The sequence below is a fragment of the Natrix helvetica genome, assembly GCF_964273705.1.
Source record: "Natrix helvetica genome assembly, chromosome: 10".
NCBI classification, from domain to species: domain Eukaryota; kingdom Metazoa; phylum Chordata; class Lepidosauria; order Squamata; family Natricidae; genus Natrix; species Natrix helvetica.
In genome coordinates, this window is record NC_138561.1 from 17,113,973 (window position 1) to 17,227,709 (window position 113,737).

General features: G+C 43.9%; 2 protein-coding genes across 2 annotated transcripts; one reads left to right on the plus strand and one right to left on the minus strand.

Annotated features, from left to right (window-relative positions):
* Positions 1-15,874: 15,874 nt before the first annotated feature.
* On the minus strand, positions 15,875-71,870 carry LOC309397251 (ATP-binding cassette sub-family C member 12-like; the record flags this gene model as incomplete). Its single annotated transcript, XM_081963108.1, has 30 exons — positions 15,875-16,206; positions 17,287-17,451; positions 21,230-21,343; positions 22,735-22,813; positions 25,902-26,061; positions 27,617-27,806; positions 28,799-28,888; positions 29,248-29,434; positions 30,142-30,279; positions 31,197-31,423; positions 33,536-33,733; positions 34,942-35,045; positions 35,708-35,797; positions 37,680-37,739; positions 37,824-37,929; positions 40,548-40,682; positions 46,120-46,323; positions 48,473-48,545; positions 52,598-52,722; positions 53,577-53,648; positions 55,076-55,348; positions 57,329-57,436; positions 58,193-58,341; positions 58,582-58,729; positions 60,087-60,260; positions 61,187-61,420; positions 62,938-63,085; positions 65,528-65,683; positions 68,036-68,206; positions 71,680-71,870. 30 exons carry the CDS (start codon positions 71,868-71,870, stop codon positions 16,141-16,143), a joined length of 4,335 nt encoding a protein of 1,444 aa, XP_081819234.1. The 3' UTR covers positions 15,875-16,140.
* LONP2 (lon peptidase 2, peroxisomal) lies at positions 71,801-108,734 on the plus strand. Its single transcript, XM_081963221.1, has 15 exons — positions 71,801-72,107; positions 74,126-74,354; positions 75,112-75,243; positions 76,185-76,307; positions 77,226-77,389; positions 78,689-78,783; positions 79,920-80,178; positions 86,525-86,666; positions 91,194-91,344; positions 92,070-92,196; positions 93,819-93,949; positions 98,017-98,159; positions 101,141-101,348; positions 102,747-102,937; positions 107,902-108,734. The coding sequence occupies exons 1-15, from the start codon at positions 71,869-71,871 to the stop codon at positions 108,121-108,123; spliced, it is 2,556 nt and encodes an 851-aa protein (XP_081819347.1). The 5' UTR covers positions 71,801-71,868; the 3' UTR covers positions 108,124-108,734.
* The last annotated feature ends 5,003 nt before the right edge of the window (positions 108,735-113,737 follow it).

Here is a 113,737-nt window from a genome sequence, read left to right on the forward strand (position 1 = left end):
AGGAAAAGTAAGAAGATCATAGATGGAGAGTGTCTAGACTAGCCCCATTTTCACGAGGACATTTTTTAGCATTTATTTTGGTATTATAGCAGAAAGAAAGGGCTAACATGCTACTAGCCCTCTTTCCTGTGTTCAAATTCTCGACTGACCAGGGGGATTAAGTTTAATACAAATGAAATGATTTTTAAAAGTTCAATAATATGGTGTATTGAAAACAGAAGAGCAAATGGCAGCTGGGTTGAGGGAATGATATAATAATGGACAATACAAAAATAATTCTGTTTAGATGTAATGGTCTACTTGTGGTTATATGCATGAAATTAAAATAAAACAAAAACACTTAAAAAAATAACTCTTAAAGCTGCAATCTTTGGAGTTGGGTGAATAGCTCAACCCCCCCCCCCGGGGGGCAACCTGATGGTCTAACAAAGACCATTGATTGAAGCCGACTCACAGGGCAGCTTCCAAATGATATTTGCCAGTGGCCCTGTGGAGACAGCCAAAGCTCCAATGGAAGCCCTTCTCCTCATGGGGCCAAGAAGGAACAGATGCCAAATCCCCCTCCCCCCCCTGCAACTCATCTCCTCGTCAAATTAACAATAACTATGACAATGAAATAATTGGGAATTTGTGGGCCAGGGAGACTTGGATTGGCCTATCTTATAATTAAATCCATGCTGTTCAGGGACCCAGTGGCAGGCTGTGGTGAGACTTGGAGGTTAATAAGAAGATTTTTTAAAAAAGAAAACCCCCATCCATTATTTTTACAGCAAGCCTATGTAGAGATTGGAGCGGGGTGGGTGGAGGAAGAGAATGTGTGCCCTGTGCTTTCTTGCATGAAATACAAGGCTGGGAACAGCAGGGAATTTGCAGCAGCAGAGCTCCTAATAAGCAAGCAAGCGGGCTTGGAGGATAACTAATCTAAGAAAGATCACGGCTTTGCGGAGAGATTGAGAAATGCACACAAGGAGAGAACACACATTTATCTGCGGGTAGCCAGAAAGGTGTTTTAATGTCTGCTCTAAGGGGAAGTTCCTAATTCCATAGGAATCTGGATCCCTGCCCAACACTAGATTTCCCACCCCACCCCACCCCTTGAAAGGCAACTCCACCATTCTCCATGCCATGCTGCTCCTGGCTTCATTGCATGAAGCAAAGTCTATCGACTGATGGAGCTTGATGGGATCTGAAACTGCTCCCACCAAGATCTTACACTGTCCCAGAGTTTCCAAGGGCCTTGCAACTATTATGAGCTTATTAGCAATAGCGCTTAGACTTGTATACCGCTTCACAGTGCTTTTACAGCCCTCTCTAGAGAGGACTGTAAAAGCGGTTTAGAGAGTCAGCCTCTTGCCCCCCAACAATCTGGGTCCTCATTTTACCTACTTCGAAAGGATGGAAGGCTGAATCAACCCTGAACCTGATGAGAATCGAACTGCCAAATTGCAGGCAGACGGCAGTCGGCAGAAGTAACCTACAGCAGAGGTGGTTACTGACAGGTTCTGGAGAACCGGTAGTGGAAATTTTGAGAGTGTGGAGGGAATTTTGCAGTATCCTTCCCCTGCCACGCCCACAGAACCGGTAGTAAAAAATATCCCACCAGGGACCTACAGTGCTACACTCTAACCACTGTACCACCATGGCTCATTATGAAGTCTTAGCTTGCTAATAAAGAAGACTATTTGTAGCTCAGGATTGAGATGAGGGAGTCCTTGGTGCTTACTGAGCTTGGTTGTTTTCTCACAGATGTAGGTAACATCATCAGTGCTAGTAAGGAATGGTGTTTGCTGTCACAGTTTATATTCTGGGGTCTTGCCTGTATGATGGCTTATTGGCAGTCAAGAAACTGCCAAATCAGTCAAGAAACTGCCAAAGAGCCATCAGTAAACAGCCCAACAAAGAAATCTCTAAGACCGCCCACCAACCACACAGACAGTCAAGACACCAGTTACCTAGCTGGGTAATGAAATGTCTGCAAGAAAACAACCAAGAACCCCATAGTCCTCCTCTTTGTCCCCCTTCTCATCCTCCTCAATTCTACAAACCCCATTCTCTTCTAGCACTGATGATGTTACCTACTAGGATAAGGAAATGTCAAACAAGCCCATAGGGCATTCCTCTTAGCTTGCTTCCTGCTTCAGGGGAAATGCAGTTTTGCAGCATTCACCTTCAGGGAGGCAATTGTTCCACCCAAAGAGTTTGCCAGGATTGTTTCTCCTCCAACTGGTGGCACGGTGCTGCGATGCTCTGCCTATCTCCCTGTCCTTCATCATTCTCCCTGCGCTGAGTAGCTAGTTGGGAGCTCCGTCCTGTTCCTCGCTGCTGAAAAGAACTTGGCGCGAAGAAATGATGTCAGTCAAGAAGCATCCCTAGGCCTTTCTGCAGGCTCTCATTGGCCATCTGGAGGCCCAGTGGGCCGTAGGGAAGGATGAGCCTTGGCAATGGGGAGATTTGCCTGACGGGCAAAACTGAGAGCTTCCTGGAGCAAAAAGTTGCAAACACATGGAAGGATACGTAATTTTGGTCAGCTTGCAGATAAACAGCTTCTAAGCCTGAAGCCTTTTTTGGTCCTTGGCTCGGATTTTGCATAGATAATCTAGGGAGAAAGAGGAATTCCAATACACCCTTCACTGGCCATGCTTTTGTTTTGAGTACTTGGAGAAAATGAAATCCACCACAGATAATGTCATAACAGTTGTCCTAACAATTGTAATAATATTAATTGTTCATATCACCATTATATTTACATTATAGCCAATACTTTAAGTTTGACAGTAATTAGTAACTTTAGTTAATTTTTATTCAATACTAGTTTAGAAAGCAGGAAACTCTACACCACTTCAGACAAATGGTTATCCAATATCTTCTTAAAAACTTCCACATTGGAGCATTCACAACTCCTGGAGGCAACAAGGGCTCTTTAGATTATTCTGATCAGTGGGTTTATTTCGTGCAGGATCAGAAGCTGCCAGGATACTGCAATCATGGCATGTAGGGGGTGTCCTTGAGAGATAAGGGGAACAGATGCTGTCTAGGGAACGATCAGATAAAAGGAGGGGGAGCCCTCAACTGCACAACGGAAAAAGAAAGAAACTTTGAAAAGGTCAGCCCTAACTTTTCAGGCCGTAAAAAGAGGAGGGAGGAAAGATTTGTACTTTCAGACTTGCAAGATTCTATTAATGTTGTCTGTTCTTCTAAGTACAGAGTGGCCCAAAATGTCCAGAGGCAATAAGAGAAAAGGGGGTAAAAATCAATGCTTATTTCATGATGGGAATAAAAAACGCACTTTCAGCTTTGAGCTCCCTTGAATTTGGTGAGCGGATAGCTTTCTCTTTTCTTGCTACAGTCCCCTTGCTCTTAATCATGTGTCCTGATCTGAAAATCTCTGGTGATTTTGCTTCCTCTGCAGCAAAGAAGACAGGCTTTGGGTAGACAAAAGGCTGGTTTAGCAATTTTGGAAGGGAATGCTGAAATTTACAAAACGTATAGGATCACCTCCCATTTCTAAGCAGGGCTGGCTGGCTTGGAAGGAAAAGATTCTTTGAAAATTCAATTTGTTTTAATTGCACGATTCTCTGTTCTTCATCTCCAAATGCGGGTGGGCTGAAGTGGTACAGTGGTTAGAATACAGTATTCAGGCTGATTCTGCCCACTGACAACAGTTCGATCCTGACTGACTCAAGGCGGATTCAGCCTTCCATCCTTCCGAGGTTGGTACAATAATAATTGGACCCAGATTGTTGGGGGCAAGAGGCTGACTCTGTAAACTACTTAGAGAGGGCTGTAAAGCATTGTGAAGTGGTATATAAGTCTAAGTGCTATTGCTATTGCAGGCTAACTCTACTCACGGTCAGGAGTTCAATCCTGATTGACTCAAGGTTGACTCAGCCTTCCATCCTTCCAAGGTTGGTACAATGAGGACCCAGATTGTTTGGGGCAATAGGCTGATTCTGTAAACCGCTTAGAGAGGGCTGTAAAGCACTGTGAAGCGGTATATAAGCTAAATTCTTGCTATTCCTTCCTTCCTTCCTTCCTTCCTTCCTTCCTTCCTTCCTTCCTTCCTTCCTTCCTTCCTTCCTTCCTTCCTTCTTTGATGGCACAATGGTTAGAATGCAGTATTGTAGGCTGATTCTGCCCACTGCCAGCAGTTCAGTCCTGACCGGCTCAAGTTTGACTCGGCCTTCCATCCTTCTGAGGTCAGTAAAATATGGACCCAAGAGCTGCCCAGCAAACAGAAAATGGATTTGTAAGGGAATAGGAATTCCGCCAAGGGGAGAAGAAAAATTCTGATGACGACTTCAATGCGGGCTCCTTTTTGATGTTAATTCTTCTCTACAAAGTTGCTCCACAACTGGAGGGAAGGAGAGGCAATGATGACAACCACCTCTCTGGTTTTCAATTATCTTCATTTCAAAAATGATTCTGACAGCCATGAAGTCTACAACACGTCCTGGGGAAGTCGAAGGAGAGTGCAAGCAGGGAGGAAAAAACGCAGGGATGCATTAAACCAACAAGCCAGTTACAGGAGACATCTATTTTCTCCTTTGTGGAAGAGATGCAATAAGAAAGACCCCCGAAGACATTTTTAAAATGATCCATCCCATGTGGTTGCTGGCAGCGAAATAGCTCGGTTTCTGTTTTTTAATCACCTCTCTGTGAAAGGCTTTTTGCTCCTGTTCCAAGAAAAATGTAGAACTGTTTTATTGGTTAGAAATCACATTTTTAGAAAAGTAGATGACAGGACAGAGGAGGGGAAGATGCACCCTTTTAGTTTTTATATGCATTCTAATCATAGTTTTTTAAATACAATACGTAGTAGTGGGATTCAAATTTTGTTTACTACAGGTTCTGTGGGCATGGCTTGTTGGGCGTGGCAGGGGAAGGTTACTGCAAAATCCCCATTTCCTCCCGATCAGCTGGGACTCGGGAGACAAGAATAGATGGGGGCGGAAGCCAGTCAGAGGTGGTATCTACCGGTTCTCTGAACTACTCCAAATTTCCGCTATTGGTTCTCCAGAATTGGTCAGAACCTGCTGAATTCCACCTCTGATATGAACTCATTGCTTAGCGAGATTTAGCGGCCATCTTCTGCTTTCCAGATCTTGTATTATTACAAAGGGATTTTTCTCCCCTGGAGGGAGACAACTGATGTTCCCAGGATGCCCAAGGAGAAATAATGCCTTGGTAAGGCCACACTTGGAATACTGCATCCAGTTTCGGCCACCATGATGTAAAAAAGATGCGGAGACTCTAGAAAGAGTGCAGAGAAGAACGACAAAGATGATTAGGGGACTGGAGACTAAAACATATGAAGAACGGTTGCATAAACTGGGTATGTCTAGTTTAATGAAAAGAAGGACTCGGGGAGACATGATAGCAGTCTTCCAATATCTCAGGGGCTGCCCCAAAGAAGAGGGAGTCAAGCTATTCTCCAAAGCACCTGAGAGTAGGACAAGAAGCAATGAGTGGAAACTAATCAAGGAGAGAAGCAACTTAGAACTAAGGTCGAATTTCCTGACAATTAGAACAATTAATCAGTGGAACAACTTGCCTCCAGAGGTTGTGAATGCTCCAACACTCTATTCTACTCTGCTCAAAAGTCATGGATAGATTATAAAAAAATCAGAGGTGCACCCCAAAAAACTTTTATCCAGAAAATCAATACATTCAGAGACACTTCCCCGCCAGTACAGGTAGTCCTAGACTTACAGCAGTTCATTTAGTGAGCGTTCAAAGTTACGCCGGGACTTTTAAAAAGTGACTTAGGACAGTTTTTCACACTTATGACTGCAGCATCCCCAGGGTCGCGTGATCAAAATGGGCCACTGACTCATATTTATGACGGTTGCAGCCTCCTGGGGTGATGTGATCCCCTTTTGTGACCTTCTGACTACGGGGGAGCTGGATTCATTTAACAACGGCAGCGATAACTGTGGCAAGAAAGGTGGTAAAGTGGAACAAGATTTCCTTAACAAATGTCACGCTTAGCGACAGAAATTAAGATGCTCAATTGTGGTCATAAGTCAAGAACTAACTGTGCCTGGGGGGAGGGAGTGTCTTTCTTGCCCCATTTTCTTTCTCCTAACAACCCCTTGTTTTAATGGCCTGGTATCCTTCTGCATTTAAAAAAAAACAAACACTTTATGCCTCTGGATATCTGGACTTTGCAATCACTCCATTAAGTATTTTGGATTCCACCAGCAAATCATTTATTACGTGTGACCTTATTACTCCGAGGTTCCATCTCTGACTTAATCAGCAGAAGAAAATTCATTTACATCCTGTTCATTTCTTTGCTACATTTCAGTTCATATTCCGCTCCCCTCCCACCTCTCCATGATCTGTAGCCTTGACCCTTTATTTCTGCTGGATTCATATATTATCTTTCTGTTTGGAGCAGAAGGGGTAACCAGTTATTTAGAATTCCATTTGATGGGAAATTTACATGCGGAGTAGGAGGAGGACCCCAACTCTTGATCCGGGCATAATTGACGTGCAGATCCGCCCACATTTCATCAGAACAAGTTGAACGTCAAGAATGCTCCATTGGGGTGGCGTTGGGTCCCCTCGAGGGGAGGGGCGCTAAATGAAAGGGTCTGCTTTGCCCTGAAGACAATTTGGTCAAGAAGACACGACGGGAAGAGGAACGAGTGGGTAGGATCACATTCCCCACGTCATGGGTTGTTTGTTTTTTTTGGCAACAAAAGGAACAGAAGACAAGGAACAAAAGAATGATTGCTCTCAGAATTCTATGGATCAGTGCGCCGCTCTGCAATTTTTCAATCGATGGAGTTGCTTCCAAAGAGTTTGGAAACCGCTACGAGGAAGAGGAGAGGGAGGGGGAGAAAAACATCAGTTGCCCCTTTGCAAATGACAAGGTTCACAGGAATGAGATTGCGCTCCCTGAACAAACCTAGTCAGAAATCAAAATTACCTATTGTTATTAATCTGCCCTAGATCTTGCAGCTCAGAAGGCGTACAAGAAGAGCGAATAGAAACAATGGTCAATTGCTTCTAATATTTGATGCGCTTCACAGTCTGAAGGTTGAATCATGGATTCCTTTTTTCTAATCATCGTAATTCAATATCAGTGCATATTGAACTTCTTGATTCTCTGTCTTCTATTGCTAGAGGCAGCACTCAACTTACAACCACAACTGAGCCTCAAATTTCAGTTGCTAAGTGAGGCAGTTTGTTAAGTGAGTTTTGCCCAATTTTATGACCTTTCTTTACGCAGTTGTTAAGTGAACCACTGCAGTTGTTAAATTAGTAGCACAGTTGTGGTCCTCCTGTTCCTGCCCCTCCTTCTTTTCCTCCTTTCCTTCTCTTTTCTTCTACTCATTTTCCCTTCTCCTCTTCCTCCTCCACCTTTTCCCTTCTCCTTTCTCCTCCTCCTGCTTTCCTCCTCCTCCTCCTCCTCCTCCTCCTCCTCCTCCTCCTCCTCCTCCTCCTCCTCTTCCTTTTCCCTTCTTCTTTCTCCTCCTCCTGCTTTCTTCCTCCTCCTCCTCCTTTTCCTTTCTCCTTCCTCCTCCTCTTCCTGTTATAAAAATGTTTTCAAGAGGTAGTAGGAAAGTGTCTTCATTTTAGTTTGTTTGTGCATTTTCCCTTTTTGTGATAATAAAAATGATCAGTTAACTGACACCACAAATCTATCAACGGAGAGCTCAAGTATGAAAACTGCCTGATAAGACATAAAACGCTAGTTTGCTTAGCTGGAAAAAGGCTTAATTGAGAAACCTTTCATTAGATCATGCACTTAGTGGCTCAGTGGCTAAGATGCTGAGCTTACTGATCAGAAAGTTCGGCAGCGCGGCGGTTCAAATCCCTAGCGCCGTGTAATGGAGTGAGCTCCCCTGACTTGTCCCAGCTTCTGTCAAGTTTGAAAGCATGCAAAAAATGCAAGTAGAAAAATAGGAACCACCTTTGGTGGGAAGGTAACAGCGCTCATGCACCTTCAACATTGAGTCATGCCTACCTCATGACCAGGGAGACGCCTTTGGACAGCGCTGGCTCTTCGGCTTTGAACCAGAGAGGAGCACCGCCCCCTAGAGTCAAGAACAACTAGCACATATGTGCGAGGGGAATCTTTACCTTTACCTTATTCATGTCTATCTTGCTCACCTGCAGACGGGGATCCAATTCCTCATCCCGCAAAGCCAGTGTGAGCCCCTAAGGGAACTCCTGAATCTGAGCTCCATTTCGCAGAGACACTCATGGTGGCCGTGCTTTTGCCACCCAAGGCAAAGAAGTCTTCCATGGGAGCCTCTGCCCAACTGTTTAGAATATGTCTTCATTTCTAGTCAGGATCTGAGAAAAAATATGGATTTTCTTCTCTTCCCCCCCCCTCCCCTTTCCTTCCCTGAACCCCTGAAGTTGATGGTTTAGAAGCTGGTGTAGATTTGCACTGAGAATCAAAAGGCAAGAAGCCATTTTGAAGTACGGGTTGTATTTGGAGAAGGCAGCAGGGGAAGATAAAAAGCTGCAGCCAGTTTATCCAAGAAGACAGCATGCGTTCAGCAAAACAACTCCAACCCCAAACACAGATAAGAACTCTTGGCAGAGAATTTAATTGTCCTGTAACTTTTTTACCCACACTGTTTCTTTGCAAAACTTTCTCTCTCCTTTTCACAACTTACAGGATGTTCTTGACTTACAGTCACAGTTTGGGGATCAGAATTTCTGTTGTTAAGGACCCCCAATTTTATGACCTGTGGTTGTTAAACAAATCGATGTCGTTAAGTGATTCACATGGTCATTAAGCAAATCTGCTTCTCCCATTGACTTTCAATCAATCAGAATAGAGTTGAAAGGGATCTTGGAGGTCTTCTAGTCCAACCCGCTGCTCAAGCAGGAGACCCTGTACCATTTCAGACAAGTCGTTGACAAGTCTCTTCTTAAAAACCTCCAGTGATGGAGTACCCACAACTGGCTAATTGCTCCTGAATCCGTTGGGCTTGAATAACAAAATAACAGAGTTGGGAGGGGCCTTGGAGGTCTTCTAGTCCAACCCCCTGCTCAAGCAGGAGACCTCATACCATTTCAAACAAGGGGCTGTCCAGTATCTTCTTTAAAACCTCCAGTGAATGGAGCACCCACAACTTCTGAAGGAAACTTCCATTCCGCTGGGTAAATGTTCCTGAATCCATTTGGCTTGAATAACAGAATAACAGAGTTGGAAGGGACCTGTTGTGGCCCGCTAGCAGTCAGTGGAGCTGGCAGCAGATTCGGACAGTGAGGAGGTTGGGGAGGAACATGGGCCAGTCCTGGAGTCTGGGGAAGGCTCTGATGAGGGCTCTGTGTCAGAGGCAGAGAAGGGGCCAGAGCCGTATGCCAGTTATCAGCTGTCTTCGGAGTCAGACATCAGTGAGGCAGAAGAACAGCTGGAGCCTCTTCCCAGTGTGTGCATGCGCAGAGTTGCCAGCTAAAGGGAGCAGCTAAAGAACAGAGATTGACTTGGGAGTAAGGCCACAAGGGGAGTGGAGTTTGATGGAGACAATTAGTTTGCTTAATTGGTTCGTGACTCTCCGAGACTCCTTGCCAAGTTTTGCAGATATCGGCCTGTCAGTTCTCCAAGCCAGATAAGGTCTGTGACTGTAAATCCTCCCTTGAAAGACTTTGCTGGATGTGAATGAGCAGAATTTACAGTAAATTAATAAAAGGGGTTTTTGTTGGGACAAGGAGTTTGCTTCATGCTCTTGGGGAGCCTGGGTCAGAACAGGACCTTGGAGGTCTTCTAGTTCAACCCCCTGCTCAAGCAGGAGACCCTGTACCATTTCAGATATGGGGCTGTCCAGTCTCTTCTTTAAAACCTCCAATGAGTGGAGCATTTCCTCTATTTCTATTGTGATTGCATCATTCTACCACCTTCTTCTCAACTTCAGACATCCATCCTGCTAAAATGTCCTAGTTTCTTGTTTAGGTGTAGACTGACAGTGGCCGACACTGACTGTAGGGAAATATTGCTGTGCTCAGATGCATTTCATCTCCCCTACCCCCACCCCAAATGAACCAAGCATCCTTATTTGCACTCGGTCCCCCCCCCCCCTCTAACCCTGGCGTCCTGTATGTTATTTCTCCATTTATTATCCTTTATCCACACCTGACTTTCTTCAGCTGCAGAAATCGCTGTCGTTTATCACTGCCATCAAACTGCAGCCCTTAAGTACCTTGTCCTCTTGGGTCAATGTCAGCTGGTCATCCGACAGCTAGCCTGCTGTTTTGGGGTTCTTCGGGAGCCTCCCTTGGCACCCCACCTTGTTTCGCGGATCCCTTGTGTTCTTCCCCGGTTGGGTAGCTGGCTGTCACGCTTGGCGTGAGTTCCCCGTCATGGAAGGCTGTTGCTTCACTTGCTCAGTCTTTGAAAAATGAGCCCGAACATATGCCTGTTGCAATACCACAGAGGTGTCTCGATGCCACAAACAATTCACATAGGTTCTGAAGGCTTGTTCACTTATGCTCGGGGCACTTCCCTAATGGGATTTTACGCTTTTCGCTTAAGGGAGGTTCGAAGGAAAGAGGTTGTGTTTGTTTAAGCTGATTTATTACCCATTATAGCTGCAACGGATTAATCGATGGACTGATTAACCTAACGAGTAAATGATTGCGGATGGGCTGTTTGGGGAAAGAGGAAAAGCCAAATGGGGGAAGTAGGGGGTTTATTTGCTTTTGTCCCAATTGGGGGTCGCAATCCACAGCAAGGGTCAAATGAATTATTTACATTGGGGAGGGGGGGAAGTCATGCCAGAGAGAATGGGGAGTTTTCTATCAATGTAGATAGGTCTGATAGGGACGCGGTGGCTCAGTGGCTACGATGCTGAACTTGTTGATCAGAAAGGTCAGTAGTTCAGCAGTTCGGCAGTTCGAATCCTAGAGCTTCGTAATGGAGTGAGCTCCCATTAATTGTCCCAGCTTCTGCCAACCTAGCAGTTCGAAAGCACGTAAACAATGCAAGTAGAAAAATAGGGACCACCTTTGGTGGGAAGGTAACAGCATTCCATGCGCCTTCCGTGTTGAGTCATGCCAGCCACATGACCACAGAGACGTCTTTGGACAGCACTGGCTCTTCGGCTTTGAAACGGAGATGAGTACTGCCCCCTAGAGTCAGGAACGACTAGCAAATATGTGCAAGGGGAACCTTTACCTTTAGGCATGGTCCCCAAGCCTTCTGATTTGGCAAATAAAGTGGAAAGCAGAGCAAAGAGGCTCAGTGAGGCTCCTTGCCAAGCAAGAGACAAACACCCTTCATTGAAAATAACTTTCCTGATTTAAGAGGCAGCTCTGACCCATATTTCTTGATTAAATAACTGTCTCGTTTCCTATTCTGGCAGGACAGTCCTATGAATCTTGCTCACAAAACTCTGTCCTTGGACTTCTTGACAAACCTGGCTTGGCTTTTGGAACTTTGGACTGGATTTTGACTATTCTTCTGTGTGTTCCCATCGAAAGCGGAACCACCCAGGCAAGCTTTCTTTCCAAGAGGTTTTGCTGATTTACATTCCTTCCCTTATCTGCTGTTCTCTCCTCAGCCTCAAGTAAATTGCTGTTCTCAGCGAGTTGCTGTGTGTGTGTGGATTTGAAGCCTGAAACAAAACAATATCAGTTCTATCTTTTCCCAAGACAATTTCCCAGCTGCAACATCTTCAACCAAGGGGTAGCCATGTTAGAAGATTAGTTCTCGGAGGGCTTTGGAAGAAAGATTTGATAGTGTCAGGGAAAATCTGTGTGAGAACAATAAGAGCCTTACTGAATTAAGGAAAAGAACTCTCTAACATAATGTTGACCTGTAGAGCAGAGATGCTCATAGTCAGGATTTGAGAATGATCTCTTCTCTCCCCACTATTGGCTCCTAAAAACTCACGTTAGGCATGCTTGCATACCAGAATATGAAATCAAGCAGCTGTGTTGTGTTTATTTGAACCTAGATTGATTTCACTTGAGTAGCGACTTGATCATCTTCTTTTAAGGAGAGATTGCAATTACTTCTAGGAGTTATAATTGCGGCAGCATTTAATCTCCACATCTAAGCATCTGTGACTTTGGAAATATATGTAGGGGCAATGGGGAAGGCCGTGCCTTTCTGAGCACCGTCCATGAGCATGAAATGGTGGTTGATGATTGAAAGGAGGGAGAGAGATCAGAACCAGCGGCGTTGTAAGGAATGGAGTATCTTGAAAAGAGGCAAGATCCTGAACGCTCCCTGCTGCAACCATTTGTCAAATCAAAATGGCCGATGCTTCAGCTCAACGGTCCCCAACCTTTTCAGCTTGGCAGCCTGGTGTGTGTGTGTGTGTGTGTGAAGAGTGGATAGTTTGGGTGTGAGCGGTCGGCACATGCACGAATCTACATAGTTCCATTTGCACAAGTGATGGATGGGCACATAGCTGCATTTGCACACGCTCACACTCTCATGCAAGAGGAGCTTGGCGTGGGAGCTGGAGCATGAACATGCGCACCCGCCACTTGCACAAGTGGAGCTGCATGTGCACACACTTGCCTGCCGCTTGAGTAGAGTGGTTCTGAACAAGCCGCGGCCGAGGAGTGACCCATGGCCCAGGGAGTTGGGGGGGACCCTGCTTTATCTAATGAGCTAGCATTCCTACGCTGTTTCTTTCATCATCATCTCCTTTTAACAACCCCATAATCCCTTGTGGGGTGGACTCTGGGCAACTGAGTAGCAATAGCACTTAGACTTATATGCCGCTTCACAGTACTTTACAGCCCCGACTAAGCGGTTTACAGAGTCAGCCTCTCACCCCCAACAATCTGGGTCCTCATTTTACCCACCTCGGAAGGATGGAAGGAAGTCTGAGTCAACCCTGAGCCTGGGGAGATTCGATCTGCCAAATTGCTGGCAGCCGGTGATCAGCAGAAGTAGCCTGCAGTACTGCACTCTCACCACTGCGCCACCGCGGCTCTATGGAATGGAGCCAGCAGAGTGTTTTTTAATGGCTGGATGCCTTTCCTGTTGCCAACGCGGAGTTTTGTTCTCACGGTGCCCAGAGAGAGAGAAATATCTGCCTCTAGCTAGGATCGAACTCACAGCCTCCTGACTGTGAGGCGAGAGCTCCACCTCTGCACAGTTCCCGTCAGCCGGGAACATCCTACTAGATCAGTTCTCCTGCAGGAAACCTACGATGGTCTATTTGGATAATGCCTGCACTGCCGATGAGTCATGCCAGTTGTTATCCATTTAGCAGGGGGGGGGGAGGAAGGGGTCCCTTTGGGGAGAGGGGGCGGTATAAAAATCGAAATAAAGGTAAAGGTAAGGTAAGGGTTCCTTTGTTCTCTTCTACACCTGATCCTGCAAGACGGCCCATGTAATTGTAGCTCCCGTTAGACGACGGTGTTCGCCCTCCAGTATCCATTAGGAACATTTTAGATTCTCACTACGGTACTATTGTTAGTTATTCAAAGGCAGCCCCGGTACGCTGCTACGTTTAATGCAAAGAGGAAACAAAAGGGCTTGCCATAATAGCAATGGCCGTAGTAGTACTCTACAGCTCTCGGTAAAATTTAAAGCCGGATATGAATGCAGGAATATGATTTCTACACAATGAAACGGCAGTGAGTTTAGCAATCTGGGGGCAGTAAAAACCATGGGAACAAGAAAATATTAATTAAACGGCTATATTTATCCTTCCCAACAGGACTGTTTGTTATTCCGTAGGAATAGCCGGAAGATAAATCAGCGTGACCACCAGGAATGGGTTTTTGCCAGGTTAACTGAGTTCCCTTGAAAAGCTAACAGTCGAGATTACAACTCTTCCCTTCCTGTAGTACACAACAAAAGGATCATTTCCTTAAACCCAGCCTTAAATCCGCTGTAATTTGGGGGAACTGAAAGGACACGGGGAGTCCTTTTGCAATCCCCAAACCAGAAAGGAGAGGATGGAGCCTTTCAGACAAACCCATTTTTACGAAAAAGCGTAGGTGTTTCCACAACTCGCAGGAGGCTTCACCAGGCGCAATAGAGTGGCTAGATTGATGCAGAGTTTAAATTGGGATCAAGGAGTGGGGGGGGGGAGGAAAGGAATCTGCGTAGCCACCCGGTTTTCTGTCTGCCCTTCCCCCACCCCAATTTAATTTCTACCACCCAGACAGGCCACAGTGGCATCTTTTGCAAAACTGGGCATGCCCTGCCTGGAGAGATTAAAGCTAAAAAGGTGGATATTTCCATCCCTCAGGATGCTGAAAATGGAGGTACGTAAAGGAACAAGCTAGGAAAACAAGAAAGCAAGAAATAAAGCAAGCAAGCGGGAGGGAGGGAGGGAGGGAGAGAGGCAGAAGGAAGGAAGGAAAAGAGAGAGAGAAGGAAGGAAGAAAGAAAGAAAGAAAGGAAGAAGGGAGGGAGGGACAGAGACAGAAGGAAGGAAGAAAAGAAAAGAATGAAAGAGAGAGAGAGAGAAAGAAAGAAAGAAAGAAGGAAGGAAGGAAGGAAGGAAGGAAGGAAGGAAGAAGGGAGGGAGGGACAGAGACAGAAGGAAGGAAGAAAAGAAAAGAATGAAAGAGAGAGAGAGAGAGAGAGAGAGAGAGAGAGAAAGAAGGAAGGAAGGAAGAAAGGAAGGAAGGAAGGAAGGAAGCTGCTTAAATCTAAATCTCGTTGAAGTCAGTGAATCAGAATATCTAAGACTGTACAAGATTACTTCCAAAGATACAGGTGCTCCTTTAAAGAAGATATCTACATTTTGGGCCTTGTTCTGAAGGTGATTTCAAAGGTGGTTTTTTTCAGGAGGCAACTGGACTTCCTTGTTTTTTTTCTTTGAAGAGGTTTCGCTTCTCGTCCGAGAAGCCACTTCAGCTCTGACTGAATGGAGGGGAAGGGAAGGATTTATGCTCCTTGCAGACAGCTGGTCATTTGCATCCTTTTACAGGATCGTTGAGGCCACTTGGAGGCTCATCTGTGTCCTCAAGGTCATCTGAGTAGAGCAAATGGTTCCTGTAGTCTGCCCTTTTTCTGCAAATTCATTGATACTCCCATACCCCCAAGTGGCCTCAATGACTCCCTAAAAGGATGCAAATGACCAGCTGTCTGCAAGGAGTATAAATCCTTCCATCCCTCCACCAAACAGTCAGAGCTGAAGAAGCTTCTTGGATGAGAAGCGAAACGTCTTCAAAGAAAAAACAAGAAAGTCCCGTTACCTCCTGAAAAAGCCCCTTTGGGACAACCGTGACCTGGATGACTCAGAATCTGCATAGACCCTTAAACTCTGCTAAGGTCAATGAGAATTTATTTGGACCCAACTACATTTGCTATTTGTTATACAAGTAGTCCTTGATTTACAGCATTTCGTTTAGTGACCATTCCAAGTCACGATGGCATTGAAAATAGTGACTTATGACTGTTTTTTTTTACACTTATGACAATGGCAGCATACATGATCAAAATCCAGGCACTTGGCAACTGACTCATATTTATGACGGTTGCAAGGTCCTGGGTAATGTGATCCCCTTTTGCGACCTTCTGATGAGCAAAGTCAAGGGGGAACTAGATTCACTTAACAACCGGGTTACTGATCATCGTCAGCATCATCTTTTAACGACCCCATAATCCCTTTTGGGATGGAGCTGAGTGTTTACTGGCCAGATGCCTTTCCTGTCACCAATACAGAGTTTTGTTCGGCAGATCTATTCTCATTGTGCCCAGAGAAATATCTGTCTCTACCTAGGATCGAACTCACAACCTCCTGACTCCACCTCTAGGCCATTGCACCACTTAACAACCGGGTTACTAACTGTTCAGGTTTTCATTCCCCCACCCCACCGATCTGGAGTTCAATTTACCCGAGAAGCGTTTTTTTTCTTTGCACATGAAATGGCGGTCGTTTTTATTTTCGAAACGCCAAACACAAGATGAAAGCGGTCGATCGGAACACAGCTCACGGTGCTTCTTCCCGTTTTCCTCATCGAGTTCTCTGTTTTAATTGCCGGCTTCATGCCTGCTTCGGCACTCGCGAAACCGAAGGCGGATCAATGGCGGGAAGGTTACAACATCTGTCGGCAGGCTGAGTGAGTTAAGCACGAATTCCCCATTTACTTGCCCTCCTCCCTGTGGTGCCTTATGGGTCCAAAGTCTGCCTAGAAAGAGCTGATGAGGATGAGGGTGGTTTTGCCTTCCTCCAATTGGGGGTTTCCTGGCCACGGCTAAGAGTTGGGCAAATGAAAACTGGGATGTTTTAATATCTTGTTCGGCTTGCCAAAGGTAACCACCTGAAAATAATCAGGAACAGAAAATATAACAAATGTCAGATGCATTAGCAAATGTCAAGTATGAAGCAGGCGTGCCGTGAGTTTCCTGCAGGCATTTCTTACCACCTAAAAGTTGTCTTGGGGGAGGAGAATAAGGGGGAGAGGGGGAAGAAGCCAGAAGGGCTTGATTAAGAGAAAACAGTGGGTTTGTTCGGGGCCTTAATTGTGGGTTTGGTTTGCCCTGGCGGCTCCATTTTTGCAGGGCACTTTTTAAAATAGGGGTCATGATTTCGGAATATGTCCTATCTGCATTAGATGCCCAACTCTCTCGGTGCCCTCTGGGCTTGGTTGTTTTCTTGCAGATGTTTCATTACCCAACTATGTAACATTATGAGTGCTAGAAGGAGTGGGGTTTGTGGAGGGGAGGAGGAGAGACGACTGTGGGGGTCCTTGATGCTCTCTGAGCCTGCTTGTTTTCTTGCAGATGTTTCATTACCCAACTATATAACATTATCAGTGCCAGAAGGAATGGGGTTTGTGGAGAGGAGGAGGAAGAGGGGCAGAGGGAGGGGGCGGAGAGGAGGGACAACTGTGGGGGTACTTGATGCTCTCTGAGCCTGCTTGTTTTCTTGCAGATGTTTCATTACCCAACTATATAACATTATCAGTGCCAGAAGGAGTGGGCTTTGTGGGGAGAGGGAGGAGGAGAAGGAGGGATGACTGTGAAGTTCTTGGTGCTTTCCGAGCTTGGTTGTTTTCTTGCAGACGTTTCATTACCCAACTAGATAATCTCATCAATCCTAGCTTTCCATCTCTTTGGTTCATATTAAGTTTGTTTTAGTTCATGGTTTGTATTTCCCCCCTAATATTATTTGGGTGCTTACTGGGGTGTTGGTTATGAATCAAATGCACTTCACGGTTTCTCCTATATTGTTTACTTAAGAAAAAATAATAATTTTCCCGTTTCTGCAAAATGCATTCATATTTTTAAAAAGAACCCAAAAGAATTCCTTTCTGAAAACAATCCCCATATTCAGTACGTCAGTTACTTGAAGAGCTGACTCTTCTGTGGATTCCCCCCCTCCCTTTCCGGTTCAATACCTTGCCTTTATCCATCACTAAAATACGGTCGCACTCTTGAATGGTGTTTAAGCGATGTGCTATCGTCAAAACTGTGCAGTTTACAAACGCTTCTTGGTTGGCCCTCTGGATCTGCGCATCTGTCTCGGAATCAATAGAAGCGGTGGCTTCGTCGAGAAGGATAATCTGCAGGGGAAATTCAAACATTGGGCAGCGGTCTTTTTTCTCGCTAAAGCAGTGTTTCTCAGCCTTGGCAACTTTAACTCCTGTGGGGTTCAACTCCCAGAGTGCTGGCTGGTGGATTCTGGGAGTTGAAGTCCACAGGACTTAAAGTCGCCAAGGTTGAGAAACACTGCTCTAAAGCTACAAGTAAGGGAAAGCAAACACATGCTTTGGACACCAAGAAGCCAAGGCAACTCAACAGCTGGAGGAGTGATGTGCAAAGATGGTATTTTACAATGATTGTTTGGGGAGATTCCCCGTCATACTTCTGATTCTCAGTAGGAAGCAGGAGTGGGAGTCAGCCGATTCGGGCAAATCAGTTGTTCCGGTGAGCAGCTGGCCCCGTCCACCTGCCCCTGAATTTTCCTGTCCTATATTTCCCTGGTTTCTACGCTGCACAGCGGATTGCCATGCCATTACTCACCGGCGCTGACATAGAAGGCAAATTTTTCAGCTTAAAATGGGCAGTTTTTGAACGCTGCGCGCAAAGCATGCTTTAGGCATGCACACGCGCAAAGCGCATATGCGCACGGTCACCAAACCAGTTGTTAAACTGGTTGCATCCCACCACTTGTCAGAAGTAGCCTGCATTCTAGCCACTGCGCCACCACGGCTCATAACGTAAAGGCAGAGGAAAAAAGTCTTTGGGCTCTGCAAATAGTCTCATGTATCCTGGAGTAACTTGGCCACATTCTCTGTCGACTATCGTTTGTTTGCACCCAAGTGTAGATCCAAAAATGGAGCGCTTGGTTATGTCTGAAAAGATCTCTCACACCTTTGAATCTGCTCATGAACTCTCTTCCGGTGGTTTAAACATTACACATGGACCAGTGGTGGGATTCAAAAAATGTTTACTACCGGTTCTGTGGGCGTGGCTTGGTGGGCATGATGTGGCTTGGTGGGCATGACAGAGGAAGGATACTGCAAAATCCCCATTCCCTCCCATCCCACTAACCTGCTTTCCAGCTCCGTTCTCCAGTGCAGGGCAACAAAAGAAGACCCAGCCAATCAGCTGGGACTCGGGAGGCAGAGAATAGATGGGGGCGTGGCCAGCCAGAGGTGGCATTTGCCGGTTCTCCAAGCTACTCAAAATTTCTGCTACCGGTTCGCCAGAACCGGTCAGAACCGGCTGAATGCCATCTCTGATATGAACGTTACTCTGGGCAGGCAGTTGTAAGATCCTTCATCAAGATTTAATTACAGGTAGTCCTCGACCTGTAACCACAATTGAGCCCAACATTTCCGTTGTTAAGTGAGACTGTAAAGATTCTCTGTCATCCAGGTCACGGTTGTCCCAAAGATGCTTTTTCAGGAGGCAACTGGACTTTCTGTTTTTTTTCCCTTCTCAACCAAGAAGCTTCTTCAGCTCTGACTGAATAGTGAGACGAGAATCTGACTGTTCAGTGAGTTTTGCCCCCTTTTATGACGTTTTTTTGCCTCTGTTGTGAAGCGAACCACTCCAGTTGAGGAGTTCGTAACCCGGTTGTTAAGTGAGTCCGGCTTCCCCATCAACTTTGCTTATCAGAAGGTCGCAATAGGGGATCAAGTGATGCCAGAATGCTCCAACCGTCATAAGTATGAACCAGTTGCCAAGTGCCTGAATTTGGATCACGTAACCCTGGGGATGCCGCAGAGGTTGTAATTGTGTAAAAGGGTTAGAAGTCACTTTTTTCAGTGGCCTTGTAACCTTGGAGGGTCACTCAGTGAACTGTCGTAAGTCGAGGACTGCTTGTAATGATATAGATTTGCACATTTACACCGGACGATGTTTTATTGATTTTGAGAGAACCCATAAGGGCTTTTCGGCGAGGCAGGCAGCGAAATGTCAGAATAGATATTTTTGGAACAGAAAGCAGGATGCCAAGCCGAGATACCGAGTAACCCAGTTGTCCCTTGGAGCCTATTTAACCGAGCAAATATTTAGATTCCTTATTAACAGGATCAGGTAGAGTTGACGCTTTGCATGCAGACAGAGCCAGCTGGACCTTTAAACAATAGCACCATCTTCCTTTTTTCGTACGGAATAGCAGCCCTAGGGAGCAGAGCTGGGCTTCTTGGATAGAACAACAGAGTTGGAAGGGACCTTGGAGGTTTTCTAGTCCAGCCCCCTGCTTAGGCAGGATACGCTACACCACTTTGAACAAATTGTTATCCAATCTCTGTCAGACCTGGAAGCCGCCTTTGGCATTTGGCCTTCCGGCCTGCCACATTCAATGCTGTGGGGAAATGGGGGGGGTGGGGTTTATATGGAGCATTGGAGATAAATATATAATCATAACAACATTCCTTTCTCGGAGAGTCAAGGACATCTTGCCCTGCACCTGGAGAGGTGTGACTGGGAGGCATCTCCAGTTGGGACGGGGCTTGATTGGGGCATGTGATGGACATGTGGGTGCTGGGCAGGGGCTTGGACTTTCTGAGAAAGGAATGTTATTTGGACAATATATCACCCATACTCCAAATAATCCACCCTCCTATTTCCCCACGTTTTCTTAAAACCTTCCAGCGCTAGAGCATTTGCAACTTCTGGAGGCAAGTTGTTCTTGGATAAACCAGAATTGGTTGGAACGGTGGCAGGAATATTCTGCGTGCCCAGATTTTTTAAAAAAATAATAATTATGATAGTGTTCGAACTGCGAGAACGGTTGCAGGAATTGGGTATGGCCAGTCTAGAGAAAAGAAGAACCAGGGATGACACGATAGCAGCATTCCAATATTTGAGAGGCTGTCACAAAGAAGAGGGGCATCCACTTATTTTCCAAAGCACCAGAAGGCAAGGCAAGAAACTAATGGATGGAAACTAATCAAGGAGAGAAGCAACCTGGGATGGTGGAGAAACTTCGTAACAGGGAGGACAATGGCTTGCCTTCTGAAGCTGTGGGTGCTTCAACACTGGAGGTTTTTAAAGAAGAGATTCGGAGATGACTTTCTACCAGTTCACACCGGTTTGAGTGAACCGGTAGTGGTAATTTGGCCTGGGTCGCAGAACCGGCAGTGACACAGGCTGGCCATGCCCCCAACCGTTTCCCTGATCTCCACTGCCAGTGCTGGCATGTTTTTATTAGTTTTTCATGGTCTTCACGCATGCGCAGAACAATTTACAGTGAACTATGCACATGCGTATGCGAAGTGAAGCGGTACCAACGCTGGTAGGAACCTACCTCTGAAGAGATCGGACATACGCATGTCTGAGAGGGTATAGGACCATGATGGTGAACCTATGGCACGTGTGTGGGCATGCGCACTGTCGCCAGCTCTCTTCTGGTTTCCAGCACGCACATGCTCGTAGGCCAGCTGGTCTTTGTGAGTGCCAGAGCATTGGAAAATGGCCTGAAAAACAGCCTGAAAAATACCCCCAAACAGGCCATTTTTTGCTATTTTCAGGCTGTTTCTGGCCCCCAAACAGCAGAAAAATGGCCTGAAAATGGCTCAAAAACCCACCCCAAAACAGGCATGTGCGCACTGGCCAGCTTGTCTTCGCCTTTCTGGTGCTCCTGCGCATACTACATGCACACACATTCCGGTTTGGGCACTCGGTGCCGAAAAGGTTCGCCATCACGGATATAGGATCTCCTGCTTCAGCAGAGGGTTGGACTAGAAGACCCCCAAAGTCCCTTCCAGCTCTAGTCTGATGGATTGATTGATAGCTGGAAATGCAGACAGAACAATTTTTTTTTAACTTTAAGGGGCTCTTAAGTATTCAAGACCAGCCTGAATCATGTCAGATCGCCGCAGGACTCACTTTTGAGTTTCGCAGGAGGGCTCTCGCCAAACAGAGGAGCTGCCGTTCCCCCACTGAAAAATTTTCCCCGTTTTCGATCACTTCTGCCTCCAGCTTTCCTGGTAGTTTGGAAATCTAAAGCAAGGAAGGGGAGGGAAAAAAAGGAAAACGCCACCCAGCTGAAACGTTCTCTTTGATGCTCACAATAGTTGAAGGCGGGCGACAGGTTTTAACAATTATACCGGTGCTTCTCTGTTGGGGAAAAGTGATGCAGATATAAATGGAGCGTGTGATAAGTGATGCAAATGCTGGGTGACAGGGAAGAGAGAAGGCTGGCAAATGGGAGAAAGGAACAGGGAGAGAGACAGAAAAAGAAAGGAAGGAAGGAAGGAAGGAAGGAAGGAAGAAAGAAAGAAAGAAAGAAAGAAAGAAAGAAAGAAAGAAAGAAAGAAAGAAAGAAAGAAAGAAAGAAATGGTCCGTGTAACATTTTGCAGTGAAACCAACATCTAGGGATTGGGGACACCTTCTCTCTCCAAGAAGTAATCTCCACTGGATGGTGACATATTATAGAATAGGTAGATGAACTTGGTTCATATCTCAGGGAGGTGAACAGTTCTCATAAAATTTGCCTCCGGGTGTTAAAAGATCCAATGGTGGATAACTTGTTTGAATCTGTCTGCCTGTATTTCTATCTGTCTATCCATCCATCCATCCATCCATCCATCCATCCATCCATCCATCCATTATCTTCCTTCCTTCCGGTTTTCTTTCTTTCTTTCTTTCTTTCTTTCTTTCTTTCTTTCTTTCTTTCTTTCTTTCTTTCTTTCTTTCTTTTTTTCTTTCTTTCTTTCTTTCCTTCTTTCCTTCTTTCCTTCATTCCTTCCTTCCTTCCTTCCTTCCTTCCTTCTTTCCTTCTTTCTCTTTGTCTATATGTCCCAAAGGTGCTTTTTCAAGAGGCAGTTGGATTTTCTTTGAAGATGTCTCACTTCTAATCCAAGAAGCTTCTTCAGCTCCAAGAAGGATGGATAAGAAGCGAACCAACTGCAAAGAAAAACCAGAAAGTCCAGTTTCCTCTTGAAAAAGCACCTTTGGGATAACGAAGACCTGGATGGTTGAGAATCTCCATAGACATCCTTATCTATATCTTTATATATATATATATATCATCTATCATATGTCTCTCTCTGTCTCTCTCTCTACCTGTACCTGTATATCTGTATCAGTATCTATATAGATAGATATTTCTCCATCTATCTCTCTATCTTTCCTTATCTTTATCTCTAGCTCTATCATCTATCTATTTATCATCTATCTATCTATCTATCTATCTATCATCTATCTATCTATCTATCTATCTATCATCTATCTATCTATCTATCTATCTATCTATCTATCTATCTATCTATCTATTTATCTTATCCCTCTCTCTACTCATCTATAGATCTATTCATTCCAAATGCTGTCTTTATTTTTTTTAATAACCAGCAAATAATAAAACGCGCTTTCAAAAACACAAACCGCATACCTTGCTTGCCATAAAGGTTTGGTTCAGAACTTGCCAAATCTGATCATCAGTGTGGTTAAGAAGAGGATCTAAGTTGCATCTGCAAAGCAAGAATGAGTATAAAAAAAACAATAAATTGTTCACTCCAAGGATTACACAACTCTAACATTATTTGTAGGCTGTCCTAGTGTATGTGATTATTTTGCAAATCAGACTAAATGGGGAGAGGTGGAGTCTCTTCTAGGCAGATCCCAGAAGTAGAATCTTTGGATGGCTAAAGTTGGATGATGATGATGATAACAACCATTCAGTCATTTCTGATTCTTGGTGATTCTGTGGGCCAGGTTTCTCCACATCTTCTGATTACTTCTTTGAGTTTTTCTATGCTCTGGCTGGTGTCAGCTGGTACATTGGTAAATTAATATAAAATATTGCCTCTATTTTTTTTCCCACTTACTATACACACTTCGGAGAGAGATACCCATCCTTGACAGAAGTCAAAAGAGCTAATGGGGCCTTGGATTCTCCCCTCCCCCCCAAAAAAATCAAACCACCAAGTTTCTAATCCTTTGTGATTGCTGAAAGCGAGTGCTCACAACCATGTTGCTTTCTGGGATATTTTTGATTGAGAACTATCTTACACCCCATTAGGGTTGGTTTGAGTTGAAGTAGCCTTTTAAGTGCGAAGCAGCTACAGACCCTGGTTTAGCACAAGTTGATCCAGCGGCAATCATTCATTAAAGAGTGGCGCAGTGGTTAGAACGTGGTACTGCAGGCTATTTCTGCTGCCTGCCGGCTGCCTGCAATCTGGCAGTTCGAATCTCACCAGGCTCAAGGTTGACTCAGCCTTCCACCCTTCTGAGGTGGGTAATATGAGGACTCAAGATTGTTGGGGGCAGAATCTGCAAACTGTTTTGAGATGGCTGTAAAGCAATGCGAAGCGGTATATAAGTCTAAGGGCTATTGCTAGTCCTTCCTCCTTCCCTTCCTCCCTCCCTCCCTTGCACAGTGGTTAGAATTCAATATTGTTGACTGATTCTGCCCACTGCCAGGAGTTCGATCCCAACCGATTCAAACTTTACTCAGTCTTCCATCCTTCCGAGGTGGGTAAAATGAGGACCCAAAATTGTTGGGGGCAATAGGGGCCCTTTACAACCCACTTAAAGAGGGCTGTAAAGCACCGTGAAGTGGTATATAAGTGCTATTGCTAAGTGTTATTCATGGAATTAGCCAGAGTATCTGGATTCACTCAGCGGTTAAGTTCAATTAAGCCGCCTTATGGCTCAACGTGGCATCTATTGGCTGTGTTTGCACACAGTACAATCAGAAAACTGTGTGGGATGAGTTCTCATAACCATCCCAGCCAGCGAAGAGGCAGGAAGACCCATAAGCCCATGGGATGGAGACAGTTCCAAGGCTTGGCTCTCTCCCAATTTAATCAATGGAGTCATTATAACTCAACAACGCTGGGTAGCCTCACCATAAGGTGTTAGAATGGCACTGATTAGACCCGGGGTCTGGTTTTCATTTGCCCAGGGGATGCGTGGGTGGGATGGAAATATGAAACAAATTCCTGCAAATGGGAAAGAGGTAAACGGAGCATGAAGGGAGCGGGAGGTTCGAAATAGGTTTCTCAGCACAGGAGAAGAACAAAGCAGGAGGAAGAAATTAATTCAAAAATAATCCTGCCTTCTCTGTGTGCATTGTAAGATCTGTTAGACGGGCCTAGAAAAATGTCTATTCCAGGTAGTCCTTGATTTACAACAATTTCAATTCAATTTCAATTTATTAGCGCTTATAGACCGCCCCCTCTCCCGAAAGGGACTCGGGGCGGTGTACAGTCCATGTCAAAGAACAAAATTAAAACAATTAAAATTACTACATGGAGAATATATATATACAAATATAAAATAAATGGATGGATAAGAGGAGGATAAAAGATGTGCAGGACTGTAATTGCTAATAAATAATTAAAATAAACAGACATTAAGATCCCAATACCCAATAAAATTAAGACTATAGAATAATACCCTTAAAAACCAGTAAAATATAAATGCCAGGAGATAGGCGTTGAAATTATGCCAGGCCAGCCAGTCGAAACAGGTGAGTCTTTAGTTTCTGCAACAACAGTTCATTTAGTTTCTGCAACAACAGTTCATTTAGTGACTATTCAAAGCTTACAACACACTGAAAAAAATGGCTTAGGACCGTTTTTCACGCTGATGACCATTGCAGCATCACGTGATCGAAATTCAGAGGTTTTGGCAACTGGCTTGTATTTATGACGGTTGGAGTGTCTTGAGCTCACTTTTGCAATCTTCTGACAAGCCAAGTCAACGGGGAAGTCATATTCGCTTAACAACCGTGTTACTAACTCGAGAACTGCAGCGATTCACTTAAAAATGCTGGCAAGAAAATCGGGGAAAGCTCACTTAACAACTGCCTTGTTTGGCCACAGAAAGTTTGAGCTCAATTGTGGTCATAAGTCAAAGACTACCTGTGTAATACCCTACCGCAAGGAAAGTTATTTCTGTACCCTTTACTGTTCTCCTTGCTTTCTTGGAAGGGCCAAGATGGAGTGACGTTGGGGCAATCTCTGTCATCCCAAGTATCCAGAGAAAATATAAATGCCACTAAAAAGGATCTGAGAGTTAGGATGAAATAGCAGCCAGTCAGTTAAGAGGTACTTTGGTGCAAATAATTGCGTTGTATTAAAAAAAGATCTATTGAAGCACACAGAGTCATTATTTGCAATCTGCCTCTCTAGTTACCCCAGATTGTAACCCACAGATCGCCAATCCTTTAGATTCCATTTGAAAAGAGGGCTTGGAAACTACCATTAGTGATCTGGTTACGCTTTGGCAAGAAAAGTAAAGGTAAAGGAATCCCTATGGATTTCACTCCGCTAGTCCGAAGACATGTCTATGGTCCTGTGGTCAGCATGATATCCCAGGGCATTTTTCCTTCCTACCAAAGTGGTGCCTATTTATCTACTTGCATTTGCAAGCTCTCAAAGGAGCTGGAGCGAGGACGGGAGCTTACCCTGTGCTGTGGTGCTGGGTCTCAAACTTGAGTTGCCAGTTTTCCAATTGAGAAGGCCAGTGTCTTAATTACTGAGCCACCACGACACCCACCCACCCACCCCTAAAAAATGGCAGGAAAAGCTAATGGATAATTGCAACAGCTACCTTATTGTACCTACAAACAGAACAGGATCTTGCGGAATGATTGACAGCTTTGAACGTAAAGATTCCAGGCTAATATTGCAGTAGTCGATGCCATCAATGATGATTGTGCCAGATGTTGGTTCCACGAGTCGAAACAGAGCAGCCCCTAAAGAGGACTTTCCTGCAAGATTTGAACAATGCCAACATGAGCTTTTCCATCATTTTAAAAAAATAGGCCAGGCCAAGGATGCCAACATCCAAGGGCCAAGAAGTATTTTTTCTGGAAATCTAGAATAAAACTGCATATCGGGCATTAAGACAATCAAGCGAGTCCAGGGGTATTTCACGAGAAGACTCCTCCACTCCTCTGCTCACAACAGAATACCTTATGCCACCAGACTTGAAATGTTGGGCTTAGAAAATTTAGAACTATGCTGCCTTCGGTCTGACTTAAGCGTAGTACATAAAATTACTTGCTGTATTTTTTGGAGTATAAGACACACCTTTCCCCCCTAAAAAAGAGAGTGAAAATCTGGGTGTGTCTTATACACTGAATACAGCATTTTTGGCCTCCCGAAACCTCGCCCCCTTTGCAAAAATGGCCATGCATAGCCTTTAGGAGGCTTCCAGAGTGCTCCTGGGGGCTGGGGAGGGCAAAAATAAGTGAAAAACGGGCCATTTTTAATTCGTTTTTGCCCCACCCCCAGGAGCATTCTACAATCCTCCTAAAGGCTATGCATGCAATTTTTTTGACAAAAAAACAGGCCCATTTTTGCAAAAAAATGACTGTTTTTTGCTCATTTTGGGGGGGTGCGGTCCAGCCCCCAGGAGCACTCTACAAGCCCCCTAAAAGCTACGCATGCCCTTTTTTGACAAAAAATGGGCCCGTTTTTGCGAAAAACGGGTGCGTTTTTGGGAGATCTACAGAGCGCAAAAACTTCTTTTTGTAATTTGCCTCTTCAAAATCATGGTGCATTTTATACTCCAGTGTGTTTTATACTCTGAAAAATACGGTAATCTCTTGGCCCTTCTTCCTGTCTCCCAAGGTCATTCTCACACACAAAACCAAAGGATGCTTTTTTTTTTTTTTGGCAAAGGTAAGAACTGTATCTAGGACAAAATTGCTTTTTTAAAAATTGTTCAGTACAATGTAAAGTCTTCACCAGTCAGATCAAAAGGTTATGCGTTCACTTTCTTGGTCTTTACGATGCCTCCCCATTTATTTCCATATCTGTCAGCGTTCCAAATATCACGCAGAATTAAATCAGAGTCCAAGGCAGAGCTATCCTTAAAGTTCCAATTTAATAAAGCAGACATGTTGGCATCGGACTGTGTCAATTCCAAGTCTGATTTGCTTCCTGGAATTCCACCCAGTTGAAAGTTCATAATCTTATGCCCACACCCATAAATCCATCACATGCCCCAATCTTCTTCTTCCACGCTGGCATCTCCACCCAGCTGCTTCCGGTCAGATGTCGAGGTGCGAAGACAAAAGATGACCTTGGGCTTCTAGAGAAGAATGACAACAACACATTCCACAAATCTACTCCTTTCTATTCCCCCCTCCCAACTACTACACTAATGAAACAGCATAGGAAAATAATAGAAAGTGTGGCAGGCCAAAGATCCTAAAAAGGAATATATTTGCAGGCCTGACAATATCTGAGTAAATCATAAAGAAGCAGGCATTTCATTATCTGTACAACATAAAAAGCAATCGACAGAGTAGATTATACCTGAACCTGTCCGGCCAATGATCCCAATTTTTTCTTTAGCATGAATGTGAATGTTGATGTCATGGAGTACAACGGGACTATTTTCTCGGTATTTCATCTGATAGTTTTTAAAAATGATTTCTCCCTGATCGGGCCAGCCTGGAGGAGGGGTGATCCCTGGAGAGGTCTCTGATCCCTCAGGAGTGCATTTCTGAAGGAAACAAAGAAAGAGCATCTGGAATCCGTTTCGGTCAGCCATTTGGGGTAGACCAGAACCAAAGTTATAAACACGAATGCTACTTTTATTATTTTTTATGACTCGTATTTATGACGGTTGGAATGTCCCGGGGTCATGTGATCACCTTGTTTGGCGACCTTCTGACGAGCAACGCTAATGGGAAAGCCAGATCCACTTAACAACATGGTTACTAACATATCAACTGTAGTGACTCGACAACGGTAGCAAGACAAGACGTAACCTTGGGGCAACACTCACTTGACAAATGTCTCACTTAGCAACATAAATGTTGGGCTCAATTGTGGCTGTAAGTCGAGGACTGCCTGTATTGCAAATCTGAATGAGGTGCCTTCTTAATTTACATTTCTGCTTTCAACTCAAATTTATTTTGTTTGACCCATTTCTTATTTGGGCCTTTTTCTTTCTGTTGCTCAAGGTTGTTGCTACTTCCTGCTAGGATATCATAGTAACTTCAGTTAGAGATTGGAATTTCCGGAAGTTGAACGTTTCCATAATTTGAAGCTCAAGTGAAACTCATACAATTTGTTGTTATTTATGGCATTGTTCCAAGGGACATTTAAAAAAATAAAATTGGGGGAATAAACTTATGAAAAAGAAACACACACACACACACACACACACACACACACATACACACATACACACATATACACACACAATAAACCACGTCTCTTTCACCTATTATTTAAAACTAACGTTTTGTGCAATTATAGCATTTGAGTCACTTTCAGTAATTAAGAAGGAATGGAAAATTAGATTTATAAAGGAGTAAATGCCAACTCAATACTGTATCTACACCAGCATTTCAACCACGACCACAACTCCTATCGATTTATGCCTTCGTGTTCTGGCTTTTTGCAAATATTATTTTTTTGTGTTTGGCGTGCGTGAAAAACAAAATGGAAATCTCAGTATTCATTTTTCTGGAGGGGAACCTTTCTTACCACAATGTATTCGGTTATCTGCTCCACCGAAGTAAGTCTGGCTTGTACTTCGATGAACGATCTCACACATACTTGAAGAAGTCCACTTAGCTAAAAAAAAAAACAATGGGGAAAGTGAGAACAAACTTTACTGTTTGGGGAGCTCTTTTGAAGGGACAAATCCAATCAGTTCAGTGATGGGTTCCAATTTTTTTTAACAACCGGGTTCTCTGCTGGGTGGGCGTGACTGGGTGGGCATAGCTGAGGGAGGGGGGGGTTTCATGTGACTGAATGGGCATGGCAACTGTACGTCATTTGTGTGGATGGTACCTCTATGGGACAGGCATGGCTGGGGAGGGAATCCAGGGATCTACGGTGGGGGGGGGGAAGAAAGAGCCAACCTCTGTGTGTATGTGTGTGAGAGAGAGAGTGGGTGGGTTACTTAAAGATCCCGCCCACCAAGTTTTTACCTGGAGAGAATAAGATAGAGCCAAGCCTTTTTCTGCAGTACTGATAGAAGAATGGCTGAGGACCACACACAGGGCTACAATCAACGTCATGAAGTTCATGAGAATATCTGTCCTCAGTGCAAACCATCGCAGTGCATAGTTAAACATAAGGAAATGGTTTGAGTTTTCATCGTTCAAGATCCTAAAACTGAAATGAAAGTAAGAATGAGTTATTCAATAGTTGCCTTGGATTGATAGAAGCCAAAATCTGTAGCTCAGGGTTGAACTTGGGTGCTCTATGAGCTTGGTGGTTTTCTCACAGATGTTTCGCTACCAAAGTAGGTAACATCATCAATGCTAGAAGGGTTTGCTCTCTTTCTTTAAGTGGCCAACGATGGTTGGATGACCCTAGAAGAAGCTATAAGTTGTCTAGTGGGAAAAGAACCCAAAGTCCTCCATTCTTCTGGCTTGGAAAAGGCACCCTATCCTCCCATTGAGTTACTGGTTAGAGACTTTTTTAGCGAGCCTCAGAGTCAGCCAGAAAAAGGGAAGAAGATTCATATGTTGAATTCTGTTGCTTTAGAAACCGGATAGTTTAATGGTTGCAAAAGGAATATAAAGTGCTCTCGTGGGGGTCGTATACGGCTGCACTTAGAGACAATCCCGAGCATCCATAGGGCAATCAGAGAGCTTCCCCGCTGCTCAGCATTTCCTGCAAATGGAAAACCCCTGGATATCTCCCACTTAGGTAGCACAATAGCGGAGTGGCTTCATCAATTTCCCGGCAGGTACAAGATCGGTGCTCAGGTGGAAAATAGTCAAACAGCCATCCTTAAGAGTGGAGAGACGGGTAGTGGGGGGGGGGGAAAGGGGGGGGAAGCAACAGCGTGATAAGGACCCAGGCAGGAAACTTACCGATTTATGTAGTCCTCTGTCTTGTTGAAGGCACGGATCGTACTAAGACCATGGATTGAAGAGGTGATCAAGCAGAGCCACAGAGATCTGCTGAGGTTCTCAATTCGTTTGAGGTCTTGGATGGTGTTCTGAAAAATACTGTGACGGAATGCAGGTATGTTGTGCACCATCATATGCCCCACTCCGTCTGCCTGCCTGCCTGCCTGCCTGCCTGCCTGCCTGCCTGCCTGCCTGCCTGCCTGCCTCTGTCTGTCTGTCTGTCTGTCTGTCTGTCTATCTATCATCTATCTATCTATCTATCTATCTATCTATCTATCTATCTATCTATCTATCTATCTATCATCTGTCATCTGAGCCATGGTGGCACAGTGGTTAGAGTGCCGTATTGCAGGCTACTTCTGCTGATTGCCAGTTGCCTGCAATTTGGCAGTTTGAATCTCACCAGGCTCCAGGTTTAGAATTAGAATACTTTGGAATTAGAGTACTTTAGAATTAAATTGCTTTAGAATTGGAATACTTTATTTGGCTAAGTGTGATTAGACACACAAGGAATGTCCCTCCGGTGGAGAAGCTCTCAGTGTCCATGCAAAACAACAACATTATTATAATCATAATAATGATATCAGAGGGAGTAGTAGAGAAGGTGGGAAGGAGGATAACAATACTACAGACATAGAACAAGGGGTCAATAGACCCAAGATAGTAATGCGGGAATTAGATGTTCAGCAGAGTGATGGCATAAGGGAAAAAATAATCTAAGAGCCATAGTGGTGCAGTGGTTAGAGTGCAGTACTGCAGGCTACTTCTGCTGACTGCCAGCTGCCTGCAATTCGGCAGTTCAAATCTCACCAGGCTCAAGGTGGACTCAGCCTTCCATCCTTCCGAGGTGGGTAAAATGAGGACTCTGATTGTTGGGGGCAAGAGGCTGACTCTGTAAACCGCTTAGGGAGGGGCTGTAAAGCACTGTAAAGCGGTGTATAAGTCTAAGCGCTGCTGCCGTCGATCATCTATTTATAAAATGCATCGGCCGCACCCGTGCAGGACATCCCACTTACTGGAAGAGCAGAATGAAGATGATCGTTAGGACAGCCATGCTGATGAGGAGGTAAGGGAAGATGACGGTGACCATTGTAAAGATGGCCAGGACTCCGAAAAACTGCAGCAGGAAGTTCTCAAGGTAAAATGGCAATCGCGTGTCCACTTCGTCCATATCCTTAGAGAAACGGTTTATGATTCTGCCGGTGGGATTGGTATCGAAGAAATTCATTGGACTCTTCAAGATCTGTAGATAAGTGGGGTAGGTGTTTGGGGGGGGGGGCAGGGAGAAGAGAGCACTACAATATGCAACAAACAACGTAGAATGAAAATAACAATGCCATGAGATGACAGTTAAGCCTTTTGTAAGCGCTCAGTTTTTTGGATGGCAGAAATAGGTCGGTTTTACCTAAGCTTCAGCATCAATGCAAAACACGGTCGTCTGTTTCCTTTCCCCCCCAATGACTAGAAGAGATTTTGAAGGCTGTTTTATGAAGGAGCAAAGAAGAGAGAGCGGCTGGATTCATGTCTAATAACATGTGCTTGGAGAAAGTATTCGGAATCAATAAGAATTACCATCCTAGGACTGCAGTGCGAGAAATTAAAGCCTTCTGCTAGAAATAGGTTGGTTTTTTTTTTTGCCGAATCTTAATATCTGTTTTATGTTAAAGGTTCCCCTCGCACATAGGTGCTAGTTGTTCCCTACCCTAGGGGGGCAGTGCTCATCTCCGTTTCAAAGCCGAAGAGCCAGCGCTGTCTGAAGACGTCTCTGTGATCCTGTGGCCAGCAGGAGTAAACGCCAAAGGTGCAGGGAACACTGTTTCCTTCCCGCCAAAGGTGGTCCCTATTTTTCTACTTGCATTTTACATGCTTTCGAACTGTTTGGTTGGCAGAAGCTGGGACAAAGAACGGGAGCTCACTCCATTACACGGCGCTAGGGAGTCGAACCGCTGAACTGCTGACCTTTGTGGTCGATAAGTTCAGTGTCTTATCCACTGAGCCACTATGTCCCCAATATCTGTTTTAGCTAAGTGCAAAATAATAGAACAACATTGTTGGGTTCTCAAATATGGTTCTCAAATATGGTTCTCAAATTCATCTGCTCTCCACCGATTTATGCTAGTCTTCCTAAATGAAGGTGACCTCCAGGTTACTTATGTTTAAGTGAGTTGAGAAATTCTGGGAGATGAAGTTTATGTAGCTTGAAAGAGGAAGGCACTTAACAGATGGCCGAGCTCTGTCAATTCAGTCTGCAAAACCAGCCATAATTTGGGCAAAACCTTCCAACCAGATCCTTTGCTGGAAAGCAATATCCAACAGAGAATTTAATTGACTTGGAAGAAAACTACTTCCTGATACCAGATTGTTAGCTGTAAGTGGATTCAGGCCACAAACCTTTCCTGGAATTTTATTTCCTGCGTTTCTGAAATTCATCAACAAGTTATAAAGTCTTTGCTAAGCTTTAGCTTTATTTTAGTTTTAGTTTAGTTTTGTTTAAAAAATTGGATCAATGGACATGGAAGATTTCTATAGAAATGCCCTTTTGGCCTTGAGGAAAAATCCAGATCTCACCTGTTTGTCTATGCTGTATTCCATGTCTGTCTGTCTGTCTGTCTGTAATTACCTGTCTGTCTGTCTGTATTGTATTGTATTGTATTGTATGTATGTATGTATGTATGTATGTATCTATCTATCTATCTATCTATCTATCTATCTATCTATCTATCTATCTATCTATCTATCTATCATCTGTATTGTATTGTATTGTATTTATCTATCTATCTATCTATCTATCTATCTATCTATCTATCTGTATTGTGTTGTGTTGTGTTGTGTTGTGTTGTGTTGTGTCTGTCTGTCTGTCTGTCTGTCTGTCTGTCTGTCTGTCTGTCTGTCTGTCTGTCTATCTATCTATCTATCTATCTATCTATCTATCTATCTATCTATCTATCTATCTATCTATCTATCTTTCCTAAGAGGTCCGTAAAGGGGGCATGCATAAACACACCAGCGTGCCTGTCCTACTGTCCCCATTTATTTATACTCATTTCTTATGTATATACATATACCTGCTTATGCTTATATGTTTTTGTGTTGCATTCATACTTATACTTGTTTTCTCATACATGCTTGACAAACCAGATAAATAACTCTACAAGCATGAATCTGGTTGTTCCTGCCTGATAGAACATTGGAGGGTTCTCTCTCTCTCTCTCTCTCTCTCCCTCCCTCCCTCCCCCCTCTCTCTCACATACACACTCTCACACACACCAAATTAGGTCTATAATATAAATATAATATAATATATGGTTTTATATATATAAAACCACGATAATGGTTAACCAAAGTTTAATGATACCTTGTAAAACATGGTGTTATGGAGGTTGGAGGCAGCTCGTAAGGTCAACTTCGTGAAACCATAACCTTTGATAAAACTCAGGATAATCATGGCAACCACACTCATCCCGTAGACCAGCTGGTAGAAGTGAAGCTGAGGATTTTTGGTGATGCTGCCCTCATCGCAGGTTGTGTTTTGAGGATGGCTACAGGTTGTGTTCTGAAGACCAGATTTCAAGCAAAAAGAAGAAGAAGAAGAAGAAGAAGAAGAAGAAGAAGAAGAAGAAGAAGAAGAAGAAGAAGAAGAAGAAGAAGAAGAAGAAGAAGAAAAGCTTGTCCTCATTTCTCAAATAGGGGATGGGATAAAAAGGAACATCAGTTATATCTCTATCTCGGTCAAGGCAGATTTCCAAAACAAAAACGTATGGAATTAAGTCTAGAGCAGTGATGGCTAACCTTTTTGTCCTTTGTGCCGAAATCGCACCACCCATGCCCCATTTTGGGTCTAGTCGACTTCCCTGAAGCCTCCTGGGACCAAAAACGGGCCAGAAGGGGTTGCGCTGCACACACCCTCCCCAGAGCTCCCCCATGCATTTGCACATGACCCTCTTGTCCCCCCCACATGCACAGGTCTCCAGCATGCGCAGCAGAGATCCAAAAATCAGCTGGCCGGCAGGAGACACGCACACATTCACGGTGGAGCTGAGCTGGACGATGGCTTGCCATCACGGGTCTAGAGGCTGCTTTCCACTGCCATAAGAGAAGAGGAATTGTGTAAGATACGCAATAGCATATTGCTCATTTATAGTGTGACTTTGGCTTTAGGATCGGTTACCAGTAGTTGTGAATCTCAAATGAGATGTCCGTCACTGCATATCTGTTCTTCATTCAAGCAGGCTGCCCGCTTTCTGATTCAAAGCACCATGCGGCCATGAATGAATGACTGCATATTTATCCTTTCATTGAGAAATAATAATAAAGATGGGAACTGTTTGCAAACAGCTGCTGTCAGAGTTTGTGGAAGAGTTCTGACTGAAATGATGATTTCGTTAGGTAAAGGTAAAGGTGGAACATAACTGTTAGTCGTTCCTGACTCTCATCTCTGTTTCAAACTGAAGAGCCAGCACTGTCCGAAGACGTCTCCGTGGTCATGTGACTGGCATGACTAAATGCTGAATGTGCACGGAATGCTGTTACCTTCCCACCAAAGGTGGTGCCTGCTGTTGGTATTGTACATGTATTCATGTGTATAAAGAAGTTAATGAATCCTGCTGAATCAGTTATCTGTTTGTGCTTTCCGGATTTGATTTTTGCAACAAACTCTGACCGGATTCTGGGAGTTGGAGTCCATAAGTCTTCAAATTATCAAGGTGGGACACCCCCGACATAAACAGAATGATATTTTGGTGCCAAATGGCACTTACTTACCCCAGATCCTTGGTTTAGCCAGAAACTCAACCACCAGTTGCTGAAAGCTGCGCTGGCAATCATCAGAACAAAGAGAAGAATGATGACAAACCACAATAGAAAACCTAGGAGGGAGGATAGACATAGGATGTCAAACCCGGCTGCATTCCTGAGGATAAAAAGACTGAGTTCACACAACCACTGAACAAGCTCAGGTGAAGAGCTAGCTGCTGCATTTGCCCAACATGCTAAACTTAGTTAGCTTTGGGAGTTTGTAATCTTGGTGAATTCTTTTGCGTCTTAGCCTACTGTGAGAAGGTAGCCTGCTCAGTTAGTTCCCAATCCAATAAATAAGGTGAAGGGTTAAAAATCCCATTCTATTTAATTCCAAAAGAATTAAATGTAACGAAGAAGCTCCTTCCAGTGGACATTTCATTTCATCACAAAGATATGGAGCCAGGAAGAGAAACTTTGGTGCTGTGGGAAGGAAATATATGTCACAGAAAAACACCCACCTCATTAGTGGTCTTCCTTCCTGTTGCCCACAAAAACAAAATCCAATACTGCCAAAATAAAACTAAAAGGAATTCTCACATGCCCAGAGATTTGGGGAGAAAGGAAGGGAAGGGTGGGAGGAGATTTGAACCTTGTTTAAACCAAATGAATGGCCTTGTGAGGAAGCATGTGCAAAATTTTTGTGTGCACCGAACTGGCAGTAATTGCTGGGAGCAACCCTCCCCTGGAACAAATGCATTTCAGAAATTGTGCAGCCGGTTATGGCCTGTACCTCCAGATGCCTTGATATAAGTATGGTAGGTTTTCCATTTGATCCAACCTTCTGCCTTCTCCTCTTTTTGAATCAGCTGGTCTTCTGGGGCTGTGGCAGAAATCACCAAGCATTTATTCGCGCTGCAACCTTACCCGGGGATGACAATTCTCATGCATTCCAGCAAGACAGACACAGACTTCAGAGGATAATTAGAACTGCAGACAAAACAATGACTGCCAACCTGCCTTCCATTGAGGATCTGTACACTGTACGAGTCAAAGAGAGGGCTGTGAAAATATCTACAGACCCCTCACATCCTGGACATAAATTGTTTCAACTCCTACCCTCAACACGACTCTATAGAGCACTGCACACCAGAACAACTAGACACAAGGACAGTTTTTTCCCCATCACTCTGCTAAAGAAATAATGTTGTACCTTATGATTCGTGACGAGTGTATTTTTTCCTTTATGTACACTGAGAGCATCTGCACCAAAGACAAATTCCTTGTGTGTCCAATCACACCCGGCCAATAAAAAATTCTATTCTATTCTATTCTATTCTATTCTATTCTACTCTACTCTACTCTACTCTATATTCTATTCTATATTCTATTGTATTTTACTCAACTCTATTCTATATTTTATTCTACTTATTCTACTCTGCTCTACTCTATATTCTATTCTATATTCTATTGTATTTTACTCTATTGTATTCTATTCTACTCTATTCTACTTATTCTACTTATTCTACTCTGCTCTGCTCTGCTCTGCTCTACTCCACTCTATTCTATTCTAATCCTATTTTCTAGTCCTATTTTCTATTCTATTTTATTCATTTCAAGAAAATTGGACATGGGGTTGAGCCTAGCAACACCCCCCCCCTGCCATTCCCCCTGGATGAAGCCATATGGAAAATGCTTCTTTTGTTTCTCTAATGGCTGTTGAATGAATGGGAGCCCGTGACACGAATGCAATTGGAGGGGAGATTGATTTACCTGAAGTGATCAATACTGTCAGCAGCTGGGATGCAAAACCCAATTGATTTTCTCATTCTCCTCTTTTGATTGTGAACGAAGGAGAGGCAGGTCAGAAGGAAAACTGCCCCAAGGGGCTGATTTAGTTTGGAGTTTAAGCTTTTTTTTTTTTTCATTTCCTCTTCAGAACTTTTTAGGCTCAGTGGTTAGGTCTCTAACTTTTTAGGTCTCAGTGGTTAGAGCTTGTGGGCCAAAAACCAGCAGCCCAACTTTAAGACCTGAGCAATACACACAGGATGAGCTCCCGTCCTCAGCTCAGCTCCTGCCAACCTAGCAGTCCAAAAAGCATGCAAATGCAAGTAGATAGACAGGCACCATTTCGGTGATGATGTCATGCTGGCACATGACCATGGAAATGTCTTCAGACAGCCCAGGGACAATGGCCTTGAAATGGAGATGAGCACTGGCCCTCATAGTCAGCCACAGGTAGCGGAGGAAAAACCACTCCTTACCTTTCTACCCTACTAGAGCATGTTCGTTGCCTCACAGCATCTCGTTCAATGTTTCCCAACTATGTGACTTCAACTCAGAATTCCCTAGCCAGACATGCCGTTGGGTCACTTGCATTCAGCGTGTTCCACGGATCCAATTTGGGTTGGTCACTGGGACCAGAGGTTTTGTCTTCCATGACCGAGACTATCATGTGAAGCCATAATATTGTTGGTTTGAACAACACATGACTAGTCAACCAAGTGACTCTTCTGTTAAACCAAATCTAGAACCCAGCTATGGGGTTCCCAAGTTAGAACACCCTTACTACAAGTAAAGTCTACCAAGGAAGTTGTCCAGCCAGAATAATTTGCTTCTACAATTGTAATACAGATGGCTATTCTTCCACTACTTCTTCAGCAAGGTAACTATCTTGCTTACTTGCCTCAACTATTTGGTGTGCAATACATTTTGACAGTGAGATTTGGGGATTTAATCGTGCAGGAAGACAAAGTGAAACTTACTTCTGATTGTTCCTTCTTCAAGGTCTTTCTTAGTCTCCATATCATCAGACTCCTCAAAACCTTGGGAGATGAAAAGTGAGAGGGAAAGTCAAGCTAATACTTCTGATTGTTAAAAATATAAAGGAGGAAAGGAAACGATTTTACCAGGGACTTTCATTTCTGTGGCAGAGATGTCTGAATCGTGAGCCTGGATGTGTTTCTTTTTCATTGATTCATCTGACGATGCTGAAAGAAATTGGTTGTCTGCAATCTAAAGTAAACAAATATATATTTTTTGTTTGACAATGAAGAAGCCCAGCTAGATCATATACAACATCTGTCTAACCCAGAGATGGGGAACGATGGCTCCCTTTATGACTTGGGGACTTCAACTCCCAGAATTCCTGAGCCAACATGAATGCTGGGAGTTGAAGTCCACAAGTCATAAAAGGGCCATCGTTCCTCATCCCTGGCCTTACCCACAGGACACCCCATAAACTGGTCTTGAGGATAACACCTATTTGTTCCTGTTTTTCTTCAGCATCCAGTTACTGGAAGGAATACTGACCAAAGGAAGTTATTTTAGCTATTGTTTCTAAAGACTATTGGTTGTTCTAAGTCCTGACAATTTTTCCTCATCTGTTAAGAATCTAAAAATACCCTTGTTGATTCAACCCCCAAGTCAGTTTAGTCCAACAGCTTGTTACCTACAACTTCTAAGCAGATGTCTCCTGGAAGCCTACAAGCTCAATGTGATATGGATACTCCTCAACTTACAGATATAGATAGTCCTCGACCAATGACTGTAATTAAGCCCAAGATTTCTGTTGCTAAGTGAGACATTTCTTAAGTGAGTTTTGTCCCATTTTAAGACCTTTCTTACCACAGCTGTTAAGTGAATCATAGTGGTTATTAAGTTAGTAACATGGTGGTGAAGTGAATTTGGCTTCCCCATTGTCATTGCTTCTCGGAAGGTCGCAAAAAGGGGATCACGTAATTCCGGGACAGTGCAACAGTCATAAATATGAACCAGCTGTCAAGCTGTTGTGGTCTATCAGCCGCCAAATCAGAGGAGGAGGTGGTATTGGAGTTCAGGGTCAGTATCAGGCCAACCTGAGAGCTCCGAGGGGGAAGAGGGAATGGAGCTGGCAGAGAGAGAGAGACAGAGGCAGAGCATGGGACATCCATCAGCCCTCAGATGGAGAGTCAACAGCCCCCAGGTCTGGAAGTGGTTAATGAGGAAGAGGAGGAGGAGCTGTGTCCTGTGCCTGACGCACAGATGCACAGAAGGCAGAGGAGAGGAGAGCAGCGGAAATCTATGGGCCGATCCTTGGGATGGAAGAGCCACTGCTGGTAGCAAAGCCCCACCCGCGCTCTGGGGATAAAAGACAGGGGGCAGAGATGAATAGATGTGGCGTTGAGAGAGAAACTTTTTGCCAGGGCTGCTGGTGCTCCTCATAAAGGAATCTTTGCATTAACTTCAGGGGGTTTGTCATGTTTGGGGAGCTGGGTCAGACTCAAGCATCTGAATTTTGATCGTGTCATCATGGGGAGGCTTCAATGGTCTTAAGTGTGAAAAAACAGTCATAAGTCGCTTTTTAAATGCCGTTTTAAATTTGAACGGTGATTAAATGAACTGCTGTAAGTCGAGAACTATCTATAATGTTCTCCAGAAATTGTTTCCATTGATTTTCTTATCCAGGGGATACTCCTAAGCTATAATGATCACTGAGCCATAAATATCATCCATTAGACTGCGAAATGTATAGCCACCCAGATATTGTTAAGAGTTCAGTTCCTATCACCCACTGCTATTATCCATATTAGCTAGGTTTTATGAAAGTTGAGATTCAACAGTAACTGGACCTGCCATTACCCACATTACGCTAATAAGTAGGTTTTTTTTTTTGCATATGATTATCTCTAAAGCTATGCCTCTCTGTGTAACCCTCTCTCTCCTTTGTCATCTTTGCATGCACTAGAATGCAAAACTATGCTGGCTCTTGCAGCACGGTGGCAGTTGAGCCACAATCTTGTCCTTTTGGCACATGCCTGGAATATCACATTCCGCATGCAGAAAAGTATCACAGTATTTCCTGGGATGCTGATTGCATGAGTCACATCCCCTTTGCTCTCCACACAGACGTTGCGGCTGTTGTGCATTCTCTCTTCATCGGGGCATGCTTCGAAAACTTTGCGATGGCAATGGAAATCTCAGAAGAGAGCCAGTGTTGGTGCATGATCCACACTGTTATTTGCACTCATGCTTGGGAAGTGTGCATTAGGCATTAAAATGGAATAACAGAGTTGGAGGGGACTTTGGAGGTTTTAAAGCAAGAATAGAAATAGGAATGGAATGGAATGGATGGAATGGAATAGAATAGAATAGAATAGAATAGAAAGTTGAGTGGAGTGGAATGGAATAGAATAGAATGTGGAGTGGAGTGGAGTGGAGTGGAGTGGAGTGGAATAGAATAGAATAGAAAGTGGAGTGGAATGGAATAGAATAGAATAGAATAGAATAGAATAGAATTCTTTATTGGCCAAGTGTGACTGGACACAAAAGGAATTTGTCTCCGGTACAAATACAATACAAATACGGTAAAAAGAGAAGAGAAGAGAAGAATGCAGTTGGAAGGGAGCTTGGAGGTCTTCTAGTCCAATCCCCTGCTTAGGTAGGAAACCCTATAAAGTTTCAGACAAAAGCTTGTCCAATCTTTTGAATGTCTCTATCCTGCACAACAGTTGCTGGTAAAAGGCATCAAAAGGCTTCAAATTCTACAGTATGCTGTGTCAGTTCTTCTAGAAGCTTTCACCAGTACCAGAGAACTAACTTTGGGTAAGCTAATAGGCAGCAGCACAAAATAAGTCCGGAGAACTAAAACCCACAATGACGTCTTCTGAACGCTGGTTATAAAAATGTTGAGCATAACGGCCCTTGGCTTTCAACAGCTGTGCGTGGGAGCCACTTTCCAACATCTCCCCATCTTCCAACAAGATGATTTGATCACAAAACTGCAGATACTGCGGGTATTAAAGAAAGTGAAAAGAATCAGTAAACTAATGAGCAGCTTGCAGGGTTTGTATTTCAGGGCCCCACGGTTAAACCAGTATAGCAATAGCACTTAGACATATATACCACTTCATGGTGCTTTATAGCCTTCTCTAAGCAGCTTACAGAGTAAGCCTCTGGCCCCCAATAATCTGGGTCCTCGTTTTACTCACCTCGGAAGGATAGAAGGTTGAGGATTGAACTGCTGCCTGTGGGCAGAACCTGCCATACTGCATTCTAACCATTGTACCACCAAGGAAGGAAGGAAGGAGGGAGGGAGGGAGGGAGGGAGAGAGGATGGATGGATGGAATAGCAATAACACTTAGACTTACATACCGCTTCACAGCGCTTTTACAGTCCTCTCTAAGTGGTTTACAGAGTCAGCCTCTTGCCCCCAACAATCTGGGTCCTCATTTGACCCACCTTGGAAGGATGGGGGGCTGAGTCAACCTTGAGCCTGGTGAGATTCGAACTGCCAAATTGCAGGCAGCCAGCAGTCAGCAGAAGTAGCCTGCAGTACTGCACTCTAACCACTGTGCCATCACGGTAGCCTCGATTTACGATCACGGTTGAGCCAAAACTTTTGTTTAAAAGTTTCACGCTAAGTGAGGTATTTGTTAAGTGAGTTTGGCCCTATTTTGTGACCTTTCTTGCCGCAGTCGTTAAGCGAATCAATGCACTTGTTAAGTTAGTAATCTGGTTGTGAAGTGAATCTGGCTTCTTCACCGACTTTGCTCATCAGAAGGTCGCAAAAGGGGATCATGCGACCTTGGCGGCTCTGGAATCGTCATAAATATGAGTCAGTTTGCCAAGCGTTTGCATTTTGATCACATGACCATGGGGATGAATACGTTGTAAGTGTGAAAAATGGTCCTAGGTCACTTTTTTCAATGCCTCTGTAACTTTGAATGGCTTCTAAATGGACTGTCGTAAGTCCAGGACTAGCTGTAGACTCTCGGGATTGTTGTTAGTTCAAGAGACACAAGATCAAGATCAAAAGAAATCCAGTTATTTATTAGGAGCAACATGTCAGCACGTTCCCGAGTGGAGACGGCTCTGCCCCATGTGATTTACGGTTCAACTATGACCCTGTTTCCCCCCTCCTCCCAGTGTGTGTCACTAATCACATTGCCCAATGAGGCACTTTTATGGGCTGCAGAAAACACGCCTCTCGGGCCTTCAGTAATCTGAGAAAGGTATTCGTGGAATGTACTTCTGAACGTGGCTGCTGAGCTGCTCCTTCAGTTCTCCCCCCTCCTGCCCATGGCAACTCAAGAGCAGATCCTGAATGCTTTGCAAGTTGACACACATTATTGTAAATCAAGGATTACCTGTATGTCTTTGTTTGTTTGGGGGAATAAGAGTTTCAAAAGTTCTTATAGGCAAATTATGCAGTCTGGACATGAAGCTAAGGAAGGAAAAGCACAAGCCTTCCTTTGGCCACCCTCATTAAGTCAGAGATAAGATGGCAATGTTTGAAGAATGCTAAAATTAAGAAGAATCTTTGAATGACTGTGCAGAGGAAGAGGTGCCAGCAGCTCACCTTCCCTCTCAAATTATTGCTGCGTCCAAGGACACAGATGGATTAACGTCTGTCCCCTGGACTCCCTCCCTCACTTTTATCAGTCTTGCACTTTTATCACGGATTAACCTCTGTCCTTTGGACTTCCTCCCTCACTTTTATCAGACTTGCAAACTCAATTTTTTTCTTCTTTCTCTTTTGAAACGAGGCCAACAATCTAAACCTTTATACGTGTGGATTGGATATTGGGTAGTATCTTAAGCAGAGGTGGTATGCTACCGGCTTGGATCGGTTCGCCCGAACCGTTAGCAGAAATCATGGGTGCCTCCACCCACCCGCCCCATCTCTATGGCATCCCTTTTTCTGCCAAAAGCACATGCACGAAAGCACAGAGGTGGCGTGAGTGAGTGAAGCATTTGCGAACCGGTAGGGAAGGTAAGTAAACACCAATCCCGATCTTAAGCAAGCCATAGTTTTAAAACCTCCCGTTTTGGTTATTTATTCTCATAGACAGCATGGATGGACTAGCTGCAATTTGCAGACAAGATTGCAAGAGATTGTTGGTTCTGAAAGATAAAGGTTTCCTTTGCACATATGTGCTAGTCGTTCCCAACTCTAGGGGGCGGTGCTTATCTCTTTTTCAAAGCCGAAGAGCCAGCACTGTCCAAAGACGTCTCCGTGGTCATGTGGCTGGCATGACTAAATGCCGAAGGTGCACGGAACGCTGTGACCTTCCCACCAAAGGTGGTTCCTATTTTCCTACTTGCGTTTTTACGAGCTTTCGAACTGCTAGGTTGGCAGAAAGATACAGAGATTCAATTAAATAAAACACAGCAATTGAAAAAAAAATTAGAGATTGGTGGATGGAGCTAGTGTACGTTGTATTGCAGCAGCATAAAAAGATTCAATTGGGAGACTCGGTTTGAGGGCTGTAGAAATGAAGCTTTGGGTCAGATGAGACTTCTGAACTGAATCGGCAAGTCAGTTGCAACCGTCCAGTCAAACTGATGCCACTGAATTGATCCGGATCCATTTTGAAGAATTTCTCTGTGTGCCCCAGAAGCCTTTATTCAAATCAATTTTTTTTTGAAGTTTGAATGAAAGTAGTTAGCTTAGACGTTCAAAGCGAATCGAAATGATTTTTGAAATCAAACTGGATTCAAGCTGGAACTGAATTGGATCACAAATTGCAATGATCCAATAAAATGGATTTTGGCAGATTTATGCATATTTCAGTCTCCCTCTTCCCCCTTCCCTCCCTCCCTCCCTCCCTCCCTCCCTCCCACTCTCTCTGTCTCTGTCTCTGTCTCTCTCCCCCCCCTCTGTGTGTGTGTGTGTGTGTGAGAGAGAGAGAGATTCCCATTGTCTATATGTGTTTATGTGTTTCTCTCTCTCTCCTTCCCTCCCTTCTTCCCTCCCTCCCTCGCTGTGTGTCTGTGTGTGTATGAGAGGGATTCCCATTGTGTCTATGTGTGCGTCTCTCTCTCTCTCCTTCCCTCCCTTCCTCCCTGTGTGTCTGTGTGTATGAGAGAGAGAGAGTCAGAGAGAGACAGACAGACAGACAGAAACAGATACACACACAATAGAAAACAGATAGACAGATAAAGTACATATAGACATAGAGGCAGAGACACAGGGATTCTGTTCAACAGAAAAAGAGTGCAAATTTTAGAAAATACATTTATAGGGCACAGTCTGGTTTCTTAGATCTGGCTGAAACAACAGTACTATTATAGGGGGGGGGAACCATATCAACAAATTATTATCGCTTTGGGAAGAAGAATGTACCACCTGTAAGCCCCAAGGGCTCCATTTAGGTCAAACGATACAAATTCTCCCCATTCTTTAGACTGAGTATCTTTGTTTCTCTTCTGTTTCAAATGGACCAGGACTTCTGTGCCCTCTGCTGGTATGGAAAAGACACTTTATTTTTCAAGAGAGGAGGTGGGAAGAACTAACAAAATAAAACTGCGGGTAAGTGTGTTGAGAAAGTCTTTTAAACAACGAAAAATAAAACCTGGGTGGCAAAAACTCCGAAGACCCTCTCAAACGTTGCATCTACTGTGGAAAAGGGTAGATGATTGCTGACCTCAATTCTTCCAAACAACTGCCTGAAAACCAAGCCATGCCATCACCTCTCTGCTCGGTGTTGTAAGAGCGTTGCCAAAACGCTCTAATTCATTTTCTGTTTTGTTAGACTCACTGTGCAATTGCCTCTCTCCGTGGGCATAAAACCCAGAATGCTTGTTACTTCTAAACTAATAGCACACTTACTCTCCAAATGTAGGTCATTATGAAGGGGACGTTCACACACCAGAGGAAAATATTAGCAGCTCTGAAAAGGCTTTAATGGTTTGCAGGATTTTAAAAAAAAATGAGGGAGGGAATGGAGGGTGGGGGTTAATTGGAAAACAGCTCAGGGAGGAGTATCGGTTGAATATGCTAGGTATTGAAGACATACTGACCAAGAAAGATGGAGAGGGGGGGAAATATTGGGATTTGGGGAATAGAATGGAATATTCTGGGAAGAAAGTCAGACTAAAAATGCCTTAAAGGTCCCAGGATGATAAAGTCTTTAAAATTATTTTTAAAAAACCAAAAGCATCTTATCTATCTATCATCTCTTTCTCTCTCTCTCTCATCTATCTATCTATCTATCTATCTATCTATCTATCTATCTATCTATCTATCTATCATCTATCTATCTATCATCTATCTATCTATCTATCTATCTATCTATCTATCTATCTATCTATCTATCTATCATCTATCTATCTATCTATCTATCTATCTATCTATCTATCTATCTATCTATCTATCATCTATCTATCATCTATCTATCTATCTATCTATCATCTATCTATCTATCTATCTATCTATCTATCTATCTATCTATCTATCTATCTATCTATCTATCTATCTATCTATCTATCTATATGGCTTTGTGTGTATATGTTCAGATGACCAAGAAAGAACAAGTTCTCAACCAAAGAAATATTGATTTGATGAAGTGCTGACACGTATTGTGTCCCAAATAGTACATAAAACCATAGCCTGTTATATGGTAAATCCCGTAACTGCTTGATATTATGTCGTGTGTGTGTGTGTGTGTGTGTGTGTGTGTGTGATATTATCTCAAATTTTATATGTGTGTGTTCTGTTGCAGCCTGTTGTGCCTTAAAATGGCTTCTACTGTACTGCCGTAAAATGGCTTCTACTGTACAGAGCAGTGGAGTTACCATGGTAACGGCTTCACAGTCTTCCACAAGAGGACTCCCTCTGGTAAGGGGGAAAATCCAACATTAGAAATTATGTTTGATCCGGGCATTTCCCCCCTATAAATAAATACCCGGGCAATCTGGGTTATCGGCTAATAAACTATAAAAAGAAGCTTTTAAAAGACTTCCCAAAAGGTCAGAATCCATCCTGCACAATGAATACAGATAATCGTCAACGTACAACATCCGAAGTAACAACGGAACTGAAAAAAGTGACTTAGGACCATTTATTACACTTACGACCGTTGCAGCATCCCCGTGGTCACCTGTTCAAAACTTGGACTCTTGGCAACTGACTCATATTTATGACGGTGGCAGTGCCCTGGGGTCATGTGATCCCCTTTTGTGACCCTGTGACAAGGAAAGTCTACTTGCATTTTTATGTGCTTTCGAACTGCTAGGTTGGCAGAAGCTGGGACAAGTAATGGGAGCTCACTCCGTTACGCAGCACTAGGGATTCAAACCACTGAACTGTCAATCTTTCTGATCGACAAGCTCAGCCTCTTAGCCACTGAGCCACCGTGTCCCTCCCCCCCCACGTCCCACCCACATTCCTCATAGCTATTCCATATAAAATTCTTTCCCGTTTCTTTCAGCAACTCGTTTACCTGCAGCTGATGAGATACCAGCAGGATGGTTTTCTCTTTAAGAGCTTTCTTAATGCATTCTTCAAATATAGACTTTCCAACTTGAGCATCCACGGCGGACAAAGGGTCATCCAATAAATAAATATCTCGGTTTGCATACAGAGCACGAGCTAAATTAATTCTCTGCTTCTGGCCTCCAGAAAGGGTCACACCCCCTTCTCCTATCTTTAAAAAAACAGAAGGGGCACATCAATCAACCCCAAATATATAATATTCATATAAGCATTTCCTTTTTAAAAGCTTCCTATCCTTAACACTATGTCGCATTGTCAGGTTATGAATTTTTCCGGCATTTATGACAAACGTTCGGAGGACTGATTCTTTATCCCATAGACCGCGATGCCCTTTTTAGTAAGAGCAGATAGGACCGCCAGGTGTTCATCTTAAGAGTACCGTACAGTCAGCCTAATTTTCTGAAAAAAACATTTTGGCCAACTATTGCATTCGGCAGAAAGAGAGATAAATCTTAGAAGGCAAAAAGGAGGAGCTGAGGCTCCAAGTACCGATAAATTATGAAGGGAATGGGGATATCCATGCCTGAAGAGGAGAGAGAAGACAAAAAAAGGGAAGATGACATCCACAACCATACATCTGGGGGTGGGCGGCTGGGGGGTTTGCAGGGGTTCGGGAGAACCTCCAGCTTAGATTCTGTGAAATTCAGAAAAACCCCATATCCCACTCCTGGCTGGCCCTACCCACCCTGCCCCTCCCAGGAGTCCCTACGTGGTCCATTTTGGATGCAGGTAAGTGCAGGGTGCACACGAAGGCTCGGAGAGGATGAAAAACGGGCCTACCGGAAGTTCGGGAAGGCTGCAAAACAGGCCCATTTCTGGCCTCCAATGGGCCTCTGGAGCCTGGGGAGGGAAAAACGCCCCCCCCCTCCGTGGTGCAGGAGACCAACTAGGCCACACCCACCATGGCCACGCCTACCCAGCAACCGGGCAGAGAACCCTTGCTAAAAGTTTTGAAGCCCACCCCTGCATAGATCTATCACGCTACTATGATTGCCTTGTTGATGATGGGGCTTCAACCACACCACCCATCCTTCCTAATGCTTCCTCTAAAGAGTTGCGGTCGACTACTGCTTGAATTACATGGAGGAATGTGGCTGAATAAGGTACTCCACTGCCTATAGACAAACATTATCTTGGCCCTTCAAGAGAGGAGAGAGTGAGAAAGAAACTCAAGATTGTCCCATCTTGATTCTCTTTGGTGTAACACAGAGAAGGAAATCTCGGTCACGTTCCCTGCCCCTCACCATGTATTCTATTTACAGCAGGCAACCAATTATATGGCATATGTGGTTACAGGGAATTCCTAAAAAGATATGTTCAAGATTTTTCTCCTGGGAATCTATCAGTGTGTCAGAAACGCAGAAATCAACAGCAGCTGTAAGATTTCCAGTGCGGCCATAATGCCATTTTCACAACTTCCACAGATGTTGAGCAGGGTAGCCAGGGCAAAGTACTTCACAACGATGAGTCCCAAGTTTGATCATATTGCAAGCCAGAGTGCCGAGAATGAAAATTTAAACTGACAAGCTAGCTTGGAGGGACAAAATGCCAAATCTTGTTACAATAGATTTATTCCCCCTTCCCCTGGAGCTGAGACTTGCTTGCATTCCAGTCATTTTCAAGAGAATACAGCAGAATGCTCAGATAATAAAATAGGAATATTTAAAGAGAGTTTTTTTTCTCTCTCTCTCTCTTTCCGATCCACTCATCCTTTGGTGATAAAAACACACTGTGGCCCAATTTAGGCTCAACGCCTTATAACAAATGCTGGGTTTATGAAACACATCAAAACAGAATTAGCAAAACACGATTGGTTTTAACATCTCGGCCTGTTACTTACAGGCTGACAGAGAGTTCCCACAACAAGTGGGAACCCAATCCAGTGGTGGGTTTCAAAATGTTTTTGAAAAGGAAACTCATTTGTATCACTGTTTCACAAATCTGATGTAACACCTGAAGACGCTTAACATGAATTAACATTGGAGTTTTGTACCCTTCATACTAGGAAGAATATCTAAGGTTAGATTGGCCAATCGGCTTTAGGCCCAGTGATGCATTTTTCTTTCTTGTAAAAGCAAATATAATGCTGTCATTCATTAACCAATTGACCGAGAAACTGAGTAGGTGATTTGAGGTCAATCATTCTCCAGCGTACCTCACTGAGTTATCACGTGCATAAAATCAGAGGAGATCTCCAAATATGTTGCCATGGGGTGAGATACCAGTACACAAAATAAGCAACCGTCAGTTGGCGGTTTAATTTAGCATCCTTAAATGAAATAAAACCACATTATACTTACTTCAGTCATATCTCCGTAGGATAAACGTTCCATATCTGTCTTGAGACTGCAAATGTTGATGATGTGGTTATACCTAAAATATTAAAACTGAACTGAACTGCCAGCAATGAATCTCAGCAAATTTCTTTCACTTCTATAAATGAGTCTTGTAACAATATTGTGATTATTATTGAGTCTTGTCACCTGCACCTCTATAACTGCATGGTTTGGCTCTGCAACCCAACAAGACAGACACAGATTTCAACGGATAATTAGAACTGCAGAAAAAAACCATGGCTACCAACCTGCCTTCCATCGAAGTCCTGTCTACTGCACGAGTCAAAAAGAGGGCTGTGAAAATATCTACAGACCCCTCGGACATAAATTGTTTCAACTTCTACCCTCAAAATGACGCTATAGGGCACTGCACACCAAGACAACTAGACACAAGGACAGTTTTTCCCCAAATGCCATCACTCTGCTAAACAACTAATTCCCACAACACTGTCATATTACCTACTAAGACTGTATTACTATTCTTCTTCTCTTCCTTCCTAGTATCTATCTCTTCCCACTTATGACTATAACCATGTTGCTTGTATCTCAGTTATTTCTCATGTAAAGTAATGATATCAGTATGTAAGGCATCGTGCTTGGGTGGGGGGTTGGACTAGATACAATACAATACAATACAATACAATAGTAGAGTTGGAAGGGACCTTGGAGGTCTTCCAGTCCAACCCCCTGCCTAGGCAGGAAACCCTATACCGTTCCAGACAAATAGCTATCCAACATCTTCTTAAAGACTTCCAGTGTTGGGGCATTCACAATTTCTGGAGGCAACTTCTGTTCCACTGATTAATTGTTCTCACTGTCAGTTCTCACCTACAAGCTCTGTTATTCTGTTATATACAATCCTATCTTTTTATGTGTTGCCTTTAAAAATGTGCATTTGGATTAGGGACACATTGCATCTCTTTACATTATTCCTTGTGGCAAATTTTTGTTTAGTACTCATCGTTTTTGATACTTATCGTGCCTCCCAGAACTAATTAATGACGAGTACTGAGGTATCACTGTTACTTACTATTGAGGATCCCTCGTAAAACTCCTGTTCCACCCATTATGCAACTGTGGGCTATGCTTCCTCTTATCTGGCTCTACAGCATCTCTTCACATTTTTTCCCAAGGTGTAGAGTTCTTACAAGAACCAGCTGAGATGACTCGAGCAAAGAAGGCACTCAAATAACTGGGCCTTATCAATTATTTTACCCTTAGATATTGTATGCAATATTTGAACTGAAAGTTGCTTTTCTATTTCATATCATTTCAGCAAAGCTTAATGCTTCCCTGCAGCATCTAATGGCTCGTGACATGCTGGTAATATTCCCTGGAGCCATTTTGAAGATGTGTTAAAATGAGCTCTTGGGAGCTGTGTTGGCTTGTTTGTTTGTTCCCGCTAAGCTGGAATAGACTTTTCTTTTCTCTCCTGTTTTTGTTTCTCTTTTTGATCCACTCCAATATAATTTGAGGAAATGACAGAAGCGATATTTAGCAACCGTTTACTTTCACAGCTGGTTGGGTATAATATTTAGAAAACTAATAAGAAAGAACAGCTTCCTTGGTTTCATTAAAGGCAAAGGATTTTCTGGGGAGTACATAAACTCTGTTTGAAAATGAGAAGCTAAGACATGTCTTATCTTGATTACTCTAATGTAGTTGTTCAGCTGAGGTCCTTGATCTGCCTGTGGCCCTCAGAATCCTTGGGTGAAGCCCTCAAGACCTTCTAAAATGGCCAACCAAATTTTAATTTTGGTCTTGACACGTTTAAAAAGAACATTAAATATGTGGGGTGTATTAAGGTTAATTGTACTTAATTACCTCACTCTTACTAAAAATTTCAAGTACGTTCCAATTAAACCCATTTAAGTTATTTTGTCTTGTTAGCACCTCTTTGTTAAAAAATACTATTAGGCACAAGGAACCAGATCCACACATGTAGAGTTCAAGCTAACTACTTTATTACATTCTGCCTGTTATACAGGAATCTCCCTAGACTGCTTGCCTTCTCTTGGGAACAAGTAGATAAGTTCTATTGAGCTAATCCCCTGCTTGAGTTTTCCACCCTGGCTGGGTGTTTCCTAACAGTCTCTGTCATGCTAATAGCAATAGCACTTACACTTATATAGTATAGTCTTTATTGGCATTGTACAAAATAAATACAACGAAATTGGTTATACCGCTTCACAATACTTTGCAGCCCTCTCTAAGCATTTTACAGAGTTAGCCTATTGCCCCCAACAATCTGGGTCCTCATTTTGCCAACCTCAGAAGGATGGAAGGAAGGCTGAGCCAACCTTGAGCCAATCAGGATCAAACTGCTGGCTGTGGGCGGAGCCTGCAATACTGCATTCTAACTAGTGTGCCAACAAGGAAGGAAGGAAGGAAGGAAGGAAGGAAGGAAGGAAGGAAGGAAGGAAGGAAGGAAGGAAGGAAGGAAGGGCAATAGCACTTAGACTTATATACTGCTTTACAGTGCTTTACGGCCCTCTCTAAGTGGTTTACAGAGTCAGCTTATTGCCCCCAACAATCTGGGTCCTCATTTTACCCACCTTGGAAGGATGGAAGGAAGGCTGAGTCAACCTGGAGCCAATCAGGACCTAACTGCTGGCTGTAGGCAGAGCCTGCAATACTGCATTCCAACCTTTGTACCAACAAGGAAGAAAGGAAGGAAGGAAGGAAGGGCAAGTTGGCCATGCCCACCCAGTCACATGGCCAGCAAGCCACTCCCACAAAGCAGGCCACACCTACAGAAGAAGTTCTAAAAAAATTTGAAACCCACCACTGGTTTGACCTCAGGGGAAGGGGGACATGGCCGGAGGAGTGTGAGTAGCCATGGTGAGCATAGCCATGATGGGCATGGCCAGCTCGACATCACTCATCACGGCCTCCTATAACTCTCTGCCAGTGAAGAGTCCGTGCTCCATTTTCACTGACAGAGGGCTGCAGGAGGCTGACGTGGTTGAAAACGGAGCTCAGGCAGTCCTCGACCGCCCTCCCGAGCTCCATTTTTGCTGACAGAGGCACAGCGGGCCAGTCATTCACTGTTTCCAGGGCGGCCTCATGGGCGGGCCAAATCTAAGCACCCTGCAAGCCGGATCCGCCCCCCAGGCTTTGAGTTTGACACCCCTGCTATAGGCGTTTCAAAAGACCAGACTACAAATAGAGAAGGCCCAATGCAAATTGCTCTCTGACCTCAAATGAACTTCTTCAAACATTCAGGTCAACCTCTGAAGCCTCACATCAGTTCCCATCACTCACTCAGTTAAGATGGCTCAGAAAGACAGCCTTGTGATGCCTTGCCTGCAGAAGTCCTCTGGCAATGTTAGAATCTGAGAACCTTTAAGGAGCTGACATTTTATGCCACCATTTCATCTCCAATTGAGCAGTTATGTTTTGGTTTAATGTGCTTTTTTAAAAAAAATCTGACTTGCAGTTTTGAACATTTCATTTTGTTATTTCCTTTTTCTGTCCCTGGGGCATTTCTTATAAATGTGGCGAGAGAAATAAGTAGCTGTTTCCATAAATACGTCTGATAACAGTTATTTAACAGGGCAACATCCTGAATCCAAGGCTTGCCCTTTCCTTGATATAGCTAAGAATAAAAGGATTAAAGACTGAATTCCTTATTAAAAAAAACAGAGCCAAAGATCAGCAAAGAGAGTGTGATAATTCTGAATGAAGGAGCAGCCTCCCCACAAATGCACTAATCTTAACCTTTTTTATTTGTAGTTACTTTTGGGGGTACGATGGCTCAGCAGTTGAAGATGTTGAGCTTGTCAGCTAAGAAAGCAGACAGCCCAGGTTCAAGACCCGAGCTCCATGCAATGGGGTGAGCTCCCATCCTCATCCCAGCTCCTTCCCACCTAGCAGTTCAAAATCATGCAAACGTGGGTAGATAAATAGGTACCACTTTGGTGGGAAGGTAACAATTCTGTGCGCCTTCAGCGTATAGTCATGCTGGCCACATGACCACAGAAATGTCTTTGGACAATCCTGGCTCCCTCGGTTAAGAAAAGGAAGATGAGCAGTGCTAGGCTCGGACATGACTGGACAGGGGAAATCTTTACCATTTTTTATAGTTACCTTTGTTCATCGTAGTCTTCTCCAAACAGTATGTTATCCCTCACATTTCCATGAAATATCCATGCTTGCTGGGACACGTATGCCAAAGTGCCATTTACAATGACATTCCCATGACACAGATACATCTGAAATGGACAGAAGCAGGGGTGGGATTCAGCCAGTTCGGACCCGTAGTTGCAAGGACTGGCTGGCCCCACCCACCTCACCCCTCCCCTCCCAGGAGTTTCTATGCGGCCCGTTTTGGATGCCAGGTAAGTGCATGGCCCACACGGAGGCTCTGGGAAGGTGAAAAACAGGCCATTTTCATCCTCCCAGAGGCTCGAAAAAAGCTTCCGGAGCCTAGGGAGGGTGAAAATACGTCCCCCCTCACTGTGGTGCAGCAGGCCGAGTAGGCAATGCCCACCACACCCACGCCCATCCAGCAACCTGGCAGAGAACTGGTTGCCAAACTTTTTAAAACCCACCCCTGGACAGAAGGAATGGTTGGATGTCAAACCTGCTGCCATGGGATTCTCAGTTATCTGTGAATCTAGGTATCATAAAGGGGAGAGAAAATTCTGCATACCAACACCAGCCCTTCCATCAGGGGCAAATAAGACATCAGTTCTATTCTCCAAATTTAGACCTTATGCAATGTAGTGGAAATGATTATTTCCTTTGCTCTTGTTGTAATTTTGAAATTATGATTGGGGGAAGATTTTACTGTGTCTCATACACCAAGAATTATCGGATAGATTGAATTTTCTGCATCTTCTGCGATGCAATCCCTTCCACAGTTTGAAGAATATTTAATTCTACAAACTTTCCTACAAAGCAGGCCACACCTACAGAAGAAGTCCTAAAAAAATTTGAAACCCACCACTGCACAGAACACTGAAGTTTTGACTTGATCAGCATAGCATAGTCAGGGAGAAAAGCCAAGTTAATTGTGACATGTTACATTAGAGCTGAACTGAGAAAAATGTAGGCATTTACGTACCTGTCCTAATACGGCTTTAAGGATCGAGGTCTTCCCACTTCCGACATTGCCACTAATACCCAAAACTTTGCCCTGGGAAGGGGAAAAAAATGAGTATAATTTAAAGTCAGCAGTAGACTTAGACTACTTTAAAATTAGAATTCTTTATTTGGCCAAGTGTGATTAGACAAACAAGGAATTTGTCTCCGGTGCAGAAGCACCAGAGAAAATGCAAAACAATGTACATGCAAAACAACAGAGTAGAAGGTGGGAAGGATAATAATAACACTATAGATATACAACAAGAGTAAATAGACCTGACAGTACTTTGGGAATTAGGTGTTCAGCATAGTGATGCCATGAGGGAAAAAACTGTCTAAGTGGCACAGTGGTTAGAGTGCAGAACTGCAGGCTACTTCTGCTGACTGCCAGCTGCCTGCAATTTGGCAGTTCGAATCTCACCAGGCTCAAGGTTGACTCAGCCTGCCATCTTTCCGAGGTCAGTCAAATGAGGACCCAGATTGTTGAGGGCAATACACTGACTCTGTAAACTGCTTAGAGAGGGCTGTAAAACACTGTAAAGCGGTATGTAAGTCTAAGTGCTATTGCTATTGTGTTTAGTTGTTTTGGCATGCAATGCCCTATAGCGAAGGGAGAAGTCTTGAAATAATTTATGTCCAGGATGTGAGGAGTCTGTAGACATTTTCTCAGCTCTCCTTCTGACCCACACAATACACAGGTCTTCTATGGGAGGCAAGCCATATTATGGCAGTAAGGGGTCTTCCCCATCAATCCGGAGGTTGTTTATATCTGTTCTGACTTAGGCTTCCTGAGACAGTAAAAAGCACACGCTTAGTCCCAAAAACCCTCTTTTTATTTCAAAAGCTGTGAATTATGTTCATTCACAGCCCGTAATGAGTCACAAATAGTTTGTAAAGAGTCCGACAGAAGTCTGCCATAGTCCTATGGGATAAGCCTGATAAGTGCCCACTTTTATCTCCCTTGAAACTCTGCCAAAGACCTAATTGCCAATTAGTCAAATGGAGCACAGAGCCAAAACGGAGCTTCAGAATTTAAACCAACCAGAACGAACAAAGTTGCTTCTTGCAAAGGCTCATGTCCCGTTTGCTCCTCTTTTATGTCTTATGGGAAGGGCCAATAATCTCCAAGCCTTATTCCCAAGTTGCCCCTTTTGTCTTAACTGTTCTTGCCTTCTGGCAGCTCCACGCATGCATGCACTGGGAACAGGGGGACATCAGTGAGTATCTTCCTCACTGATGTCCGACTCTAGATACTCCGGAGGCAGCATGTAACTCCCAGATGGCCCTGGCCCCTTCTCTGCCTCCGACACAGAGCCCTCGTCTGAGCCTTCTCCAGACTCCAGGACTGTCCCATGTTCCTCCCCAACCTCCTCACTATCTGACTCCACTGCCAGCTCTGCAGACCCAATCTTAACCTCTTAATGTAAATTATCAGCAGGGTGAATTTGGTTTCAAATATTATTTTTCCCGTATACTTACTTTCTCTACTATGAAACTTATATTCCGCAGGACAAAGCTGCAGTCGATATCGCTCCCAACCATTGATATCCGTGAGTGAGAAATGACCGCCTCTACCCTGGGACGGAATTTGCAGACCCTTTTCCCATTCAGAAGTGTTTCTTTCCCATTTTTCCTGTGGGGTTCACCAGAAGCACTTTCCCAAGATAAGGTGACGTCTTTCAGCATCACAGCATTTCTGGAGCCTTGCAGGGTCGTCACATAGGCAGAAGGCGTTTTCATAGTGAGAATTTTCTACAAGAGGAAAAAAAAAAAACCCATGATCTAAGATAGAGCAACAGCAATAGCCCTTAGACTTATATACAGCTTCACATCGCTTTACAGAGCTCTCTAAGCATTTTAGAAAGTCAGCCTATTGCCCCCAACAATCTGTGTCCCCATTTTATCGACCTTGAAAGGATGGAAGGCTGAGTCACGTTTGAGTCGGTCTGGATCGAACTTCCGGCAGTGGGCAAAATCAGCCTGCAATACTGCATTGTAACGACTATGCCACTAAGGAAGGAAGGAAGGAAGGAAGGAAGGAAGGAAGGAAGGAAGGAAGGAAGGAAGGAGGAAGGACTAGAAATAGACATATAACACTTCACAGTGTTTTATTGCCCTCTCTAACTGATTTACAGAGTCAGCCTCTTGCCCCCAACAATCTGGGTCCTCACTTTGCCAACCTCGGAAGGGTGACTCAACCTTGATTCAATAATAAATGCAAATATATTACTGACTGATAACGGAAACTTGCAAATCTTGTGCTTTACGTATATGGAGATTCTCAATTGTCCAGGTCATGGCTGTCCCAAAGGTGCTTTTTCCAACTGGACTTTCTTGTTTGTTTTCCTTTGAAAAGATTTCACTTTTCATCCAAGAAGCTTCTTCAGTTCTTCAGTCAAAAACTAAAGAAGCTTCTTGGATGAGAAGCAAAATGTTTACCAAGAAAAACAACCAAGAAAGTCTAGTTGCCTTTTGGAAAATGCCTTTTGGGATGGCACTTAGAAAATCTGCACAATGCCAAATTTCCATACGGTCAATTTCAAAGGGCCACGCTGCTTGAATGTACACATATACAACATCAATAATTTCTGACAATTCTAGATTTTTGGGAAGACCTCAAGGCGTATGAAGGCCAAGCCAGCTAAATAAAATATCAGGACTGAAAGGGACCTTGGAGGTCTTCTAGTCCAACCGCTTGCACTAACAGGAAACCCTAAACCATTTCAGACAAATGCTTGTCCAATCTCTTCATGAAGGCCTCCACTGGGGGAGCCCCCACAACTTCTGGAGGAAAGTTGTCCCACTGATCAATTGTTCTAACAGTCAGGAGATTTCTCTTTAGATCTGAGTTGCTTCTCTCCTCGATTAGTTTCCATTCATCGCTTCTTCTCCTGCCTTTAGGTGCTTTGGAGAATAGGCTGACCCCCTCTTCTTTGTGGCAGCCCCTCAAATATTGGAAGACTGTGGTCATGTCTCCCTTAGTCCTTCTTTTCGCTAGTAAAGGTAAAGGCTCCCCTGCACATCCGTGCTAGCCATTTCTGCTCTAGGGATGGGTTGCTCCCAGTTCGGCCCATATCAGGTGAACCAGGAGTGGCGGCAGTGGGAGGCTCCACCCATCCACCTGGACACGTCCAAGCATGCACAGAAGAGGCACACTTGGGCACGATCAAACTGGTAATAAAAAAATGGATGCCCACCACTCAGATGGTTCTCATCTCCATTTCAAAGCCGAAGAGCCAGCGCTGTCCGAAGACGTCTCCGTGGTCATGTGGCCGGCATGACTAAACACCGAAGGCGCACGGAACGCTGTTACCCTCCCACTAAAGGTGGTTCCTATTTTTCTACTTGCATTTTTTAACGAGCTTTCGAACTGCTAGCTTGGCAGAAGCTGGGAAAAGTAACAGGAGCTCACTCCGTTACGCGGCGCTAGGGATTCGAACTGCCGATCTTCTGATCGCCACTGAGCCACCCCCTTCCCTAGACTCAGTTCCTGCAACTGTTCCTCATAAAGAACTGGCAGCTGGGATTTCACATTGCTGTGGGTAATCATGTAATTTCTCAATAATAGATTAAAGGGCGTTGACAGCAAAACAGATATGACATACTACAGCAATTGAATGTATTCTGTAACTAACCTGGGGTATTCTTTTTTTTTATGTACTTGCTTAAATGTCCCAGAATATCTGTAATCATTTCCCCTCCCCTCCCTCCCAAAAAAGCACCATTTTCTACCTTCAATCTTTTTAAGGCAATGCTGGCTTCTGCCAGAGCTTTCACTGAAAATGGCAAAACGGCAATTGAAAACCTCATGGTGTTAAACACTGAAATCACACTAAAGGCCTGTAAAAGAGAAGGAATGAAAGGATTCTTAATATCACACAGGAGGGGGATTCATCCAAGAGGGCCAGACTTTTCCGTGTTTCTTACTCTCAACCCCCAAGTTTTTATTTTCCTAATTTGGGGGTCATAGAGTGACCCCAATTTGGTGGCGCTGAGCCAGAGGTGGTATTCAGCAGGTTCTGACCAGTTCTGATGACTAGTCAGAATTCCTGTAGCGGAAATTCTGAGTAGTTCGGAGAACCGGTAACTACCACTTCTGACTGGCCCCGTGTGTGTGTGTGTGTGTGTGTGTGTGTGTGTGTGTGTGCGCGCGCGCACGCAGTTATTTCTCTCTCTGGGCACAATGACAATATACCTGCTGAATATAACTCCGCATTGGCGACAGGAAGGGCATCGAGCCAGTAAACACTCAGCTGCATTCAGTTGCCCCGATTCCACTCCGCAAGGGTTTATGGGTTCATTAAAAGATGATGATGATATTGGTATACACATACGCACACCCAGAGACACCCAGACACAGATACAGACACAGACAGACACACACACACACACACACACCTTGGTGACCAAAACTGGATGCAGTATGCCAAGTGTCGCCTTACCAAGGCGTTACACAAGGGAGTAACTAACTACTTCACGTGATCCCTGAGCCTATCCCTCTGTTAAGGCAGCCTCGAACTGTTGATTTGTGATCATCCCGGCTAGGGGCTGATAGCTACCATAAAAGACAATTACGAAACAGAAGCATCATCTTACCGCAGCAGCTGTCAGTTCACGCTTTAACAGGGTGTGGAAGGAAAACAGCATAACAACGGTTAGGGTGGAAACGACCGGGGTAAGAGCCGAATTCACACTCTGGACATATCCTGCCTTTTGCAGTGTTTTTCTTTCTGCTTCCCTGATGCCTGCAAAGGGAAAAAAAAAAAAAAAAACCCAACAACAACAACCCCCACATCATCCTGTAACGGCGTGGAACAAAAGGACAAACCGTTCATTTTTTCTAGACCGCGGTCTATGATTTTGCAAAGTATACCCTGTGCACCTTCAATTAAAGGTGAGTCATAAATCGGGGGACGGAGGATCTAGTCAAATCATTCCACTGAGACACGAGCCGACCCCGGGAGTCGCCTCCCCACTCCAGGTACCTGTGATAATTTTTGCAAAAGATTTTTCCCAGGCATACATTTTGATGAGCTTAATGCACGTCAGCACCTCGTTCATGATTCGCACACGTTTGTCGGTCAGCAAAATAGAGCGCCTTCGCAAAACAGACGTTAATTTGGCCATCAACATCTGCAAGGAAGAACAGAGGTAAATTTGGCCATCAACATCTGCAAGGAAGGGGAGCCACAGCCCAGATGTCGTTTCACAGCTGACAGCTAACCCCTTGGCTGAAAACTCAAGAATCTTCATAATTGTAGCTATCCCTTCTGTTACTAGAACTGATGGTGTTGCCTAGCTGGGTAATGAAACGTCTGCAAGAAAACAACAAAGCTCAGAGAACACCAAGGACCTCCCCCCTGCCCCCATGTCAACCCTGAGCTACAAATATTCTCCTTTATTGACATCCCTTCTGTTGTTCAGATTTAGGCTGTGAGTACAGGTAGTCCTCGACTTTCGACCATAATTGAGTCCAACATTTCATTTACTAAATGAGTTTTGCCCCATTTCACGACCTTTCTTGCCTCAGTTATTAGGCGAACCACTGCAGTTGATAAGTTAGTAACACAGTTGTTACTTCCCCATCGACTTAGCTTGTCAGACATTCGCAAAAGAGAATCACCTTGGGACACAGCAACGGTCATAAGTACGAACCGGTTGCCAAGCATCTGAATTTTGATCGCATGGGTGCTGCAAAGGTCGTAACTTTGGAAAACAGTCGTAAGTCGCCTTTTTCAGTGCCGTTGTCGGCTTTGAACGGCCACGAAATGAACTGCTGTAAGTTAAGGACTACCTTAGTCTTAGCTCAGGTGTAGGAGGAGGGCACTCTCGATGGATTTGGACTACAACATTTGCAGAAGTAGAAAAGTTTTGGTAAAATCCCAGCAGAAAGGAACCCGCCGCGAGATCTCTCGTAGAAAGCAAAACCATTCAGATCAAAATATGATGGGAACTGACTAGAGCAGGGGTGTCAAACTGGTGGCTCGCAGCCTGGATGTGTCACAGGCAGCCCATGCCTGCCCCAGCCCTGCAAGTGGGAAAATGTCATGTGTTTGACACCTGTGGATCAGAGGTGGGTTCCTACTGGATCGGTTCAGCCGAGTAGATAGTAACTCGGGCTGCCACGCCCTTAAATCGGTCCTAGCGGTGGTGGCGCCATCTTGATTTTTGCGTAGAAGAATCTTCATTGCAAAAATAATATTTTCCCCTCTTTTCTAACATTGTGCGCATGGGCAGATCTTTTAAGTTGCAATTGTGCATTGCAGGCGGAGTGCGCGAGGGAAGCTGAGCCGGCAGTGATGCCGGTAGCAACCCAGCCCTGCCGTAGACTAGAATGTCCTGTCCTTTACACAACTAGTTGCCACAAAGAACTAAAACGGGAGGGTTATTTTTTTCCCCCTTCTTATTTTAATAACACAGAGAGAGGACCGTAGGGGACATCTTCTGGTACAAAGGTGTCATAATTTTGAAGAAAAGGAAAATATTTTACCTGCAACGGTATAAATGCAACGTAAATGAACGTCCCTATCAGTGCTGTCGGACCGAGGAGGGCACAGGAATAGATGGTGCAAACCACGATCAACAGAGGCGCCGACATGGGCATGGGGCCGAACAAAGCGGCTTCGAATATCCGAAAACCATCGTTGGCTAAGAAATTAATCAACTGAAAGGCAACGAGAAAACGGCTCAGAAATGTATCTTGTGTTGAAAGCTGTCCAAATCATGGTCAATCAATGTGAACGGCAGGATCAGGTGGCCGATCGATACATCTAGAATGGTCAACTCTACAGACCACAGAGGAAGATGTACATTCATTACCCCTCAGATAACGTCTAATTTCCCAGGTAGACTGAATAGGCAACTTGACCAGGTGAGCTAATTCTATTTTATTGCAAGAATTGTCAGACAGTGAGAAGGTTGGGGAGGAACATGGGCCAGTCCTGGAGTCTGGAAAAGGCTCTGATGAGGGCTCTGTGTCGCAGGCAGAGAGGGGGCCAGAACCGTATGCCAGTTATCAGCTGCCTTCAGTGTCAGACATCAGTGAGGCAGACAAACAACTGGAGCCTGTTCCCAGTGTGCGCATACCAGAGGTTGGTTGCTAATTTTTTAACTACGGGTTAAAAAGAAGCGTCTGGGTGGGTGGGCGGAGCCTTTTGCCGCCACTACCACCAGTTTGGCCGATCCTAGCCAAACTGGCAGCAACCCACCTCTGGCGCATACGCAGAGTTGCCAGACGAAAGGAACAGCTAAAGAACAGAGGTTGACTTGGGAGGAAGGCCACAGGTGGACCATGAATGTCCCCTCCCAGAGGAAATAAAAGAGGAGCGAAAGGGGAGTGGAGTTTGCAGGAGACAATTAGTTCGCTAATTGGTTTGTGACTCTCCGAGACTCCTTGCCAAGTTCTGCAGATATCGGCCTGGCAGCTTTCCAAACCAGACAAGGTCTGTGACCGTAAATCCTCCTTTGAAAGACTTTGCTGGCTGTGAATCAGATGTTCGCAATATCTCTTGAAGAAAACCAACCCCGCGTATGTCTTGCCATTTAAATATTTATGGGAAATCAGATGAGGATGTGACCTCCAAATCTTACCTTGCTTAAAGACTTGTGTTTCAAGGACTTACAAGTCAGCAGGTTCTCAAAAGCAATGGTGGTCACAGCAATTTTTGCCCGGACAGCCGTGCGATAGTTGATAGCCCACGTCAATGACCACAACACAACTTTTGAAAATTCGGTGAAAAAAAGGGCCATGCAGAGGCCAATACCCTCCAGCAAGTCCTTTGAATCTTTGTCAGTGTACTGGAGAATGTTATGGAAGATCAGGGTCTGCCAGAAAAAAACACACCAAAACATAAGCATGTAAATTTCTTGGGAAATCTGTGTTGTTAAGTCGGTATATTTTTAAAGCAGTCGATATTATTCAATACTGCCTGATTTATTTCTCCCAGAGAGAGAGAGAGAGACAGAGAGAGAGAGAGAGAGACAGAGAGACAGAGAGACAGAGAGACAGAGAGAGAGAGTTTAAAATCTGTGCAAAAAATTGACAGGTTTCCCAACTAGTAGAGGTGCAACAAAGGTGCATTGGGTTGGCCAACACAAAATAATTCTCAAAGGATTGGAACCTAAATTCTCATATATATTTTTTGGCAGATTTCTTTTGAGTGTTTTCCCACAATTTGAAGGGAGAAGACATATTTTAGCAACGTTTAGGTCATTGGAACTGACTTCATCCTTACGATCATGAAAACATCCTGTTATGAAAATCACAAGCTCGAGCTGTGGTACTCAGGAGGATGGCGATGCCAAGATTGATGTGATTCTTAGCCGAAGATCCCTGTCACGTTTGTGCCAAAGAACGAAAGTGGGATCTTTTTTTATGAGGTATGAGTGTTTCACTGAAATAAGATCTCTCTCTCTCTTTAAAAAAATGGTTTATAAATGCAAGAGCAGTAGGCAGAGACGTTCTCTAGTGGTTGGTCTATCGATTCTCATTCATTTTGATGAGAGAGAATTTGCTTTTGAAATTTCTTTCAAAGCAGATGCCAATTGCAATGAGTGCCTTCAAAGTGAAGTAGGTTTCTCTCTCCCTCTTTCCTTCCCTCCCTCCCTCCTTCCTTTCCTCTCCCCTCTCTTTCCCTCCTCCCTCCCTCCTTTCTTTCCTCCTTCTTTCTCTCTCTTTTCATCTCTCTCTCTCTCCCTCACTCTCTCACTCCCTCCCTCCCCTCCCTCCTCCCCCCCACCCCCTCTCTCTGCTCTTAGAGACAAAGCAACTGGGAAGCTAGGTCTACAGCATGGTGTAGCCAACTCACCATGGCCAACTCGTCATAGCTAATTTGCTGTGTGATAATTCGCTGCGGGACAAAAGTTACATTGCTATAGAAGAAATGGTGGAATCGAATCATTAAAGAAAAGCTGAAAAAGGAGGGGCAAAATGAAACGAATGACAAACATTAACATTATTTTAAATACCTAAATTGAATTGTTGATTTGTCCTGCAGTGAATTGTCCACTGGGAGTTGGCCATGGTGAGATGGCCACATCAAGTTGGCTGCATTGAGTTGGCCATGGTGAGTTGGCTGTCCCAAGTTGTCCCATTCCATCCTCCCTGGCTTCCCACCTATTCTTTCAACCCCCAAAGAAAGACACCCGAAACCACTCCGGGGTAGCCTTTTGATCGAGGGGTGGATTTATCAAAAAGTTCTGCCTCAAACAAAGGTTTGAAATGTCCTCTCCCCCCCCCCCCCGGGATAAATTTTTGAGAAATCACCCCATCAAATTCTCTTTCCAAATCTTTTGAAAGGTTATCGGTGTCAGCTCTCAACATGTGCTTCCAGGTTACTCACTGGCCCCAAAATACCAAAACTGGCATAAAAAATATTAGCAATTATGTCCATGAAAATCCTCGTCCTTTGAAATTGAAAGAACACTTTGTCTAAGGAAGCTTTCTCCAGTCCGACTTTGGCAATCTCAGCTTCCCAGAGGAATCGGAATCTGTAAAAAAAAGCAAACGGCACCCATGACCCATTTCTTCCATGCCCAGCCACGCTTGTTAAAGTCCCTGTTGCCAATTAATTATTGCAGAGGACAGATAGAAAATTGAGGAATTATAACAGGGTATAAACAGGGCAGCTGCCAAAAAAGCCAACACAGTTCTAGGCTGCATCAACAGAGGGATAGAATCAAGATGCCTTGGTAAGGCCACACTTGGAATACTGCATTCATTTTGGCCACCATGATGTAAAAAAAATGTTGAGACTCTAGAAAGAATGACAAAGATGATTAGGGGACTGGAGATTAAAACATATGAAGAACGGTTGCAGGAACTGGGTATGACTAGTGTAATGAAAAGAAGGACTAGGGGAGACATGATAGCAGTGTTCCAGTATCTCAGGGGTTGCCACAAAAAAGAGGGATCCAAGGCACCTGAGTGTAGAACAAGAAGCAATGGATGGAAACTAATCAAGGAGAGAAGCAACTTAGAACTGAGGAGAAATTTCCTGATAGTTAGAACAATTAATCGGTGGAACAGAAGTTGCCTCCAGAGGTTGTGAATGCCCCAACACTGGAAGTCTTTAAGAAGATGTTGGATAGCCATTTGTCTGAAACAGTATAGGGTTTCCTGCCTAGGCAGGGGGTTGGACTAGAAGACCTCCAAGGTCCCTTCCAACTCTCCTATTGTATTGTATTGTAGACATTCAAGTCTAGAATTGGATGACCATCAGTCAAGGCTAGGCCAATGCCTTTTTGAAAAGTTGGTATTTTATTCCACTGTTTGTTTTACGGGTGTTTCACTTTGCAGAGAATAACAGAATAACAGAGTTGGAAGAGACCTTTGGAGGACTTCGAGTCCAAGTTCCCCTGTTCAGGCAGGAAACTCTGTACCAGTGACGGCCACCTGAGTGTTGAAATGGGAGCGCTTTGCATGTGTGCTTGTCAGGACTGCAACCAGGAAGCGGAGCTGCCTGTTGTGGTCCGCCGGCAGCCTGTGGAGCTGGCAGCAGATTCGAACATGAGGAGGTTGGGGAGGAACATGGGCCAGTCCTGGAGTCTGGGGAAGGCTCTGATGAGGGCTCTGTGTTGGAGGCAGAGAGGGGGCCAGAGCCATCTGGTAGTTATGTGCTTCCTTCGGAGCCTCCAGAGTTGGAGAGCAGCGAGGCAGGCTCCTCCTGCTCCCAGTACATGCAAGAAGGCAAGAACAGTTAAAACAGCTCGGGAGTAAGACTTGGAGGTGATTGGCCTCTCCCATAGGACATAAGGGAGGAGCAAAAGCATATGAGCCTTTGCAGGAAGCAACTTGGTTCATGCTGGTCAGTTTACCTTCTGAAAATACGTTTGGATTCTTTGCTCCGTGGTGCCTTGCCAAGCTAATTGCCAATTAAGTCTTTGGCAGCATTTTCAAAGAAGATAAAGGTGGGTGCTTATCAGCCTTATCCCGAAGGACTTTGGCAGCCTGCTGTAGGACTCTTTACTACTATTTGGAACTCATTACGAGCTGTGAATGAATACAATTCACAGCCTTTGAAATAAAAAGAGGGTGTTTGGACTTAATCCTATGCGTTTGACTGTTTCAGGAAGCCTGGGTCAGAACACTGCCCGGTGAGGGGGGGGAGCATACGTGCACTGGAAAAGGTACTTCTGGTTTCCAGCACGCGCAGAAAGTCTTCCAGTTACTGCACACATACCGATCAGCTGGCCGCTGCTCATGGTCACACCGCACGGACAAAGACCAGGTGATCATCGTGTATCACATGTGCATCACATGTGCATCACATGTGTATCACATGTGCATCACATGTGCATCAGAAACCCGGAAGAGGAACTGGTGCCATGCTAGGTGACATAGTTCCATGTGTCACTTCGGGCATGCATGCCATAGGCTTGCCATCACAGCCCTATACCATTTCAGACAAATCTCTTCTTGATGCGCACCTTCCCCAAAGAATGTCCGCAAAGAAGACTTAAACCAGGATGATACATTCCACGTGCAACCGAACCCATGAGGAAATGACAGGGTCTCGCTTTGGCCCACTACCCTTCTTTCCTTCTCCTATTAGGAAAGATACAGCAGGACACCACCAGCTCTGTTATTTTCTTACAAAGAACTGTTTCCCTGAAAATAAGAGCAAGTCTTATATTAATTTTTCCTCCAAAAACCACATTAGGGCTTATTTTCTTGTTAGGGCTTATTTTCAGGTAAAAGACAGTATTAATATGCATCCGTCTGGCTAATTATCTTAACCAGGGCTTATTTTTGGGGTAGGGCTTATATTACGAGCATGCTGAAAAATCATGCTAGAACATATTTTCCTGTTAGGACTTAATTTCGGGGGAAACAGGTTTATTATCTTCAAAGTCCAATGAATGCAAAGGAGGGCCACCTCCTTCTCTCCAGGAAGATTGGGGTGGGTCAAGAGAAGTTTTAAAAATAATAACCTTCTGGCATTCGGTTCAGCACTGTCGTAGTAAGAGAGAGGCGGCATCATGGCTGTATTGATTTTGTGCCGGTATCCTTGGAGCATTAGAGAGGAAAACCAAGAATAGGTAGCAAAGGAGAAAAGTCCAGCATTGTCCACTGGATTCTTGCAAGACCTGTAGGTCGGGTAGAAAGAGGGAATCAACCATGGGAAGAAGGAAGGGGGAAGAAGATTTTACAGCCATCAAAAGCTGCCTTCTGCTATCAGACCTGCAGCCATATTTTCTAGTGGATCTTTGGCCTGCCAAACTTTCTATTATTCTACTATGCATTTTCTATTGTGGGAAAATGGGAGGGGGATTGTACGGATTTAGATGGTATGTAGCCATAACAAAATTCTTTCTAGAAAGCCAAGGTCATCCTTTGTCTTTGCACCTCTGCACCTGACCAGAACTGGATGGGTAGAACTTCCAGCGTGGCAGTGGAAGATTGGGGCTTATTTTTTGTGATGGACTTGTGGGTGTGGGGGCAAGATCTTGAACTGGGTGGGGATAACCTGGAAGCTTTCAGATTCGGGTTTTTTCAGATGTGCCAACATGGCTCTCTTAATAAATTGGAACTTTGAGCAATACTTTGCCTTGGACTCTGATTTACTTTTGGATGCTATTTGGAATCCTGTCATTTGCCTTGGACCGTTGCCCATTCGGTCCTCCTAATCATCTCTTTGATTGGCACTTGTTCATCAGCGAGACCTTTTCCTCATCCCTGGCAGCTACAGCTTTTGAGCAAGAGTTCTCTAATCTTTTCACCGGATATTGAATAGCTGTCTCCGAGAAGTCAGCCTCCTTGGTTGTCTTTTCAACAGTGAAAACGCGCAACAATTCTCCCGTGCTTGCCAATCATTGAATTTCCACAGTAAGTGTGAAAATCGAGCTGTGCATGTGTGAAGAATGTAAAGCTGGTCTCGGGAATGGGGGACGACTGAGCAAGCAAGGAGGAGTTTTTAAAAAGAAAATAATTATATGGAGTCCTTGATTTATAACTGTTCATTTAGTGACCTTTCAAAGTTTCAACAGCCTCGGAAAAAGTGACTTATGACTGTTTTTCACACTTATGACCATTGCAGCATCCCTGTGATCATGCGATCAAAGTTCAGATGGTTGGCAACTGGTTCATATTTACAATGGGATCACGGGATCATCTTTTGCGACCTTCTGGCAAGCAAACCAGATTCCCTGAACAACGGGGTTACTAACCTAACAATTGCTATGGTTCACTTAACAACTGTGGCAAGGAAGTTCATAAAATAGGCTAAAACTCACTTAACAAATGTCTCGCTTAGCAAGATTAATTTTGGACTCAATTGTGGTTGTACGTTGACGACTTCCTGTATCAGGTTCTCTCTGCCCCATTTCATACCAAACAAAATCAAAATAGGGCTTTCTTGAGGTTCTTTCTTATGCTTTTTTCTTTCCCACAACTGCATTGCTTTTTTTTTAAAGTTTCCCCTTTAATGGTTCATCCGTGCTTTTCCAAGACATGCTGTATATTTTCCCACAAGTTGGCACAGCCCATGATCCCAAACCAACATGCTAGTCTGCTTCCCCTCCGAAACTTTAAGGAGGCACCCAAAAGCTTATCAGTTATCTGGAAATTGCAATTTTGGATGGCAAAAAATATGGGAAAGATACTGTAGGAGATGACCAGGCTGAGGGCAAGGGGGGTGGTCAAATGCGTCATCAGTCAGGAATCCCTGCATTCCTGCAAGAGATTTAAGTCCAGCCCACTTTGAATGCCTATCTTATCTCCTGCTCATTTCCCTTGAACGTTAGTAGCGCAGATTCTCAGACCCTCAAAACGACGCTATAGAGCACTGCACACCAGAACTACTAGACACAAAAACAGTTATTCCCTAACGCCGTCACTCTGCTAAAGAAATAATTCCCTCACCACTGTCAAACCATTCACTAAGGCTGCATTACTATTATTATAAGTCTTCTCGTCGTTCCTATCACCCATCTCCTCCCACCTATGACTGCTGGACTGTCACTTTATTGCTTGTATCCTTACGATTTATACTGATATTGATTGTTTCCTGATTTGTACCCTATGACTATCATTAAGTGTTGTACATTATGATTCATGACGAATGTATCTTGTCTTTTTATGTACACTGAGAGCATCTGCACCAAAGACAAATTCCTTGTGTGTCCAATCACACCTGGCCAATAAAATATTCTATTCTATTCTATTCTATTCTATTCTATTCTATTCTATTCTACTCTACTCTACTCTACTCTACTCTACTCTACTCTACTCTACTCTATTCTATTTTTAAAGAACTGTATGTCAATTTGTGAAGCTAATTTAAGTACTCTCCCTATCTACTACATCTCAGCAAATGGGACTAACTAAAACCAGGTCTCTGATAGTCATAAATTAGATGACTGATTTTTTCAGGAGTTAGATGCCAATCATTGAGATATTTATTCAGTGTGATATTCTAAATACAAGAACGTGGAACTTGCCTTGCTCTTAAGCGGATGGGAATCATGGTTTTTAAGCTTTGTGAATATTTCTGGTAGAAGGTCTTTTCAATATTTGTTTTGTGCAAATCGGTGGGAGGCAGATAATGTTCCAACATTATACCGTCATTCTGAAGGTACCAGGGCTTGCTCTCCTTAGCCATTTTTGTTTTTCTTTTAAGGGGGGAAAAAAGAGAAGGTGGTTAATTTTGAAGAACTGTTTCTTTCCATTTTCCTTTTAGTAAAAAAAAAAAAAAAAGCTGGAAGGCTTGAAGTCAGGAGACGAACAGAAATCTCTGCCAGTCAAAGATAAAGGCAAATAAACCTGCATAGATCAATTTTTTTGCAAAGCCATGTTAATTTTGGAGGCATTAAAGGTAAAAGTTTCCCTCGCACATATGTGCCAGTCGTTCCTGACTCTAGGGGGCGGTGCTCATCTCTGTTTCAAAGGCGAAGAGCCAGCGCTGTCTGAAGACGTCTGTTAGGAAGGCAGGAAGGAAACATTCTGATGTTGTTTCTAGCCTCATCTTTATTGCCCTGCTTACAGAAACTGCCTCTCCGGTTAACCCTTATTACATCGTAACCGCTAAGGCGAATATTTACATGGCAGCTTCCCAAGCTAGATAAGGTCTGTGGTCATAAATTCACCTTTGAAAGACTGTTTGCCAGGCCTTTGCTGAGCGTAAATGAGAGGAATTCACATTCATTTAATAAAAGAGATTTTGTCCGGAGCAGGACTCTGCCTCGTGCTTTTTGGGGAAGCCTAGCTCAGGACACACCTTCAATTCACTTCCACCTGAAAGCATTTTACCTGATCTTCCAAACTGGTGCAGCCTCTCTCTCTCCCCCGCAACTGCCTGACTCAACTGCCACTCTGGATTCATAAAGAACATTCTAGAATGCTAGAATTTTAGGACGAGGAGGAGGAGGAAGAGGAGGAGGAGGTGGAGCACGTTCAGACTAGCAAGATTATGTTGCTATAGCCAATCTCAGTCCAAGTACCTTTGGCCTTCTTGTAAAGTTGAGCTCTGATTCACCCAGTTGGATAAATACCTAGTTGGAACGGACAATATTTCACGAAACTATAAAATCAGTTGAGACAGTTTAGAATATCAATTCTCTGCTTGTTACGAGAATCTAAATCAAGTCATTCCTATCCGATGCTTGTCAGAACGCCTCTTTTAAAGGGTACATCTCCCACCCCTTAGGAACAGGTTTCTGTTGGTGAACTTTTCCGCATTGCCGTACAAACATTTTGTACTGCCTCGGTTGAACAACTTTTAAGTTCTGCCCAGAATGGCAATCCATCATAGGAGTCCAGCTTCACGGCTGATTAATGCGCTTCAGATCAAGTGATCAGTGAGAAACTTAAGTGCTTTCTTTTTGCTGTCTGTTTTTTTTTTTAAATGACCCCATTCTATCAATTCTAATTGGAAACCTTTGTAATTATTGACTTTGGGTTTTTGCAGAGTCAGAACCGAAGAGCGCATTTTGTCACAGCAAAGAAAGAAATGGAAGATGTCCTCTTGGGAGATGTATTTGTGGAACTGGGATATTCCTGATTCCGAAGTGTTTTTGAGAGTTGCAAGTAAGCGAGAACAAAGGGAAGCAGAAATGCTAGGGTGGACAGATAATATGTGGCCTAGAGATTGGTTCTGAAAAGAAAAGATGATCATCTTCCGCTCCTTGAAGAAGACTGGTTGAGTCTTCTTCAGTCTGGGCATGTTGTGGCCCACCATCGGCCAGCAGAGCTGGCAGCAGAGTCGGACAGTGAGGAGGTTGGGGAGGAACATGGGTCAGTCTTGTGGGCTGAGGAAAGCTCAGACAAAGGCTTTGTGTCAGAGGCAGAGAGGGAACAGCTGGAGCCTGTTCCCAGTGTGCACACGCACAGAGCTGCCAGAAGACAAGAACAACTAAGAAAGCAGGGTCAACTTAGCAGTAAAGCCACAACTTGGTCCCTCCCATAGGTAACAAAAGAGGAGCGAACGGGGAGTGGGGTTTGCAGGAGACAATTCATTCCTTTGGTTGTTTCAAGAGTGGAAAGTTCTATAAGAGACACTGTGCCAGGCTTTGTCTTGTCCTGCGTTTGGAAACTAGTCATTTGGCAGCTCTCCAGATGAGATAAGGTTCGTGTTGATAAACATTCCTCTGAAAGACTAGTCGTTTAAATTAGCCCTTTCCGTAACACCATCTCTATCTAATCGCTAAAACCCAAAATCTAAAATTTCATTTTTTTTCTACCTCAAGCACAAAATTCAGGAGCGGTTTCCAGTTAGAAACAAAGGTATGTGTATTTTTCTTTTCCTTGATCAAAGCTCTCCATTTGATTTGGATACACTGGATCGCTGTTAAGTTTAAACACCAGCATGTGTGCGCATGATTTAATCTTTTATTTTCTTGAGCTAGTACATATACATAATAAAACCAGGTTCAGTTAACTCGAGATGATTTCAGAGGGTCCTCATAAAACATTTAAAAGATTTATTTAATGAAAACAAAAGTGCCATTTGCTGATAAGTCTTTTTTTAAAAACATCCTTTATTAAAGCCCAGGAAATCAAATAATGTGTGATGCCCTGACACCTTGTGGTCATAAACGGATATAGCAACAGGAGAGAGCCTGGAATTGTTTCACAGTATATATAATTTTTCCAAGTAAAATAGTTGGCTCATTGACCAGTTCAGTTGTATCTCTTTCACAGCTATAGCACTTAGACTTATATAGCGCTTCACGGTGCTTTACAGGCCTCTCTAAGCAGTTTACTGAGTCTGGGTCCTCATTTTACCGATCTTGCAAGGATGGCTGAGTCAACTCCTGGCTGTGAGCAGAGCTAGCCTGCATATGGCATTCTACCACTGCACCACCATGGAAGGAAGGAAAGAATATCAATAGCCCTTAGACTTATATACTGCTTCACAGTGCTTTACAGCCCTCTCTAAGTGGTTTACAGAATCAGCCTCTTGCCCCCAACAATCGGGGTCCTCATTTTAACCACCTCAGAAGGATGGAAGGCTGAGTCAACCTTAAGCCTGGTGAGATTCGAACTGTCAAAATGCAGGCAATCCAAATTTCATCTAGGTTGTCAACTTTTAACTGCTCCTCACATTCTCTGCATTTTCTTGTCTTAAAAGGCTTAAAAATGTACAGGAAGTCCTTGACTTACAACAATTTGTTTAGCAAGCGTTCAAAGTTTCAACGCCCCTCCCCAAAAAGTAACATGACTAATCCTTGCAGTTAACTACTACATAGAAGCATCCCTAAATAACGTTTTAATGATTTTTTTAAAACTCGCCTGATGGCCCTCGTCTTAAAAGTTCATTTAGTAACCATTCCAAGTTACAACGGCCCTGGAAAAAGTGGCTTATGATCATTGTCCACACTTACGACCGTTGCGGCATTGCCCTCTTGACAGGATTTACATTTGAATTGCAACTGGTTCATATTTATGACGGTCGCGGTGGACTAGGTCCTGTGATTCCCCCTTTTTGTGACCATCCGGAAAGCAAAGTCAATGGGGGAGCCAGATTCACTTAACAACCGACAGGGATTCACTTCACCAACGTGGCAAGAACCGCCTTTAAAATGCACCATCAACTGATACTCGTTTTTTTTTTAATGAATTGTTAATTGCGTTTTCGTTTCTCCACGCTGAAAGAGGCGGCGCAATGCCAGCCGCGGCCGGAGGGGGCGGCCGCGAGTAGCGCGCGCGGCTTGCGCCGTTTGTCCCCCGCCGCTCGCCGTAGCGCGGCTTATAGGCGGACGCGACGGGGCAAGCCTTGCTTGCTCGCGCGAGACAGAGAGGCGAGCCCGAAGCCGTCAGTCTGCGGCCTCCGACCATGGCGTCGTCCTCGGGCAGCGCCATCCAAATCCCGACCCGCCTGCCGCTGCTGCTGACGCCCGAAGCCGTGCTGCTGCCGGGCTCCACCATGCGCGCCAGCGTGGACTCCCCGCGGAACATGCAGCTGGTGCGGAGCCGGCTGCTGAAGGGCACGTCGCTCAAGAGTACCATCCTCGGCGTCATTCCTGACACGAAGGACCCGCTCAGCGACCTCGACGCCCTCCCGCCGCTCCACAGGTCCAGCACCCGGCCTTCCCCGCCGTGGTCGCTATGGCAACAGGCGCCCCCCTCGCAAACTCCAGCTCCCCCGGTTGCCCTTCCCAACATGGCGGTCGTTACGTCATGAAGGCCATGCCCCCTCGTTTCCCCTCACGCCACTTCTCTTAATCCCCAAGACCTTCCTTTGCGTTGCCATGGTCACCGTCCGGCCTGTTGCCACGGAGCTACCCCTCCCTCTTTTCCTCCGGCCACCTATCACACCTAGGTTCACCGTTGCCATGGCGACTGCATCCCCTCCTTCCTTTCTCCTTTCTGGCTAAGGATGCTCTTGGGTAATTGGGGCTAATTATTATCTTATCGGAGTTGAAACATTTGAGCTTTATTTCTGACTTAATCCATTTAAATAGCTGCCAAGGGGTCCAAGGATGACTTGGTCTTTGTGCATAAAAAGCAATAATCATGTATGTGAGATTTTATTTATTAATTACATTTTTATACCCCCTGTAAAAAAAGGGATGTGGTGGCTCAGTAGCTTAAGATGCTGAGCTTGTTGATCAGAAAGGTCTGCAGTTCGGCGGTTCGAATCCCTAGCGTTCCCATTACTTGTCCCAGCTTCTGCCAACCTAGCAGTTCGAAAGCAGGTAAAAAATGCAAGTAGAAAAATAGGAACCACCTTTAGTGGGAAGGGAACAGCGCTCCGTGCACCTTCAGCATTTGGTCATGCCGGCCAAATGACCACAGAGATGTCTTTGGACAGCACTGGCTCTTCTGCTTTGAAACGGAGAGGAGCACCGCCCCCTAGAGTCGGGAACGACTAGCACATATGTGCGAAGGGAACCTTTACCTTTTTATACCTCCCATCTTCTATGTAAGGTGACTCTTCGCAGCTATGGAAATTTAATAAATCAATAGATTATGAATTTGCCTGACAATCCAATTTCGTGCTGCTTGAGTGGAACACCATTAGGATGAGAAGTTTAGTTACTGTGTTGATGGCAGTAACAAGAGTTTATACTTGAAATAGATGTTAAAAAAATGTTTACTTGCAAGCTTTAGAAACTTTGCATTTGGGAAATGGATTTAGATGTAATGATGTGAGAAAACGCACCGGTACCAGTCAGAATCTTGTGTTCTGCCCTTGAAAGTGGCTTGAGGAGATTATGGGAATTTATGTAGGTCAGGCTCTCAAGGAGGGACATAGTTTAAGGAAAACTACAACTGAAGTTGCCACTGGTGAGAAAGCAAGGGATTGGTCAGGTTAAAAAGCAGCTTGCTTTTTCAGCAAAGAAACGTTGCAGAAATGCAATGAATGAAAGTGTGTATTGCTTTTTTAGTGCTTGAATGTGGGTTTATAAACACTCAAATGCTTCGTCAAAAGATTGAAAGGGTTGCCCATGCAAAAAAATAATAATCCATGTTCAATCACAGATATCTCTGAGCAAAATTCCTGTCTAAAACAGGAATGTTTTTCAAAGTATCTTTTAAGTCTTTCCTGTGGCTAGGACTAACATGGTAATGTTAAGTCCTTTCTCCTGGACATGGACAACACCTTCTAAATCAGCTCCATGGAGACAGATAGCTCTCGACTTACAACCATTCTTTTAGTGACCGTTTGAAGTTACAACGACACTGAAAAAAGTGACCGTTTTTCACACTTAAGGACTATTGCTCCATCCCTATGGTCATGTGATCAAAATTCAGACGCTTGGCAGTTAACTTAGATTTATGACGGTTGACAAGCCATGTCAACGGCGAAGCCAGATTCACTTAGCAACCAAATTGCTAGCCTAAAACTTGCAATGATTCACTTAACAACTGTGGCGAGAAAGGTCTTGAAATGGGGGGCAAAATTCACTTCACTGTCTTGCTTAGCAACGGGCATTTTGGGCTCAACTCTGGTCCTAAGTTGAGGATTGTTTATAATGTTAGCCCCTTTGCTAGGGAAACAGCTTCCAAAACAGCTCCATAGATATCCTGTTCAATTATTCCTATTGTGGCATGTCAAATAACACTTGCTTTTTCTTGGCCCATTTCAGGATTGGCACAGCTGCGCTGGCCATTCAGGTAGTTGGCAGCAACTGGCCAAAGCCCCATTATACGTTGCTGTTGACGGGCCTCTGCAGGTTCCAGATTTTGCAGCTGGTGAAGGAGAAACCTTATCCCATTGCAGATGTTGAACAGTTGGATCGGCTGGAACAATTTACCAACAACTCCGAGGAAGAGCTGGGAGAGCTGCCGGAGCAATTCTATAAATATGCAGTGCAGGTTAGGTGCCTTGAAATGGTATTAAATATCTGAATTATCTGTGGAGGAAATTAGGACGATCACTGTATGTAAATGAATTGCAGCTCAGGAGCAAAGTGCACTCTTTGTTGCTGATGCAATGTTAGTTGTTTACTTGTCCCGTTGAAATGTTCTCTCTCATGCATTTGGGATCACGGGGACATGTTCTTATAGATCAGGAGAACACATTTTCATCCAAGCTGCAAAAAAAAAAAAAAGTCAGATTGGAGCCAGTACAAATGTCCCAAAGGTGCTTTTTTCAAAAGGCAACTGGGTTTTCTTGTGTATCCTTTGAAGACATTTTGCTTCTCAATTCTGACAGTTGAAACTGAGCAGTCAAAGGCTTGCTTCTCTGACCAAGAGCCCCAAAAGTTTATTTTCTGATAAAGTTGTTTGAGGATGAGATTCCTGTCGTCATTCTTAAACAGCTGCTGCTTGCCCCCGGGAAGGAGAAGTTTCACCGATGCAAAGTGCGAATCCTGCAGATAGTTGTGTCTGAAAGGTGCTCAGGTCGCCTCGAAAAAAAGCATCCTTCAGTTTTTGAGACAGCAGAGTTCTTCACCCTTCTGTTGGTTGGGCAAGTCGCTCCAGAACAAACGACCTTGGCACAGCTGAAATACAAGAAATGGATGGCTCTTTGTTTTGTGGTTGTCCTATCCAGTAATATGTTTATTGTGCTGAGTAATAGGAATGAATACTAGTATTAAAATTTTGCTCTACATTTCCCCTCTCCCCCAAGCTGGTGGAGATGTTGGATATGTCCATCCCGGCGGTGGCAAAACTGAGACGCTTGTTGGACAACCTACCCAGAGAAGCTCTACCAGATATTGTCACCTCGATCATCCGTACCAGCAACCAGGAGAAGCTTCAGGTATCAACCGCTGCTTCTGTTCTGGTTTCACAGAGGAAAGCCCGTTTTAAAAACACTGCCAAGCTCAAACAAACAAACAAAAAAAAAGGCTTCTTGTCAATTCCCTTATAAGATTAGCCAATGTGTTACCCAAGCTTTGGTGTAATGAAAAACAGGGTAAAGGTAAAGGTTCCCCTCACACCTACCGTATTTTTTGGAGTATAAGACGCACCGGAGTATAAGACAGGAAGGTTTTGAAGAGGAAATTTTTTTAAAAAAGTTTTTGCACTCTGCAAACCTCCCAAAAAGGACCCGTTTCCCCCCCTCCCCAAAAAAGGCATGAATAGCCTTTAGGGAGCTTGCAGAACGCTCCTGGGACGGGGGGGAGGGGCAAAAATGAGCAAAAAACGGTTTTTACAAAAAGCAAGCCTGTTTTTTGTTAAAAAAAAGAGGCAAGGATAGCCTTTAGGAAGCTTATAGAGTGCTCCTGGGGGCTGGGGGGGGGGATAAAATCCAGCAAACAACAGGCTGTTTTCTGCTCATTTTGGCCCTCCCCAGCCTCCAGGAGCTCTCTAAAAGCTTCCTAGAGGCTCTGCATGGCCATTTTGGTGAAGGCGTGATTTTGGGAGGCAAAAAACGCTGTATTCGATGTATAAGACGGACCCATATTTTCAGCCTCTTTTTTGGGGGGGGGAAAGGTGTGTCTTATACTCTGAAAAATATGGTCTGTACTAGTAGTTCCTGACCCTCGGGGGTTTCCTATGATAGGATATGTCCAGCTTGCTCATTTTCCCCTCAGGAATAGCGATGGAAGAGAAGCTCAAAACAAGATAGATCCCGATAGCTTATGGTGCTTTAAAATCTCTCTGATCCATTTCAAATTAGGCGAGCACATTTTGTGGTTAAATCTGAGAAGAAGACAAGGAACACACCCTTAATAATGTTTTGTAATTTTTTATTAGATCCTGGATGCTGTGGGTTTAGAAGCACGATTCAAAATGACCATACCCTTGCTCGTGAGGCAGATTGAAGGTTTGAAGCTTCTCCAGAAGACCAGAAAACATAAGCAGGATGATGACAAACGGGTATTTTTTTTGTAATAAAACGATTTACTTCAAGGTGTAGAAATAGTCCTGTGTGGGTGTAATTTATTTGGCAGAAGAGAAGTATTAGCAACAGGACTGATTTAGCAATAGCAAAAAGCAATAAGGAGGAGAACTAAATTGGGGCTGTAACTCAGCAGTAAAATACATATTGTCCTTGCAAATTCAGTTCAGCCTTCTCATCTCCAGATAAGGCCAGGCAAGTGGTTGAAACGGGAGAACTGCAAACAGGTAACAGAGGCTTGATTGGGCTAGATACTTAATGGTCTGAATTAATATAGGAATGTGTTCCTCACTTTTAATATAGGACATGGGGTTTAGTATTCCCGTATTTCATGTTATGCAGCAACCTTTCAGAAAATTGTGAGCTCATTTGATCCTACTTAGGCCATACCTGGAACATTGCATCAGGTTTTGTTCAAAAGATGCCAAGACTTGGAGAAAAAGTGCAGAGAAGAGCAACTAAGATGATCAACGGCCTGGAGGCTAAAACATATGAAGAATAATTGCAGGAATTGGATATGGGTAGTTTAGAAAGAAGAAGGATTAGGGGTGACATGATAGCAGTATTCCAGTATTAGTGGGGCTGTCACAAAGAAGAGGGGGTCAGCTTATTTTCCAAAGTACCAGAAGGCCCCACAAGAAATATTGGATGGAAACTAATCAAGGAGAGAAGCAACCTGGAATTAAGGAGAAATATCCTGACAGTGAGGACAGTTAACCTGTGGAATGGTTTGCCTTCAGACGATCTGCGTGCTCCATCCCTGGAGGTTTTAAAGACAGCCACTTGTCTGAAATGATACAGGGTCTCCTGCTTGGACTAGAAGACCTCCAAGATCCCTTCCAGCTCTATTCTGATTGATTGATTGATTGTACTCTTCCCACCTTTTAATTTCCTAGATCGTAGCAATACGTCCTCTGCGGAGGATCGGCCACATTCCAGGTGGTATGGAAGATGAGGAAGAGGATGAAGATCACAATGATATCATTATTCTCGAGAAAAAAATCCGAGCCTCTCGCATGCCCGAGCAAGCTCTCAAAGTCTGTATCAAGGAAGTTAAAAGGTCCAGTCAGTTTTTTCATCACTTTCGATCCCCTTCTGTTATGGAATATGTGTTATTGATTTGATGGCAAGAGCATGCATTTTTTAGTTTAAGGGTGTTTTTTTGTTTTGGTATTCGCTCGGAAGATCGCCTCTCTTTATTCTGTGTGTGTTTTAAAGTGTCGGTGCAATCCCGAATACCTAAAGGGTAGGGTAGGGCATAATTCTAACAAATGAAATATATGCATCAAAAGGCCAGCTGTGCTGAGAAGACACTCCCACTACATTTGGTAAATCTTATTTCCAAATAAGCATGCTGGGGATTACAGTCTTAGTTGCATAATGCTGCTCTTGAGATGTGGTTTTTATGTTACTGTTTCACATACACTAAATAGGATTTTGTAAGTGCAAGAATTGGATAAGAGCCAGGGTGGTGCAGTGGTTAGAATGCAGTACTGCAGGCTAATACATTGCTCACTCCAGTTCGATCCTGACCGGCTCAAGGTTGACTCAGCCTTCCATCCTTCCGAGGTCGGTAAAATGAGGACCCAGATTGTTGGGGGCAATAGGCTGACTCTGTAAAAACCACTTAGAGAGGGCTGTAAAGCACTGTGAAGCGGTTTATAAATCTAAATGCTATTGCTATATTGTGAATTAGACATGTTTCTAATTCATTTAAGTACAGAAGAGATCCCTTTTCAGATACATTAAAAACCTGTGCCTATTTGGCAGCATTAAGCATCCTCCGACTGTAGCCTTTGGCAAACATTCTGAACATTAAGACAAACTGAATGTTAACCTTGTATAGATAGTCCTCGATTTGCAACCGTTCACTTAGTAACGGTTCAAAGTTATAATGGCACTGAAAAGATGATTTGTGACCATTTTTCACACTAACCACCTTAGTAGCATCCCCATGATCATGTGATCAAAATTCTGATTCTTGGCAATCGGTTCATACTTCTGACCGTTGCTGTGTCCCAAGGTCACGTGATCCCCTTTTGCGACCTGACAAGCAATGGGGAAGCCAGCTTCACTTAATAACTGGGTGACTAACTTATGAACTACAGTGATTCCCTTAAAACCCTGGCAAGAAAGGTCATAAAAACGGGGCAAAACTCCCTTGACAAACGTGTCACTCAACAACAGAAGCTTTGGGCTCCGTTGTCATACGATGTGGGACCGCCTGTGTTAGTGCAGGCTAATACAGTGTCATGTTAGTCTCATCAAGTATTGCAGTAACGGGCTTTCATTTCTTTGCAGTTTTAGCTGCAGATTTTAATTTTGGTTCTTCAGTTAACAAGTTTGTCTACTTTTCTAGGTTAAAGAAGATGCCTCAATCCATGCCAGAATATGCCTTAACTCGGAATTATTTGGAATTGATGGTGGAATTACCCTGGAGCAAAAATACTAAAGGTTAGTGGTTATTTCCTTAGGATGAGAATATTATTATTTTTTTAAAAAAAGATATCATAGAAACATCCTCTATTTAAATACAGGTAGTCCTCGATTTGTGACCACAATTCAGCCCCAGATATGCGAGACCGTTGTTAAGTGCGTTTTGCTCCGTTTTACGACTTTCCGCGCTGACTTTATTTGTCAAAGGGTCGTAAAAGGGGATCACGTTACCCCCAGGTGCACCCCGACTGTCATAAATACACACCAGTTGCCAAGCATCCAAATTTCGTTCACGTGACCAGAGGGGATATTCAGCCAGTTCTGACAAGTTCTGGAGAACTGGTAGCGGAAATTTTGAGTAGTCTGGAGAACCAGCAAATAGGCTGGCCCCGCCCCTGCTGTCTCCCAGCTGATCTTCTTTTGTTGCCCTGAACAGGAGAACGGTGCTTGAAAGCAGGTTAGTGGGGTGGGGAGGGAATGGGGATTTTACAGTATCCTTCCCCTGCCATGCCCACAAAGCCACGCCCACAAAGCCACACCCACAAAGCCACACCCACAGAACCGGTAGTAAAAACTTTTGAATCCTATCACTGCGCGTGACCATGGGAATCAGGTGGAAAAGAGTTGTCAGTTACTTTTAGTGCCATCGTAACTTTGAACAGACACAGTAAATGAACTGTTTCTCAAAATCAGCTCTTTTAAAGTTTAAGGCACTGGTTTTGGATTGTTTTCTATTGCCTGTGTTTGCAATATATTGGATTCCAATATGACATGGTCATTTTCACCCAAAGTTCCAGCAGCTTCAGTTCCCTCTATCACTTCTTCTCTATTAGTAAGATATAGGTCCAGAATAGTTCCCTCCTCTATATTTTGGATGATAAAGTGATCAGCTGGGTTGGTTAGGAATCTGTTTGATCTCTCACTGGCTGCAATTGGGTCTCCCAGTTGATAACTGGATAGTTAAGTCCCCCATTACTACTCTGGTATGTTTCCTGCATACATCTGTTAACTGGCTGGCAGAGAGTTCATCTATTTCTTCTGATTGGTTGGTTGGCCTGTAATATCGAAGACTACCTGCAACGGTATTCTTCTGGTTGCCGGAAGAAGGATCTTCGCTCAAGGGTGTAAATAGATCTCATTGTTCGGATTAACAGATTGCCTGGATATCCGTGCAGCCAGGGTGCTTCTGGATAACGATCATTATGCCATGGAGAAGCTGAAGAAGAGAGTGTTGGAATACCTGGCAGTCAGGCAGCTGAAGAACAATTTAAAGGGCCCCATCTTGTGCTTTGTGGGACCCCCCGGAGTTGGGAAAACCAGCGTGGGGCGATCGGTGGCCAAGACTTTGGGCCGAGAGTTCCACCGCATCGCACTGGGAGGAGTGTGTGACCAGTCTGACATCCGAGGTCACAGGTATTTTAAGTCTTTATTGTTGTTGTTGTTATCGTGATGTAGAGGCTGTGGAAAAAAACATTCATCCTGTTTCCTCACTTATATCCCACTGATAAATGACTTGCCCTGACATTTTGTAAGCAACCACACAAAATTTTTCCTACTTCCACGTGTTAGGAAGTCCCCTCTGGTTTTACACCCAATTCAAAGTAAAACTTTGTCACCCCACCCCCCACCCCCGAGTCTCCAGTCACATGGTCCAATCAGTGGCTAGGTGACCTCAGTCTCCGCCTTTTAAACACCTGCACCAACATCCTTGATTCCCAGGGGAAATAATTTTATTTCGGCTACAACCCACCCAGCTATCTCTACACCCCCTCCTCCCTGGTTCCTTCGCTCCGGGTTGTGAAGCAGTGAGAAGAGAAACCTCCTTAGAGAAAAGCTACCAAAAAGAAAGTGGCCACAGTTCGGCCAACTTCAGGGTTGACAGGCTTCCCCCCGTCAATTGAATACCTTGATCTACAGGATATCATGTGGCTAAACCCAAACAATGGGACATGACATAATGTAACCTCTGCATCGGTCTGCTCAGACAGTGAAAGCGAAGGTGGGCTGTATAAACTCTTCCAATATATAGATTCTATATATCCAGTTGTGCTACCTTTGAGTATGACACCTGGACACTTTTAAAACTCCAGCCATCTAAAAAGAGGCATCCATGAATTCAATTCATGGTAGAGGATTCGGAACCCATAGCATCCACCTATCTGTTCAGCAGATCCCAAGTAGGACAAAACTGACCCTTGGGCAGTCATCGTAACTGGAGTGGCAGTAGAAATCTTATTATTTAAAGGAAGATTATAGAGACAGTTTAAGGTGTCCATGTAGTGCCAAGGATCCAGACATAGTTGTAGCAATCATAGTTGTAGGGATGGCCTTGGAGGCTGTTTTAAGTGTGGGACATTAAAAAGGCTGCTGAGAGTCGCCATTGAAAAGGCTCCTTACAGAAGCTCTGAAGGGGGTGAAAGATTTCCCCGGGAGGCTGAGCTAGTTTTTTTAGTTTTGGCAGCTGCCATTCGGTGTTCAACTGGAACAGGATGTGCTGACTTGGGGGAAAAGTTAAACATGTTTCCCAAATGATCTGAAATGTATGTTCACGGCTGCAAGTTGGAACAGGGCAAATGAAAGTGTATGGCAACATAGAAGGTGTTATTAGGGTGAGGTGAAGATTTGAATTGAGTGCGTGTGTGTGATCCCTTGGGAAAAGAAGTGTGATGTTTGTGCAAGGAGAGGAAGGCGATCTTGGCCAAGCGAAACAAGGCTGTTGCTCTTCTCCATGCAGCGAGGCGCCTTTTGCTCACATTTGGTGCAGCTGGAATTTGCACCCCTGATCGTAACCTGGGTGAAAGTCTCATAGAAACATAGAAATCTGATGAGAGAAAAAGATCTAGTGATCCCTCAAGTTTGTCCTTTTGAGTTTTTCTTTCTTTCCTTTCTTTCTTTTCTTTCTTTCTTTCCTTCCTCCTTCCTTCCTTCCTTCCTTCTTTCTGTTTTCTTCCTTCTCTCCCTCCCTCTTTCTTTCTTTCTTCCTCTTTTTCTTTCTTTCCTTTCCTTTCCCTCCCTCCCTCCCTTTTCTTTCTTCCTTCCTTCCTCCCTTCTCTCCCTCTCTGTCCTCTTCCCCTCTCTTTCTTTTTTCTTTCTCTTTCTCTTTTTTCTTCCTTCTCTTCTTCCTTTTTCTTTCTCTCTCTCTTTCTTTTTTCTTTCTTTCTTCCTTCTCTCCTTCCTTGTCTCTCTCTCTCCCTCCTCCTTCCTTTCCATTATTTTTATATTTTATTTAAATGTGATTTTTAATTTTTGCCAGACGATGGACATGTGTTTATCCCAATCATGTTTAAACTCAGTAACTGATGATTGACCGGCTACCTCTGCTGGAAGTTGGTTCCCAGCCTCTGCTGCGCTCCTACTTCCAAGGGTTCATATATTTCCCAGTAAGTCAAGATACATTATGAATGCAGTACATGTGCAATTGCCATTTTCTCAGTTCCAATTTTGTCACATCCTAACCTATCTTCTTGATGGGCATAGTGCGAAGCTGGCAACTTGGTTTACCCGTCTCTCGTCTGTTGCTTAGCCTTCTGAAAAGCAGAACATTTCTTGCTGTTCAAATGGGGACCACTAGAGGATGTTCTATGCCTTTCATTGAAGAACCTAAAGACAATGAGTATTTTGAAGAGTTTAATTGTTCTGTCAAGAGAGTTTCTCCTTAGTTCTCTCCTTGATTAGTTTCCATCCATTGCTTCTTGTCCTGCCCTCAGGTGCTTTTGACAATAGCTTGTCACCCTCTTCTTTGTAGCAACCCCTGAGATATTGGAATACTGCTATCATGTCTCCCCTAGTCCTTCTTTTCATTAAACTAGACATGCCCAGTTCCTGCAACCGTTCTTCATATGTTTTAGTCTCCAGTCCCCTAATCATCTTTGTTGCTCTTCTCTGCACTCTTTCTAGAGTCTCCACATCTTTTTTATACATCGTGGCGACCAAAACTGGAGGCAAATATTCCAAGTTTGGCCTTACCAAGGCACTTTAAACTAGTAGAAAGTCTACATAGCCTGTGAGGGAATGGCTAGGACAGAATATTTCTTCAATAGAGCTAATTTAAGTCTAATAAAATGGTAGTTCTTTAACCACAGTCCTTCCCCCCTTCTTTGCCTTTTAATTTATCTTCCTTTTTCACTTTGTAAAGTGTTATATGAATCTGTTGTGAAGCTGTCCACCAGCTCATCAAGTGAAAATAAATCAGAATTGTGACAAGGGACATTCCCGTGACATCCGTTACTACAGATATGATTCTGTCAATCATTGTCATTCTGTCAGAATTGTCTGATTGTCTCGTGCACCGGCTTTCCAGTGCTTAACAGTTTTTTTTTTCCCCAGAGAAATGTTTTAGTTGGGACAGATTGGCTGGGTTCAGATTTGACAGCTCAGCCAGAATTCTGTTTTTATTTAATTCCATTTCAGTGTCTGTGACACCCGAAGATTGTAAATGAGAATCTGTGCCTTTATGCCTTCGCTTCATTTGTCATCTCGGGCTCTTTGGCTTCTTCGACAAACCAGGGCTTAAACCTGGCTCCCAATGAAAACACCTTCATTTTTAATTCTCTCTGCAAGTGGTCCTCGACTTACATGGCCCAAAATTTTTGATGCTAAGCGAGGCAGTTGTTAAGTGAGTTTTGCCCCTTTCTACAGTCTTTCTTGCCTCAGCTGTTAAGTGCAACTGCCGTTGTTAGTTAACCAATTTCGTTGTATTTATTTTGTACAATGACAATAAAGACTGTACTACTCAGTGACATGGTTGTTAAGTGATTTCGGCTTCCCCATTGACTTGGTCAGAAGGTCGCAAAGGGGGATCACGTGACCACGGGACATAGCAACCGTCATAAATATGAATCAGTTTGCTAAGCATCTGAATTTTGATAATGTGACCCTGGGGATGCTGCAAAGGTCATAAGTGTGAAAAGAGGTCCTAAGTCATTTTTTTCAGTGCTGTTGTAACTCCAAACAGTCGCTTAACGAACTATCATAAGTCAAGCAATACCAGAGGTATCTTTTCTTTTATTCTTTTCTCTTTTTCACTAGTTAGAAATTAGACTAACGTGTTTCCAGTCCTTATTTAAAAGAAAACACCTAAGAAGGATCCTTATATTTTCTTGGAGCTATCCGGAAAAGATAGTCCTCGACTTACAACGGTTCATTTAGTGACCATTCAAAGTTGCAGCGGCACTGGAAAAAGTGACTTATGACTGTTTTTCCCAAACTTACGACATTGCAGCATCCCCATGGGCACGCAATTAAAATTCAGACCCTCGGCAACCAAGTCAGAGTTATGACGGCTGCAGCGTTGCAATGGGGAAACCAGATTCATTTAACAACTATGTTACTAGCTGAGTAACTGGAGCGATGCACTTAACGACCGTGGTAAGAAAAGTCGTAAAATGGGGCAAAACTCACTGAACCAATGTTTCACTTAGCAACAGAAAGCTTGGGCTCCATTGTGGCCGTAAGTCGAGGACTACCTGTATTTGTTATTCCTGGCAAATAAATAAAAAGTCGAAATCTCACAGATTACCTAGCTTGATTGTGTGCAGGCTAGTTCGCATCAAAAAGGCTCCCCTCCTGTGAAAACAGATATTAAATAGTTTTGCCCCGAGCTTAGAAAGTTTCTTATTGTTTATCCCTCCGAAACAACAACACATCCTTATTAAATTCCTCCAGTCGTGCTGCAGAGACGGTGGAAATCTCAGGCTTGGATCCCGTCTGGGAGAAGGTTGAGATTGGTTCTGTTTTGTGTTTTGGTCCCGGGAGGCAGCTAACCCAGAGGCTTTGTCCTTGCAACCAGCCAAGCCAGTGCCAGGCCAAGGAAAAGAAAATGACTCTTTTATTGTCTGCATTCTTTCGGTCTAATAATAGACCTCAAGGGCTAGGAACTTGTTTGTATGGACTTTGTGGACACGCCTTCTGAGCCTCTTGGGCAGGCTGCTCGGATGCTACAGATGGGGAAAAAATCTCACAGGAGAACATAAACAAGTCTTTGAAGAATTAGTTTTCCTATTCCATGCGGGAGAAATGTGTGTAATCTGTCTCACTAAGTGGTAAAAATGCAGAAGCAACAAGAGATTCATTCTTTCTTTCTCTCTCTCTTTTTCTTTCTCTTTCTCTCTGTCTCTCTGTCTCTGTTTCTCTCTCTGTTTCTCACTCTCTCTGTCTCTGTTTCTCTCTGTGTTTCTCTCTGTCGCTCTCTTCTCACTCTCTCTCTGTTTCTCCCTCCCTCCCTCTCTTTCTGTTTCTGTCTCTCTCTCTCTGTTTCTGTCTCTCTCTTCTCACTCTCTCTGTTTCTCTCTCCCTCTGTTTGTCTGTCTTTCTGTCTCTCTCTCTCTCTCTGTTTCTCTGTGTCTGTCTCTTTCTCTCTGTTTTTCTCTCTCTCTGTTTCTCTGTCTTTCTCTGTTTCTGTCTGTTTCTCTCTGTCTGTCTCTCTCTTTATTTTTCTCTCTCTGTCTCTGTTTCTCACTCACTCACTCTCTTTGTTCTCTGTCTCTCTGTTTCTCTCTTTCTCCCTCTTTCTCTTTCTCTCTTTCTCTCTCTCTCTCTTTCTCATTCTGTTTTCCTCCCTCCTCCCCACCTCTCTCTACTGGGGTGGGGTTTGGCTTATATCCTGCCCTCTGACATCATTTAGGTCCTGGGAAGGAGGCTGGCAAAACATTCCTTCTGCAGCTGGATTTGATTAGCCACACCATTATATAACACAACATTTTCTCCATCATTTTGAAAGTTACACAGGGTGTATAATCATGCACCACTTTACTTGATTTATATTTTGTGTGTGAGATTTAGTTGCAGGAAATTCATGAACTCTGCTAAGGTTTCACTACCTGAAGTTATCGGGTAATTTTAGTGATAATATATCATAAATTGCAAATAAGAATAAGTCACTATCTATGCACATGCACACATATACACAAACATTTTATATTATTATAAATAAAAAAACCATTCTTGTCCCAAAGTCTAAGAAGATACTGGATTTAACTCTGCTACAATAAGGTATGAGTTATCATCAGACTTGAATGTAACCCATCTTATATCCAGGCATGTTCTCCAGCATTATCAGGACATGTCGTAATTTCGGGGAAACGGTACACCCGTGAAAATCTACAAAAACAATATACAGTCCGTGCCTGTGTGCGTGTGTGTATAGATATAGTATACTAGTATAGATCTATTTCAATCTATTTAGCTCTCATCAGCTAGCCATACCCTTACTGGGATATACATTTATATATATGTATGTATATACACATACATACATACAAATATGCTGTAATATATAGACAACTATGTGATAACATCAATCATATTATAACATATTATCTTCCATTATAGTATTGATTATATAACCATCAAAAATATTTACTCTTCTGTTTTTCTTTCTCCTATAAATCATATTTCACCTAATTTCGCTCCTTTAACCTCAATATCTGTCATTTAACCATTTATAGAATAGTTCCCATGTTATGAAATAGTCCGAATCTTCTTTTCCTTTAATTTTTAGGGTTAACCATCCATCTCTGCCCATCATTTCTAAGTGCGGGCAAAACTGGACATTCAAACTTATCTGTGTGTGTTTTTGAATGCCAACTGATGGTGCTACAGATTTTCTTGACATCGTTAGTTTGATTAAACAATAAGAGGACCAGATCAAATCTGAATCAAGAAAAAAAATTGGCTGCTGGAGAACATGCCTCGCATCTTCAGTTTTTCAATACTCTCATTGTCTTGCGTTTCAACCTTCCCATTTTGTCCCTTTTACCAGGCGCACATACGTTGGCAGCATGCCTGGCCGTATCATCAATGGCTTGAAGACTGCTGGAGTCAACAATCCTGTCTTCCTCCTGGACGAGGTGGACAAGCTTGGAAAGAGCTTGCAAGGCGATCCCGCAGCTGCGTTACTTGAGGTAGAAAACTGGGGTGCCTTCTGACAAACAAGGACTGGATCCTGGATTCTCCTCTCATGCACTCCAGATGGGTTGGGACCTTTGTCCCAACGTTTTCAGCCAAAGTTCTGGAAGCTGCACACCCATCATATCTGGAATACACTAGAACGGGGGGGGGGGGGGGGGGTCAAACTTGAATGGACGTGCAGAGGGTTTGGGAGCCTTGCAAAGTGCTCCTGGGCTCTGGGGAGGGCAAAAATGAGCAAAAAATGGACCTTTTTGCTCATTTTTGCCCCCCCCCCGCCCCTAGGAGCACTCTACAAGCCTCCTAAAGCTCTGCATGCCCTTTATTTTGCAAAAAATGGGCCATTTTTTGCAAACAACGGGCTGTTTTTTGCTTGTCCTCCCCCCCCCCGCAGCCCCTCGGAGCACTCTACAAGCCTCCCAAAGCTCTGCATGCCCCCCCTTTTTTTTCTTGCAAAAAACGAGGCATGCAGAGGGATTGGGAGGCCTGCAGATTACAAAATTTTTTTTTACGGTGCGTCTTATACTCCCGTGCGTCTTATAGGCTGAAAAATATGGCACTTCTCAAGTACTGCAATCCCATCGTATTAGGAAACCATTGTTTTCACTTGGAAACAAGATGGATGGCTTGCTGCAACTTGGCATTGCTATGGCGTTAAGAATGGTTATAATTAGGCGGAAAAAGTCATTCTGTTTACTTTCTCAGTGTGTTATGTCACAAATGCTCCCTCTGATGGGACAAGGAATTTAGAGAGGATTATTAGTCACTGGTGGCTAAATCAGAGAGATTCTACATCTGGGTCTTTTACACGGTTTGAAGTAGATTGCTAACGTCTCTGACTCCCAGTTGTTAAATAGTGTCTGCAGCAAATGTTTTATCCCATTTTTATATAGTGCTGAAATTTATTTTTAAAAAAAACTTGTGGCGGGTGTGGATAACCAGGATTTTATTGGTGTGGGGAAGAATTGTGGTTGCTGAGCATTTCATTTTGGCTTTCAAAGCAAATTCCCAAGCTGGTAATTTGTTCTGAGTAATTCTCAGTAAACAGATGTTTGCATTATGCTCTTGATTTGTGGGTCGCGGGCTTATATTAAAAATGAAACTAGCTGGCTCACCCCTGTTTTATAGGGGCCATCCCTAGATTAATTTATTCCATATTTCTGAAGGTGCTTAAGATGGTCAAAGCACTTTAGTTTAGTGCACATCGTACAACGAAATTAAATGCCATCTTCAGTGTACAATATAACTATAAAAATAAAAACACAAAGACACATCCTTCACATTCTATGTAATTAAAATTGAAGACCTGATATTGCATTAATATTGCACTATACCGTAGAATTCAATATAGTTACTGCCCTGGAATAGAAGCTGTTTTTCAGCCTATTTATCCTTGTTTTTATTATCCTGTACCGTCTGCCAGATGGCAATAGTTCAAAAAAAAAAAAAGGGTTCCCAGGATAAGATGGATCTTTAAGGATGTTTTGAACTTTCTTAAGGCAGCGGGAGCTCTAAAGCTCTTCCAAAGAGGAGAGAGGGCAACCAATGATCCTCTGGGCAATGATGACCTTGACCCTTTGGAGCGCTGTCCCATCTGCCACTGTGCAATTGGCAAACCAGACACAGTACAGTAAGTTAAAATACTCTCTATGGTGCAGCGGTAGAAGGTCACCAGCAATTTTTCATTCAGTTGTTGTTTCCTGAGAAGTCTCAAGTAGTATCATCTCTGCTGGGCCCTTTTGACCAGGGCTGCAATGTGAGTTGCCCCAGGTCAGGTCCTCTTTTAGGATAACACCCAGAAACGTAAAACTGGCCACTTGCTCCACTCGGTCTCCCTTGATAAGCAAGGGTTGGATGTCTGATCTATTCCTTCTATAGTCTACTATAAGCTCCTTAGTCTTATTGGTGTTAAGGACCAAGTTATTGTCTCCACACCACGAAAGCAAGGGGTCTACCTCATCTCGATAGGCAGACTCATCCCACCCACCTCTCCCGGACATGAGTCCCACCACTGTTGTATCAGCATTATGACTTCCATAAGTCTTTGGCAACCATCTGCACTTATACAGGTGGAAGACATACGTTTGCTTTCTAAATTCCAACATTTAAGTGCTTGGTCACCCATCCTTAGCTACAATATTTCAGAAGGCTGTTAACACACCCAAAGGGTTCAGGAAAACGGGCTTCAATTTGTCTGAATGTGAAATAAATATGTTCTAGCCCAGAGGTCGGCAACCTTAAACACTCAAAAAAAAGCCACAAAGTTCCTAGCCGGGAGCCCCCCGTTCAATTCTGGAGCCAACCGGAAAACCGGTTTCCCCACCATAGAGTCTCCTCCTAGCGCGGCGTCCTTTTCCCTCTACCTATCCTAACTGAAAGCCCTATCAACTGTGGAGTGGACCGGAAAACCCGCCCCTTGCCATAGAGTCTCCTCCTGGCGTGCCCTGCTTCCCCGCCCCCAACCGGAAGCTCCTCTCAAAATTGTGGTGCCGACTGGTGACAGGGAGCCGCGGCAGAGGGATGAAAGAGCCATATGTGGCTCCAGAGCCGAAGCTTGCTGACTCCTGTTCTCGCCACATGTAGCTGGGGGAAAGGGCTGGGGTTTTTCAACACGTTGATCGTCTCTGCTTAAGGTCAAGGTGCATTGGTTGCTTGATCAGAGCGGAATGCCTTCTTATTTCCAGTTCTGTTCGTCAACAAGGGAACATTCATTCTATATTTAGATGTCCTCTCTTGAAGGTCAGAGTGGACAGAAAGGAATCCGAGTGTTTCTTAATGGAGAACATTTGCAGGCAAGAGAAACCGTGCAGAAAGTACCGGCCAGCCTCTAAATGTTTGTAGAGATTATCCTGCCTGTGATGGGAATGGGAATTTCGAATGCGCAAAAGCTTCTTTTTTCGTTTTATTTTCATGCAGCAGACAAACAAACCCCCAACAACAACAACACTGAGCCTGAAAGCGATATTTTATCTTTCCCTTCGTGCTCAGGTGATAACGGATGGCCAATAGCCCCTTCAATCTTGTCGTATTTGAAAACGGTCTCTTGGCAGTAAAATAAAAGGGGCAGGTTTTTACCTTCACGCCCTCTTTATGACTTCTGCAACGCTGTGACTGAAAACCGAACGTTAAGCTAAATAAAACTTAATTTAAGGTTCTTAGAAAAAAGCAACTTTTTTTCCCCTTGGCCGATTTCACTTGTATGCCGCCAAACTCGGTGCAAAGCTTGTGATTCTGTCTTGAATCCTGTGAATGAAAGCTTCGCTTTGCAAGAAAGGAAGCAGCTAGAAATTGTAAATAACTCTTAACATTTCTCTGTGGAGATTCTCAGTCTTCCAGGTCATGTCCTGAAGGTGCTTTAAAAAAAAAAGAAGAAGAGACAACTGGACTTTCCTTGTTTTTCCTTGAAGATGTTTCGCTTCTCATCCAAGAAGCTTCTTCAGCTCTGATTGGATGGTGGGGAATCTATAAATATAAATCGTCCGATTTCCCTACCATCCAGTCCAAGCTGAAGAAGCTTCTTGGATGAGAAGCGAACGTCTTCAAAGAGAAACAAGAAAGTCCAGTTCCCTCTTGACCCAAAAGCACCTTTGGGTCTTAAGCTTTCTCGATAGCTAGAGGTTAAATTCAGATCTTTGCAATGTAAAAGTTTGATCAAGTAACTGATTTCTATTATGAAGGCGGGGTAGGAAGAGTTGTCTGGGGCCTTTTCTGCTCTTTTGAATTGCCATGGAACAAGCTTTGGATACAGACTGTGATTTGGCTGAAGCATTGGCTGTCTGGCAGGACTTCTGACCCATCTCTGTTCATTCTCCCTCAACTCTTTCAGTGTATTCTATTAATTTTAAAAGTGGTAGTAAGAAAAGCTAATTGAGATGGCTTTCTGTCTTTGACAAACGTTCAAACTGCTGCACTTCTGCGTGTGATGTATAATTTTAATTAGCAGCCCTCTTCCAGGCCATAATTCAAACTGATAAGCAAAAAGGATGTGTGTTCATTCCATAATGGAAAGGATAAATTATGTTGACAGCAGCATTGCCCATCGCTGCTCAGGCATTGGGGACATTCCATCCTGTGTTACCTGAGAATTGTTCAGAGCGATGATGTAACGTGGCTCGCTTAACACATCTCAATTGAGAGCTTTCGAGGAGTCGGAAATGCGGAAGTGGAAAAGCATGCATTGCAAGAAGGCCGGTTGTAGCTGTGAGTTAAGGGAATTAATACCAAACAATGAGAAACTAAAGGAACCTCAAAAGGCATAACCATAAGTTTCAATGTGTGTTTCTCTAATGTGGTTTATATACCAGGGGCCATTCACCGTCCACCTGTACCTTTATTTCCGAGTCGGCCCTTGCTCCTTAACTGTTCCCTACAATTATCACCCTACAATTATATCTGTGTTTTTGTGTTGCATGATGATCGATTTAAAAAAAAAAGTAGCCATACATATTTAGCTAAACGAGATGAATTAAATGGGCAAGGTAATTAAAAAAAAGCAGTTTTTGTTTTGTTTCTTCTTTTAAAAGGTCTTGGATCCTGAGCAAAACCATAACTTCACCGACCATTACCTAAACGTGGCATTCGATCTGTCTCAAGTCCTCTTCATAGCCACCGCTAATACCACTGCCACCATTCCAGCGGCTTTGTTGGACAGAATGGAGATCATTCAGGTTCCAGGTAACCCCGAGCACAAATCACAAGTTGTGTGTAAATGTGTCTGCATGGGTACGCATCTCAGAGAGTTGGGATGTAGGTCAGGGTTGCAAGTAAGAGGCCCAACGCAATCAAACCTCTGAGGCCCAGGTGTTCCTCAAAGTAGAGGTAAAGGTTGCCCTTGCACACATGTGCTGGCCATACCCTACTCTAGGGGTGTGTGTGTTCCTCTCCGTTTCAAAGCTGGCGAGCCAGCGCTGTCCAAAGATTTCTCCGTGGTCATGTGGCCGGCATTAATAAACGCCAAAGGCGCACGGAATGCTGTGGCTTTGCCACCAAAGGTGGTCCTTATTTTTCTACTTGCACTTTTACATGCTTTCAAACTGCAAGGTTGGAAGAAGCTGGGACAAATAACGGTAGCTCACTCCATTACGCAACACTAGGGATTCGAACCGCCGAATTGCCAACCTTCTGATCGACAAGCCCAGCATCTTAGCCACTGAGCCACCGCGTCCCTCTTGCAGATTTATTAGGCATGTCATATTGGCACATCTGGCGAAAACCCGACTCTGAAGGTCCGGCGGTTTTCCCCACCCAAATTAGAAGTCAAAGTTCTCCCCCCCCCCCCCATTCCACATGCCTAACTCACAATTTCCACTACCAGTTGAATACCACTGTTTTAAAACCCTGTTTTAAAATGGGCATTTCTAAACGTCAGCTCCTCTCTCTTCTCATGAACCGTTTCAAAGGATACACGCAAGAAGAGAAGATAGAAATTGCACATCGGCATTTGATTCCGAAACAGCTGGAACAGCACGGGCTGACTCCGCAACAGATTCAGATTCCCCAAGAAGCAACGCTGCTGATTATCACCCGGTATTGATTTTCGATTCTGTACCACTTTTTTCTTTTCTTTTTTCTTTTGGTTGTGGGAAATGAGTAGTTCTAAATTTGGAACATTGTACCGTCAAAGAGCTTTCGAAGAGCAGGGGTTTTGCAACATCAATGCCCTCTGCTCATTAATACAAAGCCTTCATTCTTAATTATATTTTAAATTTGCAAAACTCCCAGGGTCGTCGGGAGTTCATACGGTTATAACGATAACAGTAGCAATAATATCAAACATCAGTTCCCTACGATTACTAGTGCAATGATTACCAGAAAAGGCAGAGTATGGCTTTTTAAAAAAATGATAATGACTTTTTCACGCCGAGTCTTTGAACAGACCTCTTCGTTTTGGGTTTCCCAAATGGAAAAGAGATTTGCAAAGGGGAGAAGCAGCACTGGAAGACAACAGAAATGTGTTTGTCTGTGGGGATGGCATTTGTCTTAGCAGAAGCAGATTTTAGGGATGATCAGTGATCTTGGCCTACTATTTCCAGTTTGTGTGCTTCCTATCATCTACACAGGGGTGAAATTCAGCCGGCTCTGACAGGTTCCGGAGAACTGATAGCGGAAATTTGGAGTAGTTCGGAGAACCGGCAAATACCACCTCTTGCTGGTCCCAGAGTGGGGTGGGAATGGAGATTTTGCAGTATCCTTCCCCCAGGAGTGGGTAGAATTTGCTGTATCCTTCCCCTGCCATGCCCACCAAGCCACACCCACAGAACCATAGTAAACAAGTTTGCATTTCATCACTGCATCTATGCTTCTCTTTGTGTTACTTTGAGAGCCCAATTCTGCCGTGTTCCCAAAGTCGCTTTTTTTTTTTTTCAAAAGACAACCGGACTTTGTTTTTTTTTTTGAAGACATTTCGCTTCTCATTCGAGAAGCTTCTTCAGTTCTTCTGAGTCAGAACTGAAGAGGCTTCTTGGATGAGAAGCGAAACGTCTTCAAGAAAAAAGCAAAGTCCGGTTGTCTTTTGGAAAAAAAAGCACCTTGTGGGGCAACCGTGACCCAGATGAGCGAGACTCTCCCTAGACAAATTCTGCCATGTCTTTGTTGTGAGTTTCACCCCCACAATTGCAGAGAACACGATCGTCGTCCTTTGCAGAACTGAGGTGCGGATATGGCTTAATTGCAACCCTTGGCCTATATTGTTTTGCAATTTAGATAATTTGAAGACCCCTCCTCAACAGTGGTGGGATTCAATTTTTTTTACTACCGATTCAGTGGGCGTGGCTTGGTGGGGCGTGGTTTGGTGGGTGTGGCAGGGGAAGGATACAGCAATATCCCCATTCCCTTCCCACCTCACTAACCTGCTTTCCAGCTCCGTTCTCCTGTGCAGGGTAACAAAGAAAACCCAGCCGATCAGTTGGGATTCGGGAGGCAGAGAATAGATGGGGGCCAGCCAGAGGTGGTATTTGCCAGTTCTCCGAACAACTTAAAATTTCCGCTACCGGTTCGCCAGAACAGGTCAGAACCCTCTGATTGCCATCTCTGCTCCTCATCAAACTCAGGTTAGCTAGTGACTTCTGTAGCCACCTCCAGGATCCCTGGACAAAGTTTGCTTCTGTTCACACACTGAAAGGGTATCCTTGTCCGTTGCTTTTGGCTAGCTACACCCGAGAGGCTGGGGTTCGCTCTCTGGATCGCAAACTCGGAGCCATTTGCCGGGCAGTGGCTGTCAAAGTGGCTGAAAGCCAGCATAAGGAGACGAGGCCAGATCGCTCGGAAGGGACAGAAGGAGGTTTGTAAGCGGCTTTATTATTATTATTGTTGTTATTGTTTTGTTTTCTTTTGTTTTCATCTTTCTCCTGTCTTAAAAATCCTGGCCGATCTCAGGCTCTCTCGCCAGCTTCTTGGCTTGGATAGTTTCCCAAGAAAGGGGCCTTGTCCTGTTTTGAGTTTTAGATTTGCATATGTTTTGTCCTTCGCTGAAATAAATTTGCCCCGTTTCCCAGTTTTTTGGCGTTCATCTCTCGCAATCGGACAACAGAATTATCTTCTCCACATCTGCTGGCAGAAGGAAATCTTAGCTGAGTTTGTAGCCGAGAGGCGAATGCGTGACTGAAGCAGTTGCTCGGCTCATAATTTGATCTCTGAGGCCAGGGGTGGTTTTCATCTTCCATGTGTTGTAAGTTTCTCCCTCCACTTCCCCCTCCCTGCGTTACTTTTCAAAGGCTAGGCTCCATAAGCTGTTATCCAGGGATGAGTGGAACATTAATCTTCATTATTATGAACTCTTAGTTATTAATGGAGACTCTGGAAAGAGTGCAGAGAAGAGCAACAAAAAAGATCAAGGGACTGGAGGCTAAAATATATGAAGAACGCTTACAGGAATTGGGTATGTCTAGTCTTAAGAAAAGAAGGATTAGGGGAGACATGATAGCAGTGTTTCAATATTTGAGGGGCTCCAACAAAGACGAGGGGTCAAACTCCGTGGTGAAATTGAATTGGTAGCATTTCACCCCGGTCCAAACTATTTTCCAAAGCACCAAAAGGGCAAGGCAAGAAACAAGGGATGGAAACTAACCAAGGAAAGAAGCAACCTAGAACGAAGGAGACACTTCCGAACGGCGAGAGCAATTAACCAATGGAATAGCTTGTCTTCAGAAGTTGTGGGTCCTCCATCACTGAAGGCTTTCAAAAAGAGACTGGCAACCATTTGTTGAAATGGTACAGGGTCTCCTGCTCGAGCAGGGGGTTGGACTAGAAGACCTCCGAGGTCCCTTCCAGCTCTTATTATTCTATGTTCGAATCTTTGATAGCCTCCCTATCAGCATGAAGTAAGGCAGTCATTTTCTGCAAGTTAATTTTTCGGAAAGTGAAATCCAATTCCGAATGGTTTTGGAGTTTGATCCTGGTAGCATTGCTGGAGATTGGTATTTGTTCCAGTGGATTGCCATACAAACAGAAAATCATCTGTCATAGCAGGCATTTTATCTGCGGGCCCCAACAATTACAATATCTACGTTCAGCAATTCTTTTTCAAGCTCTCTTGAAAAATGTGCTTGTCTCCATTATGATGAAAACTTTGAGCCCATGCGTGTTTCCCACATATTAATATAACCTGAGATTTAAGGCTCACTGATTATTCAGCCATATTTATATTGGCTGCAGCCTTAGCATTATTCTAGAGCAGGGATTATTATTTTTTAATGTCTGGCTGAAAGCGTGTTAGACATTGAAGAGAACGTCTCCTGTCACCATGTGGAAACTTGGAGGTGTATTTTTCACAGAGTTTGGTGCAACGTGAGAACATTTTAACTTCTTGAACTTGTACCTCAAATCTTTTTTTTTAAAAAAAAAGATGGGACTGTTTTGGGTGGCAACAGAGATGTTTATGCAGAATTTGCTACTAAGTTCGTGTGACTCATACGCTCGCACTCCAGAGAGAAACAGATGTCAGGCCGCGTCTTTTCACAATTATTTTTATTGGCATATTCCTCGTGTTTTCTTACTGGCTATGCTTACATTAGCATCTAATAATTGTGGCTATATATTTCGAAAGGAACTTTTTAAAGCACATTTTAATTATTTATGTCATATTTCTGCTCCCAGCCCCTCTTTTTCTTCCAAAAGAGAAAGAATCGAGCAATTAAAAAGAGCTGAATTTATTCTTAGCCTAAGTCAAAAGGCCCAGCTAATAAAAGGAAAGTTTTGGAAAGAGTGCAGAGAAGAGCAACAAAGATGATTAGGGGACTAGAGACTAAAACATATGAAGAACGGTTGCAGGAACTGGGTATGTTTAGCTTAAGAGAAAGAAGGACTAGGGGAGACATGATAGCATTGTTCCAATATCTCAGAGGTTGCCACAAAGAAGAGGGAGTCAACTATTCTCCAAAGCACCTGTGGGTAGAACAAGAAGCAATGGGTGGAAATTAATCAAGGAGAGAAGCAACTTAGAACTAAGGAGAAATTTGCTGACAGTGAGAACAGTTAATCGGTGGAACAGAAATTGCCTCCAGAGGTTGTGAATGCTCCAACACTGGAAGTTTTTAAGAAGCTGTTGGATAACCATTTGTCTGAAGTGGTGTAGGATTTCCTGCCTAAGGGAGTTGGACTAGAAGGCCTCCAAGGTCCCTTCCAACTCTGTTATTCTATTCCATTCTAAAATTCCCTCCTGAAAGCAAGATTGGCAAATCAAAGTAGTCGCCAGTGGAGGAATTTCCATCATATGGGACTGGTCAGAAAAAAAATCCAAAGCACCAGAAGGCAGTTACAAGAAGCAACGGAGAAACAACCTCGAATTGAGCCTAACAGTGAGGATGATTAACCAGTAGAACAGCTTGCCTCCAGAAGTTGTAGCTTCTCCATCACTGGAGGTTTTTAAGAAGAGTCTGGAATGGTATGGGGTACCCTGCTTGAGCAGAGGGTTGGACTAGGAGACCTCCAAAGTCCCTTCCAGTTCTAGTCTGATTCCGAAGTCAACTCTCATCCGCTTGCAGAGCCTCACCGGCTCCAGATGCATTTTTTAAAAAAGGTTTCTGGGGTTACCAGCGGAAGAGGCCAAAAGCTTCTCCCTTGCAACATTAGAAGGACGTGTTTACTACCAAACGCAGAACAAAAAAGGCAGCTTTGTCTGCGTCTCCTCCCCGCCCTCCCCCAAATTCAGCAAAAGAAGTTATTTGCAGGGTAGAAACTGGAGCTGGAAATTGCTGCCAGCAAAGAAAGGAACAACAAGCGGAATGTTTTCCGAAGGGTGTAAAATTCAAGGTTTTTTTTTAGTTTACCCCCTCCTCCCTGTTTTGGTCTTTGTTTTTGACCATTTAGAGGAAACCCTACCACACAACTGTTGCCGACCGACCGGCTTGCCTTTGTGTGGTCTGAAATGCCAGCCTGCAAAGCGGAGCAATTGAGAAGGGGAGCTGCCAAAATGGGCAGGGAGTGGACTTGCCCTTTGCTTGGGGCTGGCATTTGAATCACATCCCCGGCTCCCAAACAAGCAAAGGGGTTCCCCCCCACCTTTGTTTGAAAAATTAGGGGGAGGAGGGGGAGGAAGAAGAGGAAGGGGAAAGAAGAAAAAAGTAGTAGGAAGGAGGAGGAAGAAGAAGAGGAGGAGGGAGGAGAAGGAGGAGGAGGAGGAGAGGAGGAGGGGGAAAGAAGAAAAAAATAGTAGTAGTAGTAATCACCTGGAGATGGCAAGTTCTAGTCTTGCCATGCGCATGAAAGTAGGCTGGGTGATCTCTCAGGATTGTCATTGTGGGAAAAACAGGAGAAGGAAGCAGTATTAGGTATGTGCCATAAAAGAACCCCAATCCTAACACAACCCGTCAAAAATGGTCTTCCATGAGGGATTAATTTTAAGAGTCCGAACTAAACGAGCAGAACTGGAAAGTGAATTTTCTCTCCATTTGGCCCTCACGTTACGCCAAAAATAATAAAAGGAAATTGTATTATGGCCAAGGTGCTATTTGAAACTCAGCCCGGTGTGCTTTTGTGGATAACATAATGTGCAAACAAGGCTGAGGGAAGTAATAGTAGTGCATGTGCAGCCCGTCTTCACGCCCTGGCCTAAACTACAGCATCAGTTGGTAAACCCCCAATTAACTCTGATATCAACCTGGTTTCTTGCCTGCACATGCACTACTATTACTTCCCTCAGCCTTGTTTGCACATTGTTATCCACAAAAGCACAGTTTTCAGCTTCAGTTATATAGCATGTGAAGGATGTGTGTTTGTGTTTTTATTTTTATAGTTATCATGTACAATGACAGTAAAGTAAACTAAACTAATTCTCTTTGGGAGCTGCCCTCCCCTTTTCAGATAGGAAAGTGATCAAATCCCCCCCCCCCCCGTTTAATTATCTTCCAGATTGGAAAGAACCCATCGCAGAAGAGCCAAAATCAGAAACCCTTCACGATGCTTCCGACCTAGCTCTGCCCCCTGAAATGCCCATTTTAATCGACTTCCATGCCTTGAAGGACATCCTGGGGCCACCGATGTATGAACTGGAGGTACGGCTTCTTTTCGGTTTTATTATGTTACTCGTGGGGTGGGGTGGGGTGGAAAGCTTTGCTTTGCTTGTTTGGCTGTATGGCTTCCACTTGCCTTTTTACATGCTTTCGAACTGCTAGGTTGACAAAAGCTGGAACCAGTAACAGGAGCTCACCCCATTAGGTGGCGCTAGGGATTTGAACCGCCAAACTGCCGACCTTTCTGATTGACAAGCTCAGCATCTTAGCCACTGAGCCATTGTAACCACAGATAAAATCTTCCAAGAAATGGATAACGCATTTTGGACCGGCGGAGAGTTTAAAAAAAGCAGTTCCAGATGGTCCCCGTCTCAGTGTGGCCATTGGCCAACGTCACTGGGTAGCAGCCTCAAACAATATGTGCTGAAACAGCTTCCTTGGCCTTACTTAACTGCCCTTTCTTTTTTTTTGTGGGGGGGGGGGTGTCTCAGTGGAAAACATTCCTTCCTCCTTTGGTCCATTTGTTTGTCTTTCCTCCAGCTTGCCATGGGCCTCTTGTTCTTTCTTTCTTTTTCTTTTTTTTCTCTCCTCCTTGGCTCGGAGAGTTTTCACCTCTGACCTACCCTCTGCCATCAATAACTAGCTGGAAATCTAGACCTCGCCTGTCAGCGCTTGGCCGGGAGGAAGAGAAACCGAAAACCGAAATTAATTGCATCAATTAGCCTTCTGGAAGTGGAAGACGACCCCCCCCCGCCTCCCCAAATGAAATATTTTTAAAACGTTTACCCTAGGCCTGTGAGCTTGCAAGTGCTGGTGCTCTGCACAGTTCCTGCAAAAGGAGCTGGACATTTCGGAATAACAATTTCCTCATTTAGGGGAAAGGAGAGGGATGCGGTGGCTCAGTGGCTAAGATGCTGAGCTTGTCGATCAGAAAGGTCAGCAGTTCGGGGGTTCGAATCCCTCGTGCCATGTAACAGATTGAGCTCCCGTTACTTGTCCCAGCTTCTGCCAGCCTAGCAGTTCGAAAGCATGTAAAAAGGCAAGTAGAAAAATAGGAACCACCTTTGGTGGGAAGGGAACAGCGTTCCGTGCACCTTCAGCGTTTACTCATGCCAGCCACATGGCCACAGAGATGTATTCGGGCAATGCTGGTTCTTCGGCTTTGAAACGGAGATGAGCACCACCCCCTAGAGTCGGGAATGACTAGCACATATTTGCGAGGGGAACTTTTACCTTTAGGGGAAAAGAAGGGAGCTGTGCAGCTTGAATATGTTGAGTCGAATTCTGAAAGAAAAACTTGCAGGGGGATGCGGGGAGAAACTGGATTTGGAACAACTGTTTTGCAAACGTATTGCAGATGTTGGGCCAGTGATAGATATATAAGGCATATTAAAAGATAAAAGAGTTAAGGTGAGCTTAATTTCTGGGAATTATACGGATACATCCAGGCAGAGAGCTGGGCTAGGGATGGCGTCCTCCTCTTCTCTCTTAAATTCCATCCCTGCAACTTTGAGAGTCAATGGGAAGCTTGCATCCCGGCGGTAATTAGATCTGACCCTAAGCATCATTAAAGGGTTGCAATTGAAAAGGTTTTTTTAATTTTTAATTGCCATCTTCATGGTCAAATGAGGTGGCAGCATCTGGAGAAGGACCTTCAAATATGCCTGCAGTTGGACGGCATGGAGGGGGGCGGGGTTCTGACATTCATAGTCTACATCCCAAATTGCACAGGGCTTTAACGTTTCAAACCACAGTTTATATTCAGAACTACAGGTAGTTCTTGACTTATGGCCGAAAATTTCTGTTACTAAGAGAGACATTTGTTAAGTGAGATTTGTCTCCTTTTACCATCCTTCTTGCCACAGCTGTTAAATGAATCACAACTGATGTTAAGCCAGTGACACAGTTGCTAAGTGAATCTGGCTTCCCCATTGACTTTGCTTGTCAGGAGGGGCAAAATGAATTTTGATCAGGAGGCCATAAGGATGGGTCGTAAGTTTGAAAAATGGTCGTAAGTCCTTTTTTCAGTCCCGTTGTAACTTTGAACCATCCGTAAGTGAACTGCTGTAAGTTGAGGACTACCTGTATTGCACAGTGATTGCCCTTAATGCCATTAAGGACCAGTGAGTTGTATTCTGCCTAGCCTGGCCCACCCAATCGTGAAAAAGCTGTATTTGCATGCCAAAGAAAATAGCAATGGCATTTAGACTTATATACCGCTTCACAGTGCTTTCACAGCCCTCTCTAAGCGGTTCACAGAGCAGCCTCCTGACCCCCAACAATCTGGATCCTCATTTGACCCACCTCGGAAGAATGGAAGGCTGAATCAACCTTGAGCCTGTCCAGATCGAACTCCTGGAAGTGGGCAGAGCTGGCCTGCAATATGGCATTCTTACCACTGCACCAAAAAGGAAGGAAGGAAGGGCTAGCAATAGCACTTATTTATTATTTATTTATTTATTTATTAATCCAATTTATAGGCCGCTCCCTCTCCACCAAGGGACTCGGGGCGGCGTACAATTCATTACACAACAAATAAATAACGAGGAGGAGATATACAAAAAACATTGTACAATACATAATAAATAAATAATCAATTAGTTAAGAACAACATAATGCAATTAAAAACAATTAAAATACCCAAAGTCAGACTTAATTTAAAATTTAAAAATTATCCAGAGGGATTAGGAAATATGGTTATGATTCAGGCCAGGCCGGCTAGTTGGAACAGGTGGGTCTTGAGTTTTGTGTGGAAGGAGCGGAGATCGGTAGCTGTCCTAATGTCGGGGGGGAGGTCATTCCAGAGGGCTGGACTTAGACTTATATACCGCTTCACAGTGCTTTCACAGCCCTCTCTAAGCAGTTCACAGAGTCAGCCTATTGCCCCCAGCCATCTGGGTCCTCATAGCTTAGCATTTCAAGTTTTGGCCACTTCTGTACCCAAGAATGTCATGCAGGCTGCACTTGAGATGCAGACCAGATGAAGGCTGACTCGTGAGCATCCTGCCTCTCCTTTCTTCCAGGTGTCCGTGCGGCTGAATCAACCAGGCGTAGCGATAGGCTTGGCCTGGACGCCCTTAGGCGGAGAGATCATGTTTGTGGAAGCCAGTCGGATGGATGGGGAAGGCCAGTTGACCCTAACGGGGCAGTTGGGGGACGTCATGAAGGAATCGGCCCACCTCGCCATTAGCTGGCTGCGGAGCAACGCAAAGAGATACCAACTGACCAACGGTAGAGGAGGCTGTGGTGCCAACCTGATGTCTCTTTTTAACGGCATCTCGCTATAGATCTGTAGACCAGTCATTCAACAATCACACCTTTTGTGTTTGGGATGCAGCCTCACCAATGGTGGGAGAAGGTTGTGGCTTATGTGGGCAAGATCAGTGACAAATACATTGAATAACAACAATAATAATAATTACTCGGAACTGCCTATATACTCAGATGCTACCTTAACAGCTCTTAGGTTAGGACTTGAACTGTTAGTTCATGTAGTTTTTACTACTACTACTACTACTACTACTACTTCTACTACTACTACTACTACTACTAACAACAACGATTGAAACAGTGATACCCATTGTCATTGGGGCACTTGGTACCATGTACAAGAATTTTATAAAACACATCAAGAAATAGCAGTTTCCTGCAATAACACCAGCAGAACTGGAAAAAACTGCCCTACTCAGAGCATTGTACATCTTAAGAAGTTACTTGGTTGATACCTAAGATGCTGGCAGCAACCCGTATCAGCCATTAGCACCAGTCAATGGCATTTGTGATGCATTTTTGAATGTTCAGTTGACTGTGTTTCATGTTTAATGAATAAAGTGTATAATAATAATAATACATTTTAAGAAGATACTTGGTTGATACCTAGGATGCTGGCAGCAACCCATATCAACCATCAGTGCCAATTAGTGTTATCTGTAATACATTTTTAAATGATGTTGACTGAGTTTCATGTTTAATGAATAAAATAATAGTAATAATAGTAGTAATAATAGCAATAATAGTAATAATGACTCAGTAGGTAGAGAAAAATGCCAAACCTTGTCTGAATGACTGACTGTGTAATGATCAATAACAACAACAATTATAATAATATCTTGCCCATTTTAATGTAGTTATGGCTTTGTTACTTATTCTCTTCAATTTTATACTATAGTTTTATCTGATTGTAAGCCGCCTAGAATCCTGTGACAGCTATATGGAGGGCAAATAAGTCTAATAAATAAATGATAAATTAACTGTAGTCGTTTTGAAGGGTAAAGAAGATATTTGTTTGTTTTTAGTGAGGGTTCATTAGCATGCATCATCTCATCAAACAGGCACTAACTTCCTTCTGCCATTCATCTAATCTCCATCTAGGAAGGGCAGGTTAATTTTTTTCTTTTCTTTTCTAAAGGCCAGAAGTGTGTATATTGATGCAGGTGCTTCTCCCCACCCCTCTCTCTTCCCCCTTCCCTTGGCTGGCACTCTTTCTGCTTTCAAATACCGGTTTTATTCCAAAATGGAAACATGTTAGGAATTCAAGCCTTCCAGCGCTCGGGGTGGGTTTCTTTTATTTATTTTTAGAACAAAGACTGGCCAAGCACCAATCTGCAAATCCCTTTCTCTTTCTTAAAGCTTCTGGAAGTTTTGATCTCCTTGACAACACAGACATCCATCTGCACTTCCCAGCTGGAGCTGTCACAAAAGATGGACCATCTGCAGGCGTTACCATAGTAACCTGCCTTGCCTCCCTCTTCAGTGGGCGGCTGGTGCGTTCAGATGTAGCCATGACTGGGGAAATTACACTAAGAGGACTTGTTCTTCCAGTAAGTATTGTTTAGAGATGGTTAATGGTGGTTAAAGCTTTTACCCGCCCCCGGATTCAAGCTCCCGATTTTTTCCCCCCTTCTTTATTCTAAGAATACCTTATCCTGGCTTCCTAGAGAGCTTTATGAGATCTCTGTTTTGCAGGGCTGGGCCACGTCCCGCAGACTAGAGTTTGTGCAGCTCCTTTGCCCTCGGAGTAAGCCAGCATCCCGATGGCGATGGCGAGATTAAGGGAAGATCAGATCACAGCGATTTCTTGCCACTGCAGGGTTTAACGTTGTCAGGTGATGCTGAACTGAAAGCCCTGGTGACGTCCCGACTCTTAAGCTCAGGGGCCTGTGAAGGAAGGGATTCCGGTCTCCCTTTGCATCTAGATGGCCCCAGAAAGGTTCCCATTCTTGAGAGGCATTGTGGATGAAAATTTGGGGAGCATAAATTAAACATCTAGGTTTCCTTAATTGAAATGGACCTCATTTCAGAATGAGAATGTGTGTTTAGCGCGATGGAAAAATGTCAAGGTTTTTTTTAAATAGGTGTGTGGCATATGGTTTTGTATCTTTATCTAGAGAGAGAACTCTTGGCATGAGTATGGATTAACAGCAAGGCAGCCAGTAACTTGCAGCAGAGAACACCTGCTTAGAGACAGGCAGATAATTGTTTCTTTCCTGTTTCCCTCTTAGATCGATCTATCCATCCATCCATCCATTTTATCTATCTCATTTTCTATCTATCTATCTATCTATCTATCTATCTATCTATCTATCTATCTATCTATCTATCTATCTATCTATCTATCATCTATCTATCTATCTATCTATCTATCATCTATCTATCTACCTACCTACCTACCTACCTACCTACCTACCTACCTACCTACCTACCTACCTACCTACCTACCTACCTACCTATCTATCTATCTATCTATCTATCTATCTATCTATCTATCTATCTATCTATCTATATCATCTGTCTGTCTATTATTTATCTATAGTCTGCCGGCCTATATCTATCTATCTATCTATCTATCTATCTATCTATCTATCTATCTATCTATCTATCTATCTATCTATCTATCTATCTATCTATCTATCTATCTATCTATCTATCTATCTATCTATCTATATCATCTGTCTGTCTATTATTTATCTATAGTCTGCCGGCCTATATCTATCTATCTATCTATCTATCTATCTATCTATCTATCTATCTATCTATCTATCTATCTATCTATCTATCTATCTATCTATCTATCTATCTATCTATCATCTATCTATCTATATCATCTACCTATATCATCTATCTGCCTGTCTATCTATTATCTATCTATAGTCTGCTTGCCTGCCTGCCTATCTGCCATCCATCCATCCATCCATCCATCCATCCATCCATCCATCCATCCATCCATCTATCTATCATCATCATCTATCCCTACCTATTATCTATCTATTAACCAAATTTAGCCACCCATAACCACCACCCCCGTACAACATGTGACTGATAAAGCTGAAGAGAACCAACCGGCTCCCACCCAGTAATAGGCCATTTAATAACCGGCTTTACGGGGCATATTAAGGCATAAACTTGTTAGTTTTGGCTTTCGGTGCCCCATCGACTGAAGTCCATTGTGATTCATTCAAACATGGCTTAGCACAGTAACTGAATACCGTAAATGTGTTTGCAACGCTAGAGGTGGTGACTTCTGGCTTAACTTGCTTGCTGATGGGGTTTCTGCCTCTCTGAAATTAATACTGCTTACCAGAGCTTTTATTATATCAAAGGACAAGCAAAGCAGCCTTCATTTAACCTTCCCTTTAATCCAGTACCTTGAAATTGTCCCATGCAAAAAGGACTCTTACAGTTCAGGGTTAGGAGCTGTGCTTCGCATTCCAAAACTATCACACTCAATTCCTGGCCTTGCTGTTTAGAAAGGATGAAGATAGCTGTGTTTGTTTGTTTTTATTGGATTTATATGCCGCCCTTCTCCCAAAGGACTCAGGGCGGCGTACAACATTAAAAAACACACATCCCAAAAGTTAAAAAGAAATTAAATACATATCCCCCCCCCCTCCAAAACCCCGAATTTATAGGACAATACATTTAAAAATGAGTTAAAATTAACAGGCCAGGCTGGCTTGCTGGAAAAGCCAACTTTTTAGGGCGCATCGGAAGGACCGGAGGTCAGGGATTATGTGAAGCTCCGGGGCAGCTCATTCCAGAGGGAAGGCGCTCCCACAGAGAAGGCTCTCCCACTGGGGGTCACCAGCCGACACTGTCTGGCCAACAGCACCCTGAGGAGGCCAACTCTGTGGGATCGCACTGGATGGTGGGAGGCTACTGGTAACAGGAGGTGGTCTCGCAGGTACCCTGGGCCTAAGCCATGGAGTGCTTTAAAGGTCATAATTAATACCTTGAATCGCACCCGGAAAACAACCGGCAACCAGTGCAGGCCGCCTAAAAGGGGTATAACTTGGGAGCACCTAGGTACCCCCATGACAACCCACGCGGCCGCATTCTGGACCAGCTGAAGCCTCCGGGTGCTCTTCAAGGCCAGCCCCATGTAGAGAGCATTGCAGTAGTCCAGGCGAGAAAGGACGAGGGCATGAGTGACTGTGCACAGAGCATCCCGATCCAGGAAGGGGCGCAACTGACATACCAGGCGAACCTGGTAAAAGGCCCCCCTGGTCACGGCCGTCAGGTGTTCTTCTAAACTAAGCCGCGTATCCAGGAGGACTCCCAGATTGCAAGCCTTCTCTGAGGGGGCTAAAATTTTTCCCCCTATCGTCAAAGATGGAACAAGATGTACAAATCGGGATGACGGAAACCACAGCGGGATTGGAGGGATTGAGGTTGAGCCTGTTCCTCCCCATCCAGATCCGCACAGCCTCCAGGCATCGGGACATCACGTCGAGGGCAGCGTTTGGGTGGTTTGGGGTAGAGATGAAAAGCTGTGCAGGCAATACTGGAGGATTTCACTAGAACAGTAAATTGTTCGCTGTAGAAAAATCTGGATGTGGTCTGTAGTGTCTTCCTTGGTCTTTCATGAACACACTAAAGAGGTCATGTGTTGTAAATTAACAACATGTTCATCTCAGGATTGAAAGTTTCCTAAATTAAGTGAGCAGTTTAAAATCCTGGCATTTCTCAAAGACATTTGCTCCTTAGGATGGAAGATTTCCCAGACTCTCCAGAATGATATTCTTTAACATTGTCACCCACTACAGTGATCTCCCTCCCGTCAGCTAAGCCCCATTTATGATTAGAAATGTATTGTTTCGTAGATTGATGTGCGTTCCTCGAGATGGTTTGGTTTTCCGTCACTTTGTGAGATAGGTGGCTAAACCAATGAAGGAACATGGCCTTAAAGGTAAAGCGCTTCCTAATGTTACCATTGAGCTGTGATGGCAAACCTATGGCACGCGGAGCCATGTCTGCCAGCACGCAAGCCATCAGCTCCAGCGTGCATGCGCGGGCCAGACAGCTAATTTTCAGCCTTTCAGAGGGCCGGGGAGGCTGTTTTCGCCCTCCCCAGGTTTCAAGAAAGCCTCTGGAGCCTGGGAGGATGAAAAACGGCGGAAGTTCAGAAGCAATCCATTTCCGGCTTCTAGAGGGCCTTCATGGAGTTGGGGGAGGCCATTTTCGCTCTCCCCAGGCTCCAGGATATCCTCCGGAGACGGGGAGGGCGAAACATGGGCCTAACAGGCCAACCGGTTGTCCCGTTGGGTCGGATTTTCACCCTTCCCAGTCTGCGGCCGTTTTCCTGAAGCCTGGGGAGGGTGAAAACTCCCACACCGGAGGGGGGGGGGTTTCCTGCGCGCATGTGCGGGGGGTGTCACACAGATATGTTCAGGGGGGTCGCATGCGCATAGGTGGGGGTTGGCTCATGCGGGCGGGGCGTATTACATTGTGGGTGTGGGATACGCAGGCACGTGCTATCGCTTGCGCACGCACAACTTTGTCACCCGTTTACGTAAAGTTTCACCATCACTGCCATAGAGCAGTGTTTCTCAACCTTGACCACGAAGACGCATGGACTTCAACTCCCAGAATTCCCCAGCCAGCATGCTCTTCATAGATATCTTTATTTATTTCCCAAGGAAGGTAGCATCTTCTTGCGAGAGTTAGTTCTTACACAGTCTGACCGAAGTAGTTTGCTAAGGGTTGCCAAAACTCCAAAGAGTGGAAACTGGGTCTTCCACCCATCGGATAGGATGTGCAAGAGAAAAGGGCACCAGAAGGATTTGTCTCTTGTGTTTATATCCGCAGCTTCCTATTGAAATACACAAAAAAAGAGTTGCTGGAGTCCCTTTGTTATGCATCCTAACTTCCCTTTCCGTAAAAAAACCATTTATCAAAGGTTCTTGGATTCCTGTGAATACCCCCCCCCCCCGCCCCTGTTGGCTTCCCCTCCTGCCTCGGTTGAAGACACAGTGGGAAGCTGCTGTGTCTTTTTCTCTGGAGTTAGAATAAGGCTGCAGCTGCTGTCCTGAACCTAGTTTATAATTCAGTTAACAAGAGAGAATTACCCAGGTTGGGAACGCAATGTGCCTCCTCTGGACATAAGTCCCCAAGTGGCTCCTTTCTTGCTTGAAAGGCCTCCGTGTGTTCTCTCTCTCTCTCTCTCTCTCTCTCTCTCTCTCTCTCTCTCTCTCTCTCTCTCTCTCTCTCTCTCTCTCTCTCTCTCTCTGTTTCTGTTTTCTCTCTCTCTTTCTCTCTGTTATTCTTTATCTGTTTCTCTTTCTCTATCTCTTTTTCTCTATTTTCCTCTCTGTTTCTCTCTCTTTCTGTTTCTCTGTTTCTTTTTCTTTCTCTTTCTCTCTGTTTCGCTCTCTTTCTGTTTCTCTCTGTTTCTCTTCTTCTCTTTCTCTGTTTCTGTTTCTCTCTTCTCTGTTTCTTTCTCTGTTTCTCTCTTCTTCTCTCTGTTTCTCTCTGTCTCTCATTCTGATTCTCCCTGTCTTCTTCATAGGTTGGCGGAATAAAAGATAAAGTTTTGGCTGTGCACAGAGCTGGCCTGAAGAGCGTCATCATCCCTCAAAGGAACGAAAAGGACCTGGAAGAAATCCCCGCCAACGTACGGCAGGATCTCAGTTTTGTCATGGCCAGCACCCTGGATGATGTCCTCAACTCAGCTTTCGACGGGGGATTTTCCACAAAGGCCAGACTCGATCACTTCAATAGCAAACTCTAAAAAACCCAAGTGGATGAATTTGCCCGAAAGAACGAATGATAAAGCCGAGATTGACCCAGTCGCCTTTAAACACAGGCGTGGGTTAAAGGGGCGGGGGGGGGGGGCAGGAACAGGCTACCTGACATTAGTTGTTTATTTTTATTTTTTGAGAAGAAAAGGAATATTATTAAGGGAACAATGATGATTCTTGCTGCTGCTTCTGATTGGCCCTACTCTGCATTCATGGGGATAGGAGCTCTGCAGAGATAGATCTGAATGCTTAAACTCTTAATGATGATTATTTCCCAATGCTATTAAGAGACAGATTTACACACGGACAGGCAGCCTAGCAGTCACTAAGCACGTGAGCCTTCAGGAAAGCTTTTTTTTCTTCCCCCTGTTAAATTCAGTGAATGAACATAGGGTGCTTTTTTTTTTTTGGCTGGAATGTCAAGAGTTCCACTCAAATGACTGTTGTTGCCAGGCAGAGCTTTCTTCTTTCCTGTAACCCTCCCAACTGTAGTGCCAGTACAGAAAAAAATATACTCTTAAGTCTGAATGTGCAGGACTGGCCAATGCCAAACAAGCCAGATTGGACAAGTGGCTCGTGAGCATTAAATTCTTTGCAATGATATTTGAACAGCGTTCTTCGCTCCTGCCCCAGCTGCTGCTTCTAAACTCCTGAAAATGGAATAATTGTGGTGAGCAAAGAAGCGATTGGTTTCTTTCAGGCAAACAGTGCTGTTTAATGCTTTGTTGAATAATTTAATTTTGTCAACAATTATACCATGGGGTTTCATTGACCGAAGTTGTTCCATTTAAATTCAGGTGCATTAGGAAGGTATTGCAAGATAACAACTTCCTTTCTGCGATCGTTGAAAAGATTCCTTCGTGGAATCTTGCCACACATCCACAACAGTGCACGGAGAGCTACAGAACATTTAGCTCCCGAGACGCTGAGTGCTTTTAATGTTTTCGGCGCAAATAACTTTCAACTATCGTGAAACGTTAACTGGTTGATAAAGAGGCATCCACAAAGACAATTCTCTTTCCCGAGCTGGCAGCTTGTTCTGCAAATGCATAAATGCGACCCAGAGTAAAACTTTTCTTTGTAATCCACAAGCAAATGTATTCCTGAATCTTACAAGCAAATGCGCTCTTTCCAATGTGAACGTCGGATTTTTTTTTCTCATGGAAAATATCTATATAGCTGCTGAAAGTTGACTTTGGCTCAATGGCACCTTGTCTTTTTTTTTTTAAGGCACACTTTCTGAGGACACTTTGATCAGCATAAAAGTCACTTTTGCAAGATTTGGAAACATTTATAGGATGCTTTAATATATACATGTGGCAAACTTAGTATAAAACAGGTTAATTGAGTAGCATAAAACAGGTTAATTAATTATAATATGCTATTTACATGCTATTAAAGGGATGCGGTGACTCAGTAGCTAAGACACTGAGCTTGTTGATCAGAAGGTCAGCAGTTTAACGGTTCGAATCCCTAGCGCCGCATAGCGGAGTGAGCTCCTGTTACTTGTTCCAGCTTCTGCCAACCTAGCAGTTCGAACGCATGTAAAAATGCAAGTAGAAAAATAGGAACCATCTTTGGTGGGAAGATAAAAGCGTTCTGTGCACCTTTGGAGTTTAGACATGCCGGCCACATGATCATGGAGATGTCTTCGGACAGTGCGGGCTCTTGGGCTTTGAAACGGAGATAAGCATTATCCCCTAGAGTTGGGAATGACTAGCACATATGTGCGAGGGAAACCTTTACCTTTATTTTACATGCTATTAAGTACCATCTCCAGCAGGGATCAACTCAATGGACCTCCTCTGCAAGTACTAATCCGATGAACACAACTGATGAATGCAACAGATACTGTGCAAAGAGTTCTTTATAATTAGCTTAAATCAGATCTTGTCCCAACACTCTAAATTACTTCCCGGCTGCAAATCTAAGCAACTTTAGAGAGCAATTTTGCAAGACTGGAGGTCACCGTTCAAATAAAGCAAAGCAGAAACGGAAATAGCACCACAGTTAATTATATCATTAACTGCATGCGTAAAGCCAGAATGAGCGTAGAATTGAATGTATTCCTCTAACATGCCCTACAATCAATCTGCTTTTAACTGGCTGGATCATTTTCCACTGCATTTTATTTATTGCTCTTTCAGCTGTTCGGACTCCATGCTTGGCCTGCAAGTCTATTCTGGTCACAAAAACAGCCTCCCAAGTATCGTTAGCTCTTCGTATCATTTGGGTTACTTGATCAATGCTAGATTCAAGTGGTACCGGTTGGGTCAGTATGTATGTGTGCGCGTGTGTGGGAACCATTTGACACACCCTTTATTTTGTCAATCTATCAACACCTACAGAAAAATGTGCTGGCTTGCAAAACAAGACGTATTTCAAGAGGCCAGCTGCTATTCATTTTCACCCACTCTCCAAAATCAAAATGGTCCAAAACTTTTGCACACAAAAAAACAAAAAATCCCAACCAGCTGCCCAGTGTTTTTAAAGGCTTTGAATGCAGAAGTTCTATTTAAAATGAATTTGAGGATTCATTGAGAACCAGACAAGTCCACAGCATCTTATATGGAAATAAAAGATTCTGGATTTGAGTGTCTAGGGAGATTGTCAGTCATCCAGGTCATGGATTTCCCAAAGGTGTTTTTTCAAAAGGCAACTGGATTTTTTTATTTTTCCCTTGAAGACATTCTGCTTCTCATCTAAGAAGCTTCTTCAGTTCAGTCTCAATGAGCTTTTTGGCTGAGAAGGGAAACATTTTCCAGGAAAAACAAAGAAAACCCAGTTGCCTTTTGAAAAAGCAACTTTTGAGACACCCTGGATTGGAGCAAGATGAGGATTTAGGATGTAGGCCTAAACGAAGCGTCTGTTGTAGGCTAACCACGATATATTCTCCATATTGCTGTGTAATCTACACAACTATTAGCTCATGACACTAAACTCTTCTTGACCATTTTCTACTCCAATTAAAACAGGTTTCTCCTTTTTGTGAAAAGCATGACTTCTAACAAAACGTCGTAGCTTTGAGACAGCTCTAATATCCTCAAGACCGTTTCCCAACTTTAGCCGTTTTTAAGATATAGACTTTAATTAAAAGGGACGCGGTGGCTCAGTGGCTAAGACGTTGAGCTTGTTGATCAAAAAGTTTGGCAGTTTGAATCCCTAGCAACACGTAATGGTGTGAACACCCGTTACTTGTCCCAGCTTCTGCCAACCTAGCAGTTTGAAAGCACATAAAATGCAAGTAGAAAAACAGGGACCCCTTTGGTGGAAGGTAACAACATTCCATGCACCTTTAGTATTTAGTCATGCTGGCCACATAACCCTGGAGACGTCTTCGGACAGCGCTGGCTCTTCGGCTTTGAAACAGAGATGAATGCCACCCCCTAGAGTCGGGAACGACTAGCACATATGGGCGAGGGGAACCTTTACCTTTAGACTTTGATTCCCAGCTGGTAGAGCATTCAGTCCATTTTGTTGGAGTTTTCCTTGGAAAAGAATTCCAGAATTCAGGTTTTTGCTGTACCAGCTGCATTATTTCAGGCTGTTTTAAAGCAGCCCTTATTTTAGAGGTGGACAGCTTCCTTATTGAGTGCCGTAGTCTTAAATGTCCTTTTTATTCGATGTTAGAGAAGAGACATCTTAAATACAACAGGAGCTTATCTCTCAGACATATCATTCCCAATACTCTCTTCCCTCCTGCCTTTTCTGATATTCTTAAATCCTACTTCTTTATTGGTGTCTGTTTACAGTAGATCTTCCTGCTCCAACAGTGGCCTGATCGACAACAGATTTCCACCGCCCTTTAATCCTGCAGTGCAAATCTTGTGGGAATTTATATCCTCCCACTGTCACAGCTAAGGAATGCAACCTTTTGTCTTCCTCCTAGCCAGTCTGATGACATCTGAGAAAATCTGAAAATACTTCTTGGGCTGTGCTGGAACAGGAAGCTCAGCAACTTATCTTTCCACAACATTTGACTTGTGAAAGGAAGTGACTTGGGAAACATGTTGAAGGGGAACGCAGGGAGGTTAGGGCCTATTCCCCCACTCCCAACTGCATAGTAACGTTTCCTTGGCAGTATAGGTCATCCTCAATTTATGACCACAATTGAGGCCCAAAATTTCTGCTGCTGAGAAATCCGTTAAATGAGTTTGGTTTTATGACCTTTCTTGCCGCCGTTGTTAAGTGAATCCCTGCAGTTAATGGTTGTTAAGTGAATCTGGCTTCCCCATTGTCATAAACATGAGTCCGTTGCCAAGCATCTAAATTTTGATCACATGACCATGGGGGTGCTGCAATGGTTACGTGATTTCACACCAACTGAAATAATTGCCCCAAGACAACCAACGTTATGATAGAATGGGGAGAGAGAAAGAGATGGAGTACTGATATCCTCATAGAGAAAAAGTTGTGGAGTATTGATATATTTGAGGCATGAAGATGATGAGCTTGTTGGCTGCAAAGCTGACAACCTAGGTTCGAGACCCAAGTGCCACGCAACGGGATGAGCTCCCGTTCTTTGCTCCAGCTCTTGCCCAGTTTGAAAGCATGCAAATGCGAGTAATAAATAGGTACCACCTCGGTGGGAAAATAACAGTGTTCTGTGCACCTCAGCCAACGACGACCACAGAAATGTCTTTGAATAATACTGGTTTTCTTGGCTAAGAAGAAGAGATGAGTACTGCTCTCTAGAATCAGATACGACAGGACAGGCAGACCTTTGGTTTTACCTTTATAGATAGACTAGAATATTCTTTATTGGCCAGGTGTGATTGGACACACAAGGAATTTATCTCTGGTGCATAAACTCGCCACAAAAATACCAGTAAGAGAAGGTAACAGGAAAGATGAGAAGTATAATAGTAATACAGCCCTACTACATGGGCAAATATCCCTGTAGGTCTCTAGAGATTTTCTGTTCACTAGATTTCTTTGGTGATTTTCTGTGAAAAATAATTGTGTGGAAAGGGGGCCTTTACTCAGAAAGTTTGGAAAGGCTGTTTCAGATCTCTATAATGGTTGTAGTAGCATACTAGCTGAACCTATAGCAACTTCTTTTTACCAAGGATTATAAGTTTGAAGGTAGATGATACAACAAAGGTAAGCAAGTTTTTTTTTTATAGCAATCTCTGGGAATTCAGAGAGTACATTGAGAAGTATAGATATATGTATATCATGTGAAAGGGTAGAATAATCTATATACTTTGTCAAGACTAGCAGAAGAGTTCAATAGTTCTATTAAGTACTGTTGCTATAGCCGGCACAGTTGGCTGTACTATATGACTCAAGGTGGGTTCCTAAGTGTCATCTGCAAAAAATAAATAAAAAATCCTCAGCTACATTTTTGGGCACATGTCCAACTGCCCTTTCACTGGTGCCCTGAAAGAATCGCTGACTCCAAGAACAATTTAAATAAGCTTGCGAAATCATCCCGGCCCTGCAGTAACTTTTTAAAAAAGATTGACAATTTTCCTCATCCTTGGAGAGCATTCATCTAAAAACACGTACGACAGCTTTGTTCTGCTTTGTGCAGTTTTGTGAAAAAAAGGAGGGAAATATTCAAAATCAAAATGATACAAAGATAGTTTGAGAGCGCCTCAT

Coding starts and splice junctions, on each gene's coding strand:
- LONP2 (XM_081963221.1), top strand. CDS start 71,869: ATGGCGTCGTCCTCGGGCAGCGCCATCCAAATCCCGACCCGCCTGCCG. Junction 75,244..76,184: donor GCAACCAGGAGAAGCTTCAG/GTATCAACCGCT, acceptor ATTTTTTATTAG/ATCCTGGATGCTGTGGGTTT. Junction 76,308..77,225: donor AGCAGGATGATGACAAACGG/GTATTTTTTTTG, acceptor TTAATTTCCTAG/ATCGTAGCAATACGTCCTCT.